General features: G+C 39.0%; 3 protein-coding genes across 6 annotated transcripts in view; 1 reads left to right on the top strand and 2 right to left on the bottom strand.

Annotated features, from left to right (window-relative positions):
• Positions 1 to 45,680, bottom strand: part of DHX15 (DEAH-box helicase 15) — a 45,978-nt gene extending 298 nt beyond the window's left edge. The window contains exons 1-14 of the mRNA XM_041403169.1: positions 45,501 to 45,680; positions 39,577 to 39,925; positions 34,430 to 34,623; positions 33,139 to 33,298; positions 32,554 to 32,772; positions 21,882 to 22,049; positions 18,022 to 18,108; positions 15,967 to 16,116; positions 15,696 to 15,804; positions 14,360 to 14,551; positions 11,222 to 11,344; positions 8,875 to 9,065; positions 1,478 to 1,647; positions 1 to 268 (exon numbers count right to left, since the gene is read on the bottom strand). The exon at positions 1 to 268 is cut by the window's left edge and continues 298 nt beyond it. Of these exons, the coding sequence (XP_041259103.1) occupies positions 151 to 268; positions 1,478 to 1,647; positions 8,875 to 9,065; positions 11,222 to 11,344; positions 14,360 to 14,551; positions 15,696 to 15,804; positions 15,967 to 16,116; positions 18,022 to 18,108; positions 21,882 to 22,049; positions 32,554 to 32,772; positions 33,139 to 33,298; positions 34,430 to 34,623; positions 39,577 to 39,925; positions 45,501 to 45,568 (2,298 nt within the window). The 5' untranslated portion in view covers positions 45,569 to 45,680 and the 3' untranslated portion in view covers positions 1 to 150. The remainder of the gene's footprint in view (positions 269 to 1,477; positions 1,648 to 8,874; positions 9,066 to 11,221; positions 11,345 to 14,359; positions 14,552 to 15,695; positions 15,805 to 15,966; positions 16,117 to 18,021; positions 18,109 to 21,881; positions 22,050 to 32,553; positions 32,773 to 33,138; positions 33,299 to 34,429; positions 34,624 to 39,576; positions 39,926 to 45,500) is intronic.
• Positions 45,681 to 84,715: 39,035 nt separating this feature from the next.
• Positions 84,716 to 86,235, top strand: SOD3 (superoxide dismutase 3). Its single transcript, XM_041402789.1, has 2 exons — positions 84,716 to 84,859; positions 85,330 to 86,235. Exon 2 carries the CDS (start codon positions 85,346 to 85,348, stop codon positions 86,057 to 86,059), a length of 714 nt encoding a protein of 237 aa, XP_041258723.1. The 5' UTR covers positions 84,716 to 84,859; positions 85,330 to 85,345; the 3' UTR covers positions 86,060 to 86,235.
• Positions 86,236 to 86,971: 736 nt separating this feature from the next.
• CCDC149 (coiled-coil domain containing 149) lies at positions 86,972 to 138,456 on the bottom strand. Of its 4 annotated transcripts, none has more exons than XM_041403066.1 (13): positions 138,328 to 138,456; positions 129,867 to 130,028; positions 129,295 to 129,333; positions 118,282 to 118,389; positions 112,700 to 112,816; positions 111,237 to 111,409; positions 109,707 to 109,779; positions 108,304 to 108,388; positions 106,918 to 107,062; positions 100,665 to 100,741; positions 95,510 to 95,617; positions 90,441 to 91,025; positions 86,972 to 89,820 (listed from the first exon to the last, which is right to left on the bottom strand). In XM_041403066.1, exons 1-12 carry the CDS (start codon positions 138,373 to 138,375, stop codon positions 90,442 to 90,444), a joined length of 1,719 nt encoding a protein of 572 aa, XP_041259000.1. In that variant the 5' UTR covers positions 138,376 to 138,456; the 3' UTR covers positions 86,972 to 89,820; position 90,441. The 4 variants fall into 4 exon arrangements, with proteins under 4 accessions (XP_041259000.1, XP_041259003.1, XP_041259001.1 ...); XM_041403069.1 differs by having other exon boundaries at positions 90,690 to 91,025; XM_041403067.1 differs by having other exon boundaries at positions 90,441 to 91,022.
• Positions 138,457 to 144,179: the final 5,723 nt, after the last annotated feature.

Genomic DNA, 144,179 nt, shown 5'->3' with positions numbered 1-144,179 from the left:
AAATCAGAATGGAATATTTACTGTAAAGAAAAATTAAAAAGCTTTCAAATAAAGGCCATTATTGAACCAAAGTGAAGAGCACAACTTGAACTTTGAATCCTTTCATCTCTTAAAGCTGTCCTCTGAATAACTTCAGTTCAAAGCATAAATTCAGTACTGTGAGTATTCCTTGGACTGAAGTTTGGCAATGATGCGATCCAACTGTCTCTTTGCTTCGCACTGTGGAAAATTGCTCATGTCATAATATTGAGGGGCAATTTTCACCAGCCTGTCAAAAAAGGAAAAGCTTGTTACTGATACTCAAACTTTAAAATGCTTTTTATTTTACAGAAATTCTACAACTGAAGGAAACAAAAGTTATCCATTATTTTCAGCTCATTCTGCAATTCTAAGACTAACTGAAATTTACACACATGCACACACATTTAAAATAGCAGTGCCATCCTGAGCAAGTGTCCAAGTTCAAAGCAAAAAGCATGCACATGAGTCTCATGAGATGCTCCTGTATGCCATGTGCCCCTCACAGATTCCTTCTGCTGCTTCATTACCTGCCATGGCAACCCACACAGCCAGAGCCTCTGCTTAATGTCAGTCTGTCAGCCACAGAAGTCTACACAAACACCCACCTGTGTCAAGAGTACAGCCTTAGCTGTTCTAAACTTAAAAGTACAACCAAGGCTGCAGGATCCTGCCTTAGGTTAGACAGTGTTTGTTGAACCAAGGTTTCTAAGCAGGGATTCAGACACATTTTCCATTAAGATACTACAGACAATATAAATATATATGTTGTGTTTTCCAACTTATGAATCTTTAAACTCTTCCTGCACAACAGTAAAATTACAGCAACTGAAGAGCTTCCCATGTCCCCAGAGCATACTACAACCTGATAATTAAAGTACAACCTTAAAGACAGACAAGATGCTTCAGATCTCTGCTTGTCTGCAGATTTTCAGGCTTCTGATTTCCTCGATATATTTAGCTGATGAATAAGTATCATAACAGGGAAGTTGTACCACTATTATCATCTCTTTTCTTAGAATTTTAAGAAAGCATGAAATGCTGTTCAGAGCCTTCAGAAAAAAGCAGACAGAAGAAGTCCTAGATCTTGAGAAGAGAAGCACTGCAACTCAGGTATGCAAGTGGGTGCTAGGACATAGCCCCAAACTTCAGAACTCCAAGCAGCTCCAGGCTTACTGAAGTAACTAGCTCCAAGTCAAGCTGTGCACTGTACAGAGTCCAGGCATCAGAGGTCTAAACACAAAACCCATGAAAAGGCACAAGTACCCACAAAGAAAACCTTTAGTCATCTACAAGATCTCAAGTCCATACCATTGCCATTCTTCAAACCATTTTTGTAAAATTAGCTTCAAGAAAAGTGAAAAGAATGACCTCAACTTAAAAAAAGGGAAAAAAAACCCCAACAAAACAAAACAAGAGCTCTACAGTAGCTCACGACTGTCGCAATACTTTGGCTTACCATTCTGGCTTGATGTCTGTACATGTCCGGATGTAATTCTTCGTTGTAAGGACAAACTCATTATACAGCACCCATTCTGGTTTGTGATCAAGAACAGTGGAGGGATGCAACTGCACCACCTGGTTATCTTTTACTGTTAAGTAATGCCCTGTTCGCTCCAAATGTGCCACCTAAATAAAGAGACATTTTTCCATTAACACAGACAATTTTTAAATGAAGCATTTTCAAGCTGATTGTTAAGTGTTTTATAGAAAACAAACTAACCCAACTTTCAAACCTCATTTAAATTTGGCACGTCACTTGACCACTTCAAGTATTCATGTTTTTTTATGACACAATCAAGATGCCAGATGTTTTTCCTAACTATCATGGTACGTGTATATTCTAATACACAATTCAAGCAACATACAAAAATAATTATCACCCAAAGGGAATAATCATTATTGGAATAGCAGCAATGCAAACACAAAGGAAGGAATATACTGGACAGGTTTGCAACATCACACAAAGTCAACTGTGGTCTACTACAGACATCTGCTTCAAGCATTTAATTTGCAGTAGCCACTGTGGGGCCAGTAAGCCACAATGTTATCCTTTTATGAGAGAGGTCTCACTACAGCATGAGCTTCAGAGCTGGAAAATGTAGGTTCAGCGACACACTTGTGCTGTGACCTTGGTGAAAATCAATTAACCTCCCTCTGACTAAGCTTCCTGCTCCATGAAAGGGAATAATGCCTGCTTTGCCAAGATGCTGTGATACCTAGCTCATTAAGATCTGGTAAAGCAGACAGTTATCCTTCAAATGATATCCTCTGTACGAACAGCTAATCTAACAGAACAAGTAACTAAAATTAACCCTTTGATACCAGCAGCTGAAAAGAACCTCCTCTCATTATATATACACACACACAGAGTAAAAAGATTAAGTAGGTTGGGCAATGGCTGAAAGACATAAAAAAGACATATTTTTAATAAGATCATTAGCTGTTTTCCTTTAAAACAGCTAGACTGTATACTTCCTTGTTTTCTTGAATTTCTAGGTATATTTAACCTTTTTTTTTTGCCTAGTCAAGAGCAAATTCCACCTATTACATTTAAAGACCCCAGGCCTTCTAAAGCAATACCTCAATTTTTAAGCCAGAGTATCTCTTCACTAAAAAATTACTTACTTTGAGTGTATGACATTAATATCCAGAACATGTTTCAGGAGTAGAACAAAGTATTTCAACAGTCTGCAAATTTTGTCACACAAGATTTGAGAGATAACAGTTTATTTCAAGTGCAGACCAGACCAGACTAGACACTCATCTGTCACAGGCCTAGCACAAACACAGCACACCTTGCTATGGGATTATGATTTTTTTTCAAAGGAAGGTTTTTTTAAAAAATAAGTTTCATTTCTCAGATCAAAAGTACACATGCATACAAAAGTATCTATTTTACCTGTTCTATTTCTTCTTACAAAAGGACAGAACAATGCATTATTTAGGCTTCATTCTAGAAAAGTGTGCTGTTAAATTCAATACAATTTACCTTCAGCACCCCAGTCTCACTCATATGTATTAAAACAGTACAGTCTTATACTCTACCTTTCCCAAATATAATTTTCTTTTGCATGTAAATTTGTAATGGTAGAGTTATGTTTCTTACTGATTTTGCATAATTCTGAAGCACATGCAAAGAAAAATAAATGCTACAGAAATGTATCTGTTAATTAGCTCGTAATTTCCAGGGAAGGACAAGAACTAAAAATAACCCAAATTACAAAGAAAAGGTTTCCTTATACTACTGATATCAGGGAGAAGCCACCTTTAGGTGGTTACATACTATTGTGACTGGCTTCAATCCTGAGGTAACAGTGAGCTGCAGTATTTGTCCTCTTTAGATGTTTCCATCGAGTGTGCTTGCTTGCACACACCTTAGTAGAGAATTTCAGGGTCAATAATGGCAACTCTGTGGGGAAATACACAGTGAAGCTACGGCTCCAGAGCAAGCCACAGTGATCTGCCAGCTGCTGCATTTTCCTGCTCATTCCTGGCCTGCACTATTCTAGCACAGCTGACCGACCCCATTCCTGCTTCCACTTTTTAAGTGGCCTGCCAGGTCAGTGAGCGAAAAGAATTTAGAATGGGCTCAGGCAGGCACCAAGGTTGACATAAGAGAGCAAACAAGGACAAATGTGAGGCAGTTTACATCGCTCCTCTGAAACCCTGGCTTGCAAGCAATACCGGTGCCTGTAAATACAGGGGCGGTTGGACCAGGGCCCTTTCACCTCAACCATTCTGTGATGTTTTTCAGAGTATAAAGAGCATGAGCTTCCACAGAAACCACAGGATCATACAGATTATGTCCAGGAAATAGGTTCATTTTTTGGTGAGTAGTGGTAGCAAGCAAGATACTACAGAACACACCTGAACCCTGAGATCAACAAAGAATTAGGCTATTTGAAGACAACGCTAAAAGAACAGGCAAGTGCCAAGCCAGCCCATGTATCTCTGCAACAATTACTGTGCAGCCCCAGAAAGCCCACATGGCTGATGATTTAGAGACTATTGTAACATTTCTATGAATATGACAAATCCAAATGGAAACAGTGGCACATACCACAAGAGGAAAACGTTTCACTTCCAGCTCTCACCACAATTTTATTAAGAATTACACACCCTCCTCTGAAATTTTAAGTATGCTTGTGCTTATTTATTAGCTATCATGTCACTGAACCTAGAAGGCAAAGTCAGGGGTCTTCAATCAAACATTAACACTAAATCCAAATGCACTTGAAAGGTCAAAAGCAAGAATAGTATCACAAGATCCAGCCCTTTTAGATTTAAGGCTATACATTGCGACATGGTAGTCTTGACAGTTTACAGAAATTACTGGTCTTTGTTCTTTCTGACAAACCAATGCTAGCATGCACCAAAGGAACCTTGGCAGTTGCCTGGATTTCCAAAATTTCTGCTTGGAGCACACACAAGAGTGTTTCTGAATCCATTAAAAACTTTTACACCACTCTTCCGCATTCCTAAAGTGCAAAATGAATACTATTAAATGCATCACTGACCACCTTTGTGTTGTAAGTTTATTTTATTACCATTCTATTATTGTAGGAGCCTGATTATGTAAAGACTTCAAAATATACATAATTCCATACAAGAAATAAGCACCAAAGAATGAGTAGCATCAGGAACGAGATTTTAATTAGAAGCCAAATCATCAGACATCTAACTTCCTGTACAGTATTGGTCACTTAAGTTTATCCTCTGTAGTGACCATGATATACATGGCCTGATATATGTATGATATACATAGCCTGTGTTTGACTAAGTCACATCTCCCAGGAAAAATTCCAAGCTTGATCTGTATACCTTTCTAGCCAAGAGGGCCAATGATACCCTGGGGTGCATTAGGAAAAGCATTGCCTGCAGGATGAGGGAGGTGATCCTGCCCCTCTACTCAGCCCTAGTGAGGGACATCTGGAGACTTAAGACCCGGGCTCCCCACTATGAGGGAGACATGGAGCTCCTGGAGCAGGTCCACAGAAGGGCTATAAAGATGATGAAAGGACTGGAGCATCTCTTTCAAAAGGAAAGGCTGAGGAAGCTGGGCCTGTTCAGCCTCGAGAAGAGGGACCCCATCAGTGCCTAATCAGTATCTGAAGAGAGGGCGGCAGGAGGAAGGAGCCAGGCTGTCTTCTGTGGTGCCAAGCAACAGGACAAGAAGCGACAGACAGAAATGGACTGAAGTTCCATTTGAACATGAGGAAGAATTTCTTTACTGTGCAGTGACAGAACACTGGAAGAGACTGCCCAGAGAGTTTGTCGTTTCCCTCACAGGAGATATTCCAGAACTGTCTGAACACAATGCCGTGCCATGTTGTCTAGGATGACTCTAAGCAGGGAGGCTGGACCAGATAATCCAACTGTAGTCCCTTCCAACCTGACCCATTCTTTGATTTGAGAACAGAGGACTTGATTCCACCTTTAAATTCTGATGTAAATGTTCAACTATCACTTCTTGTTCTGTTTTCAATACTAGATTGAAAATACAATGACAAAAACCTAGGCTGCTCTTGACAACTGATAACAAAATCACCAAGAGGAAGATGACCCATCCTTAAGTAATTTGCTTGCCTTTTCCGATTTGCTTCCTTAGCTCACTTTCTGCAGTGTAACTATTTTTTGCTTAGTCTTAAACACAGTTACTTCAGGTACTATTAACACTTTAAAGGCTCTAAGCTTACTTTTGAATGGGTATCAGGGATAAGCCTGATGACCATTAAGGGGTTATCTATTCTTGTGACTTACTTTGATATTCAGGCAACACTAAGCTATGGTATTTATCCTATTTAGGTTTTTCTATAAAGTATGCTTAGTTACTTAACAGAAGTAGGAGAAATAATCTATACCTAGTTCTGGAACTTTATTACCAAATTACAAATATATTACAGTTGTACAATATGCCAATTCCTCTCCCTTTCTACGACAGACTATGTTCACAACAAAGTAAATGAGAAATCAGTATTCCCCTTTTTGCAAAGATCACCCTTGCTGTATTTTACATATCCTTTGCATATTCTGATTTGTGATACAGAAAGTTATTTTTAAAAGTTTTGCATTATAAGAACTAGAGGAAATCTGAGACATGGCACAAAAATTTTAAAAGACATTTAACCTGTCAATATCTATCTTTCCAGAAGTTTTACTGTACACAGAACTGTTGACAGTTTTAAATTATTTTACTATTCACTTTGCTTGTCTATGGCAGATTTACTGGAATTCAAATTTGCATTTAAATATGAAGGGTAAAGAGATGATTCATCACCAGCAGAAATTCCACATTTATCTGTCTCTGACACACAACTGAAGGTAGGTATATAGTACTTAGTTAGTACTGATTACATAACCAGTACTTTACAGTTGTCAGTACAAGCCTATACGGCCTGACCTAAACCACAGATCTTGATTAGTACAGAAAATTCTATAGTGAAATTTTATTACTGGTTTTAGGACAGTAGACAATTACCAATGTCTAAACAATGCAGCAAATGAGAAGTATTTCAAGACAATGGCTACCACTGCTTTTTCCACTTCACACTGCCTTTTTAAATTTAGAAAGTTTGAAGAATCAACTTCTGCCATGTGTTGTCCACACACCTCAGTACTTCACATGCAGAAGCTATCTAAAGTACATGCACACATTTCACAAGTGCCCACATTTGGAATTCCACACATGTTCTGTACTAAGAGGACAAAGGATGATGTATGCATTTCATTACTAAGGTTTTCTGAACAAGAGCCCCCAAATGCTGCAGCCTGAATTATTAGCTTGGAGAGGGTATAATGTGTATACAGACTACAACCGTAAGTAATTCAGCTGCTGGTAAATAACATCTGAGTATTTAAAATTTTTCTACTGAAGGTTTCTTAAAGCAACATGGAATCCATCATAAAAGGTTCAGAGTCAAGGTCAAATACATAGCACACTATCATGGAGGTTTAAAGAGTTGAAGAAACTCAAACTAGAATAGAATGAAACACTTTGAAGCAGAAGAGTAATGGCTGAAATGGCTTCCACTCCAAACAGTTTCAAAGGTCTGCTATACCTATATCCTGATACACCCGAAAAACTCTACTAGGTATTTTGACTGAGGGAGGCAGTAAACAACCTACTGACCATGGAAGCCCAAGGAGACTTCCGGACAGGCTTTAGTTTTCATCTGCATCAGCCTACTTACTACTCTATTCACAACAAAAATACTAAGTCAGATCTCTAACTCCTACAACACAAAAACCCACTTGCACCAACACTGGTGCAGCTCCATGGATGGGAACAGGTGTTTTCTAATAGGAGAACACCAATTACAGGGAGAGTTTTGCTCCGAGTAACATAAACTGAGAGCACACCAACTTTCAAGTGCATGGCCTCCCCAGAGGTGCAATTAAGTGAAGGAAGGCATGGGGTGTAGTGCCAAACAAAAGTGCAGCTGTGGTGCTCAGACCTGCCCGAGGCCCAAAATGGAATGCTGGGCAGAACCATTCTTTGTCTTTCAAAACATTTACAGATTGAAGATGTAGACGGGAATGTGTTCTGAAGCATTTGCCAAGGATTATGCATACAACATGTCCCAAATTCAAGGACTGAACACAGTTACAGCCTGCTTGTCTGAAAGGTTACAGCAAGTAAGGCTTTAGAACCATTTAATTATTTAAAAGCAGCCAACAGCCTTAATCTCCATTTGCATTACAGTGAAATGCAGTTCTTGACATTGATATTTCTGTATTCTGAAAACCTAGGAACATGTTTTTGCTGCAGACTGGCTGGCTGAGCCCTGGAGACAACACTGGGCAGGGGCAGTTTAAGGACATGGTGCCCAAGTCCATGCCCAGCTCAGGTGTGCAAGTGCAGTGCTTGTCAGGCCCATGGCATCTTCACCTGCACAGCACTGACCCACTGGCAAAGGTCTGTGTTTCAACACCACCAGAGTGCAGCTCAAGAGAAAAATTAGGAGATGCAATGGGCACTGGTCAGCCTCCTAAAGATAACAAGATTGTATTCTCCAGAAGTGAGGTTTTAGGCTCTAGCAGAGATGTTGCAGAGACATGTCAAATGTTTTCTTGCTATGAAAAGCATTATCACAACAGTTCAGAATTAATGAGGATGAAGATTCACAGTTTATATCTGCAAGAGCCAGCAAAGAGACTCCAGCAGTCTTAAGGATGAATGTTGAAGAGAAAAATCACAGCAGGATGGGAACTAAGGGGAAAAAATACTAAAAAACCCCAAACCAAACAAAAAATTATACAAAAACCCAAGCAGTCTGCATTCTAGCTTGGGGCATGTTTAACCTGAAATACAAAGCATGCAGGTGGTAGCAGTGGAGACTGGCTTCCATAGCATACTGGCTCAATTGGAAAATGTGTTTCAAACAGTATACATCTTGAGATTACAGAAGTGCTGCAGTATCTGACTCATGTAATTCAAAAGTAAAATATAAATATGGAAAAACATGCAAATGAAAATAACTCTTTCTGTAAGTATCACGTACTTTTCGTATTTACATACCACTATACTTCCCTTTTTGGCATCACATTACAAATAGCTTTAGAACTACATATTCTGCAGTTACTTTGAAATGTTGTATGTAGTTATTTCATGAATGCTCATACCGGAAATATTCTGATACACCAATAAAATTGCCATCAACTTTTTTTCCATTTGACTAAAGAATATGTTACTTGAGTCATCACCTAGCAACCTGACAAAGACAACCCGGTAATATAGTTAGCCACATGTAATTTAAGTAACATTTATTAAGCTTTAGTAAATTGTAACAACAAGACTAACACTATGCGCCACATAAACACTGAACTGATTTCCCTACGAGAACACACACATACCTGCATGAAATACCCAGTAACTAATGCCTTTCTTATGTTGATGTAATAGTCCCGACTGGTAAAATCTGTGCTTCTACGAGGCAAATTAAATCTATCCATGATTCGTGACAGCTGTTGGCGTACATTGTCTGCAGACATCAGGGACCTGTAGTTAATGAAGTTGTCATAACACCACTGAACCGACTCATGATCTGCAACATCAGAAAACATGAATCAAAATTAGAACAAGTAAATAAAAAGTGACTAACCGATTCATCAGTCAGATGAACCAGAAAAAGATATCCATAAACTTTTATAAATGGTAACAGCTCTTGCTTTATTCCGATGATTTCCTGCACTAGGTAACTTGCCAAAACTTTTCTATTCAAGAAGCACGTGGTGAGGACAGAAGAAAAGCAGGGGCTTTTCCCCCTCACCAATATAACACCACAAACACAATCACTGCTGTTTTATTGAAATACCATGCCACTAAATTTTGGACACTTCAAACATCCCATCCTGCAACTAGAAAAACCATCTTCCAAACTTGAAGTGTAAAACATGAGGTCAGGAACACTGCACAGCCTTTAATTGCAGCATGCAATGAACATACAAGATAACTGTACATAACTACGCTGTATTTAAGAAATGAAACCCTACTTAAATCAAGGATTCAAGTAAAAGCTAAGAGCTATATAGTCTGTTCTCAAAGTGTGACACACCTCACACCAGTTTAAGTAAATGTGACTGGTAAAATACAGCCACTGTAACAGAACTCCGTACTCCAACTGTTCCTACTGCTGGTAGCTCTGAGAAATCTGATCAAACAGCAAGCCTCAGTCATTCTGTCAGTATAAATACATGCATGTTTCACATCAAGAAACCCAGTTCTCCCTAACAATTCTCTGACTTTTCAAGTAATGCTCTTCTAATCTTTGTCAGTTTAATAATCCAACAAAGCCAGACTTAAGAATTAAAACTTAAGGTAACTCTAGGAAAGAAGAGACTCTTCTTAATTTGCACTGAAAAGAATGAAAGTTATGGCAGTCGAGGTAAGTCAAAGTTCTTTCTTGCACTTTTACCTTACAGAATATATTTTAAATGAAGTATGAATGAAGTTGTTGTACAGTTATGTTTCTACTGTACACTACCATAGCATACTACTTTTTGAGCCAACTGAACTGTGCATCATGGATAACCCATGTTTTATATTGTTCTATATACAAACAGTAGTAGCATTTTGTCTTCTGATTCCAGAAGACAATTCACAATTTCGCAAGATTATTCCTGAAATAGCTCCATCCCTCAGCAACATGAGTATTAAAGCAATGGTTTCCAGAAAAATATACAAACTGTCTGCCAGATAATCTGGATCCCATTAACAAAAAAGAGAACAGGAAAAAAAAAGCAAAGAATGTTTTTATTTACAGATGTTTAATAAAGTTTCTCAGCTACTGTTTGTATTGTAAATTGAATGTATTTATTGAGTTTTGCACTTATTTTCGACTGTCATATAATGACAGTCTTAGAAGGTTTCAATACAGAATTTCTAAATCAAACCTGTAACAGAAAGGGGCATTAAGCTGCATTTATTTTTACTCAGGGTAAAAAGACTGTTTGCTTTTTGTTTGCTAACAGGAAAGTATAACTGGAGCACCCGAGTTCACACAGCTGGCAGTTCATAGCAATCTTTTTATTTGCCACCAATGTAAGTCAGTTTAAAAAAGTGGGTCACTTTCTCATTGTTGAAGAGAACTCCTAGCTTCACCTCTTCATTCTTGTCTTCTTTAAGCTGCTAAAATATACTTCGGCTATGTTGAAGAGGATCTACATTTTTCTCTACACTCCATCCACAGAAATGACATAATTGAAACATATGTATCATACAGTTCTATGTTACTTCTTGTCGATGCATCATCCTTTCACCTCTCAATCTATTTCCAAAGCTTTATTACAAAATTCCTAACTACATTAAGAAATTAGAATTAAAAAGGTTTTTGTTCTAAGACCATATCCTTCTTCAAATTCACAGTTTTTTTTCTGCACTGCTCTTCCTGAAAAGTCACTAAGCAATTATGCCTATTTTTTATAATTAATGTTAGATAAACTTCCAATATTTCTTAATTACAAGAACACTTGCTTCCTTCTGTCCAAGGTTACCGAGCATTGATTTAAAAGCCTGGCTTATTTGCATGCTCATCAGTTTATTACAAGATTGCTTGGGTAGTTTTTTGGTTTTGTTTGACCCCCCAAAGGAAAGTAGCACTTAAATAACAAAACCCAAGCCCTTCAAGTGTCCTTGGAACCCAGATGAGGAAGTTGGCAGCACAAAGCATAAATAATTTTACTAAAACAGACACAGACTTACTTTGCTTGAAAGCATGGTAGACATTCAGCAACGTCAAATGATCTCCATCTATGTGGGCAAACCTCATCTTGGCTTCATCTGCTGCTTTCTTTGCTTCCGTGGGGCGAACAAAACACTGTGGGACTAAACAAGGTTGGTATGGGCCCAACACAAACGCCCATATCGATGAGTCACGCATTCACAGATAGAGGAACAAGGCCTAGCTAGGTCAGTTCACAGAGCATAGGGCAGGGCAGGATGGCCTCCAACTGCATCTTGGACTGTTTACTACCTTGATTTGGTACATCAACACCTAACCACATCTGTAAGACAAGAGGGTTTCAAAGCTACAGAGTACCTGATTATTTAAATAGAATTATATGTACGCATCAAAATCTCTCGTCTGAAGGCCATCAAGGTTACCTACACAGACTGGAAGGCTAAACAAATCTTAGTTCAAATCCAGTGCTGATAGCTCTACCAGGAGCTAGTACCCCATGGAATTAAACACTTCAATTGCAAATTTGCTTTTTCAGAAAGCCCCTACAGACAAAGTAAGTATTTCTGAAACTGTAGTGTACTAGCACAGTCTAAACCAACTTGAGATTTGATTATCACAAGTCTGTTACTAGACAGAACACACCAGTAAAGTCTCTTCCCACACGGTATTGCTATCAGCACTGGTATGCAGAAACATGTGAATGAAGGTATTAATAAGTCTAAAGGCTGTGATGGTAGCGGTAGTGGTGGAAGGTTAAACCGTCCTTTGGCACTACTTCAAATAAAAAATACAGATCAAAAAATACAACATGATGAGCTTTCTCTATCCTTATATTCTCTTACATACATCTGATTCATTTCATCTCCATCCAAAAATCCTATTTTACCATCTCTTTTCCAGACAAAAATTAGCAAAGACCATAAACAGTATTGCAGCCAACTTAATTCATGGTCTGTGAACATTTTAGTATGTTGTAAGATTGATCTCAATCCACAAGATCTTGAAAGTAGTTGTAAGAGATCTGCTGGAGAAGGGAGGTTGCACCAGGTCACCCACTCTGATTGCTTCCATTTTGTCCTTACCCATTTTGTGATTTACTTCATGTAGATCTACACCACAAAATAACCAGTTTGGTTTTAAGTAAGTATAATTCTTAAGAGGTTAAATTTCAATAAAATTAATTATCAAATACTAAAAATCCTTTATATTTTTCCAGCTGCTTGGGACTACATTAGTTTTCTCATTAACTGAAGCCTTGCAATCACAAGAGAACACCTCTTTGCATATGATGCATCCCTAGCAAATGAAGGCTTTTTTGTGCAGTGTTATATAGTTTTTCTTTAGTTTTAAATTTGCACAGAAGCCCCAAAGCACCAGATATCGTGAGCTGAATACCAGATGCAACTTGGGGAGGGGGAATAAATCACACCATAACAGTGAATCAAAGACCAATGCATTAAAGAAAACGGAAATGCAGGTGTGAAATAAACACCCTGTATAATGGGTCCTGCATTTGAAAAAAAGAGATAACATCAAGTATATTTAAATTTCTAACTCAAAGGCAAAATCCAGATTATTTTATCACTGCCTTAACTCAGTGTTTCAAAAAGTAATAGTACTTTCCATATCACAGCATGGTTCTTATAAAATGTAGCACAATAATTTAGTCTGATCATTTATTTAATGCTATTTTTGCTCTTTTCTGTCACCTAGTTTCCCATTCAGTCCAAACTAAATACATGGATTGCTATCAACAACCTGACAATCTTTACGTGCACTTAATGCAACAAAACATACTATTATGCTGCTGGTTTAAAGTGCTTACTTTGGGAAACAGCCTTAACAAAGACCACAACTATGGGTTTTTTAAGAGTAGTGTTTTAGTTATGACCCATACATTAACCAGCTTCAATCCATTTTTTATTTTTCCCCCAAAACTTATTTATCATTATATTAATTGTGGTTTAAAACCAAGAAGGTATCATGGCCCGGGGGAAGGTAAATTGGAAAAGGAGTAAGGCAAATTAATTGAAGGCCATGGACAAAAAAAACTAAACAGACTTGTTCTATAGTAGATACTGGGGGGAGAAGGGAGAAGAGAAGAAAAAGACAGGCACCAACCTACCACCACCGCCTACCATTTAATTAAACAAAAATATTATGATTCTGCCCTGCCCATCTGCTCTGAGTCTGAACAATCATAACTCTGAAACAAACATTTTAACTTGTTCTTAAAAACTTTCATATAAATACACTGTAAAACTAAACTGAAGCAACAGATTGTAAACTTAATCAAAACTTTTTTTGTCTATCCAACCAAGTCAAGCATGTCAGCAATACACCTGCACTGTGGAGAGCCTGGTAAATTATCACATCCTTAAGAGAGTTCGTATGAGCACCCCCATTTTCATAACAGATTAAAACCTGCTGCTTGTCCTATGACCTCTAGTTATAAAAAAACAAAGTCACTTATACACAATGGGGAACATTAAATACAAGGTTTTCTTGGTAACATTTTCCTCTCATTAAGCTCTCTCAGCAAGCAGCTCTGCGCTGACACAGAGCTATTCATGTAACAGTGGCAAAGTACAACTGTACACCTCAGTTAATTCTTATAAAGATAAGCTTCCTTCAAAGCTTTTTTCCCTTTGGAAGCACTGACTGCTCTAAAGTTTTGCCATTTTGTAACTGAAAAGTGTATCATGTACCATCTTACGATTTAATATAAATTATACTCTAATTCCTTTGGGAAGACTGCGATTCTTCAAAGTGCAGAAGAATGCACAATACAAAACAGATTTTGCTGCCTTAAAAATTAGTGGTCAAGATGATATTTCTAGGCCTGACTATGAACCTAAATGGAAATTTCTGTTCCCCTAGCCTGATTCCCCATCCCCAACAATTCAAGTATTTATACTTTTAACTGATGTTAGGAGCAAGCTCTTAGATCATTTTATGCACTAGTTTTCAACATTACTACTCACTAGCTTCAAGGTCTCCACATAAATCCATAATAACTGAACCCATATATGAAGTTTTAAAAAGCGAATCTAATTTTATTAAAAATATATTTATGTTATTTTCCTGATGTGGGAAAATTAAATTTTCCCCAAACTGAAGATCTGCAATTTGTTTAGTTTCTCTTTTCCTGCTATTACCTGACAACATGGCAGTAATAGATAGGACCTCATTAGAACAGTTGTAGTCACAGCTTGCAATAACCATTTTAGCCAGCTGTGGATCCAATGGAAATTCAGCCATCATGGATCCCAACTCAGTCAAGTCTCCATCATCATTTAAAGCAGCCAGATAATTTAAAAGCTCTAAGGCTCTCATCAGAGTTTCAGGAGCTGAAAGAAAAAAAATAATGTAAATTTGCACATTACCCAAACTGCTCTGAATCAGGAAAAACCAAGGAAGCACAGACTGTTACTAGGTTGTTTTTGGTTTTGGTTTTTTTTTTTTTTTTTTTTTTTGGTTCTCCATTCACTAGCATCCAAATGCAAAACTGTTGCCAAATCCAGCAATACACACCCAAGCTTGAATGAATGGGGGCGGCAGGGAGGGAACACTTACTCAGAAAAGCTTTAAAATTAATCACAAGCTTTTAATATTTGAAGATTACTGCTTTTCAAAATTCAGACAGCAGTGGCAGTGTGAAATATTAAATACCAGTAATATCACTCTTCCCTCCAGATACGTTTTCCCTTGTTCCACACTAAATAAATCAATAGTCCTAAAATTTCAGGCATGTGAACTCTAGATACCTACAGTCTTTCAGAAAGCCAGTAAGAATGTTCTCTTTATCGTGCATTGCTCAGTCAGTATTAACTCACCAAAAAAAAAAAAAATTAAATTAATCAAAAGCTTAGCTTTCTGCTAAGCTATCATACATATTACACAGAACAAAGAATTTAACAGTTCTGTAGAACTATTTAAAAACTTACAGAGTAGGTCAGATTTTTAATTTAGGGGAAAAAAACAACCAATTCACCTATTTATACATGATTGATTTACATTTCTGATTAGCAATATCACCCACTTTTTTCTGAAGCATATACAAACATTTAACACTCAGATACATAAAAACTACAGTTAGAACCAAACCATGCATTCAGCTTTAAAAAACGCCGGCCCATTTTATTTACAAACAGTTGTTAACTGATTGCACAATTAGAATGTGCAATCAAGGTGATAAATAAAAAACATCAAATAACAAGCTTTGTAACGCCAAGAATTTTCTCTTATTCTCTGAAGACAAGGGACTTTGACTAGCTTCCCTGGTTCCACTAAAAGCTCTTACACAGAAAGAAAAAGCTTGCTTGGATATGACACAGAGCACTGAATTTAAGGATAAACAAAAGACAATTCCTTACAGATTACAATAAAAAAAAAAAAAAACCAACCCAGAAAAAAACCAATGAGACTTTATTCCATGTTGTCATTATATAAAGTAGTCATAAGAATAAAGATTGTAAAGATGGAAAGAGATACCTGGAGGATCCATAAAATCAAAGTGCACCAAATCATCTATACCAAGCTTCTTGAGCTGTAATACTACAGATCCTAAGTTAGACCTCAAAATTTCAGGGTATGTGTTGTCCTGGGGGGATGAGGGGGAAAAAAAAAAAAAGAAAATTTGTAACACTTCTTCAGACAATTTATACTACAGAAGTATTCAATTTCTTGTTTTGTTTAATACCACAGCACTCAACAACCTGAATCAGACATTCCTGCAAACACAATATAAAAACCACAATCTTACCTGCATTTCAGTTTTGTAGGCTTTCTCTGTATAAAGCCTGAAGCACTTGCCTGGTCGAGTACGACCAGCACGGCCAGCCCGCTGCTGGGCAGACGCTTTACTGATGGCAGTCACCAGCAGAGACTCCACTCTGATACGAGGATTGTACACCTATTTCAAAGTGGAGGCAGAGCAGGAGAAGGAAAAAGAATAAACAATGTTCATGGATAGGACAACTACCCAAACTGCTTAAAATTCATTTTTAAACACAGCTTCTGCACAAGTTGTATGTATCTGAAAAAAAAACTGGCTACAAAAGACTGGAGAGCTTCAAATACAACTGCCTAGAGAACAGCATTTTTTATTCATCTGTTAACAGCAACTCCTGCCAGGTTCCCTGTTCTTAAACGTATTTTTAGATAAGATTTTCATGGGAAATGGAATGTGTCAAATTTGTTCTACAGAGTGCTAAACACTCATGGTGCTTAAAAAATCCCATAAATATGTTGTCTTGATGTAACCACTGATGTCTTAACTTTTAGCTTTCATATTTTCCAGTTTCTGTACTGCTTTAGAGTGTAACTCTGAACTTCACATAAAGTGTTAGCAAGTTCTCATCACAGTTTAGTTAGACAAAACAATCCTTTTCCAGCCTGAGAACCAAGGACACTATTTTGGACCAAAAAAATGTAAACAATGGCGAATTGAAGAAAGCAATTTGAGAGGATGGGACTTCATAACCCGAAGCTATAATCGGACAATTAACCCCAATATGTAAATGGACCAAAATCTATGAAAGTGTCAAAACTCAGACCAGACATCCACCTGGGTTAGAGCCACAACCAGGCTCCTGTACTGCCCAAGGTGTATCCTTTGAAGGCCTTTTAACAAATACCTAGTTTATTCCTTTAACACTGTCTAGCCTCTGTTCCAGGTAGCTTCTCTAGGCATCACTACAAGGTTGAACAATCATATTCAAGATCAGAAAACTCAAACATTAACGTTTCATGCAACTGTAACGATCAGGCTGACAAAAAAACCTGTACTTCAAGGGTACATGCAGACTATCACAGTACAAAATATCTGCTGGTATTTAGTGTAAAACTTCCACTGCAGCTGTATCTAAACAGCAGCCCTGCCAACTCAACAGGGCTCATGGAAAGGAATACACCAAAAACAAAGGCAGTAGTCAAACAGTAGTTTTAGCTGAAGACATTTTCAGTCCATGTTTTAAGACCTTTCTGGTATGATTCAGTATAAAATACGTACAGAAACCTTAGTTCTCATACTGGAAGAAAACCTTCTGTAGAAAGAACTATTCGTGAAAAAAGTTCTCCCTTAATGGTGATTGAAATTTGTGCATAAAAATACACTGCCTGTACTCACATTCTGCTGTATGTCTGTCTCATTTTGCAAAAGTTAAAAAGGCTGAAAATGTGTACCACTACTGTACTAAAGGAAAAGACTAAGAAACCAAGTTATAAAGTTAGTGAAAAAACCAAATTAAGCCAGTGACATTCGTGTTTTATTTTATGTAGTTACTGGGTTGACTGCAGGAAAGCTACCTCAGTTCCTCTGAACACCCTATGATGTTCCAAGAACCACAATACAAGCTTGATTACAATCTTCAGGGCTGCAACAGTACATGATAAATACTGACACGAAACATCAGGGATCATTTATTCTCATTTTAGTGCCGGAGTTTTCTACAGTGACTTACAAGAAGAGAAGGCTTCTAGAACCACTTTTATTTACTTTCATACAATTCGTTTTACTTGAGCATCCTCAAGCATAGACTAACAGTACAAAACCACCCTTCCTAAAATGTCTAGAAAAAACTATATTCCAAGTCAAACACCAAATGCTCACTTTTTTTTTTTTAATTATTATATCTAAAATTTGCGGACTAAGAGCAACCTGTAAAAATCATAAACTAAAAACAAAACAAATCCAAACTAACCAACTTCAAGATTTCAACTGTAAAAAAACCTGTCAGTGTTTGCAAAGGGAAGAGAAGCCTGAGCAAACCAGATTCCATCACCTTTCCTACTATAAAGAGAAAAAAATAGTACCTACCTTCTGTTTTGCAAAGCCAGGATCAATCACAAACACTACGCCATCTATTGTCAATGATGTCTCAGCAATGTTAGTGGACACCACAACCTGTCAAAAAAAAACAACAAAAACCCAAACAACTAAATGAAACTACTTCATCCTAAAGATGAAGGGCTCCAATTCTGTCTCTGCACAAACAACTTTCAGTAAACTTTCCATCACTTAATCAATCACTACCAGAGCTGCTCTCCAACAATTTCACAGGATGATCTGAAATCAACAAGAGCAACTTCTAGTGAAAATAAAGCGGTTTTCATCCACTGTTTTTTGCTCCCCTATGGGCCTACTAACAACATAACAAATGTTAGTTGAAAAAAAGAAGAGCAAAAATTTAACTTATGAAACCACTACTCAATTTTTCTTCTCACATCTCTCATACAAAATGACAAGTTATACTGGAACCCTTTAACAAAATGTATTAATTCTAGCTTTTTACCTTTTCCTGAAAGCCTGAACATGGTAAACTGGTTAAATTATATTAAATTGAAAGTTGCATATATTACCAGCACAGTATTTTTTTAAATCTGGTTTGAAATAAAGCCGTTACCAACACATTCCAGCTACAATTGTGAACAATATTATCTAATTTCTACTGTCTTTTTCTATCACCAGATATTCAAACACCTTTACGTATCTTTCCTGTTACACTCTTAGCCTTTCAGAAGGTTAAGTCACATGCAACAATTAAAGCAAAGGTAACTATCAGAGTTCCAAGGCTTCATTTACTACCATCTAGATTTTTATGTCCGGAGATGCAGTGAAACAAGCTATGGATACCATTAGCTCTCATCCTAACACTGACCACACTGAATCAGGTTATTACATATTATTATCTCAGAAAAGATCCAAAACCTGTTCAGCACTTCATTGAAAGTGCTTACCCTTCATTTCCTAATTTCAGAGCATTCTGTCATTACTGCTTTCATTTTATCAGTTAGAACTGCAGAGACCCCTAATATCTAGTTCAGAATTACACAGAGGCCAGTGACTGCTTATTTCCCTTCCTGCTTGCTAATCACTTTGCCAGTCAGCTACTTATCACACTCAGCTTGCCTCTTCTTAAGGTCTAAGTCTGCCCAAATGCTACAATATATTGAAAGCAGTACTTTAGGAAAAATGCTGACAATTATTTTGGAATTATGGGGTTTCACCCTAAAATGACATGCTACTTCGAATTCCTCAAACATACAGAAAATACTGTACACATTCACAGGTGACCTGCACAAATTAGTCAGGAGATAGTAAGTCCAAGTCAGTGCAAAATCTCAATACATCTTCATTAAAAATTTGTAAGGCATTAAATATACAAATTAAACTCATACTCTCACATTAGAAGTCTAGGCAATCCACATTTAGCTTGCTGCTATAGAGTGTATCTCGTTTAAGTTTTGTGTTTTTCTGTTTCTGCTAATGTACAAAATCATCCACACCCAGATTCTTCAAAAACAAAAGGGTTTTTATCCTGCTAATTTTAACAACTGATTTCTATTAGGACACTTCAATATCAGGAACTCAGTACAGTTAGTGTGCTAAGTCCACAGTGCAACAATTTGATCTGTACCTGAATCCACTTAATCTATACAGAACTTGCCTAAGGTAGAAGGAAAAAAGTTATTTACCCAGTGGATTCTGTTGCACATACAGATATCATTTGTTAATGTCACACCACTTAAAAAATGACAATGACTGTAAAAAAAGAAGCTTTAAAAAAGGCTGAAGAAATTATAATATCTTTCAAGTCTAAATCAAAGTACAAAGTTACTTGAACATCAAACATTTGAAATTAGCACTTAACCATATAAAATAATGAATTATAATTAACCTTAGCTATAGTTCTGCAGTTCTGAGATTAATTTAAAAACTTTGTTTTGAATATTAAAACAAATAGTATCTACCTCTAAAAACATATGTGTACTGCATAGTAATGCTCAAGACTGCTGAAACAGAAACTAGAACGCAGTTTGAAAAGAAGGGATAAGATGACAAGGAGCCTTTAACATAGGACAAAAGAAACTTTTTCGTTTTCCTCAATTAAAAAAAAAACAAACCGTTCTTACTAGTTAATAGTGGAGTATTTGTCTGTAATCTTAAGCCTTCTCACAACAACAGCTGCTTTCTTAGCTCACAGAGGACAAAGAAGTGCAAAGCTGTCAAGGTGCATGACTACCAGCTGTTACCATCATTACTACAGCAAAATGCACCACTATTCCAGCATCTCTCATTCCATGAGGTTAAAGCTCAGGAGATACGTGGTCAGCTACTGCAAGCACTTCACTTACACTTGTATGACCATTAGAGCCTTGAAAGGATTCAGATCACCTACGAGCTCCCTCCTCAGCAGTGCTAAAATCTAGGTTCAGCTCCCACAAAGGACTGGATGAAAACAGGTATTTTCTTAAATAGATAGGCACAGCACCACAGTTTTACTTTACATACCCTGATCACTAAGACTAACTAAAACTAAACCAACTTTTAAAAAAAATACAACACAGATGCACTTTCACTCATAGTTAGATTTGTTATGGAGATAAAAAGTAAAGCCAGAATATTTCAGCCAAAGAGGAAAAGTAACTTCATAGGTCTAAGTCTGTTGCCTACATGCTGTGCCTGCTTTTCCCAATAGCAAGTATCTTTTGGGCATAACTTCTGCAGTAAAACAGCTGCTACACCAAGAGTGTCTTCCTCTCAGAGACTGGTACTGGCTCCGTCACTTCAACATAACAAAAACTACATTCTACACTTGTTATCCTCTTATGCAGAAAACCAAAACCTGCCTATTCTGAAGGGCATAGTTTTAAACACGACTGAAAATTTAATTAAATACGTAGCTATCACTTATTACTTAAAAGCAATTTCATTCATTTAAGTCATTTTCAAATACAATTTTGTTGCAGCATTAGTTTCATGATTTGAGACTTGAATGCTTTCTGCAATCAACTCCTGCAGGAAGAGGAAGATAATTTCACTAAATTTAATAAGTGATTTATTCTTCCAGAACACTAGAAAGTTGTCACTAGTATTATACATGCATTGTACTGCACAAAAACAAAAATAATCAAGGAACAAACCTGCCTAGAGCGCACAGTATGATTCAGCTTTGACCTTCAAAATCTTAGCTTTGTGACTGCCACTCTGCAGAGCAAAAGTTTAGTCTTAGGAAGCTTTAATATGACTCTCTTCTAGAAAAACACACAGCTTCTACTATGGATTATCGGAGCACTGATATAATAATTTTATGAAGAACATTCACTGTGCCATTTCAAGTTTTTCAGTTTCTCAATCGATTTTGCCTAATAAAAGAACCTCAATTCCTCATTTATTACTACAAAAACACAAACCTTGAACTTCAGCATACTTGTTTTAACTTGCACCTTCTCATAAACCTTAAGAAACAGATAAAACCTGCCTGACAATCTACCCCTAAGAGACAGCCCAAACTGTCTCAAAAAAGAAAACAAACAAAAAAAAGGGGTAAAAAGCACATCTCACAGTAATTACTTACGGAAAAAATGCCATCCTCCACGTAAATCTATTTCATGTAAGAAACTTAAATGAATGTCATTTTGATTCAAATCAAACTATTACAACATCCTGGCCCTGTATAGACAATTGACAGAACTTCGATTTGCACTGAGAGACAAATTTCAAGTTATCTAAAAATTCTAATGTGAAATACTGCATTTTTAAGGCTTCATTAAAAAACCCCCTTGTACTTGTTGCTGTAGAAATATATTTAATGGAGCTGAAAGTCATATTTCATGGCCCATGCAAATATGAGTAGCTACCTACAGAACATAATACTAACGCAGCTTAGTATTTACCTTTCGTCCTATTGCTCCATTTTGTTTTTTTGGTGGGGGAGGTTCAAATATTCTTTGCTGCTGCTGTGGAGGAAGGGTGGAATACAGTGGAATGATTTTTATGTCACCAACTTCAGGACCTAAGTCATCAATTTCCCGTTTTATCCTCTTGCAGGCTTCATCAATCTCCTGAAAAACAAAAATACTGGTTACAAGAGAACTCCATGAAAAAGGAAGCATATTTAGAGTGCTTATGACAATGACATTAAGTATACACCCTGAAGAACAGTCACAGTAACTTCTACTTTAAAAAATAAAAAAATCAATCAAGGCGCTTACTGATCTGCAATCAAATTTCCACAATACTTCAAGATGTTTCAGCTTCTATACTCTAATGAACAGCATAATTTGCATTCAACATCCTTTTTCTTTTAGCCATGTTTCCTAATTAAATCTCTACAAATTGTACTAAAATTGAAATCTCTCACCCTGGAATATTAAACTGCACTCATGACCTTTTCAATTTTCACAATCTGAAGGAAACTGATGTGCAAGATATTTAAAATAAGCCAATTAAGCTTTAATGTCACGTATCACTAATGCAATTATATGGAAGATTTGCTTCATTGTACCTAATGAGAACAAACACCTTTACAGTACAAACATGGATACTCAAAACCAAACCTCTCAATCCTGGGTTTCAGATCTTACTTTAAAATAAACTGAAATCCCATTTAAGCTTAAGAAAAAAGTCAGTGAAATACTCTGAAGATGAAAGATGTTTTATGCTTTTTTCTACCATAGTATTTTCTAGCTCATTTTCTGCTTACCATACAAAACAGTTCACCACAGCCCAACTGTTCTAAGTTAATTTCATTTTCAAACTACTACATTCAAGCCAGCTAGGTGACCAATATTTATGACAAGATCTAAGGAAAACTGGATCACACATAAATTTAGGTTAATGAGCAACACCATTCATTATCTCTAACTTAAAAATCACAACAGAGCCTTTGCTAGTGTAACTAGGAGACACACTGACCAACTGTTGATCTTCCATCTGAACCACTGAGGGGAGAAAAAAGTCCTGACAAAAAGCAAGAGTAGGCAAAAGCAAAAAAAAATCACTACAACAGTCTCTGAGAAAAGAGGGGAGACCTCCCTTGTCACATTCACTAGCCTGAAGCTGAAGTGATACTTTAGACCCTAAAGCAAATATATGGAACTGGTCATCTAAAGGCTCTGTAAAATGACTGCTTTCAACTGTGATCTGAAAGGCAAAAGCAGTCTCCCTCTTAGAAATCATAAATTCAGGTAGATCTACACCAAATCTGGGTCATTCACTTGTTTTCAGAGACATTTAAATTCTCAGCACAAATGCACTGAGTATGCTTTAAAGAAGCACAGACAATACTTCTGTATTGATCAGTGTTTACAATTAACATAAGCATGGCAAAAGCCAATTCAGCATTGGATAAGCGTTGGCATATCCAATTCAGGATATTCAGGATATTCTATGATTCCAACTGTATGCAGAACCACACACAGATAGATGATGACCAAAACTGGTATCCCCAAGTACACAAGTAGAAGGATTACGTGCAGCAATAATAGTTTCAAAGTGTTAAGGATACCTTTGAGTGTTCAAGATTTGTTTGCATCACATGAAGAGATCTCAATCCAGAAATATAACACATATAATAGAAGGCACAATCCTATCTTTAATTCTTTAAAGATTCAGGAAGCCTAATTCAATCGTCTCACTTGATTCAAGTATGAAGGGCTTCTTAAAAACAAACAAACCATACACCTGTAAATATTTGCACACCATCTACTCCAAACAAATTCATTATAAAATCCCTTCCTGGAAGGAAGATTATTGCAACAATCTGCACAGAAGACTACACTTCTTCTCAGGCAGAACAAGAAGGTAGAGTGAACTTGGATTGTATTTGGATTATGCCTAAAAAACTCCTCAAAGCCCAGAACTACCATGCTGAGTATCTGATACAGTGGGTAAGGGGGTACAGGAAGTAGGAACAGACACAGCCTGAAAGGACCCACATAGACCTATGATGCCCAGTGCATCAGCACAAGGACCTGCTTCAGAATTAAAGAACAGAACAGGCCTAACACAAAAAGTACGAGACTTTTGGCAATGCTGAAGTTAGACTGATCCTAGTTCTTCACAAACAAGACTTCTTAGGACTAGTACTTGAGAAATACTTCTCAGTAAAATAATATTCAATGAACTTGCCCTTGGATGCACCCATGCTAAGAAAAAGGTGACTACCAAAAGGTATATAACAAGCAAGCCACAAAAAGAGGAAAGATCACACTAGCATTCGCTCATTTTTCTCAAGCTGCAAGTGTCACAACACACCTGTACTGCACAAAACCCAGTAATCAGACTTCTCCCGGACAGCCATCTTAAGAAGCTTCCAGAAACATCCTCTTGATCCCATCAAAGTAAGTTTACAATACACAGGCAATAGCTACAGTTAACCTGCAACACTGGAAACTAGAATCAAGCAGCAGTTAAGAACTTCTGAGTACTACACTCTGAACGTTAACATGGAGTCCTCAACATTCTTCCACACCATCAGCCCCTTAAGTGATCTTCCTTGGAAAAGCTTCCAAAACAAATACAATCAGTAAAGAGAATTTATTTATTTTTATAGGTACTAGTGATCAATGAGGTAATGGGGTGGTGAATATTTTTCAACCAGGAAAAACAGTCACCTCAACACCCAAGTGACAGTAAACAATTTTTATTTTGAACCTACAGCTAAGTAAAAATAGCTTAAAAAAGAAAAAAAAAAGCTGCAATCTGGAAAATAATTTCATCAAGATTATTAAAAATAGCTTAAAAAAGAAAAAAAAAAGCTGCAATCTGGAAAATAATTTAATCAAGATATTATTAAATCAAATTTAAGCTAATTGAAATGGTGTTCCTTCCAACAAATCGGTGTGATTAAGACTGATTCTAGACAAAAACCTGAGCAGGCTGCTTTGTTTTCAAATAGCTGGTGGGCAACAGGCAATCTTTACAATATCTGTCAAATTAGGTGAATTTAATTCAGGAGTTTAAGTATCAGCAAGCAATTCTAAGACCCCCAAAAAGCTTCAGGATTTTAACGTCAACTTCCATTTGTGCAAGACCTAAGTTTATATGGGAATCAATACTTAGCACTGCATTGTTTAGAAAACAAAGCAAGACCAGGGTGCACAGTTTCCCTTCAATTTATTAGTAACAGCAGTGCAGCCATCAATATTTTTACAGAACAGTAAGTTACTTTACGCCTCCTGAATCTAACAGGAATTTTACTCCATCTTGAATCACTTTTCCAAAGCAAAGGCAGGCTAATGGCTAGCCCCTAAAAAAACACTCAAAACCACCTGGATTCACCAACTTTTACTCCTCTCACTGAAGCTGTGTTTTTTCTGAGCAGCTAGAAAAGGTCCACCGGCACAGAAGCAAACTTTTGCATATGAAGCCTGTTAACAAAACAAATGAGTCCTGAACGCTCAGAATGCCAGGACTGAAACCATGAGGACCGTAAGTTTTCTCGTGGCTTAACTTCAAGAGTACCACTTAAATCTTCATCCCACCACCACCCTTGATGCATACTAGTAAATACTTCCCAGACTGAAAGCATGAACAGGACTTTGTTCATGTCCTGAACAAAGTATTACTAAGCAATATTCAGCAATGCTCACTATTTTTTTCCTAAAGAAAATACAACTTACAAAAGCCTTATTACTAAAAATCTTCCAGGTATGACTTTTAAAGACAGTCTGTGCCAGTTCCTGGTTCCTCAGGCTCTGTGTCAAAACACATAGCAAAAAGAAACTTGGAAGTAATTGAACCAACAAGCCAACACCTTATGAGCTGCCTCCAATAACACATTTCCACCGCTCTGTATCATCTCATTACTTCAATACCTAACATACCCTAGCTCTGCACCAAAAACTAAGGATTTGAATGTATTATTAGCAGTTCATCTAAAAGGAGCTGTATAAAATTAATCACAAAAGAGACTGATTTTGCCTATTATGCACATTACTTTTTTCTGCTGTTGAAAATGAAGTCTTTATTACATGTTCAAGCTGAATGCTCAGTAGAAATTCCCTTCCATTACTTTTCTTGATGGCATTTTTGTAGTCAAAAGTAAGGTGTTCATACTGGAGACCATGAACAACAGGAAAGTATTACAGGAGCAGTTGCAAATCTTAGTGAGTTAGTGCACCATGTCTTAAAGAAGCAAGTTTTGCTGAAAAAAAAAATACATGATTCTTACTAGCTCCATTACAAGCTCCATTCAATGGTGAGCAAAAAAAAAAAACCCAAAACCCACCAACATCAAAAGAAACCCAGAATGACAAGCAGTGCAGTTCACAGAATCACAGAACAAGAGGTTGGAATCATCTAATCCAGCCTGTTTTGTCAAAAACACAGTCTAGGAAAGATGGCCCAACACCCTGTCCAGCTGAATCCCACATGCCCAATGTTGTGGAACCCACCACTTCCCCTGATAGTTTATTTTATGGTTGATTATTCCCATTGTGAAAAATTTTCCTCTTTTGTCTAACCACAATCTCATCAGGATTAATTTTTATCCATTACCCCCTCATCTTCTCATTTGGGTCCTTGCAAAAAGGGAGCCTCCATGTTATGTTGTACTCACACTTTAAATACTGGCCCATTATGATGAAATCTACCCTGTGCCTTCTTCTCCCAAAGCTGAACAAACCCAGTCCCCTTAACATTTCCCACTCCTCTGAAAGTATTTGCAGCCTCAAGTTACTGAGTTACACTGCTGTTGCAAATCTAGCCATCCTTGCCTTCTGTTTGTGTGCTAGACTCATCCGTGCTGCCATGGAGAAGGTACAGTGAAATTACACTCTTACTAAACAGCAGTTACTGAATGATGGGCCGTGAGTTACCCTAAGCCAAAGTGACTCCCCTGCCCGCATGCAGGCAACTCACAGGCCAGAGTGGTCTATGCAAACAGCCAGTGAACTTGCTGGCCAGGCTCCACTGAATTGTAAGGTCAAAGTTGCATCCCATCTTTACAAAAACCCTTTCTACAAACAGATGGTGACTAGTGATGTCACTTAAGCACATTCAATGGGACAATATGAGAACTTAGCATGCAAAATAGAGTTCAATGATTTTGTAAACTTGATCCTTGGGAACATTACTGCAAAACCCTTTTCTTCAGCTGATGCTGTATTTGGTACACCCGAAGAATCTCACAGGATGAGCAAAACTTCCCAGACGGCTCCTGTTAAAACATACTTTAAACCTTTAAACAGGAGATGACAGATCTATCTACAGAAGATCAGCTGCTACACTATACAGTTAGATTTAGCTTCATCTTGGATACAGGGGTCAGATACGTGTAACTCTTAAACCCCAAAGGAAACTAACCTTGAAAAATTAATACCTTGTGAAAATGAATATGGGGCAAAGGAAACAAATGCATAAATAAAAATTACTTTCCAAACTAGAAATATGTGGCAGACACCTGTCCCCTTCTGAGTTCCATCACATGCAGGGCACAGCTAGTCACATCTGGCTTTGATGTCATGAACCTTTCTACAAATACAGTCTTGGTCCTCAAAGCCTGCACAGAACTTCCGTAATTCCACTTTCTTCTTCTAGAAATGAAAGCAAGCTGCTACAAGCTAAAATTACAAAACTGCAGTAAAAAGAACCAGCTCCAAGAGCTGCACCACTTCAGGCCTCTGAACACAAACTGAGTGAAACAAAACTTTGCAAAATTATGTACACAGACAAAATAAGTAATACATGGAGAAAATCAACAACTGGACCATAACTAAAATTGCTCTGTCAAGTCAAAACTGAATTTGCCTTGGCATAATTCCCATATTCAGGATCTCTTTGACCTGATTAATTTGTACTATTAAATACTGACATCTTTTTGAATGAAGAGCAAAAAACCTTCCTCCTTTTAGCATTTGAACAAAATTAGTATTACAGCTCTTCTTTCAGTTCATGCTGCCCAACTCCCCAAATACTTCCTATCTGAATCTAAAGAAGACAACTTGCGTTCACTCTTAGTACAGACTTACTCTTAACCTTACCCAAACACTACCACTGAAACCAAAAGAGTTGTCAATTTCTACTTCTATTAGCACATAACAAAGTCCCTGTTTTCTTTCAATTCCATAGTTCAACTAGTCTCACAGTGATGAAAATATTGTGCCTTTAAAATAAATCCTCATTTATCAAACTTGCTATCACAACATCAAAAACGTTTTGTAATGCTTTTCTAAACCACCAGTTTTACCAATATCATTTTAAGCTTTTCAGGAATACTGAACATCACAGCAACAATTTTAAGCATATTTATCGACAATCAAGAATGCTCTTGATCTGTGCTTCACATCTCCAGATGCAGCTTAGATACTTCTCATGAATGTGTAACAATGCATTTGGCTTTATAAATAAAAGGGTGACAGAGAATACAACGGGCATTTGTAAATGCCCATGTTACCAGAACATGTAAGACAGACCTATACAGTTGCTGTGTCATTATTTCTGTCTTTCCCACCCCACAAGTTTCATCGTTAAGTACGTTACACCTACTCTCAGATTACTGATCTTAATGGAGTGTAAAATCTAATACTGTTTTAGAAGAACTCCAGTAGAAAATAAACCAGTTGCCTCTCAGATCTGCAAGCTTAACAAATGTCTATCTACACAACTAGACTACCAACCTTGCAATCCCAAAGACTGAGAACAAGTTTGACAACACCTATTGTCTAAGAAAGACATGTTGAATGAAATGTAATTATGCTTTTCCCTTGTGAAACAAAATCCCTCTGAGTTTCCAATTTTGCCTATGACTGATGACAGGCAACCTAGCTATCCAGGTGTAGTGGGTTTGCTGGCTGGATGCCAGACACCCACCCAAGCCTCTCTATCACTCCCCTCTGCAGCTGGACAGAGGAGAGAAAATATAAGGGTTCATGAACTGAGATAAAGTCAGACAGAGGTCACTTATCAAATACCACCATGGGCAGAACAGGCTCAGATTAGAAATATTAACTGAATTTATTACGAACAAAATCAGAGCATGACAATGAGAAGTAAAATTAAACCCTCAAAACACCTTCCCCCCTCCCCCACCCCTCCCTCCTACCCAGCAGCACAGGGAGACGGAACTGGGGTTATGGTCAGTTCATCACAAGATATTTCTCTTGCTTCTCAGGAAGAGGAGCCCTACTCCTGCTCCAGGATGAGACTCTCCCCCACGGGAGACAGTTCTCCATGAACATCTCTGACATGAGCCCATCTCGTGAGTAACAGATCTCTGCAAGCTGCTGCAGCATGGGTCACTCTCCCACAGGGTGACCAAAGACAGTGGTTCCAGAGGGGGCTCTGCTCTCCACAGGCCCTCAACACGGTCACAGCTTCCTGTCAGCCATCCACCTGCTCCAGCATGGTTGTCTTCCATGAGCCACAGGTGGCTTCTGCATCCTCAAAGATCTCCAAAGAGCTGCAGGGGCACAGCTGCTTCACCATGGGCTGCACCAAAAGCTCCAGGAGAATCCCAGCTCTGGTGCCCAGAGCACCTCCTCCCCCTCCTTCTGCACTGACCTTGGTGTCTGCAGAGTTGTTCCTTTCACATGTTCTCAACCTGCTATTCTCTGGCTGCAATTACAACTGCTCAATACAGGTTGGGTTGTTTCTTTTTCCTTCTTAAACATGTTATCACAGAGACATTACCACCATTGGCTTAGTCTTGACCAGTGGCACATTTATCTTTGGAGCTGCCAGGGATTCACTCTGCTGGGCATGGATGAAGCTTCTAGAAGCTCCTCAAAGAAGCCACCCTGCTACCAAAGCTCGGCCATGCAAACCCGACGTACCAGGTTATACCTTTTTTGAACGTTGGCATTAAACATGAACACTATGTTTGAAATTTTCTTGATATACCAGAGGGTTGTTTGTTTTAAAAATCAACAAATGAGCTTTCCTCCTTACAAAGCTTGCTTTTACAAGTCCTGTTTCTCCTAGTAAATGTTGCTTTTAAACATCCTTTTTTGTTATTAATGGACGTAAAAGCAGTTCATACAATGTAATGTATTTTTGCTCCTTTCAGGATTCAGGAAGGAAATTTTTACTGAACACATATTTGTACACCATTAACAACAATTTTATCATCATCCAGTAGCAGGCTAATACAATTAAGATTCCTTTAGTTTCCAAACACATTAAAGCTTCTTTTAATTTTCTGGGCATGACAACACTGGATCTTCCTTGCTATCTCCAAGTTTCATAATCTTCTCTATGTCTTAACTAATCTGTACTAATTAACTGCTATCCATCTTAATTCCCATACGAAATTACTTCAAAATCATTTGGATGAGAAGACAGTATCCAATAAGGAACCCTATTCTACCACAGGCCACTGCAATTACACCTCATTTTCAGCCTCTTAAACTCTCAACAAGTCACATTTGCACCATTTCAGCTAAAGCATGTTCCTTTCCCATAATTTACTTTAGCTGTGTATATGCACACTTCCGGCAAGAAAAATAATCTTGCACTCTGTTCACACTGTTTTGAAGAATCTAAAAGAACTACAACACATTTCTGCCCTGTTTACATCAATTTTAGCCTAGCTACTAAGCCTAATGAACCTGAAGCACATAGTGGTAATGGTACCTAGAACACACTTCCCTATTCTTGACAGTACAGCAGGTCACACCACTTTAGATTCAGTGATACACACAGAGACTCATTATGATGCTCAAGAGAGGCCCCACAATGTCATTAATCAAAAAGGGTTAAAGTATTTCTAGGCTTCACTACAGAAGCTAAACCAGACTTGAATTTCATGCTGACCACCCAAACTAAGACTAGGTTCAGGCAGAGTCAACTCCAGCGCCCCTGGGTAATACCATCCAGTGACAAACGGACCAGACAACTCCAGACTCCAGAGCAGAGGATGCTAGCTTACCAACACATGTTTTGAAGTGATTTGGTAATACAGTGTCAGATGCTGTTATGCTTAATTATATAGATTCACTTATGAGCAAGTATGTGCATGTGTGCAGCATTTTATTCAGAATTTAGTTATAATACATCATGTCCTGCAAATCAACCCAGTGAAAATCAAATAACCTGTTCGTACAAAAGAACAGAGTACATCTGTAGCACTGGCAGGTCTGGAGTGTAGAGCCATCTGCCAAAGGAAGACACTCATCCCATGCCCTGCAGTGATTGTTTTAACAAGTAATACAGAGTAATACATAGCACCTGATGTAGTAGCAAGTACATAATTCATAAACCAGAAGGCCATGTATTTGTGCTTTGTGAAAGGTTGAAGACCAGCTTGATTCAGCATCTTGATAGAAAAATAAAATCTCCTGAAACAGCAGGACAGCAGTGTTCCTTTCTCTTGCCACCAATTTTCACCCTTCTGCAACAGCTGTTTCACTAATTCACACATTTAAGAACGCAGCTAGTCTGAACTACAACTTCAAACTAAAACCAACCAGGTGGGTTTCAAAGCCACTATCACTGAAAGTATTTTTTTCTACCGGAACTTTAACTTACAGCAATGTTCCAATCCAAGAAGGACAAATGTAAAAGTCAGTATTTGCTTTTATACTGACAGTCATTGCTTTGGTTTTTTAAGAGAGATGACCTGCCAGAAGACACTTTAGTCAAATGTCTTACAACTCATGCAAGAGGCAACACATCTTTATGGCTGGAAAGTCTACTCAAGAAACCAGGGTCCCTTTAGCATCACAAGTTACTTGTACCACTATCCCCCCTTGTCATAGTTAAGGTTGTGTTTGCTTAGAAGACAGACACCGAATTGTTCCACATCCCTTGGAAGGTATTTCCTTAAGAGTACTAACTGAAAGAAGAATGAGTAGAAAAATGGTTTTGCTAGCTGTACTTCTTCCCCTACTAAAAACACATTTAGGTTGACTGAGTCCAGCAAACTTTCAAAACGCCTACAGGTTTTTAACCTCTTCTCCATCTCAGTTTACAAATATGGACACTCAAAAGAGCTTCAAATAAAGACCAGGACTAAAAAACACCCCAGGTTATTTCAAGTAAAATATGTAAAATTTCCAGAAAATCCTCATTTCCTTATGTAATTTAGTTTAAGTGCTCGTATACAATCCTCTTTTGCAGGGCATGGAGTCTATTTCTGAGACCTAATTCCCTGAACTTATGGTACATAAAGTCTACAGCCTAACAATCCCAAGTTACTGATAAAAAAACAAAACCTGAACATTCTTATTAAAGCTACTACTGATAGCTAAGTAGCAGAACGAAATGGTTATTCTTCAGGTAAGCTGTACAATACATGTACAGATGTGAATAGAATTATCTTTTCATTAAAAACCAAGGATGCTCTAAGGTACCCAGATCTTTGGCATTCCCATCAGTACAAACCTAGGGTTCATTCTCTGGGTTTCTGTTTTTTAAGTACTTAAGTTGATGGGAATTTTCATTTTAGAAAGGCCTTGCACACCATTTACAATACAGATATGTATAATGTCGAAGGACCTAAAGTGTATATCAGGAAAACCTCAGGTCATCCAAATAATAAACTAGAAAAGGAAACTGTTGTAGTCTACACAAGTCACTTGAAGCAGTTTCTGCAGGGAACAATGAACAGTAAACAGAAGAAAGTACCTCTTGTCCAGTAAGAAAGAGTAAGAGATCTCCTTCTTCTTCTTCACACATGTGAATCTGTATCACTGTTCGAATGGCAGCCTCAAGGTAGTCCCTTTCAGGTTCTGGAGTATAGAATATCTCCACAGGATGGGTGCGACCCGGGATAGTGAGAAGAGGACAGTTATCAAAATAGATCTGAAACTTGCCAGCATCTAAAGTAGCACTCATAACGATAACCTGTAAATTTGGAGGACAAAAAGTTACTCAACGTTTAGAACTTGTGACATCTTATGCATGCAACATGTAATTTTAAGAAATTGTTGACTGTGATATAAGAACACTTATTACCTGAATACAGTACCCTTGTTACAAAGGTTCAAAAAAATTCCAAGTCAAATACATAAGGTTAAGCTACAATTGTATTGTTTCTAGGAGCTTCCTCAATACATAACACAATCAGGATTTCCTAGGTTAGCCTTCCAATATACACTATCACAGATGAAAAAACAATTATAAAAATCAGCTAATGGTAAGCATACAGATACTTTATCCAGCATGACTGCAACTAGAACAGAGATGCTGCTGGACATCATCATTACCGACCTTCAGATCAGATCTTTGTCTCACAACTTCCTTCAAAACTCCCATCAAGATATCCGTAGCCAGTGTTCTCTCGTGGGCCTCATCAAGAATTATAACACCATAGCGCTCCAGCAAAGGATCATTCATTGCTTCACGAAGCAACATACCATCAGTCATATACCTGAACAAACAGAAACAATTCCAACTCACACTCTGTTTATTAGGTTTGATGCAGAGTCCTCTTCCTTATTCACTACATTGCTCGAATTAAGCTTTTAATCAACTTTTTAAATGAACCAGCAAACTACTTCCAACACTGTAACATGCCCATTTTAAGTTTTCAAATAGAAACAGTGTAAGTGGAATCTGGAATTACGGGGGGAAAGCTTAAAAAGAAAAAAAAAAAGGGGGGGGCGGGGGCAAACAAGGTTTAGTAACATTTACAGTAGTTTGTTGAGTATTACTGGCAAACTTCCACACCTGAGTTCAAGAGATGGGAAAAGAAAGGGGAAAACACCCTCTAAAGTCCAAGATATACTGTTTCTGCAATTGTTCTTCTTTTCTGTCTGCAGATCTTCTGTTCACTTCTTGCCTTTCTGCTACTGTTACATTTCTTTTTCCATAATAACTTTATGCCCAGCCCTTCAAATACTTGTAGCACCAAAGAGAAGCCATCTTTGGATAGAAAAGCATTGATCCTTGAACCACACTGCGGTGTTTTTAACAGAGCATTTGGAATGAAATCTGCAAATGATGTATTAAATGCACCTGTTTCCTGGCAGCACAGCAATCTATAGCAGCTGACAAGTAAAACACTCCTGACTATGTGTCCCAGACCCAGGTATAGGCCAGTTTTGAATCTTTGCGAAGTTTTCTTTACTGAAATAAGCTATTGAACTTCACCAGAAGTAACCTGAGTAGAAGACCCCACACATAAAACATCAGCTGAATGTACAACAAAGAGAAACTGCATGTTGAAGTGCCTTATTATGAATAGCACCTTAATAATAAAATACTTATTCAGATTACCTCCTTCTTTATGGATCATTTAAAATTTATTTCTATAGGGTCCAGTGTCTTCTTTAGGAGGAATGAATAATTTCCAACTCTATTCATGCCTCATACCTCCCATTTGTCTCACCTCATGCTACAGCTCCCCTGTCTCTTCCCCACACAGAAACAAAGCACCAATCCACAGAGTCACTCACTCCCTTATTACTCCTTTCGTAACTTTGCTCTCACCTTTCATTACCCTGTGGTTCCCCCACCTCCAAGTATGCTGCTATACCTTTATCTTACAGCTGTCACTTACTTCAGAATGGTTTTTGCACTACTGCAATCTTCAAACCGAATGGAGTACCCAACCTCCTGGCCCAGCATGACATCCATCTCATCAGCAACGCGCTGTGCCACGCTCATTGCGGCCACTCGCCGGGGCTGGGTGCATGCCACTCCCCTCTTCGGGCCAGGCAACGAGCGCATGTAGTCAACACACCATTGAGGGATCTGTCAAGAACAAAATTCAGTGATCAACACACTTCAAATGCCACACACAGAACCTGTAACCTTTGTATTGAATCCAAAGTCAGTTAGAATTCCACATGGATGTCAACTGCGCACACAAAAATAGCCAAAGCAGGAGAGACTAGACTAGGGATAGACGAGTTAGTTGGATCCAGTGCCACTAAGGGAAGCACACTCTTGTTAAGCGTGTACATTACTAGCTTTGAAGTTATCACAGAAATACATAGGTTCATGGTACATTTTACCTGTGTTAGATCAATACCTTTCACAGGTAGTTAGGGAGCCAACGTGCTCCTGAGCAACCAAAATTAGAGCAAACACACTCAAAATCTGAGATCAGCAGCACAGTTAAAGTTTTACAGTAAGCAAAATGTATTTTGTGTCTTGAAAAAGTAATGCTTAATAATGTATTTAAGCAAAAAGAATTACTTTAGTAATAAAGAATTGTCTTAGCCAAGAAGTGCAACAAATAAAACGAACAGATAATTGTGTTCTTTAGGTTTATTACTGTTCTTCAGAAATTTGATCAGTAAGATATAAATCCCCTTTGCTTTCTTTTCTGTGTTAGCACTCATTTTATTTGCCAGTCAGTAGTTTTCTGCCCCTATTAGGACTCTGGAAACAGTAAGAATCATCCAAATTAAGTTTTATTCAGAATTCCTATGATCAGTAACAGCTTGATAGATTATTGTAAACATGTTCTCAGTGTGACACTTCATGAGGAGACATCTCCAGGCTGAACTAGTTCCAAACCTACAGACCAAAAAAACCCAGTAAATCCCCTATACTTTCTTTTCTGTGTTAGCACTCATTTTATTTGCCAGTCAGTAGTTTTCTGCCCCTATTAGGACTCTGGAAACAGTAAGAATCATCCAAAATAAGTCTTATTCAGAATTCCTATGATCTGTAACAGATGATAGATTATTGTCAACATGTTCTCAGTGTGACACTTTATGAGACATGTCCAGGCTGAACTAGTTTCAAGCCTACAGACCAAAAAAACCCACTCATTCTTGGTAATTACTTTCCAAGTATTCTTAAAAGCACAAAGAGGAAAAGAAAACATACCCTTTATACATGGCATTCCAATGAGGAATAATAGAGAAAGTAGTATAATTTAAACCAGGAAAATGTCAGTTCTTCATTATTGTTTTCATAGCAAAATGGACATAAGTAAACAGTAAGACATAACCAGATCAGTGTAGTCTAAAGCATTTTTAATGAAAACTATACTTCCACTATAAATACATGAACAATAAAGCAAACAAAAGCAATATATGATAGGAGCTACTAGACTGCTGCGAAGAACTCAAATTTCTGCAAATCCTATTCACAACTAGAATAGCAGTTCTTGAACACTAACAGCAGCAAGATGAAACCCTAGCCTGCAACATACGCATGCCTCCCCCGCTTCCCAAGTCACTAGTGATAGTTCAACTAAGTACATTAGTATATGCAAGTATATTAGGTGAAGCTTTTTGACTTAAAACAGAGCAAGTCCTGAAATAAATTTTGAACCAGCAGGTCTGCCAGGCCACTGCAGCATGGCAGAAATAAAACCAATTTAAAAGTAATTTTCCAGTAAACAACAAAACCTTCAGCATCAGTGTCAAATGAAAGAAAAGGGCTCTATAGATTTCCCAGTGCTAAGCTGATATAGACAACCACCCGAAGACTTTTCCTGTCCAGCTTTCAAAGACATACAAATACTGGGAAAAAGGGCTGTGCCATACTGCATTTTTTACTTCAGTCATGTCTGGGAATATACTTTCATTTGGTTATTATGAAACCTAGCCCAAAGTTAATCCTACTGACAGAAAAACCCTATACTATCATCAAAATCCCTGACTTCCCTTATAAAAAATTGTCATTTTATCAGTATCCAAAGCAGGAGGAGTGGCTTTAGTCAGCACCATTCAATCTCAAGGACTTCCTCAAGTAAGAGAGATTTTCAAATATGACTTCTATAAACACAAGGAGATAGTGACTACACATACAGTGGCCTCTAAGATCAAGGATAAAGGACTAAGGATTAAAGACTAATTAGAAGTCAAAGGAACTTCATCATTCTAAGGAATGCATAGCAAGAGACAGAAGAGCACCACCCTTTCTGGCTTTTTTGAGCCCCTCTAACTTCCTGAAAACTTCCTAAGTTACAAGTTACATAGTAGAATTCTCTTAATTTTCATTATTTGAGAACCTGTATCAGTTCTCCTGCCCACTAAAGGACAAGGATTAAGCTACACTTCATATCACCTTGCTCTGGACTTTGCCAAGAAGCCCTGCTAAAGAAGGGCATCACTGATGTTACATCAATACACAAAGGAGATGCCATTCTCTTTACCAAACAAAGTGAAATTATACCAGAACCACATGATCCCAGATTTAAAAGAGAGTGAATGCCTGCAATTACAATAAGTGATTACCCCTTCCTAAAAGAAATCTGGAACACCCATTCCACCACTGAGCCGGTTTCCAGTGCATTTAGAAAAACCAGTTAACTTCAAAGGTTAAGTTTAAATTACAAATCAAAGCACTGCAAACACTAAAGAACTGAAAATTAATGTCTTGGCTTCCAGTATACTTCTTCAGTACTCTGGGGTTTAAGTCTATGTGCAACAAGTGAGAAAAGTTTAATCTTCTGTTTCTTCCATTGTCTCAGCCAAGCATTTCCAATCCTGGGTGCTCTAGAAGACTAATGGGAAAACATGCACATAATCATAGAATCACAAAATGGTTTCAGGTGGAAGGGATCTTAAAGATCATCTGGTTTCAACCATCCTGCAACGGGCAGGGATGCCACCCACCAGACCAGACTGCTACAAGCCCCACCCAACCTGGCATTAAACACTTCCAGGGACGAGGCACTCCCAGCTTCTCCAGGAACTTGTTCTAACATTTTACCACTCGGACAGCAAAAAAATTTCCTAACACCTAATCTAAATTTCCCCTCTTTCAGTTTAAAAGTAATTTCTCCTTGACCTATCACTATCTGCCCACGTAAAAAGTCACTCTCCAAGTTTTTCCAAGTCCTCTTTAGATACTGCAAGGCCACAATGAGCCCCCCCCCCCCCGCCATCTCTTCTCCAGGCGGAACAATCCCAACTCTCTCAACCTGTCTAAATGAGAGTGGTGTGGATACATAACCAGGGAAGGGACTTGAGAGGCAGCAGCTCACTATCAAAAACACATCTACTACTGTATAGCCTTCTACTATCACAATCAAACAAGATTAATTTCGGAAATAATACTTTTCAAATATTGCTTGCTTTTATTTGTATAAAGTTGACATTTATAGCTTATGCACACCTGCAGTTTGAGCATTAAAGGATTTCTTAGCTGCAGAAAAGTATTAGTCTTGCCCTGATCAATGAATTTAAGAAGAAAAACAATCATCCCCAAACAGGTTTTAAGACAGCAACTGACCACAAAAATGATGTGACACTACCATATGCAAAAGGAAGTTTTCATTAGGTGGCAGCAGGACAATTTTTAGTGGTATGTCCCTACAGAGACACTGTCAATTGTTTAAAAATGTATCTGCAACTTCACAGAGCAAATTCAGAGGAAGCAGGGAAGCTTCCAAGACAGCTTACATGCTTCTGGTAGCTAAAATCTCATTTTTAGCAAAGATGTGTTACATTACTTAAACCCTTTCAGAAACCAAGGGTTAAAGTAGTAAGGTAATTCAGGAAAAGCTTCATGTCTGAGGAATAACACTGATACAACCTTTAGATCTTCAAATTTTCACATCACACAAGTAATCTTGTTTCTATATATTTAAGTACCATTTTTAACACAATATTCAGGCTACTGCATCTTCCAAATAACTACATAATCAAACCTTTCTGAAGAATTCTATACAGCCCTGGTCTTGGCTTATACAGTTAAAAGAAAAATAAAAATAATGTCATAACACTACCTGCTAACACAACATTGGTTCCTACAATGTGCAGCAAGGTCCTGTAACTTTAGATATTTCAGGCACAGCTATAAAAGATATTAAATATATGACTATGTCCTTCACATTTTCTCAACATCCAAAATTGTATGAGCAAAAATGTATTGGCTGTAAGACTTAAAGTTAGCTACAATCCATTAAAAAAAACCCAAAACTTAAATATTCTTCTGCTTTTATTTTCTGCCTAGATAAAAGGATTTTATCAGGTTACAGAACAAAAACTGTTTTACATTAGTTTTCAACACAGACTTTAAACATCAAACTAGAGAATAAAGTTTTGAACAAGTCTGCCCTGCTGCAAACACCCAGGTGTTCTCGTGTATTAGATATTCCCTGTTTACTGGTCCTCAAAATTTTTGTTAAGGCTTAAGGAGGCTCTGCTTATCCGTTATCTCTGCTTTTGGTGCTGAGGAAGACTTTTAAAGCCATCAGTCTACCAAAAAAAAGTGATTTTTAACTGCAGCTCTAAAAAGCTCTACAACCTCTGAGAAGTTTCAGCACGAAAGAAACACAAGACTCTACCTTTCAAGTTCAAGTATCACAAAAAGCTAATCAGATGTCAGAACTGTATCTGACATTTCAATTCCTTTTATTTGTAGCAGTAAGTTTCATAAAACATGAACAAGTTCATACTTTGTAGCTGCCATCTACAAAGACAGCTAAACAAATTATTTGGAACCACCACTTCAGTTTGTGGATTAGTAACACTTCTGTCCCACCATTAAAGCTCTAGCCCTCTCTAACAGAAACCTACCAATTATAAACCTCAATGGAAGCAGGGGCCTAGCAGTAGTACTGGATTTTTGAAATGGAAGAAGATGTAAAATTCTCCTCACCTTTTGCACTCATTAAGCAAATATAACATTCATCAAATTAGTTTTGCTCACAGCTTGTGAAGTATTCTTCCACAATTTATTTCTCACACACAACCACAACCTTTTAAAAAATGCAGTATCATATAGATATGAACTCACCTGTGTTGTTTTACCAGACCCAGTCTCTCCAACCAGCACAAATGACTGATGCCTAATCAAAATATCTGTAAATCTTTCCTTATATTCCCAGACAGGAAGCTGTAGCCTTTTTTTCAGGATATCATAATATCGTGGGGTATGTGGTAGATTTGTGAAAGGGTTAATACTGTGTGGAATCATTGCTGGTTTTATAGCTGGTAGCCCAGCAGATGCATAATAAGTAGAGTTGGATGTAGGTCGCAGATCTTTTTCCTTGTCCCTCTCTCTGTCACGATCTCTATCTCTGTCACGATCCCTGTCCCGATCTTTGGAACGGTCATCTCGGTCCCTGTCCCGGTCCCGATCTTTCCTAAAATGGGTTAAGAGACACAGAAGAAAATGAGACACTTGAATATTTAAATGCAGAGGAGGAATTTGAACACAATGCAACCCTAAAGGTGCCCAAACCACATCTTTCAAGTCTTGTAGGCAGCTACTTGGAAGAGTAAGCACCAAGGAGTAACAGGATATACGAGGCATACTCAACATTAGATAGACATAGCTACACTTATTGTACCTAAACACAACAACAGTTCCTCTCATTACAGGCAAGACTGAATAAAGCAAGCACGTGGAGAGATGAACGTTTTAACTCCCTACATCTAATGATTATAAATAATCAGCTACGCAGTGTAGACGACTCAGCTCTCCCCATCCCTACTTGCTGCTGCAGAAAAATAAGAGAATGATAAACAGTGTTTTGCCTACCTACCAAAGGAATTATACCCATCCAAGAAAACTAACTCAAGAGAGTAAGCAAGCCATGGAAGGAAAGTTTGATTTCATTATTCCACAATTACTCTGTAGCTTTATTTTTTTTTGAAGTCTTACACACAATTCTGACTTCAACTTTGATACACAGGTTGAGTCTGGAACTTAAGACCTAAAACCAGACACTATAGCTCACAGAATCAGAATAGTCTAGGCTGGAAATGACCCTTAAGATCATGGACTTCAACTGTTAACCCAACACTACCAAGCTGTACAGTATCTTCTCCGGTATCACCTTGTACCACACTTGAACAGCATTTATGTATTTACATTTGTTCCAAATATTAAGCAGAAAACTTCACTGCATGTGCAAAAGAAAAATAGTGTTCTCAAACTCTGACCTCAGTCTTTTTGAGTTTCTGATTCTGCAAGTCCATGTGCTTGCTCCTGCACATAATCCCACTCTTCCTACAAACACACTTTGAAAAGAATCCTTACTTTCATCCATATAGTGGCATGTTTTAATAAAAATTCCCAATTGAGAACTTTGAAACAAGCCCTGCTTTACAAAAACAATCCATTTCATTTTAAACTAGATCAAGTTAAAAAGATTAGGGGCATCTTCGCCTGCAAAACTGAGCATATGCAAAGCTTTGTCTCTTTCTGTACATTAACTGAAATCCCATCAAAAAGGCAAAATAACAAACTATGTCAACACCAGCTTTATAGCAAGTGCACACAAAAACATTTCTAGGATATATTAAGCAAAAAACAAAACCTTGCCTCCTTCACCAATACTCTGGCATGTCTAGAGACCATGTCCAAAGAAAACTCTTGCCAACACTCCTCTCCAAAGCTTTTTTGTTTTAAACATGCATTTGGCATTCAAATGTAACTACTCAAATAATACCAAATTCTGACCTATAGAGAAGATGCAGTAACGAAGATTATATTAGCACAGATTCCGTAAATTTTAATTCAAAACATGCTGTGCTTTGGAAACAACCACCACTACTCTTCTTGTACAAATGAATGTAATGTGTGCAGCCTTTTCTTTTCTCCTCAGTACTCTAGCTTTAACATCACTTCTAACACAGTTAAATATTGTACAAGCTAGAAATCTCTTCCTACTGCAAAATGCCAGGCAGATACTGCAGAACCCAATGGGTTCATACTCTCCATATGGACGTTATCCCTAGGAATGAGACTCCATTATGCTGCTTAGAAAGGTCTAATAGCATTCATCAGCCAGCAACAAAGCTTTGGGCTTGGCTGATGGGCTATTCACCTTCTAAACAGCTACACGTACCAGGACATACAAGTGCATGGTCAAACAGTAACATCACTGGCAGCAAAAAGAAACAAAGGTATAAAAGCAATTCAAGGAAGCCAGGGTAAAATGCAACAACACACTTCACTAAAGGCAGAATAAGCCACACTACTAATATGAAGGTTTGGTTTGGTTTTTTACAGTATTCTTTTGTATATGTATGTTTCTGAAGGATTTGTATCCTTCACTGGTATCCAGTTGAAGTGCAAATAAACCACACCAACAAATCTATTCCACAACCATTTACTTAAACAGCATCATGTCAGCAGCTTCTGCATTACAGACCATCAAGTGTACCTATCCATACGCTTCAGCCCCCATGAAGCAGCCCTAGTGCTAAAATGAACAGATCCCCACTGCTGCCCACCCTTCCCAGGTGTCAGCACAAGCATTTCACCAGCCTTGTGAAGAACCAACCTTCCCACCTGCGTTAATTTTAACTTGGATCAGTATCTCTGATCTGGCCTCCTAAACACTCCCTTGCAGCACTTATTTTCCGTGTCGGTAGTTACCTCTGTGGGCTTAAAGCAAACAAAAATACAACCTCATGAACAAAAAGCTAATTAAATGGACTACAAACACAATCCATCATGGAAAGTGCCATTAATCCTCCACTTCTTAGTTTCTCCACTGAACTCTTACAGCTTTTATATTGCACAAACAGAAAGGACACCTACCAAGCTCTATAAACATTTCAGAAGTAAAAACTATTTATGTGTTAATAAAAAGAGTTGAGTCTATTTCTTTTTTCAAAAAGCAGAAGAGAAGTGGGGCAACCAGAGCCTACCACAGAAACAACACCACATACAAGATGCCTTCAAACTTACTCTCTAACACTTACACAGCAGCACTTTCTTTCCCTGAAGCTGTTTACCAGTCTTCCATTATTACTGAAGTTTAGCAGACACACACTCCCTTGGTCAACAAGCAAAAAGAAGAATGAGAGTTATGCTGCCATATTAATTTCCTTAACTTTCTAAATATGTGGCCTGGCAGTTCTTTACTTATAAACTGTCACATTTTAGCTGCTTTTTCATTATTGCACAGAAAAAACAGAACTCAAACACAAAAATTTACACTAAAGTAATAACTTAATCACATTTGTCTTGCCCCTGATACCTGTAACAGCCTTCATGATCAACAGGGGGCTGGGATTTTTTGCTCTAAGTGAAAAAGTCTAGTCTGCTATTTGCTTTCACTTCCTTACATTTACACACATATAACGTATATGAACATACACAGATAACAGAACAGAACACACACACAAAAAAACAGCACTCTAGCAATCAATAAATAAGTATGCTTTTTTGATTAGAAATCAAGGGAAACAAAGGACTCAAGGTAAACCACTGATCATCACAGTGAAAGTGTAAGCCCATCTAAGAGATCATTAGTATTCTTCCCCATTATTAAACACAGCAATATTTGATGCAAAAAAAAAGGCAATATGCTAAAGGAATTTCTGTTCTATACAGAAATCAACCAAATACACTTAGTCTGAATGATACATCCCACTCGATCACCAACTCCGATGTTACACAACTCAAATACATTAGAAAAGAAATGGACATATTTTAAAATAGTGTGTATGGAATCCACAGTAACACTGTAAACCTTCCATACAATTTCTGTTTTTCCAAAATGTTTTTTACTTCACAGACAATACTTCAAGTCTGGAAGAAAACAGATGCCATGCAGATGTTTAAGGTCACACCAACAATTACAAACATGTCGGCCAAGCAGAGCTCATGTGGCACTGCTGCCATGTAGAGCTACTAACAGAGGCCTCCATTAAAGAGGAACTAAAAAATACAGGTTGGCTTGAAGTAGCTTTCATATTTTGTCAGGTAGTCCAGCTTGGATGCAAGACACACTACTGCTGTGAATGTGAAGTGGTAACCCTGGAGGAGCTCATCCAGCTTAATCCAGCTCCACAGCCACAGAAAGGCACTCTCAGCACAGAGGAAGGCAGGTACACACACGCTTTTAATAAGACTCCACACATCCTCCTTACGGCCTTGCACAAGCTGCAAAACCAAATTACTCTAAAATAATCCAACCATGTAACATTAGCATGACTCGTGCTACATGAATTAAGATTGGAGGTCATCTAAGAAAAAATCATGCTCAGTAATTACTCTTACGGTGAGTTTTTCTCAGTCCTATACCATTTAATGCTTTTACCAGTAGAGGAAAGAACAAAGAAGGGGCACAAGGCAAATACTTCTACAGTTTTTAGGTGCCATAAAGGTCAATGACTTCTGGTTTAACACCAGTGGGAACTCACTGCAGTACATACAAAATGGCAGGACGAAGAGTGTAGAATAGCATTCATGGTAAGTAAAAACAATAAATAAAGCTGCACCAAAACTATAAAACATACAAACAAGGACATACTGACCAGTGATTATCTTTACAACCAGCTGGAACAGTTGTACCACATTTAAATAACGCCCCGTTTTGACATAACCACTTGATAATTTTACAAAAGCCTCTACATACAGAAAAACTGTATATGTACAACATTTCTGTACACGCAGAGGAACTATTTCAATCTCTGGGAAAGCCTACAAAAATGCATTAACTAACGCAAATAGCTTATTATATTTTAAAAAACGTGATTACAATGATCCTACAGACAGGAAGTAAGCTGAATAATAAACGCTTATTTTGTTTAGCTGAGAAAAATGAATCAAACTCTAGGGGCTAAAAACTAAAGCTGTACAAGCTTACCTTAAAAATGGCAAGTTTTGCAAAGACTGTTTGTCGGTGAATATTAACTGCTGCATTAGTTATTGTAACCTTTGAGAACGGAAGGATTTTTCTCAGATAAATAGTCCAAAACAAAGCTGATGGACTTAAGCAACTGTTTAATTCACGGAAGCCTCCCGTGCTCCATAAAGGCCAGACGAGATAAACACTGCATTTCTTTGTACTCCTTGAAACTTCAGAAATTTACTTTCAAGAGCTGCCTGCCTTTCCTCCCTCTCCTGCCCAACTAGAGAGGAAAAATTATGTGTAAAGAAAGCTCTAAAGCAACGCTGAATTTAAGGACAGCACCAGCGCATTGTCTGTGTTCCTGCAATTACATTAACATCAACAAAAAATATGCTGAAGCTGGTCAACCTTCGCAACACTAAGAAAACAATAAACACTCCCCTGCCCCCTACCTCAAAACCCACCTCGCCATCAATTCTTACTTCAAGCCAAGCACATCACCGAGGGTGACTGGGTGAAAGACGTTAACAAAGGAACAACGCTCCCACCAGCGCAGGCACTAACAACACGGGCGGCACAAACCTCGTGTTCACCTCTAGGCCCACGTTTGCCAGACCTTTCAAGGCAGAGAATAAGTAAACAAGTACAAAGGAAGGGGGGAGAAGGAGTAGGGAGGGTCAACATAAACACGACGGCGAAGAACCGCAAACAAAGCGCGGCGCGGGGCGCGGGCCCAGCAGCGCGCCACCCCCGCCACGGGCGCCCAGCCCGGCCCCCTTGCCCAGGCGGCCGGGCCGGCGCCTTCCTCCCTTCCCCCTCCCGGCGCCGCCGCACGAGGCCCTCCCGCCCGCTCCCGCCGCCATCCGCCCCCCCGAGGGGCCCGCCCGGCAGAGCGCCCGACTGCGAGCCAGGCCCGGCGCTCCGGGGAGCCGCGACACTTTGGGGCCTGCTCGGCCGAACAGGCGTCGCTGCAGCCTCTCCCTGCCTCGCACGGCGGCCGCACCGCGCCCCGGGGAGCTGCAGCCCCGGAGGAGCGGCCGCAGCCGGGGATGGGGGGCGGATGGCGCGGGAGCAGCCGCGATCCCCCCCACCCACCCACCCCGCCGCGGGCCGCGCCACCCCTCACCCGTCGGTGGTGCGTTTCTTGCTGGAGCTGTAATCGTCCCCCAGATCGAGGCGGTGGCGCTTGGACATGGCGATCGGGGTCGGTCGGTCGATCTGGCTGGCGGTCTCACCGTCCGGGTGCGGCGGGCGGGCGGGCGCGCTGCGCTCCCTCCCCGAGCGGCGGCACGGCGAGGCACGGCCGACAAAATGGCGGCCGGAAGGAAGCGCCGGGACCGCGCGAAGCGCTGGCGCGCGGGCCCGTTGGCCAAAGCCTCCCCTGGGCGCGCCCCCGACGGCCCCGCCCCGCCGGGCGCGCTCCCGCGGCGGCGCGAGGGGAGCGGGCTGAGGCCGTGCCGGGAGCAGCCCCGTGACAGGATCGAGGGATCGCAGGGTCACCGCGTGGAAAAGACCCCTAAGATCATCCAGTGCGAGCGTCCACCCAGCACTACCACTGTAACCACTAGGTCACGTCACCAAGCGCCACATCCAAACACCTCCTGAACGCCTCGGGGGATGGTGGCTCCACCACCTCCCTGGACAGCTTGTTCCAGTGCCTGAGCACCCTCACACTGAGAGATTTCTTCTAATATCTAACCGGAACCTCCCTCGTCTCAGCTTGAGTCGATTTCCTCTGGCCGTCTCGCTGCAGGCACAGCAGAAGAGACCGGATCCCACCTGGCTCCTGTAGGGAGCCATGGGTTCCCCCTGAGCCTCCTCTTCTCCAGGCAGAACAGCCCCAGCCCCCTGGGCCGTTCCTCATAAGACACGGTTTCTAACCTTCCACAGGCTTTCTGCCCTTCTCTGTCACACTCCAGCGCCTCACACAGTGCTGGAGGTGCAGCCTCACCGATGCTCGCTCCCTGTCCCTCTCCAGTCCTTCTGCTCGAGGTTACACCCTTTGCTCAGCTGCTCGAATGAGCGCTCGCTCCCGCTGTGACTGCTGGAGAAGGGGGCATTCACATAAACGACCTGATAACAAACATGAAAATAGTCAGGAGACATCACCTAGCAGCAGTGACCTGTTCCACGAGTACAGCCAGCTTAGCAAGTGGGCTTTGTCCATAGATTCAAGTTCCAAAGATCTGTTGGAATTACTTTAATATATTTATTAAAGTATTTAGCGTAGACAAAACCATAGGTTATTTTCTTTAATAGAAGAACATTTCTCTTCCTAGGTTTAGATAACATAACAAAATGGCACGCACAACTCTACTGGAGTTCTAGATGTTAGTGTAATAAAAATAAGATTTGTGGTATTCACATGCCCTCTGAACAGAGGAAGCTGTGAGACAAGCAGAGAAGAAGGAAAAACAATTCTTTTCTCTTGCTGTGCCTGTGTTGTGCCAAAGCAGAATGCAACATGCAGATTGTTTACCCAGAGTGAGGATGTTCTGTTCCCTTGGCCTTTCAGGGCCAAGTGTGTGTGTGAGTCCGGGTGTCATGAGACAGTCAGGGGAGAATCGATGATGAGCGCAGTGCTGTGCAGCTGGGAACAAAGGTGAGTGCAAGGCAGATTCACTTTAGATGCAATGCATATAGTATACAATAATAAAGTAATTATTTACCCTTCTGATGATGGAGTCAAATGCATCATTCTCCCTCCCTCACCAACGTCAGAGTCGTCTTTGATTTGTAATACAGATTTTTCTGCTTAGAGTTATCAACCAAAATAAATAGTCCTGGAAATTGGAGTTTGAACTTTTCCTTCAAAACTGGAAATAATTTTAAAAGCTATACTACAAAAAAGCCACTAGAATACCTGTGTCAGTGGTTTCCAGAGGATAAACACTACAGAGTAATTCTCTCTACACCAAATATCAAGTTTACTTGTTATGCTGTGGTAGTCTACATTCCCTTGGCTGATTGCAGCTAAGGGAAGACTTCCTACACATCTTTCCAAGTGTATCTTAAACAAAAGCAAGGGTACATTGCACCAGACTACTTGAATAGGACACATTTAAGAGGGGAAAAAAATAGTGGCTAGGTCTCCCTGGAAAGTGGGAAGAATGGGAAGAATATAAAAGCATTACATGGATTAGTTGGGATGAGCAGCTAGTGCTGGGAGGTTCTGAGAAGGGAGCAAGGGTGCAACGATGGGAGCATGGAGAGCTCTGCAGCTCTGTGTCAGATCTTTATTTCTCCTCCCTGTGCACACCAGCATAAATCTACTTGCGGTCTTGCTCTAGAGTACCGAATGGCAAATATCACGGAATTTTCTTCTTTAGGAGGTAAGAAAAAAAGCAGATGTCTCAGCTGATGTGAAATCTGAGGCTACAGCTCAGCAAGGAATGCAGAAAAGAGGGGAAGAAGATTGGAGGTGAACAACTACTTGTGCGCTGTGCCCCAGGCATATCCCACAAACCAGTTCACTCTGTTAACAACTGTTAACTTCACAAACTCCTGAACTCATCCTCCATGCAGCCGTGCTTTGAGCTATCTGACTGCACAATAACCGATCTGGTCCCACCCCAAAGGGTTTACAACAAAAGAACTTCCTCCTGAAAGCACACACATGCCTTATTTTGCTAATGCAAATAATCCTTTTAACTTCAAAGGGATTAACAAGGAAGGAGTAGCAAAACTAAGCATGTAGGTAAGTGTTTGCAGGATCACTGCCTAAATATAAGATGAGACAAGAGAAAAAAATACTGGTAAGCACAAATTGACATAATGGCAAAGTGATAAGCATTACGTCAAAAGCCTAAAGGATGAAAGGAATATGTAAAATAGGGCACATTTAAGCATATTTTCTGCCTTTTCAAAGACATTTGTTAAGAAAGAGGTTTTTATTTCCCCCCCAAGGCCTTTTATATCCATCCATAGAAGTAAAAATCTTGGGTTACTGAAACACAACACATTTCTATGAGCTTCCATTTGACTATCCAGTCTTCTACTCTGTTTCTTACTGCAGCATGATGGGAGTATGGGCTGGAGACAGAGGACACACACTCTAATGGTCCTTGTGACAAACAGCCTTGAGTTTGTTCCTACAGCTTCTTTACAGGAGCTCCAATTTCCCTAGCTTACACGTGTGATTCGATGAGTTCTTAGCACCATCCAGCTCTCTGGCCTGCGATACATGGGCATTTAGGGCTGAATGACATTGGCTGAGGGCCCCTGTGGAGATTTGAATCCAACCTATCCTTGCCCACCCAGGGACTGTAATGCTACATCTTACTCTGGTTTTAAAATCACTGCTATCAAAATCCTCTTATCCAACTTTCAGTGAATATTTCTTTACATTTGGCATGGGTGCATTATTATGCTATTGGGGTTGAAAGGAGCATTAACACTTAAAACTGAAACAATGGGTTAGGGAAATAACATCACATCTATTTTTTCCCTGATTGTGCATTGCCTTCTTTCTTAAAGAATAGGCATGAATCTCAGACCAACTCTAATTCAGAGACCCTGGAACCCTCACCTGGGTGGTATGGGGCTTCTGACAGAGCAGTCTAGTGTCACAGTGTTGCAGTTTAGGTTATTATTGCCTGAGGCTAATTGCTTCACCCCTTTCTAGAGATTACCAAGTCTGTAAAGCACATGAGATCTATCCACTCTAGCTTCTTAGTCAAAACTCACCTTCTTCACTGGCTTAAGATATAACAGGGGATGGTGAAGAGAAACCACAAACCTCTGTTGCAATGGAAGCCATAATACTGAGCAGAGTGTTAAGATAGACAGCCAAGAAAGGTTACATCTTCTAAAAGTTGTGTGTCAGAGCCCTAAAACCTGTGTAGAATGTATTTGTTTTATGATATGGCTAGCAGAGGACCCTAAGTTACAACCTATGTATGCTCCCAATACCATGGACACACTTGTGCTACCGCTTTTTTTTTTTTTTTTTTTTAAATAATTTCCTTTCTAAAAACACATGTAACTCCTGTTTTTTAATAGATATACAAAACATTATATTAAAAAAAATCCTGCAAATGAATTAAAATATTAAAATTAAATTCTTATAATTAGAATTGCAATCGCTGTTTAGAAATTTTATGTATGTATATAAAAATTGGTAATACCCTTAGAAAATTATCCAAGAGTCTTAAATGCAAATGTGACAAGCTCTCATTCTATCCTCTCCCACCAAGCCCATATGAATAAATGGATATTATCCTCATGTTCTGTCATATCATCAGGGAAAGAATCCTTGAGACAAGAACCCACAATCAGAGCATGTTTTAAAAAGTCAGACTTCCACATCGTTCAAATTAAAAATATGAAGATGAATACATCAACTGATCTCAATTTCTGCAGTGAAGAAAAGAGGCAGCTTCTCTGTAATTACAGAAGCTAAACTTTGCAACACTTCAAGTATATATAAATCAGGACTCTGAATTGCTCTGGGAAGTATGCTGTAGGAAGACAGCATGGCAACAGCACTATTGCCGTGACAGCAAACTTTATCAGCCATACAGACACACTGCTGAATTTTGTGAATGGTTAATAAACGTTATCCCATATAGAACACACCACTGTGACTGAAGCTGCAGGTCAGAAAGGTCTGAATAACTTCAGTAAAGTTTCATAAAGAAGAAGAAAAAGAGAGAGAGGAAGAGAGAGATTGCAGCTTTTGTATCTACTAGAACATTAACTAGAGTAAAAAATCACTTTTTAAGACAAGCCCCATTCTGTAGAAGGAAACATATTGTAGACAAGCAGTTGCTATTCTGAGCCCCTCAGTCACCTGTTAAGGCCTTATGATCACCTTTAATCCCCTCAGAGAAACCCTGCAAGAGCAGGTATTCATTATGTGCTTTGAATAGAAATCAAAGAAATGGTGTAAAAGCAAACCATCACCCCCAAGTAAATTACATTATATATCTAATTTATATGAATTACACAGAATTCACACATTGTTCTCATAACTTCCAGGTCTTCATGGTTAAAGTGGCATTGTTTAATGCCTTCTGCATTTGGAGACATCTGAAACTAAAGGCTAATATGTTGCATGTGAAGGCAGATTATCTTTTAAATTCCTTAAAATCTGTGCCAAGTCTGAAATCTTGTGAGGAGATCCCTAAATAGAAGGTGTTTTTAGGAAGTAGTAGCTGTTTCACAAAGAATTGTTTAAAGCCACAGAAGATCACAATTTCAAGCATGTTGTTTAATCATGTGCTAGAATATTAAAAGAAAAACCAATGCAAATTTTTCATTTGGCACTTCTTTTGCAAAAGTCTGATTCTTTATTGAATTTATTGAATTTTCTTTACAAAGTTTTTACATCAGCAGAAGGGAAAATGTCTACACTAGTATACATTTTTCATTCAATTTGTCTTGAGTACAATAATCTCTTTCTTATTCACTGTTGCTATTTTTTAAAAAGTTGACTATTTTTTAAAAGACTATTTTTTAAAAAGTTCTGTCTTTAATACAATATGTAAAACATTGATATTCATGCCTAAGATTAGCCGTGCTGGAACTACCGGTGGTACCTGTTTGCTCTGAGTATGTGCTACATTATTAAGAAATTGATATGCTTAGTTCCTGCTATCTGTATAGAGCATTCCCAGTTTCAACAAGGTAAGATTATAGAAAAGCTAATGAGCAGTGAGACAGGTGATCTAACAACCTGTACCTCATGGGCTACTAACATCTAAAGTGGTAAATACTAATCCTTATTTTCAAAATTAGTTTCATACTAAATTGCAAAATAATAGCCATAAAAATTAAGCACACTGAAATCCATCATATCCTGGAATCGGTCTGTAACAAACCCTAAACATTAGCAGTCGTACCTTAACCCAGCTGGGTGCAATTTTTAACAAATGGCCTTACTGATTCTTTCCCCATATGATGAATTCTTTTTCTTCCAACTGTATTAAAAGTCCACTTGCAGAAGAATCCTCAGCAGCGGATGAAAACACTAAAAGTGCACTTAAACTTCTGCAGCTGTGTAACCTTCCTCTTTATAGCTTCTTATCATAAACCCCCAGCCTTGCAGAAGCGAGGTTATTTTATTAGTGTGCATCATTTTTCTACTGCCAGCTCCCATCTGGGAGTAACAGCTTTAGTATCATCTGAAAAGCAGCATAAGTCTCCTAAAGAAGCTGAAAGAAGACACTGAGATTTTGGGGGGAACATGGGGATTAATAAACTATTGCCTTGTGAATGTAATGATGTCTCTAAAGAGCAAGACTGTTCCCAAAGGTAAAGGAGAAGGTGCTGCTAGAGCTGCTCCTTGTAAACATGAAAGAACCAACACAATGCCCTGGTGAGTGATCTTTGTAGACAGAGCAGCTTGGTCTCTCAGCTGCAAAACCAGAGAATGCTACACCTGCAGCATTTATTAAATTATAACAGTCATATCTAGGTTGAAACAAGAACTGCCTTATGTGCCCTTAGGCTTGTTTTTGTAATTAGAGTAGTGGTGACCTTGTCTTCTACATATTCTGCCTTTGCAAAGGTGAGCTATGTGTCTGGCCTCTTTCTTGTCTTGTAACTGGGCCTGCCGTAGGCACCCAGGACAGCTGATCTGTACATATGCGGGTTGGGTTTATTATGTGAGTGCTGCTTCCTGCCCAGATCTGGAAAGTACTGGGAAAGAGGATGGTGGGGAACTTGCTGTTGCTGAAGACTTGCTCAGACTCTTTGGGCCTGGACTGCAAAGCAGATAATTTGTTCTGAATGCAGCACCTTGCTTCTAGACTTCATTTTCTTGGGTCCCATCATGAGCATCAGTGAACATTTCCATATTAGAGGAGATTCCTCCCAAAAAGAGAATGGCTGGGACTCATCTGTGCTTCTTGGATGTTATTCAGACTAGAAGGCCAAAATAAAGCAATGCTGACTCAAACTTGGTTTTGCATTCCATGAATGTGCAATATCACTCTGTTGTGTATAGTCTCATATGGCATCATGGGTAGTATTTTCATGTACTATGTGAATTTCCACTATGATAGCAGTAATTCCACTATGATACAATAATTTACTGTTACTGTAATCCTACTGTAATCAGAGGACAGGTAGAATTAAGGGTATCACAGGTAAAGAAGTGATTTCTTCTGCAACTTAATATTTTCTTTAAAGTACCTTTTGTCTGTGCAACTGTTCATGCAATATCTAACACACAGACCGTTCTTGTGTTATATTTAACATACAGCAGGTAGCTCCCTGAGTAAATGAGGCTTTTCAAGATTGTGCTGTAGCATGACCTAAGCAGTCCTTGACCTTCCTGATGCTGACTGCTCTGCAGTACCCTCTTGCTCACTGTGGCGTAGTTGTTTGGATAATCATGCAGTGCATCAGGCTGTGAAACCTGATATGGCTAAAAAAACAACCTAGCAACAACAACATAAGTTTCTTAGCCTCTTTGAATTCCCAACAAGGACAACAGATGGAGTAGCATGGGGACACAGACAAGCAACTGGAGAGAGGACACTGTCAACTGCCAGAACACCAAAAAAAGTCCATGACATAGCAGTCTGACAGTGCTCATAGTGAATAAAGTTCACTTGAATATGTCTTTGGAGAATCAGGACCAAAGAATTGTATTTACAGGTTTTTTTTGTAAAAGCAATTTTTTAATATGCATTTTTACATACCTGATGACTGCTCCTGCATTAAAGTGACATCTTGATTGATTTGGATGCATTTACATGAATCAGATTAGCTCCTTCATTCAGCATTTTTTGCAGAAATATTCATATATTTGGCATTAGCTTAATTTTTCATAGATTCCAATGGAAACTAATTAATAAATTGAAGCAAATTTATGCTGGAGAATCCCAGAGAATTTACTTTCCTTTAAAAGAAGGCAGTGCTGCTTAGCACCTTGTGTGGGAGAGTGATGGGGTAAGGACTGAATCTTCAGTACAAATGCCCTCTGAAAAGTGTTATATTCTATGAAAAGCATACAGTGAAACATGTTGATCTGGGAACAGCAAAGTAGAAAAAACATTGCAAGTCCTCCAAGACATAGCTAAACCACTGTGGACCTTATAGAGGATTTTATAACAAATGAGACTATATGTACTCATCTTTTTAACAGTGTACCTATTTGAACACTCAAAAAACCCCCTAAATAAACAGAACAAGAACAAAACTCTCCATTGATAGATATTCATATGGAAGAAAGCTGTAATATCCCTCCCACACATCCTTTATCTCTAAAGTTCTCCCATAGGTGTAGTTTTTATAAGCTTTTTGATCTACTTTTGTCAAATAAACTGCATTAACAAAGAGCTGCTTTTTTCATTGGTTTAAGTTAACCTTTCTAATCTGGACAGAAATGACTTAGGGAATACTTACATAAATTGCTTTCTTGGAAGATTATGGTAGCAGGAAAGTATTAACAGTCCAGCAGAGGGACATTTCTAGGAAGCTGATGGTAATAATGTCTTCTAATCCCCAGGATGGATCTAGGAGAGGTTTGCTGCTTTGTGATTTATGAATACCACTGCACAACAACCAGTATGGATTCGGCAGGTGGTCTGCTGTAGCTTTATTTGTAACCACAGCATCTACTGTCTCTATTGTGATTGAGAGTAAATGTCACCCTGGTTTAATGCCATGGTGATTAATACTTTTGAATTAAAATGGTCTCAGTAGCTAATACAAAGAAATAGCAAAGAGACATGTCCATAATCTGCTTTGTCGTATCTTAAAAACAAATCACATTCCTGTGCCAATTCCACAATAGTTAAGACTGAGGTTGGTGTCACTGCTTTCAAAAACTTCTGTTGACTTGATCCAAAAATTGTGCTATTTCATAGGGTCAGTATGCAAAATCCTAATTTATTTCAGCAGGAAGTTGTAGTTTGTCCTATGCACACTTGCATTCACAAAATCATCCAGTTCTGCTCATGACTATCATCTGGATGCTCCCTGGAGGAACACTACTTCTCTAGGTCTATCTCAGTTCCAACATTGTGTTCCCCCATGGGGAAGGAAAAATAGCAGAGTGTATAAAAAAGGAGCATGCCAAGGGAAAAAACAGTAGTGGCAAAGAGAGAGAAGAACATAAGAGCTGACAGGGAAAAGAGAAAGAGAAGCAGAAACAGGAGAAAGAAGAAGAAAAATGCTGCATTCTCTGCCTCTTCTCAGACTTTCTAAAGGGATAAAGATTTAAAGTAGGATAAAGATTTAAAGTGAAGACAAAGAGTCACAGGAAGTAATACTGAAAGACAAACGACTTAAGGAAAAGGAAAGCTATACCTTTTTTTGGCTTAAAGCCCCCTATCAAGCATTTAATGTGGAAGCACACTGGTATGAAATTACAAACCTCAGACCCATTTCCTTTCCATTGTTCCTCTGTTATCCTAGTGTTCTAAAATGCATCTAGCCGGTGGCTCTGCCTGTCCTTAGCAGTCCTCCTCTCTGCTGCATGCATAGGCTTGCACAGGTACACCCACAAACCAACATTCACTTTCAATTACAAGTAATTTGCAAGCTACCAACTGTAAATGACAAAGGAGGGAGGAGCAGAGTTAATATTTCATGGGAGGGAAAAGAAGAATATTGAACAAATTTAGAAAGAAGGTTGCAGATGAAACTTTGGTCAGGGAAAGAGCAAAGAGGCCATATGTTCTAGGTACAACACCACAGATCTCCCAGGAGATGAGCCCAGATGCTAGGTGGAATGCAGCTCTGACTTTGTCATTGAGGCAAGTGAGAATATGGAAGAAAGAAGAAACAGGAAATGAAAGATTCCTAGTCTTAAATGCCACCTAAATCTAATTACCCTAAACTGAGGCAAGACCAGAGAGTGTTAGCCTAAGCTCTGACCTTGCTGTTGTTCAGTGAATGCAGCTTTCTGAATTTCATCATATTTTCTTTTGAGATGCCTGTGATTCAACAGATCCCAGGCTGCAGTAATGCTGCTCTTGGTGCTTCTTCCTTCCTGCCCATTTCTCAGTGCAGTGTGTCACACTGAGCTGCTGCACTATATTTTTATTTCTTCCATCAGCTTTCATCTCAATTCAAACAGATCTGCTGCTGTTGTCAGCAGCTCTGTAAACCAGGTCTGTGCTGGAATATTACAAGCACTTCTAATTATGAAGAGGAGATAAGTAGGGGTTTCTTTATCATTTATCACACTGGTTTTGTACCTTTGAGATTAAGGCTTCCTCCCAGCATGCATTCTTTATTTCTGGATATGTCTTCAGTGAGAGAACTACATTAAAAAAAATTGCCACATAATTAAATTTAGGTCTTGCAACCAACATTACAAATGCCCTTCTTACAAAAAAAAACAAAAACAAAAACAAAAACAAAAACAAAAAAACCCCAAAACAAAACCAAACAAAAAAAAAAAACCATGAAACCTTTAGCTCTTTCCCATCCCCATCAAAGAAGTTATTAAGGAAAACCAGACTTTATATTTGCTCAATAGTTATTTTAAATATTCTCAACTGGTAGTGCCTTGCAAATTGACTTTGTTACCTTATTTTCTTAGCTTGGAGGAGAACTGTGGACAATATATTCATTCTACCAAATAGACTTCCTACAGGAATGATCTTCCTGAAAGTGTAAGCAGCCCAAGTGCAGTCAAGAAACAAAACCAACACAGTACTAAAAGTTATGTATTCCACAATAGTTCTCTAAGAAATAAAGGTTTTTATGTTTCAAAGTCCTAATACAGGAAAACTACTCTAGGAACTCATTAGCTAACAGTATTAAATAGCGCCAGTTTTCCTAAGCCAGGTGTGAAAAGTGAAAAGTGTGATTCATTCAGACACTGTCAGTGAGGAACGCTGGCCAGGGCATATCTGCAGTCTGTGTCCAACTCTGAAGGGCAAGTGGACAGAGTAGAGAGAGGATCCATCTGAGGGTCACCAAGACAGCTGTGGCATCAAGAAGGAGCGGTCAGGCGTCGGGAATGAGGGAGGTGGGCTTGTTCACTCTGCCAAGGAAGAGCTAAGCAGTAATCTATTAGCAGCCTACAGCACTTGAAGGGGAGTCACAAAGGTGATGAAGCAAAACTCTCCTCTATATTAACAGACAGTGTAACAAGGATCTCAGCTAGGCAGGTTTGGACTTGGCTAGGAGGACACTACAGCACTGGAGCAGGTGCATACCATTATTTCCCCAGGGAGACAGTGAAATCCATCCTCAGGTCTCTTCAAGACTTACATGGATAAAGCCACAGCTAACCTAATCTAGCACTGGCAAGAGTCCCAAGTCACACAAGAGGTTAGACCAGATGATCTCCAAAGGTCCCTTCTGACCAATGTTTTTATGACTCTGTGAACTAAAAATAAAACAAAAAGTCAGGAGTGCTTCAAGATCAGTTCAGTCATGGCAAAGTAAATTAAGCAACATCATCGAATTATTGCTTGGCTGGTGTCACTGACATTTGTGGTGAAATAACTATATTTGAATTGCATAATTCAGAATCTTCAATGGCAGTTTCAGTAAGACTTCTAGTAATGTAAAGTACATGGATTTTAAATCACATTACCCTTTCAACTCTAGAGATGTAAATTGCTGAGGAGTACTAGTGGATAACTTACATCAGAGATGTCCAGGCCAAGTTTCACTTTTACAGGAACTGCATTCTTGATCAGTTTTATCATGCCAGCACTGTTCCTTAGAGCTACATTTATTTTTAAACAAAAGCACTGAGCAGACTGAAAAATTTATGTCCTTCTAAAAACAAGGCTTTCCAAATAAATTCTCCATAAGTGAACAGAAAGGAAAAAGCAGCCAAGAGAAAAAAAAAAAGAAAAGAAAAGGGAAACACTGATTAATGAGATTTGCTTGTTCTAGGGTATGATCAAACAGGCCAGCAGTAGTCAGTGATAAAAGAAGGCAAAGTGCTGCACAGACTGCTATATTCATCTGTTTAAAATTCACATGGTCTGAGTTCTAGAATAATTTGCTCCACACCATCTGGCAGACATAAGAAATGTGAATATATAGTGAGAGAATTTTCTGCATTTCAGTAGCATGTAGAAATACTCTATTGAGGTTTGCAACTTATGTTCAATACATTAAATGCACAGGTAAACTGTAAACAATCCAACAAATCCTAATTTTTAAAACACTTAGAAACAAACTTACTAAAATAGTATAGTCCCATTCTTTGTTGCTATTTAGACTCAGAATATAACACAAGCCATGAAATTCAATGAAGCAAGTCAGTACAAGTATTACTCAGTGGTCAGTATGAATTGTACAATGTCATCTATGCCCAAACCAGAGAGTATGACTGTTGTAGGTCTCAGCTAAACCTCTTAGCTTCACTTTTAAGCTCAGATTTTAAAAACTTCTGCTTGCAACAGCGAAAACCTTCTGTGTGAGTCAAGGAGACACCACAGAAGAAAATATTACTGGTAGATTGAAGCTGCTGTGGGATAGAGATATGCAGAATGAACATGCAGGAAGGAAATATGAAAGCTACTTTCCTAAATGTGTTTCTACATTGTCACTCCAGAGAGCATGCTATTCTCATACATTTTACTTTCATAGTTTGCTGTTGCAGGCTGGGTAGTTTTTTCCTAGTTTTGCGTAAGGATCAAACTGCTTTCAGCCAAAATGATGGCTGTTTGACAAAGGTATACAATTTATCCATCAGCTGTTTTTTTTACACTGTAGAAACCATGCTATTGCTATATTTTTAATTATAAGGATTTTGTGACTGTGTGCAAGTTGATTCCCATAGAATAGAATGTCAGTTATCAGAGTGAGCAGTTCCCAAAGTCTGTCCTGTCCTTTAGTCACCAAGGAATTCTTAGTGAGCACAGAAGCTATACTGCATATGGATATGTACCTGTTGTTCTCAGATTTGTGCCTAAAAACCTGTAGCTCATAAGACAGAGAGGAGCAGCTGAGTAGCAGATTTCTCTAACATGAAGTGTCTGCAATGGTGAGATCCTGACAGATGGGCTCAAGAGGATTCATTTTGGACAATTTTGGATGTTCCTGGTCTGCCAACTTTTCCATCCTGTCTAGGAGGCTGCTTAAGTCCCATGGGAACCCTCTGTGTGCCTCTGCCACCCATGTGCCCCAGGTGTATTGTAGCTGCTGTTTTGACTACGGCACCTCCCACCCTCCTGTCTCTGCTCTTGGGGTGTAGCTACAGCAGCGTAAGGAGGGGAGCAGTCTCAACTGACTAAAGCTAGGTATCCTGCATCCCTCAGCAGACAGCTTTAAGAATTCCATCCTCCATCAATCAAAAAATTTGGACCAATAAAATGTACAAACTCAGCCGTTATATCGATACAAGATTATTGGCTGAGCTGTATGTGTGGGAGCTGATGCTGTCACATTGCAAAAAGCAAGAGTTAACCCTTATAAACATTTCTGTCCCAAGGGTGCTGCTCAGCTCCACATCTCGGGTGACCAGAGTGTTTCTGCTTCCCCAGGCTGCTGCAAAGGGTATTTAATTACAGCAATACTGCTGTCCCAGTGCTATTACAGCAGTGCAAGGCAGTCATAAAGGCTGAGAAAGCATTCTCCTTCCAAGCTTCTGATGTTAAGTGGCTTATAAAGTTTCCAAAACGTGACCTTTAGAGCTGAAATTTATTATGCTTGCATTATACCCAAGACAAATTTAATTAGGCAGTTTAGAAGAAAACCTGTTTACCAAATGTTAAGTCATGTACGTGGTAAAGAAGTATTTTTAATTGCTAAAATAATTCTTCAAATGCAGGGGGAAATCATACAAAAATAATGGGGTTTTTTTCACTTTAGGCATGCCACATGCTGAAGAGTAATCTCATTTCATGCAACCCTTTTTCAGATTTCCCTGTGTCGCTTGCAGTCAGTTTTCTCTCAGAACAGTCTCTGATGGTAATTTCCACATGTTTGCTCTTACTGTCTCAAGTTAGTGTCTGCAGCCTACTCTTGCTGGAGCTATGACAACAGCAAGTTGTGGCCAAATAACATTCTTCCAGTGAGTAGCATTCACTTCAGCTTAGAGTCTGGAAGAATGTCAATATCTTTGCAGGGTCAGCCTGTTTGTTCTTATTAGAAAGCTGGCCTAAGTTTTTTGTGTAGGGAAAGATGACATTTCAGCGCTTCGTAAACTCCCCTTTAAAACCTAGATAAAGACAGTCATGCAGGAAACTAGTAATGCACATAACGTTTTGACTTTTATCACTGATCAAGGAAGAGTTCATGCCCTTTTTATAGCATTTGACTGGCATGTGCCAATAGTGTACTGATACAGGTTTGTGCATTTAGCCAGTAGAAGCACTATTGCCTCCAAAGATGGCAAACAAAAAGAGAAAATGGGACTGGGAAGAAACTGAATCTGCAGTGCCACAAGGTGTGGCAAGCTGGACACTTGTGGTGAAGGACTAAAAGGCAGATGGAGGACATGGAGCAGTAGCTCCTGATGGTTTGAACAGGATAGGGCTGTGTCCATGAGCCTAAACATCACCTCTACTGATGGACTGAATGCCAAGAATGACAGGGAAACTTATAGGAGTGAGGTGGCTGGTAACAGGTGTCCTGGAGACAAAGAAGCCTGAGGATGATGCACTGTGGAGTCAAGATAAAACCTAATCAATTACCTTATTTTTATCTGCAATCGTTAGCAATAGTTTCTAGGCTATTTTCATCGGTCTTATAAAACAAAACCCCAGGGCCTGAAAAGCCTAGGATGGCAAGACTTATTTACATCTAAAATGTTGTTCCTTATCACAGTACTGAGTGTCTGGGGACAATCATTGCAGGAGAAACACGCCTCTGTGGGATCAGGTGCAGTAGAAGTTTCATTCACTCTCTCCATGAAAGCAAGGGACCACTAGTGCATTGGCCAGCCAGATTATAAGACTATTGCTCAATATCTGTACCTCATGGAAAAGAGAGTAAGAAACAAAGGAAAGGAAAAAAAAAAAGAGTAAGGAAAGCATGATAAAGGATAAGGATGTTTTTATCAAGGAAAAAAGAGAATGGAGAAGGCTAAAAAGAGTCAAAAGAAACATTAAAGATAACAAAGTGGGTCAGGGAAAGAAGATGTAGAACCTCAGGCTGCTGTGTTTTGTGTAGCTCTGCGTATATGTTATGCAAATAGACTGTTTTACATATATAAGAATAATTACAGACATCAGTTTAAAAATAAATTAGTATCAATTATAAATATTAGCTAATAGCTCTTTTGAATTAAATCCTTTGTTTATCTACAAGAAAAGTTTTCAACAGATACAAATATGTGTATATTGCTCCTCCCCAGTCTAAGAAGGATGTGCCTCCTGGGGACAACTGATTGGCCTCCAGGACTGATGCAATTTGCAGCCTTCTTGATGAGGTTGCAAATTATTCCATAGTATAATAATAGCATGATTTAGGGGCAGGAATATTTCAAATAAGGGTCTCATGGATGGGTCTAATGGCTTATGTACACACAAACATTACTCCAGGACAAAGTAAGGCAGAAGCTTAAATAGAGAGCAGTCCTTGTGCAGCGCTTCCTAGTGTAAAAACGTCCCCTATAGCTGAAGCAATTCCTTTTCCAATTTTTAGTTTAAAGAGCTTCCAGAGTGTTTAGTGTAACAATACCTGTATTGGTCTCTTCACACAGAAGCGCTTACAGATTAATTTTTAATTATCCTTCAGTTGAGCTGGTTTTAGCTGGTGACCTTATAGGTGGAAAAATCCATGTCCAAAATGTCACCAGACCTGCCTGGCTGGCATTGCTTTCAAACATGCATAGTTAGTCCAGGGGTAAAGAGAGTAGGGAGGACCAGAAAACTGGGATAAATTGAGGGAGAAAATGGTATACAGTGGAGAAGGAGATGCAAGTAGCAGCTCTCAGAGGTTTCTCTATCGAAAGTTTGCATGTTTTTCAATTGCACCAAATTATAAAGTTGGTCTTGAAACTCATGTGTTCTGATTCCAGACATTTAAAGAAAAAAAGAAAAAGTGGTAAAGAACATGTTACTCACATGGTGATTGCTTCGTACCCGGACTCCAATTACAGGTAGATTAAGGATCATTAAGGAAACATTTCTGGTAACAGCACAGTAGGGTACCACAAAAACAACTGTCTTGACACCCCCTTTTGAGGTCTTGTACTGAAGGCCGTTGTATGATTCACCCCTAACTTTATATTTCCTGGAAATTACTGGGGTTCCTACAACTTTAGCACTACTATTATGGATCTTTGATCTTTGGAACTATCTATAACAGTCATATATCATTTAACAGAGAATGAGTTATCTTTTATTTAAGTAATTTAATAACCAACATGCAGCAGGACTCAAGGTCTGTCTTTGGAATACTTTCAGGAGGTATTTTTAAGGACAGAAGGCATATTTAACTATCTGTGTAATATAGACATATCAAGTATGCCTGACTACAGTATTCACAGTTTACTGGTAATTTTGAAATCAACTCATGTTAAACAAGTATGTCATCCAATTTCTTTCCAACAGAAGCCCCAAAATCAAAATTAAATAATTTTTTGTCTTTCCCCATAATTATTCACAATTTTACTATCTTCGGGTAGTTACAAGATTATAGCATTACTGGGAGTTCTATTCCTATCATACTTTACAAAATTATCATTCAGTGTAATGGATTTTTTCCTTGTGTCTTGCTTCTCTTGTTAATTTGTGTGCTTGTAACATTCAGTCTATTTGTATCACCACTTGCCACTTGTTATGACTCACAATGCCATATATTATTATACTTATATATGCAACCAATATGTGTGATTTTTAATGACTACATTTATTTTATCACTCAATCAGGATGGCTTTTAGCAAATATTTTCCTGAAAGCAAAAGTAATTTCGTTGGTCTAATCCTGAAATATACATCTATATTTAGAAGGCCAGCAGTAAGTTTTAAAGAAAACCTCATTTACGCAAACAAAAATATTATAGAAATTATATCCAAGACTAAATAGAAGAAAAATGTATTTTCCTGTTTTACAAAATGTATCTATATCCTGTTGCATCAGAATGCTACATCTAGAAAAATAAACTTATGGGTGAAAATATTTAATTGCATGTCAAATACAGTTTGTATTATTCTAAGTGTAAAATATTAAATTAAGCATTAAGAATCATTAGTGGTATGTGATAATTAAAGTCTATATGTAACTGAGGATTTCTTATCTGCAAGTTTAATGTAGAGAGCTCATTGGATTTCTAAGACCAGTCATCAGGGACTGGACAAATGATATTTACACTCTTAATTATCCAGTGAGATTAGTGTTTGTGGTCTCTGTAAGTAGGTCACAAACATAGCAATGAAAATTAATTGTGCTACAGAATAGCGATGATTCATATGTTTTCTAATAATAATTCTAGTACTATTTTAAAGATAAGCCTCCAAAATATTTGATTTTTTAAGAAGATCTATTAACAGCATTCAAAGGATACTTTCAAAACAGAACAAAATACCACCCTCAGTGGAAGTAATTTCTCTGCATTTATCTGGTGTTACTTTGCAGTACAATTACTTCAGTTTTCAGAGATATGCAGACTCAGCACTCCATCACTTGTGCTGTCTGTCAAAAATATATGTCCCCAACTGAATTTCGTTATTTTTTAAATATTGCAAATGGGAAGATACAGTGTGTCACCAAGAAAAAACTCTGAGCCTATTTTTTAAATCAGCTGTGGTGCCAATTTTAATAGAAATATGCTTTATGCCCACATATGAAATTGTTTTTCAGTATGCTTCAGAGTTCATTACTCTGTGATGTTCTTGCTCTTAGACACTCCTTATAACAGTGCTGGCACAACACGACGCTCTGCAAATGTCAGCAAAGGCTCCTGCCACATGCTGTAGCTGCTGACTTTTTTCTTCATTTGCTCCATAAACATTAGTCTCAAAATCACAACATTTTAAGGCATTACCAACCTCCATGGGTTTATTCTTTCATTACACCCATTCATTTCAGTTATTACATTAGTTCAATTTCCACAGTCATAGTTACACTGGTGTATCAGCATTTCCCACTTCAGTTGTTTTCAGTGCATTAAAAATTAGTCATAAACACTGTTTCATGATCAAATTTGGCATAATTTGCTTTACAGGTCAAGCAAACACATTTTTCTTTCACAGATTAAAAGCAAAATCTGCTTGATCATATTCAAGCCATTTCATTAGTTAGAAAACATTTAGGTTTATTAATTTGGAAACACCATGACAAGTTCTGCTGTTATTTATACTACTGCTAGTCCAGAGTAACTCAACTGTATTCAGTAGATTAGTCTGAATTTGTAACCGTTTTTATAAAAATGGCCCCAAACTGGCCCCTTCTAGCTTAAATAAATAATGGCCCCCCCAAAAAAAAAACCCCAAAAAACAAACAAACAAAAAAAAAGATTAATTAGAAAAAAAATTTGCCTGCTCATTGGATGGTCAAAATGAGTGGTGCTTTGATTGCAATACTTGCCCCAGGAAGGAAGGAAGGCAAATTACAAATGCAATTCCCACTTATAGTTCTGTATTTCCAGTTCAGATGGGGATTTAATTTATTTTTACTTGAATTACTGGATACCAAGAGGAAACTGGTGTCTTGAGGAGCAAAGCTGCCTTTCCTGAGTAAGCATTTACTTCTTTCACATATGAAAAGAACAGTTAACATGTAGAGAGGGTTTCTGCACTATGTCTAGTCACAAACCATTCAGGTGACCACAAAACCTTGAAAGTACATATTTTAAAGCTCAATAACCTTTCACTGGTGCTAAAGGCATTTTCTAACATCAAGAGCTGCCATGGAGAAGTCTTCTCAAGTGCATCTATTGTTCACGAGTACAATGCTGTGACAGATACAATGACATTTTAGGTTACTTTTGATCCAGGTTGCTTAACTTAAAGTTAAATTTTCTGTAAAAAATGGATCAGATTTCTTATGTTGGAATAGCTCCTCTGTAGGTGCTTAATGTGGCAAATACTGGAGCACCATTTGTTACCAGGAACGTCTCAGACCACTGAACATTACTCAGAGGATTTCAGGATTCCACTGAAAATCCTGTATAAATCCTTAAATTAAAATTCCTCTAAGGTAGGCTATGACAGTCTTGATGTAGGTGGGTGGGTTAAATGTTCTTTCTATCTCCTAAAACCCAACAGCTTTGCCAGGTGACAGTAGCTACCTCTGCTACTGAGCTGCACTTCTTGGCACCTTTTGGAATTTCTGCACAGTCATGTATCTCTCTGACAAGGATATACCTGCTGCCTTCTGTTTGATGGCTGTGCCACTGATGGATTCCTTCTCCTAAATCCAGCAAGGAAACCCTTCCAACCCAAATGAAGATCAATAGCACTGCACCTGAAGTTTTGATAAATACTCTGATCATCTAATAATGACTAATTACTTTAGGGGAGGGCAGTAATCTGATGACAGTCATTTATCAAACACAGGAGAAGAGAAACTTGGACCTTTACAGTGAAGCTATCCATCCCACTTTACTAACCGTATTTTGTTTTATACAATGCAGGTCAGCAAAGAGAGCCTCTCCTACCCCCTTCAAATTAATGACTAAGCCTCTCTGAAGCCTAGGAAGGAGGACAGTGTGAATGTTGCTGCAAATTATCTTCCTTGTCTACACTGTCTCTGTCCTTACCCAGTTTGTTTGATTTCTGAAGGAGAGTATCAAAAGACATTAATAAGAAAAGGCCAAAGCACATTGATGGTTACAGAAATGGTTTCCACATCTGTAAATGGTGAGCTCCTCCAGATTTTTGCTGTCTTCTGAAAGATACCTGGCTAAAATAACTACGGGTACATCATGTTATGCCAGTGAGAAGATGAATCCAGATGTGAGGGATACAGAGCCAGGAGCTGCACTTCTCTCCTGTGCTGAAATGGTGTGTCTCAGATATGGGCCCTCTCCCCAGCTGTCCCTGACTCTGGGGAACCTTGCCAAAGTAAAGCCAGATTTCTCATTGCCTTCTGCTGGAAATATAGGATTTACCTGCTGCTCTGGCTAGTTTTGCCACAAAGTGCAGGTCACACTTCAGCTGCAGTATCCAGGCTGACCTGCGGGTGGAAGTCCTACAGAAGGAAAAGAGACACGTGGAGGCAAGTTTCTGTAACACTGAAAATCCAAGCACGTTACCAAGACTAACAGCGTCCCTCTGGAGGATACTTTGGAGCAATTATCTTGCTGTCCTCTACCAGAGACAAGGATCTCTTCTAGTGGTAGCTGTGCTTCTATCCTCTCTCAAGATGTCAGTGAACTCTAGAGAGTGACTGAGAATCAGCTGCAATTTGTGGTCTGTGGAAAATATCTGGCATCCCTGCCTTGGATGTGTGCAGTGGAGGCTGAAATTAATGCATCAGTCCATAAGCTGCTGCTTTAGCTCATGCTATGGGAGCTAAAGAGGAAATGCCCTGCCTATTTTGTCATATCCATGCAGCAGAAGGCATTGCAGGCAGTGACGATAAGCTCCCAATCACCCCAGGAGAACAGAGAAGGACTGGGGCATAGGAACCCTTGGACATAAGAGACAATGAGTGAGTGCCTCTTTGGTCAGCTCACCATTGGATTCATGCTGTCTCCTTGCACATCTTTATGTACCTTCCAGTCAGGAAGCAACTTAGCTGAAGCCCACAAGATTTCATGCTATGCACAGGCAAGGGTGAAATGTTTTCAGTTTTAGTGTGATAACCATAGAGGTTGGAAGCCTTAGAGAAAAACTGCATTGCTTTGAAAGGAGAAAAGATAGAAACTGCCACTGAAGCCAGCTGGCCATAGTATCCAATACTTCATCTTCATATAAGAAACCCCCATGGAGTTTTGCATTGCCACCTGCACTTACAAAATCTAAGTCAGATTTCAAATGCTGTGGATTGTTGCTACCCTGAAGGTCAAACACCTGGAACAGAGGAGCATCTATAGCAAGGATGCTTTAAAGTTGTATGCATGCATCAGGTGCAAGGCTATCCTTGTTACACCTTGATAATAGATTGGGCACTATATTTAAGCAGTAGCTGAAGTGAACTTAACATGTCCCAAGACAGTTCTCAAATCAAGCTTTATCTATGTAGGTATATAAATCACTTGTTACCTCTAGCACAAGAGAGTATTGTGATGAAGACATTCAGACTCCATTGGACTTTACTTTCTAAGGTTGCTTGTTATTATTCTGGCATATTTTCATGGCATTGAGCATACTGTTCCTCAGAGATCAATCTATAAAATCCCCAACCTCATTCTAGTTAACAAGGCGTTGATGCTATAAGAAGTATAGTGGGGAACAAAGAAGGAAAAAAAAGTGCATGCATGAAGATTCCTGTTATAATTCCTGTTAAATTTCCACCATAATTATAGATAAGTAGATAATACTTATAGACCTAGCAAGCCAACAACTCTAATGGATTCTTGTTAGACTGGCAGCAGCCTTGTCTGCCAGCTCAGAGCAACCATGGAGCTGAGTGGTGGCTGCGTTCTGGACACAGATAGATGTATTACACCCCTGGTTCTTTCTTAGCTTGGTCAGCATAATGATTCCTGGTAAGCCAGACAATAGGGCTGAAAAAACAGCTAAAGATTTGGGTGAGAATATTGTGTGAGACTTCTTTCTTTCTTAGGCTCCCCTTGCATATGGACACCAGTTTTGCCTTGGAAATCAACTTTTACATAGGATGATTAAGGCACAGTAAAGTGATTACATTATGAAGGGTCTAGTCAATTCAGGTCCTTGGATATAAATAATTAAGGAAAACTAAATGAAAAAGTGAAATGGCTTTTTTCACCCAGCTGTGGGTGGAAGAGCAGTGCTCAGCACTGTGGGTGCCCTCAGTCTGCATATAATCATTTAGCCCCTTGCATGGTCAGTTTATGTTGCATAGACTTCTCTTTGTTGTCCTTGGTTTTGCCTACATATTGCATGTTTATATGGGTTCAGGACTGTCCAAAATGACTGTCTAAGACAATTTCCATGGTTTGGCTCTCTGATGGACAGAAGTAAAGGCCTTAGAAGCAAATTTGCAAGGTGTGCTCCTATGGCAAGTGCTGCCTCATTCTCTTATAAACAGAGCTAAAGACAAATATACAATAGCATTGGATTTCAGTACTTCAGGGGCATTGCAGCACCCAGAATCATGTCTCTTGAAGGGCCAGGCATCCTCCTGCTCATTGATTGCTTCCTGTTCTTCACCTAATCCTACTTTGACCTTTAACATCATGTACAAATAAAGAACAGAAAATTAAAATGCAGGATGATACATCACACTTAAGAATACTTCATTTTTTAAATAAAGCTGTGGAATCTGCCATCTCCAGACATCTACAATGCTGATGCCTATCAGCAACATTAGACATTAAAACACATTGCTATTCCTATAATAAAAACAAACAAAAAACTCAAACCAACCAAAGCCAAAACCAACCAACCAAAACCAACCAACCAACAACAAAAAACCCCACCCAAAACAAACAAACAAACAACCCCCCAAAACAAACAAACAAAAAAACCAAACAAAAAAGCACCAAGAAAAAAAGAAAAACAGGAAAAGCAGCTCAGTATTGTGGTGCAGTAACACACAATTTATTATTTTTTTAACTCAACAGTAGATCAGGAAGAAAAAAGTCACATAACCTGTGTACACCTCAGTTTTCCATTCTGCAAAATGTGAATTGAAAAACTGAGCTCTACTAGAAAGTCAAATTATAAGTTTAAGTAATTCATTAAGATTAATTTATGAATATTAATATAGAAGAGGGAAACTGGGTGCCAGCAGTACCTAACCTGCATTGTGACTAACGTTACATTTCTGTTTTGTAGGATGTTTAGTAGAACATCTCTGTCACAATTAGTATATAAATGCATAATAAAAAGAGAGTCCAAACCTTTCCAGAGCTGTTGTTTATTGCAAATCAAAGGCGACTCTGACGAGGGGAGAAAGAATGATGCATCTGACTGTGGCTCATCAGAAGGCTAATTAATTACTTTATTATACTATACTATATACATTGCATCTAAACTGAATCTGCCATGCACTCACTCTGCACAAAACTGCACAGAACTGCACTCACCTCCCTGATTCTCTCATGACCATCTCGTGACTGTGCACAGACAGTCCTGACACACTCACACACACATCATGGCCCTGACAGGCCAAGGAAACAAAACATCCTCACTCTGGGTAAACAATCTCCATATTGCATTCTGCTTTGGCACAACACAGGCACAGCAAGAGATAAGAATTGTGTTTTCCCTTTCTCTGATGTTCAGAGAATGTGAAAGCCAGAAATATTCCTGGGAAGAATTGTGCCTTGCTTTTCTCTATGAAGAGATTGTGGCTCACAGTTGTTTAGAACAAGGAGTAAAGAATGGTGTTCCTTGATCCTCTGTCACCAGCTCTTGCTGGACTGGATGAGATACTTTCCTATGAAACCCCTTCTCTGGTCTTACTATAGTCCTTGATATGTTTTGCAGCTACTATAGTTATTCAAAATATTAAATTTTAAGGTTCCTATGACACAGTTATAATGGCAAAATGTCCACTCCTCCGCTTACAAAGGGAATATGCTGAGAAACCAATCTGCAATATGCAAAGGTTTGCTTTGAGTAGGAGCCTGCACGGGTGTAGTTAGAAGCAGCTAAGGCAAAAGTAAACTCCCCCTGCTCTGTATTCTGATATGGAAAAGTTTAGGAAAAGAGAATGATACAAGGAGAAAGCTATGATAAATTATCTTTTAAGTTCACACTCTCACTCTGCATTCTACATAGCCCTCAGGAGCATAAGTTAATGTTCCAGTAAGATGAAAAAGAGAGAGAGTTCTGGGAGCTGGTGCCACCTATATACACACTGAATATCAATGTCATTTATTTCACCTGACATGCTTACACAAACACGTTAAACTTCTAGAAAATTAGCTTTTCATCTTACTCTAGAAAGCTGAATTTAAGCTTTGGAAGGAAACCACAGAGTAATTCTTTATTTGTTAGAAAGCTGGCTGCTTTTTGAAATAGGGCTCTTCTGAGAATAGATACATTGGTCAAAGCTATTTTGATCAAGAGACCAAAGGCTTTGGTTTTGGCATGGGTTTTCTATTTATTCTTTGCTCTTTTGGTTTTTCCCTAGCTTGTTTTCCATCCATCTTTTCCTTTCCCTCCCTTTCACATGCTTTTTTTGTTTGTGTTTTGGGTTGTGTTTTGGGTTGTTTTTTCCTTACTGTTACATAGCAGTTGCTCCCCACTTCCTCCTTTTGAAAATGAGCATCAGGATGAGCTAGTGGTGCTGTGACAGTGCAGTTCAGCCTGGCTCTGCAGGCAGCACCAGACACTGGCTCTCCAATCCTGCCTGCCTTCATCTCCTTGGTGCCAGGACACTTGCTAAAACTAGCACCGAGGATTTGCAACATGGTGCTAAAGACTCGTGCTTGAACCACTGGTTAAGTGAAAGTAGGATCAGGTCCTTAATTCTTTTGGAATTGAACTTTGGTTTCCCATTCACAAAAGCCAGCAAAGGGTCAGTGCCTTGCATTCCTCACTAGCCTTGTTTGTGTGACTTACAAATGAAGCCTCAGCTGCCTTAGTCTCAGTCCCCTGTGCCATCCCATCCCCATCTAGATAATATTTTTACTCTCAGAAGCAGGTGAGATGCAAGAAAAAATAGCCATTTTACAACCACCTTTCAAATAACCAGAGAAATGTCTGTCAGTTAAATTAATCCACCTCTCTCCCCCTCACACAAACATGTTGTATGAAAGTAAATTCTGCAATTAGTCACCGAAATGCTGTGGCCGCACCTGTCGCGCTTTGGTCCTGGCAGATGGGCTGTGGTGTCCCTGCAGCCCCGCAGCGGGTGCCTGTCCCTGGCAGCAGAGGGAGGCCACCGAGGCCAGCAGGATGAGCCCTGCTCCCAGGGCTGCCCTGCACCGTGGGCTGTGCAGGATTTCCGAGCAGGCACAGAAATCTCCTGTGCAGGTTCAGCCCCTAAAGCCCCCACAGCTATTGTCTGGCACTGCCAGCTATGGTAAGGGAGCAGCTCTGCTCTGAGAAGCACGCAGTTTGGCCTCCAGGTGGAAAATTTGTCCCAAGCTCCCACTGCCCAGGAACAGAAATAGGGATCAAAACCCTCTGTTAGGGACAGTTGTCAGCTGGATGTTGTTTGGCACAGCTGGCACGGTGGCATCGGGATGCGCAACCATCTGTAAAATCAAAGCAGACCTTCCTGGACGCGATGGAGGGCAGCTGATCTGCTGTCTGCCTTCAGACACGAAGCAGTTAATACCAAGTGCTCCTAATTAGACTCCCTATTACCTCTCCATTTAGGTGAACGAGGAGCACTCACACCTCTCTCAGTGCTATTATTTCAGCCTTGCTGGCTGGCAGACTCCACAAGACAGCAATGTATCCTTGTCAGAGGGACCAGCTGTCCCTGCTTAGGTGAAACAGTCCCTTTTTTGTCATTCTGTCCCATTAAAATAATTCATCAAACCTGATGCATTTTATTAGGCCCTAATGGTGTGACCCTATTTTCCCTTCAAATGTCCCTATTAATTACTTCTACGTATTGTTGTCTGTGTTATATGGTAAAATATATATATGGCGCAATTTTTCTTTTTTTTAGTTCTTGAAAATTGGGAGTAAAATATGTGAAAAAAAAAATCCACAACAAATAACAACACTGTTTCTAAGACAAACCCTTTCTGGAAGTGGTAAATCACCGCCGAATTATTTTGTCTCTCTAAATACATTGCAGTTAATTTGGGCAGATGTCTATCATCACCTTCCTCTGAATGGAGTCCAAACAAACCATTCATATATCACAGACTCTATGTTGGGAGCAGCCTGCCTCCAGTTTTTTGGACAACAGTTAAAGAGACAAAGAAAATTAAGATTAGGAATCAGTAACTTTTAAAATAAACCTTTTAAGTTGAATACCACATTGAAAATATTAAATATTGAAATATTTAATATTGAAAATATTAAATATTTTAAGGCATCAAGTAATGCTCTACAGGTAACACCTGGAAGGGTCCATAATCATACCAAAGCAGATAAAATGGAAGGCTAGACAAACTAAAATAATTTTTTTAGAAGTTAGTGAGCTAAATTTGAAAATTCTTTCCTATGTTCATCTAGGTCTAGAAGAAACCCTCAAAAAAAGAAAACTCCAATGTTGCTTTGAACACCACACAATCTACTTACAAGATTTGTAGCTACCTCGTGCAAAGTGGCCATCACAAAGGACAGGCTGGATCTGGCCCCTTAGATTAGAATGGCATCTTTAATTATTGTCATGAAAGAAACGGCATGGCTTAAAAATCCATTTGATATATTCATAGGGTGCATGCATCCCCCCTGTATCAGACTAGTCAGAAAGGCAGCATGTGCTTTCAGTCCTCATTACTAGACTTCCTATCCCCTAATGTGGGGATGAATGAATTGAAAGTCAATGAAATCAATTGAAGAAGTGTCGATGTTAGATATTTAATTGCTCTCCTGTTACCACTCTCTCTTCTGCTGTAAAGCACAACCTGTGCGACATTTCCATTGCATCAGAAGTTTCAAGTAGCCACACACTAAAAACAAGAAACACAATGGATTCCCTAAACCAGGTAGCATTAATCCCTGTTGGACAAGCACCACAGCTCTCTGAGGCATTCCTGTTGATAGGACAGGGGCTTCAAGCCACCTAAAATTCACAAAGACTGAATTTGCTTTTACTGAATACCAAGGTTTCCCTTAAACCACCTTTCCTCATAAGGCAGCACTTCCCTGCCTCCAGCAGGGAGGATGCTGGATGGGACAGACATGGCTGGGTTTATAGCTGGTTTCCTCACATCCCATATGTTTCTCAGCAAGACAGAAGAAGTGGCTCATTATTCAGAATATTGAATGATGCCCAGATTCATCAGTCAGTTCTTCATGAAAGGCTTTATTATCTCTGCTGTTAAGGGGGTTAAGCTTTAACCTAATTCTTGTGTTTATTTCAATAGGATTCTTCTCTCTATAATTCTTTTAAATTCAAATGGGTGAGTTCAGTCAGCTTGATAACACTGAAATAGTATATCTGCATCTATGAGAGGAGTCTGAAATTTACCTTTCTCATGACCTTTTATGCCTCTAATGTCTAACGGTAAGAAACTGGTGTGAAACTACACAACTACAATGCAGGGAACAAGAACCTGGTTTTCACTAAGTAGATAAACATTCACTGAGACTCAGACTAAAAGCATAGCTAAACTATCTCAAGTGATACAAAATCACTGATATTACACAAAAGAAGCCGAAAATCGAGATGGACTTCATAAAATGAATCACACATGTACAGGCTGAAGTAAAGAATTTTTCCTGGTATATTTTCTGTTTGTCTCCAAGCCACTTCTTGGAAATTACACATGTAAAAGTGCATGTCTAGTTATGTAAGCATAGACACATGCCACTATATCATATATCACTTGGATTTGTTCTCCTTTACCACACTTTTTCTTAATGACGAGTACAAACCATTTTTCTGTGCTTTACACTCCCAAAATCCCAAAGGACTTTTAAAGACCTATATTTATACCAGGCACACTCACCTTCCTCTCCATGAAACAAGAGAACTTTCCTCACTTTCCTCATGGAGAGGGAAACTGGCATTTTTCTTGATGATATGCATCTCATACATAGTCTTGGCTATTCTAATTTTTAAATTTAATTTATTTCTTTACTAGGAAAGTAATACCTCTGGGGACCAGAGATTTTCTATGGTTCTAGTGAAATGCCATGGAGTCTTTAACTTCCACCTGAAGAGCCACCAAAGACAAACAGAAAGGACCTTGGGTTTAATGTTTCATCTAAAGGATATTCTAATGTGTTTGCCTCATTATTCACAGCAGAAAAGGCCTTTGTCATGGTCAGATGGCTTTAATGTGTTTCGTATGCTACATAAATTCAAACTTGATGGCTCATTTATTTGTTGGATTGCAGCGTTATTCAACCTAAATGAAGACTTGGTATTTACTAATAATTTGGGCTCTGCCTGCTGTTTACTTAAGCAAGCAGTGTCCACTGTCTCCTCTGTTGTCTGTATTAAGTGTGGACTCTATTAACTCAAAGAATATTATAGAGAGGGGGAAAAAAATTGCAGAGAAAATAGCTTTTCATTTGGGGACAATTATTTATCTTAGCCTTGAAAGATTAGTATTCCAATATTGCAGTTTCTGACATCAATTTTCTCAGTGTCAGAAACAACTCAGACTTCATCTAAGCTTCAAAGTACCCCCATGAGGAAGTGAGTCATCATTATCAACATTTTGAAGAAGGGCAAATTGGAGGTAAGAGGAGGCTAGACTCCTTATTCCATGTCAAGAGAAAGACTAAAATGCTTCCAGAATCTGAATCTGTCTTTCAGTCGTAGGAACATATTTCCTTTTGTGATGTGACAATATTCTTTGATGAAGCCACATACAGCAATTATCAAACTGTGTAGTTGCACCACACCAGAAGTGTTCAGAACACAGAGATTTTCTTCTACTGGCTGAAAAAAATGAGACTACAGGGCTATAATGGGGATCTATGTAGCTATGTGATTACATAGTATGCATGCTCTACTCTACCTTGTAGAGAGATTTACCTTTTAATGTGAAGTCTCTTAAAATCTAAATTTCATAGTGGAATTCTAGTTGCACTCTCCCAAAGCTGATTTTAAAATCCTCACCCAGCTGAATATTGTAAGAGCAATCTTGACGTTAACAATTACCTATTAAATCAAAAAAACCCTAAGAATCCTACTGTGCCTTCTTAGATCCAGTCAAAAACATGAGTAAACATCCATAGCCAAGGCAAAAGATACTCATCCTTCCTGCAGAGACAGGCAAGTGGATTTTAATAAACTGAACAGCCACACTCAGGGGAGACTTTATAGCCGTCTCACGGGAGGTTTTATGTTGGATATCAGGAAAAGTTTCTTCACCCTGAGGATGGTTGGGCACTGGAACAGGCTCCCCAGGGAAGTGGTCACAGCACCAAGCCTGACAGAGTTCCAGAAGCATTTGGACAATACTCTCAGGCACATGGTAGGATTCTTGGAGTGTCCTGTGCAGGGCCAGGAGTTGGACTTGGGCAATCCTTGTGACTCTCTTCCAACACAGGTTATTCTAGGAGTCTATGAGAAGTTCAAACTGATGATGGGATTCAGAGTGGAACAGGATTATGACTAATTCACAGCTAGGAAATACATAAATATAGCATAAACAGCAAATGTTCATTTATGCTACTAATTACAATTTCAAATTATATACATGGAGCTGCATTTTCCCTTTCCTTGTAGATCCAAGAGGGGAATAACTTTAAAACTAGAAAAAATTATTTTTCTGGCACTGACCATGGGCATTCTTGGGCCAGTTCTCACAGTCAAGTTTTTACTATGAAACAGCTGCTGCTTGCTGGATATTCAGCCAGTTAATAATTTTCCACTCTACCAAATAACTTTTTGAGTGGTTTATTAAGTGATTAGGAGTCTGCTCATATAAATCAAGTGGACTTTATTATCCCAGCAATTCATCCCTGTAGCAGAAGGAAAGGTGTACCTGGAAGCACCACAAAAGTTCCTTCCGCAATACTCTTCACTTTTCTCTTGGAATTGCAAACCACTTTAGCTGTGACTCAAATACTGTTTTCTCTTTTTCTTCCATGTACAGGGCTATGCCAGCATCCAGCCTTGCCAGGGCTATTGGGTCTGGCTGATTTTCCTTAAAGTAGCCCCTATGGTGCTTTTGTTTGGATTTATGGCCCAAGCACTGCTGATAACACAGAGATGTTTTAGCCACTGCTCAGCAGTGCTTACAACAGAGTTAAGATCTTTTCTGCCTCATCCCACCCTACCAGCAAAAGGAGGCTGGGGGTGCACAAGGAGCTGGGGGGACACAGCTGGCACAGTTGATCCCAACTGACCCAAGGGATATTCCACACCCTGTGGCATCGTGCTCAGCAATAAACAGAGGGACCAAAGTGTCTCCAGAGATGCTGTTGCAGGCAGTGCTGGGTGAGCACTGACTGCTGGTGAGCAGTGACTGCTTCTTCATCACAGGTTGTCTTTGCCCCTATTTCCTATTTCTGCTTAAACTGGCTTTATCTCATCCCATGGATTTTCCTGCTTTCGCCCTTCCAATTATCTCTCCCCTCCTGTTGAAGGGGAACAAATTGGGTGTGAGCTTCCTACCAGGGTACACACCACAGCAGGGTACAAGTTGTTATGCAAACTGTTCATAGCTTCTGGAAATTTGCTGACTCACCTTCCTCTTGAAAGAAGAGAAGTTTCCTCCTCAGTAGCCTTTGGGTGACCTTAGCTGGGCAAGTTCATCACTGTGAGAAAATGGTGTCTCCAGGGTCAGATTATTTATTTATTCTTCATCAACATTCTCGTCTGATTTCTTGCTCACTAGTTAGCCAAATACAAATACACTCACAAATACACCAGTATAGTGACATTTACAGAGTCAGTGTCATCATAATCTCATGCCTTAGGAGCAACAAGTTTGCTTGAGATCTTGGTGTCATATACTAGGAATGTTCAAGTTACAAAAAACTACAAAAAGCATTAGATATTTTCACTGTATTTGAAACTAACATTGAAGCACACACCTTGTATATTGATTTTATTTTGTTGCCTACATGTACCAGCAGTGGAAAAGGATTCTGAAGTGAACAAGTCATTGGGATATTTGGGATTTTATGGTGAGATACCTCTGCCATGACCATTACACTTTTCCCAGTGCAATCATTATACATCCTTTGCACTGATCCAGCTTAACACATCATGAACATGACCTGTCCTTGGCGTGGTAAGAAACCTGAGCCCTGCCACAGTGCAGCTCTGTATCTGCTTCAGGATCAGATGTTTCATAACAGGCACAGCAGAGCTTCCAGTAGAATTACTCAGGCGTACTCCTGTTAACAAAATTTGGTAATCCTCTAATAAAAACATCCAATCCATATCTGGCTTCTACCACGTCCTACATAACCTTATAATCCTCAAATTTAATAACATCTGCAGGTTTGGGGAATAAAGTCTTGCAAGTGACAACACAGATGACAACCTGTGGGAGGGAGACCTGGAGGCTGAAGATGCAAAGAAGGTTTGTAACAAAATGAAGGGACAAAGAATCCTTTTTTTCCCCCTGCATCTATGAGAACAATTTCTGCTGCATTCAAAGGATTGCCTTCCCTTCAAGAGGGTTACAGTAAAATATTTCTGTGTTTTTATTCATTTTTTGCAGGCATGCTAATGCCGACAGTAGCGACAACAACCAGTCCAAGGATTTCTTCATGTGCCCTGGAAAACAGCTGGTTATCCTATTTAACTGGAACTGAAAGACTCCACATTCATAAAACACCTCAGCAGGAGCCTTATTTTGTACAAATGCGTGCAAACTTCAGGGGGGAAATCTGCACCAGCATACCTCATTATATCTAATGGAATACTATTAAGAACTCCATGCCCTATGAGTTGAAAGCCTTTCTGTAAGCAGGTGGCATTCTCAGCCTTGCCTATTAATGCAGACATTGGAGCTGATAAAAACAGAGTGCCTTCATGTGTTTGCCTCCCATCTATCCTCTGTTTTTCTAGAGCCAAACATCCAGTTTCAGAGATGCTCAGATCCTTTGTGCTGCTGGGCTGGAATTAGTGAGATTCTCCTGGTTGGAAATCAGAACCCACAGAACCATGCTGCACCTCTGTGGAGATCCTTTAACCTGGCACCATTTGGAGAGGGTTTTATTCCACTCCACAGTTAAGAGAAAGAAAAAAAAAAGTAAATATAAACAATACTAAGAACATCTTCAGCTAGAAGTGACTATTCCAACATACTTTTACTCAGAATGACCCATGACTTTAATAATTTATTTATTTGTGAATTAATCTTCACAGGGGAGGAATTCAGGTACAAATATTTACCCCAGATAAAACCTTCAGAGTTTTCAAAATATTTGTGCTAACATTCTCAAGGTGAGTAATTTAGCAATTCAAATCTTTTTATGTAATTTTCCTAAAAATGGCTCACTCACACTGTGGCCCATTTGAGTGTACAAGAAAACAATCTTAATGACTTCCATTAAAATGTCAAAATTATTTTAAACAAGGAAAAAACTGGTTGTGTTCTTAATCCTGAACATCTGATCTCCAAAACCATTTGCCATGGGAGAATTCAAGCATGTGCACAGAAGCTGCACAAAAGCATGTGCCTAAGAGGTGTTAAGGTCAGATGAGGGCTGGAACCTCTGAAATTTCAGAGTCTAAATAGGATTTAGGAGTCTGTGTTTTCACCGAGAGAATAAAATTGGGTATAATGAACGCACATTGTTAAACTTCATCAGTCTCTCAGGGTTTCAGTTATTCTTACAAAAGTCAACCACTGGGATAAATATGGCTAAAAAGGTGGGGAGCCACTTTACCATAAAAACTATTTTTACTCTGTAAAAGGTTGCATTTTTTAAATTTTATAATTTCTGCAGTTCTGAAAGATACAAATTCAAAGGATTTACAACAAAGTGCTTTGAAAATACTCAGAGGCTCAGGTCCTGAACTACACATAATTTCAATGGAGGTGGGTATCCAACACAGATAAGCCATACCTTTTTAAAATTATTTTATTCTATAGTAGCATACCACACCATCTGAGGTGAAATTGCTGCTCTGAGAAAGCCCCCAGGAGTTCAAGGGCTCTCCTGCCCCTTGCTGTGTTAAGGGATGAGGATCCTCCTGGATGCTGCTGAGTGTTGACTCCAACAGGAGTCCAGGGCTGTCCCCACCCAGGGCTCCCAGTTGTGGCATTCACATTTTCTGAAAAAACCCTTTGCCCAGGATTTTTCTCCTGGGAAGCTGAGAAGCCTCAGAGAAAAAGGAAAACAATATTATCTCGTTTGCTTCTCCTGTGTTTTGCTGCTTTAGAATGTGATTGGACATTGTTTATCCAACAGGTGATTGTTTCATTGGTTTCATGTGAATTGTTTTGACTTATTGGCCAATTGGGGCCAAGCTGTGTCAGGGCTCTGGAGAGAGTCACGAGTTTTTATTATTATCTTTTTAGCCTTCTGTAAGTATCCTCTCTGGATTCTTTAGCATAGTTTAGTATAGTATTCTTTAATATAATATAGTATCATAAAATAATGAATTAGCCTTCTGAGAACATGGAGCCAGATTCATCATTCCTTCCTGCCACGAGGGTCCCCACAAACACCACAGCCAGTGAACAGCCCCTGCTCGCAAGAAATAAGAGGGTCAGAAATGGGAAGTTCTGGAAATTTATGTAGTCTACCTATTAGAATGAATTAACCTAATCCTTGCTTCTATTGGCTCTTTTGGCAGAAGGGGGAAAGCAGTGTGGGGATGTGCACTTAAATGGTGGCATTTTTGTTAGTTTTTGTATGCTTGAGGTTTCAGACACCACTTAGTGCCAGGCAGCTCTTCAAAGACATTTTGCTTCTCCCAGGGTAATAACAGTAATGAAGATTCTTTGAGATAGGGTCAGTAAATTATTTTGGTTCCTATGAGAACTGAAAATTCTGTAATGATAAGTGTGGCTTAATACAGGAGCCACAGAAACAGAAAAACCTCTAAAAGAGGCAAACTTCTTGCGCTCATCTGAAAGGGAATGGATAGAAGGCCAGAAAGAGAAATGGATAAAAGACATCAGGAACCTTTTATTTCCTTTCTACAGCAGAATAATCCATCTTGCATATAGAGAAGAAGTAGGTGATTATCTGAACAAACTTGCTAAATATCTTAACTACTATCTCACATGACATTGTTACACACGAGCTGGGGAAAATACCAGTCTTGATCACATTCTTATAAAGCAGGTATGGGGATGGTGGGAATTGGTAGCAGTTTAGGAACCAGTCAGTTCCCAAGAGGGAGAGCAACCTGCCTGGGGTGCGGGAGTTTGTCTATTCAGCTTTATTCAGCCCTCCTGTGAATGACGGAACAAAAAGTAAACTGATTAAATTCACAGCTGACACCAGTCTGGAGGAGCTGTAAATACACCGTGAGGAAGGATTAGAATTCAAAATGTTCATGACAAGCTGGAGAAGTAAGAGGTGGGGAAAGTAAAAATAGAGGAGGTAACTCTATTAAGACAATTGTAAAATCCCATGGCAGAAATAGCAGCTATTGAAATATAAAATGGAAATAATTGCATAAGCAGCAGTTCTGCAGGAAATGGTCAGTCAAAGATCACATTATGATGTAGAGAATAATACAGTCTGCATGACAAGCATGGTGGTAGTTCTTGCTGCTTGTCTGGCACACTGGAGTGTTTGTGACTTCTCTTCCAGAAGAGGTGCACAGTCCATAGGAAAAGGTGGTCTACTTAACATGGGAGCCTACTCAATTTAAGAGGAAAGGTTAAAAGAATGGGAAATGTTTAGCTGAAAGATGGAAGAGCCATGGGTACCGAGTTAAACTCTCAAGTCTGACTGAGGCTGTTGCAGAGAAGAGAATAATCTGTCCCCCGTGTCTGTAGTGAGCACAATCAAAACAATGGTTCCAATCTGCAGTGAGAGCCAGGCTACAGAAAAACCTGTAAGAGAAAGGACAGTCAAGCCACAGTTGATGGCAGATTCTTCAGCAATGATGACTTTTAAAAACAGGACACAGAAGCCTACGTCTTGATTTACTAAGTCTTGATTGGTAAGGTTTGTTCTGGTGCCTGTAAATCTCTTTCAGACCATAGCACAGATACAAACCAAGGGGTGATGACACACACGAACAGAAGGCAGGGTATGGCCTGTTATCAATGGCTGTGTCCTTTTAGTACACTAAGGATAGAAATATCTGAAAATCATGCTCAGTTTATCTGTGATGATCATTAGAATACTGAGACAGCTGCTATTAAGTGTCACAAGAAGAGAAATTTATTTGTATTTAGTTATTTGTAGGTAACCACTGCTCATACATCTGATCTAATGGGCCAGCATTCCTATGGCTCCCAAGCTACAATTTGAAGCTACACAGAGAGCTGAAGTTGTGCAAATATGCACAATGTATGCAATGTGCACTTTGAAATTGAAAAACCCCAAGATATTTCCATTTGTGGCTATTGGGCACTGAGCTTGAAAAAAGTCTTTTGTTTATTTCCTGTCTCATCTCAAACCCCTCATCAGATTAATGCTACAAAGAGGAAAGGATAAACATTTTATAAAAGATCAGGGAATAAATACAAACACGAATAATAACCTAAATTATCTGATAGCTGGGCTCCATCCCAGCTTTTCACATTACATATTTATATTTTATATTCACATGTGAAGATGAAATTCTGTTAAATTAGGCTGACAGACTTAGAATGAGTTTCTGAATGCAGCTTGTTCTGAAAGCTTACTTACAGATCATCTCTCCCTCACTCTTATGAAATTATTTCTTCACAAGCTATTAAAGAGGAAGAATTTCAAGAATTTTTCAAATTGGCTGATGCAGAGTAGTTTGACAGTTGCATGAGTTTCTATCTGCAAGATAAATTATTCCCCAGAGAGAACAGTGCTGTTTCCCTTTTGTTTATTTATTTGAGTTTTGTTATGGGTAATGCCCTGAAAAGTTGGAAATGCTTATAGCTCTTTTGTAATAATATTATAAATGGATGCTTGTATCAGGCAGTAAATATTTTTATTTCTTTAAATAGAAATACCAAGTCAAGGAACAGGATTAAACAGGAAGAATAACTCATGACCGGCAACATATTTTCCATTTGCTACAGCAAAATGTTTCATTTTTTTTCTTTTTTCTTTTTTTTTTTTTCTTCACAGGAATTGCAAACCAGTTGCTCCATCATAACTCCTGCGGGATGTGGTGCTGCCCGCAGCCCCGTGCCAGCCCTGTCTTCCCCACACAGGTGCAAAGGAAAAGCGGCTCAGCCCGGGCAGAGCCCCCCGGGCAGCACCCGAGCTCCGCCAGAGAGGGAGGGAGACAGAGAGAGAGACAGAGAGACACAGAGACAGACAGAGAGAGAGACAGGGAGACAGAGAGAGAGAGAGAGAGAGAGAGAGACACAGAGAGACACAGAGAGAGACAGAGAGAGACAGAGAGGGAGACAGAGGGACAGAGAGAAGAGAGAGACAGAGAGAGCTTCACAGGCCGAAAGAGAACGGCCAAAGCCACGGCGCCTTCACGGCCACCCTGCCCGCCCTGCTGCTCTCCGTGTCCCGTCCCCTCTCTGCCCTGCTGCCCTCCGTGTCCTGTCCCCTCTCTCTCTGCCCTGCTGCTCTCCGTGTCCCGTCCCCTCTCTCTCTGCCCGGCTGCTCTCCGTGTCCCGTCCCCTGGCCGCAGAGCCGTAGCGCTGCAGACCGAGGCCAGCACCGCAGGCTTTGGCCGCAGACCCTGGTGCGGGTACCAGGACACGCCGGTGTCTCACGGGGCTGGGCACGCAGCACAGCCGACACCTCCCCAAAGTCAGTACGTGGGAGTTTTGCTGCCTTGCAGTCTCTAACTCCACACAAATGCTGCTGCCTGATGACCCACCAGCACAGCTGGCTCCCGTGACTCAGAAATGGCAGAAAGTGCCCAAAACCAAAGGAGCAGATCAGGTGCCCAAGGATCTCGACTGTTTCCCTCTATAAATGTCCCCTTTCTTTCAGCTGCTCCAGCCGCCACCATATGTGGAGAAAAGCAGTCAGCTCCATCACTTACCCCCAAAGACATAAACGTTTCTTTGTCTGGGTGTTGTTTTTATGGAAAACCGTTCCATCAAAAACCACTGAGAGCAGATCCAATGCTGGAGACACAAGAAGGGCAACAGCTTGCTATAAAAGGATTCTCTCCTATGCAGTGTTTTGCCCATCGTGTTTAACTCTGTGCTGGGCAAATCAAACAACATAATGTCAAACAGCAGAGCAATACAATAGGAATAGTGTCATTGCAAACCAAGCCCACCAACCAACCACCCATGAAGGTCACAGCATGGACTGGGAGCTTGTGAGCAGAGTCTGCTACACAGCTCACTGTAGAACAAAATTCTTCCTATGCAGTCTAGAGAGCCTTGCAGAAGTTGTTTTGACTAATCTGTCTTGTATAGCCAAGGTATCTTTAGGCTATTTGCTTGAAACTCAGGATACAAAAGATCTGGTATAACTGGAACAAAAGCAGCGGTCTATTTTTTTTTTTTTTTTTTTTTTTAGAGCAGTGATTGTAACACAAGTGCATGGTCAGGTCACTGTGGGCTTTCTTCCCAGTAACTGCTGTCTGCTTTAAAGGCTGTCAAGCCCATTATTCACACCTCTTTGTAACCAGAAAATTAAAACACAGGCAGTGGGTAACAACAGACTTTAATGATACACCTGGTTAGTACTTAGTGACCATCTTTCAGACTCCAAATGAATGCCAAAGCACCCTGGCAATTGCATTCCTTGTAGCTATCATCCCTTCCCCTTTTTAAAATACATCTTTCTGACAGCAGTCCACAGCTACTCTTTCCTTTTCATTCTCTGAAGTGCAGAGCACTACAAATACATCATTTCGCTTTGCTGCAGTCCTTTCTGTCCCTTTGATCATCTCCTTTACACCTTCTGCATTTCTGCTTCTCTCCCTCATGTGCAGTACATCAAAAAAGAGCGGCAAGTAGGTTTTTCCAGGGACAGAATCCCAGCTGGTGTAGACAGCACAAATGCCACTGAAGTCAGAAATATTGCTGTATTTAAGCCAGCTAAAATCCTGTCCCTAGTAAGTATTTCAAAATGCCTTATAATTCAATAAAAGCTTTACAATTATCTTTTTTGAGTACTGACTGCTAGCTCAGGAATTTCCTTGTAAAAATATTAAACTCAATTGCAGTTCACTCCTTTGTGACTCAAAGAGTAAACAATGAATGAATGCTCTTTTCTTCCTTCCACTTGTTGTGACCCCTTAGAAAATGGTTTATGCTGTTAAGATGTGATTTTTCTAATAGTATCCAGACTGGATGTTTGCTTCCTGTATTTTACAAACTTAAACCTTCGCATTTGGCTTATCTTAGCTGAACATTATTGTGTCTATTTATAAAACTCGATTATAAAACTTTCAAATGCTTTAAACCCAAGCAATTTCACTGTATTACCACAGTGCATGTGCGGCCTTTCCCAGCTCAGAGACTGCCCCTGAATGAAGGTGGGAAGAGCCGCAAAGGAGGCGGCGTAGGCTGGGGGTGATGGACAATCCTGGCTCTCAGCTTCTCTGAGAGTTCAGCTCTCTCTGAGCACTGCACGGTGCCCAGGAGCACGGTGATCTGAAAAACTTGTAAATACCCTGAAGAAATACCACTTGTCCTGTTTCACAGATTAGGAACTGAAGCCCAGAGGTAAAGTAACACATTCAATATCCCAATATTCAAAAATGAAGTTAGTTATTTCTGTATTTTCCTGGCTAATGATCCGAGTAGTTGGCATTCCTTTAGCTCTACTCTTCCTCATATATAAAGAAAAAAATTTGTCTCTCTCACATGACTGAGTATCTTGGATCTGATGTAGTATATGATACTGGTACGATTAACACACACAATTTTACCATTGCAGAAGCTGACAGTCCCGTTCCTTACCCAGCTGGCAGAAGGCATGAACTGAGAAAAGGGATTTTCTTTGCAATTTTCTTGCACTGAGAATTGTTCCACAGTAGTAAGAGATACTCTTTTCTCTCCACAGAAATCTCACCTTGTTAAATTGATCTTGTGACAGACAATCCACATTTCAGCTACATCAGTGGGAAGTGCTGTGGGCAGGACAATGCCCCTGAGAGGAGAGCATTTCTTAGTTCATGGGATGATGAAACAATGTGAACTCTCCATGATCCAGCCAGCTTCTGAGCAATTTATCTGCACCTCAGTCTGATGTTGCACTGCCTCAGTACTGCTTATTTCTCTCTTAGGAAAGAAATAATTGCTATTAAAAAAAAAAAAAAAAAAAAAAAAAAAACAGCAGAAGGGCTTCAGTGGAGCAGATGCTAAGTAACCCCAAAACTTCAAAGGCATCATTGACATGTACCTCGACAATTACTCTTTAAATGGTTTCTAAATCCACAAAAACTTTTGTATACATCCATATAGAACAGTTTATGTTGCTCAAGCACCAGGTTCCATTTCAATTAATGAAGAAATAAAAATGCAAACTACTCCCAGACTACCAGCACACAAGTGAACAAACTGCCCAATTGTGCCTTTATAAAGCTTCTCCCTCTCCCCTCCCTTCCTGCTCAAGTTCACTTGTTTTAGATGAGTGCATAAAGTCACCAAAAGGCAGATTAATTTCAAAGTTTTGTGACCTTTTTTTTTTTTTTTTTAATGTCTATGAGGACCGAGAGTCAGACTCACAAACTCACCAGGAAAGGATAAAGCATTCACCCTGCCCAAAGCAAAAATGCCTAGAACTTTCTCCCCTCCCTTCCTTCTTCCCTCCGTCCCCGCCTCCCTCCCCTCCCACAGCCTCCCGCCTGTCCTGAGCCAGCGTTACCTAATTTCTGCACAAACACGCAGTTTCTATAAGCATCACCTTCCAGCAGCTCTGGCCTTCTGTCCGGTCACATCTTGGTTTAGGGGAGCAGAGGCGAAGAGCTACTACTGAGGGGTTCTGCAAGGTAATCAACTTGTTGGATTTTTGCTTTTTGTTTGTAATGCCTAACTAATGGTTAAGTAGATGCACCAAGAAAAAACTCCTGGCAAACTGCCTTGCTGGAATTTGTTGAAGTAGAAAAGCCTACTTTTCTACAATACAAAAATACAAAATCAGAAATAGATTTTTAAAACATTTTGGCTTGCTTGCTTCCTGCAGGGAAACAGAGGTAGTTTTTGAGATCAAGATCTAATTTAAAATATGTAATCACTAGAATTTCTTTTAGTCATGGGTGCCAGTTGTATGTGTTTAAATACACATATGCGTTCTGATTGAGTTTCAGTTCATCACATCAGACAGGTTTAGCAAGCAGCAGTCCCCTGGGACCACATTCCAGCTGTTTCACTCAGCTCCCCACCAGCTGTGTGTCTTTCTCTCCAGCCATTCTGCTGCAAAACGCCCTGAATTCTTTGTACCTTCCTATATCTTTTGCAGGCTCGAAATTGCCAAGATGTTTCTGATTTTTTCTCTGGTCACTGGGCTCACCCTCTCTGCCTCTGGTGTCATGACAGACAAGGAAACGGAGTCATTGCATGAAATACAGAAACAAGTGAACGACCTCTGGCAGAATCTGCTCTACCCAGTAACACGTGGTAATGACACGGATGGGATGATTTACGCCAGTTGTGAAATGAAGCCCAGCTCCAAAATAGATGCTGACAAGCCACAAGTGACTGGACAAGTCTTATTCAGGCAGAGTTATTCATATGGAAGACTGGAAGCCTTATTTTACTTGGATGGGTTTCCATTGGATAACAATCAATCCAGCAGAGCTATACACATCCACGAGCTTGGAGACCTCAGCAATGGCTGTGATTCTACAGGGGGACACTATAACCCTTTCAGAGTGAATCACCCTCGCCACCCAGGAGATTTTGGCAACTTTCTTCCTAGAGAAGGTAAAATCAGAAAATACAAAACAAACCTCTTTGCCACAGTCTTTGGTCCATATTCCATCATGGGCAGATCTGTTGTGATCCATGAGCAGGAAGATGACATGGGCAAGGGCAATAATAAGGCCAGTCTGGAAAATGGAAATGCTGGGAAACGTCTGGCTTGCTGTGTGATTGGGATAAGCAACAAGAACTTGTGGGAAGAGAAACTGCCGGAGGTTATGGACAAGAAGAAGAGAGGGCTCAACAGAAGAACGTACAACCAGGCTTAGATGAAGTCCAAAATGCCAGCTACAGCCTGGGCAGCACAAAGTAACTCAGGCTGTGCTGTTGCCCACTAAGATATATGGCTAAAGGATTCCTATTTGCTTGCTCCTCTATGAAATGTATATCACTTTTGTAGAGCTTCCTTTATGTAAGCCCATCAATAAAACCAGCATCAGCTCAACATTGCGAGTGTTTTCTTGAAGGAGAAAAGATTCCCTTTTGTGCAGTTTGGAAGTTGAATGCATGTAAGCAAGAGTGCATGGGCTAAAGAATCTGTGCACTGCAAGGGTATTTTAAGGGATTGTTAGATACTAAAGAAAAAAAAAGAAAGCATTTGCCTCTCATTAGACACTCTTCTGTAGTTAGGTGCCAACTTGAAAACAGAAAATTCTCTATGCTGTTAACAGTGTTGCGTGTTGTGTTGCAAGACCTTAGTAGTGGACTTCCCCTAGAAATAAGGGAAAGTACAGAAATTTCTGTGTTGAACCTGAGATCTATTATGTTATTCTGCTTCTGTAAGTCTCCAGTCTGTGCCTGTTAGTAACAAAGTTATATACAAAAGTTATAAAGCTGCTTAGGCAATGATGACAAAGTTAGCAGATCAGGGAGAAATATTATTTTCAAAGCAAAAAAATACTGAGTGTGTTACTTCATACAAAACTGTACAAACAAAGTCAGTTTGGGCTGGGAGAAGTGACAGTGAAAATATTTAAGTAAGATAATTTTCAGATTTGAAACTTTCACTTAATAAGGCTTTACTTTAAAAATTTAACACAACTCAGAATATTAAAACACCACCCCATGGCTATCATTCATCTAATACTAAGAAGAGAAAAGGAAACAAGCAGGTAGAACAAGTGTATCAGTAAATATTTTTATTAAAGATGACAAAATTTATTAATATAGTTTAACCACATTGTGCTGTTAATCCACGCAGCAACAAAAGACTAGTTTGCAAATAAATTAAACTGCATAATTTAGAAAGCAAACTACAAAACAGAAGCTGGTAAACAAAATGCTATCTTTTAGAAATGCAGCAGATTTTCAACTTAATCTCAGTTAAGATTTTGAAATACATTCCTGAGCTCATAGGGATTGAAGAAATTCCACTGTCTTTATTATACAAATTCCCATATGCTTAAAAATAGTCTCACTTAGAAAAGAAGCAGCATTCTAAAAGATGCTTCTTAATCTGTCATTTTCACACACTTATTTTACAAATTCAATGAACATTATTTTTCCAATCACCACATTATCATACTTTCAAATGAAATCCTTCTCACAGATAATGCATGACTTCACCTTTAGGTACGACAACCTCCTTAAAATCAGTTTGTGAAATGCAGCTCCTCCATACTGCTGCCACAAAATTCCCTTCCCAGTTTGCTTCCCCAAAGCCCAATACCAAAAAGGCTTACATGTCTGGTTGTGATTTCTGCACATCTAACGTAGCAGAAAAAGGGAACACAGGTCCTAAAAAACAAAAAACAAAACCAACCCCTCCAAATCTAAGGTAGAGTTGAGTCCACAAAAAAACACTAGTTAAATTTACTGGGGGGGGAAAAAAAAAATATCATTGTTATATTAGCACAATATCAATTAAAGCAATATCCAAGGAAGATACTGACAAGAAAATTTAATTACTTATTACCTAGTGCAGCAACAATGTCTTACTTTCACAAGTCTCCTTGCTTTGAAGTCTTGTGTTCCTGGGAGAAAGCTGAAAATGTAGCTAGAATACACATTTGCTACAAGAGAAAGGAGAGAGCCAGCATTGCAGCAGTGGTATCACACTGGAAATGAGGTTTTCAGAGATCTATGTATCTTACTGGAATTTAATGATTGCAAAGATTTAAAAATTACATCTAAGAGGGAGAATGGCGTGAGGACATTTACCAAGATTCCCTAATTGTTGGGTTGTACATCAGTATGCTCTCACAGAAAAGACATTCTGAAAAGAATCAGCACATGAGGCATTAAAAGCTGTTGACCCAGCACTGCTTCAACCTTACACCAAGCTCTTCATCAACTAATAGCATTACCTGGCTGTTAAGGGACTGTGAGCAAAATACTCATTCACACATCTGTGGGTCAGGAGAGACACAGGGCAGGGAAATAGTAAAAGGCCCTCAATGTTTCTGAGCTCAACACATGAACACATCTGGACCTTCTTACTTGCTTGCCTTAGTTTCGACTGCATTGATATTTAGCTCTGTGCAGGATCAGTCTGTGAAGGATGGAAATAATACATCTCAAACAAAATGCTACTTCATGTGACATTCAGGCATTAGAGGAAAAAATCCTGCACATTCTCCTGGAGATTTTAGATTCTACAGCTATTTTTCTTCTGACTGTCACGAAAATGAGTCAGAAATGCAGTCAGTTACAATTACTGGGAACATCTTAACACTCTTTCAAACACTTAAACTCTTGGGTTTTTTTCAGGTAATGAGGAATTTTAATGGTGAGCAAGATAACAAAATAAAAAATTTTACTGCTTCATGCCCCTAATACGCTTAACTATTTATATAACTTTTGTTCCTAAGGACTGCTGCTTAACATCAGTGGAATGCTGCAATGTCCAATTACCCTTAAAGACAAAGTACACATATTTGAGGAGCACTGTAAGTATGGCTTTGTATCCTGCAGACAGACACTGAAAGGGTTACACAAATGCACCTGCTAGGGAAAACACATGAGAACAGAGACAAGCCACATTTTTCACCTTCCGACTATCACTCCTTATATTTATATGTAATAATTTACATACAGCCTTTCTTCTGCTGAATACAAACCATTCATGGGCTCTGACACCTTGATTATGGCAGCACCTGCTACCTCATCTTACACATACAGAAGAGTTTGTCAGTACTGCTAATATAAACTCTCTTTATTCAGTAGCTGACAAGTGGGCTGTAAAAACTTGCAGCTGGCAGTTATTTGTCAAAGAAGTACTCAGTCTGGGAGGGATTTTCCTTTTTATTAGCAGTATTTTATTAAATTTGCTTTAATTCTCTCTGATTGGTTTCAAGTTCTAGGAGTGAGAAATGAACATTTACAGACAATTAGGTCCCAAGCCAGCAGAAAAATTGCCTTGATGGCTGCTGGCCCTCAGAAGTTCCACAGCTGCAGAGACTATTCCTTATGCTACAAACAGGAGAGGAAAGACCTGCCTTCCCTTCCCCAACAGCTGCTAACTTCAACCTTAACTATTCCCTCGTTGCTGCCTTCTTAGAAGCAGAGTGGCACAGCTCCAGCATCAGGACCAAGCCAGGGAATGACACAGCAGCTCCCTTTCCCCCTAGTTATTACGGGAATGTTTTTCTATGACTAAACCTCTTCAAGAGAAGAAGTTTTAAAAAGTGGCAACAATGCAAATAACCCTTCTATCATACCATAGACTGGTGAAATGAGGAGGAAAGGAAGAGTTATCCTTACTTCCAAGTAATAAGAAAATAAAAAAGACACAGAATTCCTTTAGAAAGGAGAGCACAGATGGAATAGGCTGAAACCTATCACCCATTAACTAAGCCCAAGGGCCCATTCCAGCTCCTGTAAGTAGAGGAATGCAACTCCAGAAACTGACAGCCAAGTAAGCTGGACAGGACATCACTGGTTCTCCTCTTGCTGTTTTCTCTGCTTTAGAACAGCATTGCTGTTTCTTACAGTAAGACTCCGGCTTCACTGATGATGTTTCCTTTGGAGCTTCATTAAATGGGGCTCTCAGTATCTGGTGAAATAACTTGCTTCATTTTCATGAGATGAGCTGGGAGAGGAAAGGAAAAATTTTGTACAGTTGACAAAATACAAAGGTATAAAGGTTTGTAATTAGAGAACCATATACATGCAGGGATGGTTTTCAGAAACTTCCTGTAAGGGAACAGCGATCTTATGCTACGGATGGACTGACAGTCACTGTATGTAAAGAGAAGCAGAACACAGTCTGAGAAAGAAGCAAAAGCTTGCAGCCTTAAGATACTTCTCAATTTATCAGTCCAAATTTTTCATCCTTGAGAGACATTTCTCAACATTAAAATACAGTCCAGCACTAGGACCATACATGTTTCAGGAGCCTAGTAAGATAAATCATTATCACTGGCCTCTTTCCTACACTAATGTAAATTACATCAATCTATATAGAAACTTCAAATCATTACAAAAAACCAACATGACTAAACCTCATCACTAATTCTTTCCCTTAGGTAATTTACAGTTTTGGTACATTACAGCCAGAACTAACAGGAAAACATATTTTTTTTAAGAATTATTAACAGTTCAGTATAAAATAATCAACTCTACAGCAGATTATTTTACTGATCATATCTGCAGCAGCACAGACACTGCACAAGGATTACAGTAAGATGCTTGAGGGCCTGGATTTCATACCTCAAGCCAAACTGTTATCCAAATATTCACGGTTTTCAGCAGCATCAGATGGTTTCTTGTTTTCAGATTCAGAGAGCTCCTCAAAGCTGGTATTTGTGTCTGCAGTTTTAACACTGAGCCCTCCATGCCTTCCAGCGTCCTCAGTATGCACCACATCCATGGTGCTGCTATTTTGATCCTCTCTTTCATTTAGAATTTCATAATCTCTCTCTAAGGTTTTGTCACTGCCTTTCAGGGCCTCAGTTTCACCTGTTTGTTCATTCTCAGCATTTGAGGGATCTGTAGGGTCAGATGGATCAGGGCTGGAAAGTGGGAACTCTGCCTCTGATGAATCATTAAGTTCTGCATCAACTCCCACGTTCTGCTCCCCCACAGGAGCGCCTCCTCTTTTCCCTTCCAGTTCTGCAACTGTCAGTTTAATTATCTGACTTCCAAGCTTGTTTACGTCTTCTTCCTCAGAAGGTAGCTGGGGTAATGAAGGGTAAAAATGTTTATTTTGGATTCTGTTATTTAAGTTTGTTCCCTCTGGAGCCAGAGATTCACTTGCAACAGCGTAAGTTTCATCACGTTCTCCCTTCTGTTCTGCTGAAAGAGAAATGGAACAGCAGGATACTCGAGTCATTTGGAGGCATTTGTTATACATCTGATCTGAAGAATATTACTAACAGTGCTGGACCACAGAGATGTTTATCTCACTAAGGAATTTTTAAGAGTGCTTCCCTATCCCTCCCAGGCCTATTTCTTAGACAATAAGCAACCAACACTAAGTTTCTTGCTGGACCTGGCCCTGTTTTGGAACCTATCTTTCCCTAATACCAACAATTCTAAAAGTCAGACAGTACCATAGTGTAGAACAGCAAGGTCAGGAAAACTTTTCTAGAGGAATATCAACTCCAAGCAAGGCACTTAGCTATGGAAATTTTTGGCACAGCTTACCATTAATCCCCTATCACTACCAGTTTCAGGGGATAACACAAGCTCCATTTATTTGGAGCTTTTCACAGGTTTTCGTCCAATAATGAAGTTTTGTTATTGGTCCTGCAACATTTCTCCAAACATAAATAATTATTTTGATTAGGATAACAGCATAAAACAAAGCAGCAGCACAAGAATTTTAAGCATAACATTATACTAAAATGCAAACACTGAAAAAAGAGTCAAAATAAAGAAAAAATCAATGTGCAAACAAACACCCTTGTGAAAGTGTCCTTTGATGTGTCCATTAAAGGACAGGAAGCCTCATTAAAAATAAGCTTGCAAAGTAAAGTAAGAAAAATTAGGAAATGCCAAAAATAAGTCTGCCTTGAGAGCTTAAAATTACTCTTGTTGTGCAGATGTATTACATTTTAGTATTTAAGAATTTACTCCATTCCTCTCACAGGAATCCTGCTTCACACAAGGATGGGACTGCCTGGCTGCAGAGGACCAGCCTACTGTCTCTATCATACCTGCCTCATTTAGAATTTGGGAGCTACTGAGCGAATGAGACCAGGGCTGGCACGAGGGGAACTTACTTGAGACTTACTGCCATCAACAAAACTAGGAATGCAACTCTGAAGAGCTGGAATTTAAGTCTGTGGAAAAGGCAGGGATAAATTAACTTTTAAAAGGTGATCACCCACTGGACCTAAGTCTCATTATCTGAGAAGTCAGCTGGAAAACTAGGAGCTTGATGTGCAGTACTGCTCTGCTTGTGCTGTACATCAAAGTGCTCCAAATGAGCCAAAATGTATGTACCTCAAACCAGCAGTCGAAATTAGCAGGGACTCTACCTTTCTCTTTGCATGTCTCAGTTTCCTCCCTCTTACAGTAGAAAAACACCAACCTATCACCTTGTTGCAATCTTCTGAAGATAAATTGTCTCAAAGCACTAAATCACCACAGAAAAGTTCATAGAAGAATAGCACTGTTTTCCTCAGGGAATGCCTGAAATAGCACCCAGGCAGTACAGCAGGAACAAAGCATTCAAGAATGGAGGGGAACAACCCTGAGTAGCTGTTCATTAGCAGCTGTGATGCTCAGGTACAGTCCATCCCATGACACTATCCATCCTGTGCATCGGATAAAGTGAGATTTCGTGGCACAAGACAGGCTTTAATTCATATGATTGTACTCTGTCATTATGCATGTTCACACAGGAACTGTACAGTGGATCCTACAGACATCCACCATCCAGCTTAACTGATACAATGATAACAAGTGCAGATTAAAGGAGGCTTTGATGAGACTAGGGTAAGCAGATTGAATAAAAAAAGCCTGCAAAAGCCCTCTGATTATCTACAGATCTAGATACAACACTTGATGCATTATAAAAAGTTCTGTTGAAGAATAAGTGTTTGTTCAAAAGCTAAGAAGATTTCTTGAGTCAAACAGGCACCAAATATCTGTGCTACTCTTTAAAAGACCATAACTGACCAATGTGACATGAGATCTAATATAAAACTGTAAGTAAGAATTTCATTGCTATTGTGGTTATCAACTGTTTTCACTCAACTGATCATTGAATGTATAGGAAAATAAGAGTGGTTTTGTTTTTATTTCAGTAGCACTTTAACCAAGAGCATACTTGTTTCATGAATGATGGTGGATGAACACACTCCTCTTTTCTTCCCAGTTGTCAAGGTCCCTCAGATTTTGGAGGGTACATGTATAGATGAAAAATTGCAATATGCACCAAGTTCCTAAACCTCAACGGCAGTCATTCTCCGTGCAGAATGGTACAAAATGTACCCAGATATCATACTCATACAGATACTGACTGCAGAGGAGTAGTGTGACTCCAAGCACAGGGATATGCCCCACAGCTGAAAACACACTGCTTCCTTTTCAGGCTTTGAAGGGAAAATGGCAGCCCCTAACATCCTTCAGAAAAAGCATCGGGAGCAGCAGAACAGGTTATTCTTGCATCACCTACTGCTAAAAACTATGGTGTTCCCTGCACAGCTGGTTGTAGAAATGTGCTCATTTGTGTCACAAAAAAGTTGGCCCAGTTTAATTACCACAGAGGTAACTTTTTTCTCAGTTCTCACTGCAGGTTATCTGCAGTATATATTGGGACATAGAAAACCCAGGCTGTTTGTGCAGGCAGAACAGTAATTTCTTAACCTGCTCCAGTTTGATGACAGAATTTCTGTGATTAACCTTGGTTTTCATTATGGTCATGGGACGGAGAGGAGAAAAGAAGGAGATGACCTACTGGGAGCTGATTCTTCCTATGACTGCCACAGGTCTAATCCTGGTCTGTCCTTTCCTATCCAAGGATGTTTACTTCTGCTCTTCTCTTCCCCTGCCCATCTTCCTGTTCCATATCCCCTTGTCCTTGCTTATCCAGTCCCTGCACTCACTGTGGCCATTTCTCATCCACCTTTCAATATTTTTTAATCACATCTTGCTTTCACTGCCAATGTTCTGATTCCTCACTCCTGTGCTCTGACCTCTGCTCAGCCACATACAAGTCCCTCCTCACTCAGACTTCCATTGACTCTGTCAAACCCCATCTACTCTAGTCTTCCCACCACTTCAGAGTCCTGATCTTGGCCTTTCTTCCCACTCTGCTCCAGGCTTTTTTCCCTCTAAGTTTACTTTCTCTCAAATGAATGGTGCGTAGAGAGTTTTACCACCACTGGTGGCACAAAGTAAGCTCAACAGAATGCCTTGTTTGTTTTTAGCAGATGAGATTTGTAAGTGAATCATGTAGAATGAGGTGGAAACTCCAGACTGCCTCCTCAGGCTGGAAACCTTTTCCCCAGATTTCAAAAGGAAATGCTTGCATATTTGAAAAAAAAGAAAAAACCAACCCAAATTCAAACATACAGCAGACAAAAAATGCCACCAAAACCCCACGTAGTCATCATTAGTATATAACATTAAAAGAAAAAAAAATGGCTATCTTAAAAAAAAAAAATAGCTGACATAGAAAATACAATGTGGAAGGCTTCAGCCCAGAGTTAAGGTTTGGCAGTGTTACAAAGCAGCAGCAAGAGGGTCTGATGAGATATGACAGGCAGATCAGACTTGCCTGTCTGATCAGTCTTTAATCACAACTGTAATATCAGCCTCACCTAGGACAAATATGGAAAGAAAAGAGCATAATGCCACTAAGTAAATACTTTCAGTAACTGCAGATTTAATTAAAAATCAACAATTAAGTAGGTAAAAGAATGAATATTTATGAGTTATTATTACTCACCAGAGAACCATTCATTACAGTTTCACTTCTTATTTTTAGCAAAAATATCAGCTGATCAAGATTATAAAAAAAGATCAGCCTCGCTGTCACATTTTATCAGATAATGACATGGACTATAAAGCCAAAATTAAGCCACAATCTATTTAGTTTCAGGACTGACAAATAAATTGTTTATGATGCTTCATGGTTAGCTGAGAAAGATCTGGGCACATCATAATGTTATGCCCATTAAGGACTTTATACAAATGCCAATAAGCAAATACAATAATCCATCTCCCATCTATTATGAAAAACTAAGGAAAAAAAAAAGGTTATCAGTAACTGTCAAGTAAAGTTAAGCTTGACTTTGGAAAGATGTTAAAGTTTGCTATTGGAGAAGGATTTTTAACAAAACACATGTAAGACTATGAAAAAAGCAGTCAATTTCTCTGGGAAAATGAGTTGGGTATTTCAATTTACCATGTGCAATCAGGAAGCCATTCATCTAGACATCACCTATAATGCAGGAAAGTGCTAAACCAGTTCCACAGACTGCTTCCTACTGTGCATTTTAACTGAGGGGAAAAGTGCAGGAATCAGTTAACTGCAACACAGATGGCATGAATAACTTCACACGGTGTCACGTTATGTGGCAGAAAAATTCTCTGAGGTGTAAGACCTGATCCCTAGCCTTAGCAATCCATTCAGTAGTAACTTTTCAGTCATTTCTTTGCTATTTCTACTGGGAACATCTATCTGTTTTATTTGTGGATGATGTATTCAATCTCTGTGGTCACTGAAACTTTGCCTTCTGCTATCCCAGCATGAAAACTTATTACATTTTATTTGGAAAGAAATGAGTGCTCAGCTCTCATCATGTTCTTACGTCCCAGGTGCTCACCTTGCACTTCAGCTCTCTGAGGCTTATCAGCAAACGCTAACAATGGTGACCTGGACCGCTGTATCACGGGCAGGGCTGGGTCACTGAATGTTATCGTATCCTTCCCACCTGGAACAATCACACTGTTAGAACTGCTGCTTCACCAATTGCAACCACTGTGCATCAATGATGTTCCCTACAAATTTTTAACAATGATATTGAGAAGTACAGAACAGGAAAAGCATCTCAAATGATCCTTTCACAGCATGGAAAAAAACCCCTCTGTACCAGAGCCACAATATGCAAAGCAAAGGCAGAAAAGCTGTATGTTTTTATCTGCAGTACTGAGTAAAGGCCAGATTTTGAAAGACCAGGTGCTGTATGCAGCAAATTGAATTAGCAATTAGAATTGAATTAAAAATAGTAATAATCGGATCACACCAAAGTAATGGATCACTTGCATGCTATTACCAGCAAGTGTTCAGCACTGACTCTTTACTCTCTATTAGTCTGTTTCATGTGATACAAGCAGGTTCATCATGATGTAGCTTTATGCTTCCGATTTACATATTATCCTGCAATGCTTCCTTAAAAAAAACCCTAAAAACTTCACAGAATTAAGAACTGAGGGAGAAAACAAGTACACATTGCTGAGAAACAGGAGGGATTTTAATCTGAAAATTCCCAAAAGATTTCTGAGCATTTTAGTTTTAACCAAATGGAAAAATGCAATTTTCCAGCTCTTTTGCATACAACATAGTGCAAGAAACCCTTCATCTGAGGACTCTGCTGTAGATGCTTAGTGTTCACATATTTTAGCAATGCAGAAAGCAACACCTGCAGATCCTTTAGGAAGTCCTCCACTATTCAGGATGCTCATGTTTTTAGTGACTGACACTACCTTAAACCTAGAGGGGAAAAGGCAGGAAATGTGCAAGATCAGCTAAGCGTGGAGTTTGTGTGGCCTCCAGAACAAGTGCCAACTGATAAGTAATGGCTGGGGAGGCAGCAAGATACTGCTCTATTTATCTCCATGAGAACCGACATTTATGTAAGAGCCACTTCGCCCCTCTAAATCTGTTAGTACGTTTCACCTTAAGGCAACATCCTAAATCTAATCACCCATCCAAGACAAAGACTTTCAAGAGAACACCAGGTCAGGAGATACCTGGAGTAGATCCAGCTCTGAGAAAGTTCTGGTGCATACTAAGGAATAATGAAAGTCAAGCTGTTCCCATGGAGTCTAACTGGACCACTCCAATCCCTAATTCCTTTTAAGAGCACTGTCTGCAAATACCTTAATCCTGAAGGTAGTAATGATCTTTTTATACCCTTGCCATGCTGGGCAATACATTGCAGCAATATGACTGCAATTAATGCTTTTGAAGCATGGATCTTGTGGAAATTTGATCCCCCTGTCAAGCATGCATCAGAATTCTGCATTCACCAGACTCAGTAATAAAAAACAGCATTAACTAATAGCAAAGAGGACAATCCTCCCACTATAAGACAAAATTAATTAAAAGCACAAAAATTGCAAAACAAATCAAACCAATATTTCAAAATGCAAAGCAAATTCAACCAATATTTCAAAATGTAAAAGCTCCTAGATGAATGTACTTTCCTGTAACAGTGAAGGAATTTTGTGTTGGAAGAACCAAATCATACAGGGAACTTGTGGTATGAAAATACCCAACAGATATTCACACAGAGTCAAAAGCAGCCACATATCAAAAAAGACACAAAAGAATCCAATAGAGGAAGTAAAAAGATATGAATAAAAAAAATGGGTAGCGGTTTTAATACGAAAGTAGTAAGCAGAAGCTTTTAAATTTATTTAATAAAAAAAGTAAAGCCTGAGCTGAAGTCCTTGAAGATTGCAAGACAAGCTTCACAAAAGATACTTCTTGACTTTCCAGCCAGCATTTACAAAGTAAACACATTCACTTTCCCATTTTTCTCTGAAAACCAGCCTGGTTACAGAAAATAAAGCTAAGCTCAGTATCCACGTCTTAACAATAGATGTGACCCAAAGAGTCTGATGAATATTTATTTATTAACAGCGATTCACATCCATTCATGAAGGAGGCACATAGGGTACTGCTGCACTACATTCTGTGAATCATGATCTGAAGCTGGATTACACACAAAGAATTTCAACTAGCTGCTGTGTAAGCTCAATTTCATAACTTATATAGCTTCATGTTCCTCTAATGAATTTTTCAAGGACTATAGTGAAAAGTATACGGATCTCAAAATACATATAAGTTTTCAGTAATAGTAAATTTTTCATTTTCTTCTCCAGGGTTGGGTATTTTCTTATAACCTCTGCTGCACCCTACACCACTGTAACTGGCTACAGCCACAGCAGCTGCAGAGCCCTTTAATTCTACCCTGCCTCTGCTCTGCGCTGATTACTGCAGGGCAAGAGGCAGCATCGAAACTCTCTTATCATCCCACACAGAAGTAGGCTGAGTCATGGTTGGCTCTTTCTTAGACTTTTTATTCAGTGGAAATCTGGAATTTTCAGGAAATTATAGATTTTAAAAATACAGAATTACCTATCTTAATGTCTAGTGACATCATGCAAAAATAATTAAATGCTGTTTATTATGTACTGTTATTGAATACATTTAACTTATTTCTGTGCATATTTCAACCAAAATGTAGCCAAGACAAAGCAAATAATTAAATGCTTCTGTGAGCATCACATTCTCTGCTTCCTTCTTAAGGGAAGTAGGATTATAAAACAAAAATCAAAGCCAAATCTACGCCCAAACTTGCTTTCTTTTCAGCAATGAAAACAAACCTCACAAGAGATTCACTTAACTAAAGACCATTTTCTAAACAGGGAAATATAAAGTCTGGTAGGCAGAACTTCCACAGGGAATGAAATTTCACCTTCTCAAAAATTAAATATGCACTTCCTGTTGATTAGCTTCCCCATAGTTCATTCATGGCTTTCTCAAAAAGCAGATGACAAATATGTCACCTAACAAAAGACCAGAGGCATTCAAGATCTTTCTTCAATAGGATCAAGTATATTAACAGCATTTGGAAGATATTATTATCTTGGTGACAGTGTATGTTATAAATGTTATATAAACAATGATGACTAAGTAGGAACATTAACTTCAGATTAAAACCCTGCAATTTGTAATGTGCATTTCTTTCAGCACCAGAATGAACATCAGCTTTTTTTGCATTTTTTTTCCAGTGACAAAAAATTCCACTCACAACCAAATAATAATTTTTCACTCTGGATTTAAGACTGACTAGATGAGATACTCTCCATGTTCTGCTCCTCACCCAAGCCAATATTCAACTGCAGAATCCATTGTGGTATTCCCACACTAATTGTTACGCATTGCTGTTTTATGGAGTGGAAGCTTTACACACTCTGAAAAGAAAAGTGGTGACCCATCAGGGGTTGCAATGCTCTTTTTGACCACCTCAGGATTAGAGTGCACTTGGAAACAAAAGTGCACTCCTGATTTAAAAGGCAAGCAAAAAAATCAACAAAACCACAGGGCTCAACAGAACTCACAACTCAGTGTAAAATTCCTTTAAAAATATTTACCATCATCCCCTCTTACTATTTTCCATTATACAAATGAACTTTCATGCAGAGCAGCCTCTATTTCTCCTGTGGTCATCTAACTCAATTGACTGAACATCTTAATCTGCTGGATATAAAAATGTTCAGAAAACATTTCCATTTATTTACATGCAATGACAATATTTAACATACTGCTAGGATCAGTTACTAAAAAAATATGTTAAGCAGAACCTACTCCCAAATCCCACTGAGACATTGTAGCTCAGGCCTTCAGGCAGCAAAAGAAAGGAAGGAAAGAGACAGTTGTTATTGTATAAACATTAATTTGATGCTTTACCTACATAGATCAAAATGGGGCAAGAAGTTCCCACTTCCATTTTTTAAAATACATTTTGCAAACATGTGAAGTGCTGCATTTATTAGTTTAAAAATTTTATGGAACACTAGTTTTGAAAAACAAAATTAAACAAACAAACCCCTACAATACCTTGAACCAGTGAGCTTGAGAGACATGTTTGTAGTAATGTACTAAACTGCATTAGCAAGGTCTTAGACAAACATTTCACCTTCATCCTTTGGAGAATGCAGGGAGGCACAACTGCACTAAGTACACTACCTGTGTTAGGTGGCTAACTGTGGAGCAATCCTTGGAAACAGATGTGGACCTCCAGTTCTGGAAAGACTCAAACAGGACTTAGAAAGCCCAAAAAGGTGAGCTGAAGCAGAAACACACATCAGCCCAAACAGCTGAACAGCACAGGTTTGTTACTAGGGCTCTTCAGCTCTGTCAAATGTTTTCTTCTAGATGTACAGGTCAGATGGAAAAACCAGATCCAAAAAACCAGAAGCCACTCTTTCCCACTCTTACTAGCACTGATAGGAATGTGTAAACAACAAAGCCTAATGATGCAAACACCACCAACAAAGTAGCATAATTTACAGTGGTTACAGAAGACACAATTAGGTGCAATGGGAAGAAAAGAAGCAAGAAAGTAAATGTAAATTAAATATTGCACATTTTCCTAACAACGATGTCTATTAGGAAGCAGATTAATCTCCCATTACTTGAGTAATTTAAAACCAAATACAATACTTAAGGGACTATAGGGAATAAGCCTGTTCTGGAGAGATGGACTAGAAAATTTAGAACCATTTATGTTTCCAATTTCTAGGAGTTTATGATTCTACAGAAAAGCATTTAAAAACAGTAAAAAACTAAATCCATGGTTAAAATAAGTACAAAATTAATAAATAAAATTGGTTGAAAAACATAATGACCAATGACCTCTGCATCATTTTATGCAACATTTAAATAAAATAATTCACTTTTCTTTTGCCTGCTGTTTATGGAAATAATTTGATTACTTCAATATTTAAACCTTTTTTTAAGCACTTTTCATGTTATTTTCAATACCTATTTGACTTAAGAGTTTACAAAGTCTAGTGATTTTTGCTTTCCACTTAACATTTATTAGACATTTCTAATTTTTCAATGTGCTGAACAGAACATTCACAAGGTAACTGTCACTAAAAAAAATCAGGGCCAAACTTCTCTTAAATGCAAACATACCCTTGAAAATTAAATACTGCAAACTATTTGCTTGAAATGTTACTAACCTGGTAGACTCCACAAGCCAGCAATTTCCAAAGTTCTTAATTTCTTTTCTAGTTCTGCCACTCGATTACCTAGAATTCTTTGGAAAAAGAATAGTTGTTATACCAAGGTAACTAAAGCCCAATTACTTATATGACTACAGTTGAATTTTTAAATTGCTACTTAACTAGTGCAGTAAACCTTTATACAATCATCTCTTTTCACTAACAGCAATGGACAACCTCTCCCACAGTTAAAAGAAAATGATAAATATAATATATTAATATAATGTTAATATAATATATTAATATAATATTAATATAACATATCAAATATATTTGTCTAATGTATACCATGCTTTTAAAAAAGCAAAAGGCCTAGGATGTACTGGACATTCAATCTTTGCAGCAAAGAAAAAGAAAAGCAACTCGCAATATTTCTATCTTCTTGCCTGCAAATATCACTTTATTTTCTTTATAGCTAAAACCAGAAGGTAAAAGCTACACAGACAAAATACGGAAAACTCAAGACAGCACCTAGATTGACTCTGAAGTTCCAAGACACACATTTTTGCTAGTCCTTTATTCAGGGAATTTTCTCTATCACTAAGATTGCTTAAAATGGCAAGGAATATTTTTTCTATTACACCTTTTTTTTTTTTTTTTAGAATTGAACTGTTTTCTGCTTCACTAAAAAGCTTCAATCTCTTTAGTGCCTTTATCACCCACTCAGTATTCACTGTATTTCTTGGGTCATGTCTTCTTTTGTATCTGACTTCATACACAAATACTATTTGCAGTTAGCTCTCCTGCAGGATTTAACTTTTAGTCTTAATTCTCTCCCCAGATCAAATGAGAGATTTCTATCTTGAAAAGAAGGCTCAGTTCTCCAATGAATTTTGCAAGTGTTTCACAGGCACAGCAAGTCTGCTAGAGTCAAAATCTTTAAATAAATCCCAAACAATACTCACTAGACTGAGAAACATAGACAAGGCAGCAATTCTAAACATGACAGCAGAGATTATGGACAGCAAGTTTTACTCATCAAATTACAGCAACAGGATAAATCAGTTAAATTTGAACTGAATGCTGAGAAGCAGCATATCCCACCCCAGCAAGGCAATAGTATCTTCCTGTGCATACCAGAGCTGTGTAATACTGCACTGAGAGCTCCTCAGCAAGGGCTTTATGTGCAGACATTTGAGCACACCGGGAATGTCATTACTGACAAGATGGCAGATTGTGGGAAGGACATGAAGAATAGCACTCCCAGCAAATATCAAAGGGGCTAGGAAAATTGATTAACAAGGACTAAGCATTTTTGAAATCTCTACTGTGAGGGCTTTGCAATGACACAATAAAAGCCTATAAGTATTTTAAAGATTACAAAAATATCAAGATGAGAGACAGAATGTAAAACAGAAAGAGAAAGCTTATAATAAACATCAAAGAAAGTACTGAGAAGTACAGGGGTGTGTGTCAACTAAAAAGAACAGTCCATCACATTCAAAAGCAGAGGAGAAAAGACAAAGCAGTTATGTTTATTTCCCCATTGAAACTCAGTATTTCAGTAGGTTAAAAAGGTTATGATGGATTTACTACTGTCTTCTCCAATTAAAAACAAAATTATTCAGGTCTAGATTTCACTTTCAGAATGCTTCCATCTGGTATGGGAAACTCAGCCTTAATAACACTTTTCATAACCCTGACATCCAGCAGTTGGGCTCTGCAGTACAACACAGCTGACAGCAAAAGGCATGGAGAAGCTTTTGGGAAACTCCACCTTGCACACTGGGAGCCCCTTCCCACCTTCCTGCCTAAGGCCTCACCAAGGGTCAGCTAAAGAACGTGGAATTCCCCAGGCTTAGAGGGGAACAAAGAGACATGATGTAACACTTCCACATCATGTTAGTTCTGGCAGGGAGCTGACAAAACAATGTTGATGTCTAATCCTTACTATTTTCATAAGTAGTTCACCACTAGTTCCAGGGCAGAAAACAGGGGAAGGATGCTGCCCTCCCTGCCAGCCAGCCATACTACATATATCTCAACCCTCTGCAAGAAGTTATTGCTACTGCTCTTCTTATTCAGGTAACAACAGCAAAGTCACTTTTCTCTTGCTTCTCTTAAATTTTATAATTTATTTATCAGCTGTACCACACTAGTTCTAATGGTTTTGCAGAGAATATATCCTGATAATACCTACTGAATCCTCTGAAGAGGCACTCAGTTATTTTTTTTAACCTTTGTTGCAGGTTCTCATTTAGAAGGATCATTTTGTGTCTCAGAACAATGCTTGGCAACAGCAGAGGACAATATTTAACCTCACTCCTTTCATTCAGGAAGAAAGTAAAATACATTCAGCGATGAGTATGATTCTAGTTTGCTTAAAAAAAACCATTATCCCTCAAGACAGGTATGGGAGAAATAAAACCTAAATAAAGCTGCAAGTTCTTATAGCAATAAATTGTTGAAAGACAAACGTGCAAGCTATTCTGAACACAATGTGGTTTATCACATTTCTTCCTTTCCCCTGAGATCTCCAGATAATTTGCCACCTCCATATATGCTGTGGGAAGACTGAGCTGTAGTGGCCTGGGTAGGCCTATCTGGGTGGATATTTTTAAAGGGGCTGCATGGGTTGGTAGCACCCAATTCCCTAATCTCTTTTTTTTTATTTCTAGACACATGAACCAGATCCTTCAACTAAAACAGAAGGATTATGTCACAGACACAGGTGATAGCTATTTCCATTGTTCTCTGGTCCTGTGCCTAATGCAACAAGGGAGTTGTTACAAACCTCCCTCCAGGATAAGGTTTTACAGAAATCTGATGTTTGTGCAACAGTAGCAATGGCCCCACCTGACTTCAGAAGCCTCTTTCTGGCTCTCTTATGCTTTCCAATGTATCACGGATCTGAAGGGAGCTGTGGTGATTTAGGGCACCTGAGCTCCCTTCACCTGACTTTAATTTAGCTCTTGCTGCAGAAGACATACACCCTCATACAGACACCATCACCTAAATGCCTGTAAATAGGAATGTCACAGTCCCATATCTGGCTCTGCACCTCGTACGGAAACATGTGCTCAAGTTACAGACTGACACAATCCTTTTTGTAATTTTGGATATGACTGAACTTGCCCAAGTTAGAAATGTTAAAATTAGTGCAATATATCTGAGCACCACAGCAGCTTTTACGCTGATCCAGCTTGCACAAGTGCTGGCAATTTCAGGAACAAATTGCACTGAAAAGAACATCTAATAAATGGTTTATTGCTGGTAGAATAAAAAAAGGATGTTTATCCATTTGCTAAGCAGAGTTAGGACAATTTGGTTTTGCATTTATGGAACTGTTTAATCTTGCAACACACTACTGCGTAGAGAATTAATTTACAACTGCCTTTTCAAATTAAGCTAATGGGATTGTGAAGAAAAACACAGGACATTACTTGAACTTAGCATTAGTAGCTACCAACCACCTTGGAAAAACAATCTGGTTTTTTCCACAACAACTTTTTTTTTTTTTTTTTCTGAAAACTGGGGATAAAAAATAAAGGCAAGATTTAGCCTACTTGTCCCTAGGCACATACTCCCACAGTTCCTTCTATCATGCCACATCTTTAGAAGAGTGGCAATAATAGTAGTGTGTCTTCTCTAAGAACAAGTGGCAATGGATTTTTTTAACAACAGTGTAAGAACAGAAAGTAAACTTCAACAGAACATCCAAATTCCAATCTACACTAAAAAATCCACTGTCTTGTTATTGCTTCAGTTATTCAGAAAGCGAATCCACCATTCTGCTATTGTAAACTTATGCAGCCATGTCTCAATCTGCAAGCTACCAAAGAGGTCTAGACCTTAGAGTAGGTTAACTGTATGGGGAAAAGTAAGTTCATATGGTCTGAAAAATCTCATTTATTGATAGTGAGAGAATCACTACGAGGTCATTCACCCATCAAATATCAAATGCAGAATTTCCTCCACAAAAAGAAACAACCACCCCAAAATCTCATGTTCTTTACCCAATAAATCTCACCTTCTTCAAACAACAATCTGAAAGAGTAAATGTGTCCTCAAAACATGCTCTTTGCACAGGGAAAGACTGCTACCTTGTGATTTATGTAAAACTTTTTGTCACTACACGCCTCACATCCTTCCCAACTTCTCTTCTGAATGGAGAAATGTCTTCAACAAAAGAATGCATCTTCTACTAGTACCAGTTTATGACCCTGTCTGTTTAACTTGTGCACTGACCATACACTCACATCTAACCTTCTCTGACAGGTGGGCAGTTTCTTTCCCATTTTCACAAGTCAGCAGACTTCTAACTTTTTACAAATTTGGCAAATAAGGGCCCTCGTTTATTTGCATTTCAAATAAAGGGTATTTTTCCTTGATGTCCTACATGCATTTCCCTTTTTCACATTAAATTTTTATGTCTTAGGTGTTTCCACTTGTAGTGGTTCCCATTCCTCCTAGCTCCTTAATAGCTTCTTTAATCCACCTAAAGTCAAAAGTGACAAAAAGAATGAGAATACTACAAAGGAATGTTTTTGAGGCTCTTCACTCAACTTGATCAGGATTTATCAATTTTTTTTTCCCTGAACCATCCTGAACTGAGTATAACACTACAGTTCAGAAAACACTCCTGACCCTGGACTGATATGGACTGTCACGTCCCTCTAAGACCTTGATCTCCTGTTGGCCATAGAATAGCAGTTTGCATTTACCTAGTTATACCCTGCTGGCTTTATGTGACCAGTGGGGCATACAGATATAAGGATCACATCTCCTTGTGTGGGTTATCTCAAGACAACCCATACTCAGTAGTTGAAAGCAGAAAGAGTAGTAATAGAAAACTATCACTGCAATAATATTTGAGAGATGCAAAAAATCGCCAAAGAGGAATACAAAACTAAGAACATTGCAAAAAAAAAAAATTATGCAAAATAAAACACTGGGTAATGATATAGTATCAGGATGTAAAAGGCAAGGTCTGGTTACACCTGGAACAGCAAAAGTTTTTTCTGGATTTTTTCCTTCTGATGTTACATTAGCAGTAAGAAGGGAGTAAGCAGCTGTTAGACCTTCCTTAGCATTGCTCTGTGCAGCAACTCCTCTTGTATCACAGGACAAGAAGTGACTGAGCTGCCATCAGTTAGATCTGGGCTACATTTTCACTACTTTAATCTCCTTTTAGCTGATTAGTCATGTCTCAAAAGCATTAAAAGTGGCTATTAACGGCTCCTGCACTTCTGTTGCCACATCACTCAGAATTATGCAATGAGTCTGCCTAGTATCTAAGTTATCAATTTTCAAAGTGAATAATCCATTCTAGTGTAATACAGTTTACTTCAGTACTACTTCTTTTCAGGAAAGATGTCTGGCTGTTGCTGGCATCTGATCCTGATGTGCTTTTGAGAAGCCTGAATAACCTCTGATTACCAGCAGTGACTCAGGGTTAAAAAAAAATAACAAAACAAAACAAAAAAACTCACCAACAAAAAAAGAGGGGGTGAAATTGAGCACAAAATCAAGGAACACTTCCTAGCTCTGATTTTTATACACTGTATAAGGACAATAATATCAGAATGTCACAAAATGTGTCAAAATTTTTTATAGTCTGCCATGATAGGAACTGTACAAGCCACAAAGAATTCTATTGATGAGCAGAACAGCTAAGAGTAAACAAATCCTCCTTTAAAGTTCAGTTCAGATTTTTAAAAAAACCCATATAGTAGCAATCAAACTGTTTTATCTCCTTCAACTTTTAGCAAAGTAACTATAGGAACAACAGGTATCATCTGAATAACACAGGCCATTGAGCATTTGTCAAATATTACATTAACCCTTTCAGACTCTTTTCTAGGACCAACACTTACTAACCTCATCAGAACTTATTAGAAAATTCCTAGACTGACAACCAATATCTTCTCTCCAGTTCAAGAGTGTCCTTCCTCCCAGAAGGTTTTATTTAGCTGTTCTTACAGACTTCCTGCTAGAAGTCTGCTTTGAGTTACTACAGTTTGTAATAACTTAAGCAGCAAACCAGTCCTTGCCCAGCAGAGGCAGACAGGTCTCTGTCACCCCCAGAATTTAAGATGAAAATGTAATTTTTCTCAAATCATAAATCTGGTATTAATAACTAAAGAATCCACCACTCAGCCATGACAATGAATTTTCTGTGAAAATGAATCTTCCTTCCCATTGCCCTAAATGTTTCCCCAAACTAACTTTCCCATAGCTTGATATTTTACTTAGAAGTCATGCCACCTACTTGTTGGTTTGTCTTTGGTGTTGTATGACCATGTTTTTTTCATGGATGGTTTCCAGTAATGCAGTGGCCAGTGATTTGAGATCTGAAATGGATTGTGGTGTGGCTGGTAGGCTACATCCATGATCCTCCGACAACAACTCTTGGACTATAATGTTAAAAACACAAATGAGTTTTGGCTTCTCATGCACAGAAATGCAACACAAACATTTACTTAGCATTAAGGAACTATTCCAATTACTTAAATGAATACATATATTTTTTCCTTCAATTAAAAAATGAAGCCAAAAGATCAGAACTGTAATTTCTAGCTGGCACAAATATGGTGGCTTTCCAAGTTGATTGTTATTCACAGCAATAACCAGAACAAGTATAGGCAGACACATCTTACATTAACTTGATTCTGCTTTTGGAAAAATCTTTGTGTTCAGAAGGATAAAAAATCATTCTTCTACAGGCCTACAAAGTGGTAAAAACTGGTCATTAAAACTGAAGCCTCCAAGCAATATTTTATACTAATTTTTAGAACCATTATATCCTTCAGGTTATTTAAGACTGGTGTGAAAATACAGTCACCCATGAACTCTTCCTCTACAACACAGAGTCTGTACCTTCAAGCCAAATCAGGAAGTTCACTAGTATCATTAAAATCTAGAATCTGGCTCTGCTTCTTTACATATATAGATATAGATACAGAGATATATACACATGTATGCAAGTACATGGAGAAGAGGAGAAAAGAGAAATCAAAACCGGAAAAATGAGCTTCAACTTACCATGACACTTACTACTGATCTCATGTGTGTGTATGAATATACCTACATTTCAACAGTAGGGTGGCAAGTTATACTGTTTGCTTCAAAGATTTTTCTTATTCCCTTTCTTTCCTAATCTTCATATTTTCTTTGAAATGGGGAAAAGAGATTACTTTGCTACCCATGAAGAAACATGGGGCACAAAGATTTCTTGTAAAACATCTGAATGTAAAAGCTTCCAAGAACAGTAGCAGAAAACCTGACTTAGTGCCCCTCCTCCACCACCCAGTCTACTTTTCATTGGAATGCGAATTGTGACTGCCATTGTTAGCAGAGCAAAGAGATGAATAAAGAAGTGATTTGTCAGGGTCTAGAGAGTAAAGAAATATTTGATAAAACTAATGGGGGAGAGAATGACTGGCAAAAGAATTAACAAAAGAAGAAGCAGTAATCCAGAGGCAAATTTTATATTGTAAAGTCAACTGAGAAGAGGACAGAATTAGCACATAGTAATAAACAGGGAATAGGAAGAGAGCTTTTGGTTTGGTTGGTAAGGAAAGGGTTACTGAAATTAAAAGGTTAGATGAAAGGAATTCAATGAGATATGCAACATCATGCTGCATTTTTGCAATACCTTGCTTTGCAGAAAGGACTCCAGTCAGAGCACTGCTACTGGATCTACTATGAGTCTTTGAATTTTTTCGTCTCTCTAGTGCATTCTAGGGAAACAACAAATATCTTATTTAGAAAAACAGTAGCCAACAAATCCTGTCATTAGGAGGAAAGAATCTGGAACTTTGGATTTTGGTCCCAGAGCAACTCTGCAAGGCCTACACCTTACACCTATAATAAACTATGGGGGTGTAACTCTCAAAGATTATTATTCTCTAGCCTAAAGTCTTTGGAATGTTACAAAGACTCATCTGTCTCATTGTAATCACTTTACTTCAGTCTCTCCCACCCACTCCCCCCAATGTATATTTAAGACTTGCCTATTTTTTAATAATCTGCTGACTGCCAGTGAAGATACTGCAGTATGCTGTAGACAACATCAACTGGAAACAAAAGCAGACTTTCCCCAGCATTTCTTTGGATAGGTTTCGAAGGGAAAGTTCCAATTCCTCTATCAGAGTTTCTATAAGGCCTTTTAATACCAAATACTGACTTTCAGGAATTAGAAGCAGAATGGTCCTGCTACAGAAGTCCAGATCCTTCAATTACAGTCCTGTGAAATCCACTGGACCACCAAGATACTCAGTCCTCACCAATAAACTCACACTCCAAGAGACCCAAGCTGCAAGTGGGAACAGACACTGAAATGAAGCTGGTACTTTGAGGTGCTTTACTCATGCACAAAAACAATCAGGGCTGTGACTACTTTATAGTGAGCTAAATGAAGAAGTCCTATTGACAATCCTAAGATTACCCTTCTCATGGACTGACAAGCAGTTCTCCCCTCCCACTCCCCAAAATGACTTGCAGAAGGAAATAAGAGTGCACATCTTCTGCGAAATGCAAAAATCAGTCCTGAAGGTTTTATGTAAAACAGCATATACTTTAACTTAAAAGTTATAACATATAACTTTTAAGGAAAAGAAGAACAATGAAAGCTTAGTTACCATTACGCTACATGAAGAAATAGCACAGCCACCAGAGAACAGGGAGACACAATCTTTTTGTGACAGCAACACAGCTGCAGTTATTCACCACTGCATGATCTGCTACTTTTCACCTAGCAGCTGGATGGAAGGCTGATCATTTGCCCCCCAGCAGACTGATGATTTCCCCACAGAACTTAAAAAAGACATTTAATTAATTTTTCAAAATACTCTTAAAAGGTATCCCTTTGTACTACCCTCAGCTAAGAGGCCTACAAGGAAGAACGAGCATGTAATATGAATACACACTAATATTGTCAGAGTGTCAATTTTTCTTTCAAGAACAAATTTGTTCCTCAAATACATTTAACATGAAAATGAAGAGTAACTTCCATGAACAAAGAAGCACAGCTTAGATGATACACTGAGAAGATCTTACCTTATATTTAGTAATACTAGACTTCAGAAGGTTGACTTCCTCTTGAAGTTGTTTTAATCTCTCTTGAAGATACCTGAAAAAGAAACATAATCCTTTACTTCATGGAACCTTCAAATACTGCCTCAAGCAGTCTTCTTTACTATTTGGCATGTCCTCTCTTTGAACTAGTGAGAGCTCTTTTCCCTCTGCAGTTCTCTGAGGGATGAAATAACAAAATCTTACTGTTCTTGACCCCATAAAACTTAAAGTAGGGAAACAAATTGCATCAGAACAGGAGGCTGCCCTTCTATTAGATTGGTCAAGCATGCTGCACAACTATTTTGTATTGGTCATCAGGTTTCTGGGCAAGAAAGCTAAAAGAATATATTTATGTCTAGAGGAAATAGTCAGGAAGCATTTATGTATGCCCTCTGTGCTTGAAGGTCTGTGAGATGGACATATGAAGATTTGTATATATGTCAACACAAGACTCAGCTATGCAGAACTTTTGCATTGCAATATCCATCACTTACTTGGCACTTCTCATTAGCAATCACAAAGTAGAAAATTTAACAGTATAGTTGAAAAATGGTACACAGTTAAATGAAACAGTACAGTTCTTCCTACTAGAGTTTATGCACTTGGATGAGACAGTTATTTCCAACTAGGAAAATATCTTTTTTATGATTAAAGGGTTTATAAGGTATCTTCTTTCATGTATTACAACTGTAGCTGTATTAGGGTTTATGACAATTTAATTATTTCACAGGAAAAAACTCACATCACTGTCAGGGGAGCAAGGGGCTTAAATTGATGCAGAACTCTGTAGGCCACACAAAACAGAAAAAAACCCCTGAAGTTGCGGGGAAGAAGTAATGCCTTTGGCAGTACACTTTCTTGCCTAAAGCATAGGTTTTGTAAATGGAAACTCTCTTACAAGTTCTACTTCACTTTAAGGTAATTGTTGACATTAAGGGAGATACCTGCTATGGCTCTGTCAGTGACTCCTCCCTGTCATCCTTAGTAGAGACCATAAACACATTCTTTTCCCAAGAAACCAGCAAGAATATCTACATGGGTGATTTCACCAGCAACTTTTGTTGGCAAATCATTCCATGCTGACAACCTCTCCCTGTGGAGAAAATTATGTCTGTAACTGCAATTCAGGGTACTCAAAGTCCCTGTTTCCAATTCAAGATTAGTCCACTACAGTTCACTGGGAGTTTCTGAATATACAAATTTTTAATATTCTTGCTTTTGGTGCCATACAGTGATGGGAATAAAAAGGTCTTCTCTTCCTTTTCCTTGTTTAGCTTTATTTGGGAACGTCACTGGCATCTCTGTAGCCAAATACTACATTGGTAATTTCCTGTAGTCTAGATTTCTCAATATTATTTAATCCTTAGTTACAGTATAAACAAAACAGGCAAAAGAAATTTCCAAAATCTCTTAACTTTCATTCTTGGATATATTTTCTTAGTTGTGATTGGCTTCCTGATACTCCTATTACAACAACACACTGTTTTTCTAGGGAAACAGTAATGCACTCACCTGTTCTCCATACAGAGAGCATCTATGTCAATGATACGGTTTTCATGCCCTCCTAAGACATGATTCAACTCTTGGTTTAGTCTGTCAGACTTATCTTGGTAAACAGAGCGTTCCTCTTTCACATCCTGTAACTCATCCAGTGCAGCCTGAAGATCATATCTCAGAGTCTCAATCTGAGAAGAAAGGAGAGCTGTATCAGTATGAGTTTAAACAATAGCTAACATAGGACCCAGCCTGAAAACAGCAACAAGCACGTTTGAACAGTATTGGTTTTGGACAGTAAAAGTCTTTTCAAAGCTCATAACCCTAGGTATTTTTACTCAATTTCATTTACTTGGAGTTAAAGTAACTTTACTAGTTAGATTAGTTTGAAAAAATTTCTAGGAAACAATTAAAATGTAACAGCAAAAGAAATCTCAATCCCTACTGTAATTCTGCTTTACAAACATATTAAGGTGGTTATATAATATAATTTCTAGGACTCCAAAAATTAAGTCAACAAGCCTTGTCAAAAAGCCTGTAAGCGGGAATTTGCACTAATCACTTGAGCAATGAGGTTCCATAGAATAAGAACTGAAAAAGTACAAAAATAAGCAATCATGGAGGCAACAGGATGAGCTGTACTATTAAGGAAAAGAGTGAAGAAGTCCAGTGTAAAAAATACTCAAGGACAGCTTCAAACTTCCAAGGAGATGAAACTGAGTGTGAGAAAATTCGGCAGGGACAGAAGTCTCCACCCACACCCCAGAAAACATGGATAAGCCAGGAAGGACAACTGACCACCATTTAAAAGAGGCTGGGTGACGAACAGAAAGAACAGAAGCTTGGTAACAGAGTTAGCAGGGAGGATCACACTGAAAGAAGACCAACAGCCTGTCCAGTAAGGTACAGTGGTGCTGCAATTGAGGGAAGACAGAAAAACTAGAAATTCCTGGATCACAGAATGGCTCATTCAGTTGAAACTGACACTGGTAGAAATAAGCATGGGAAAAACAGAATGCAAAGCTGCAAAACTGTCCAGAAATTTATGTATCAGTGTTAGGGAAAAGGCCTGATGCTGCATGGCAAAGAGCATTCATACAGACTTAAGGAAGGGAAATAGGTCTGATGTGAGAATTTTTCAGAAGAGGAGAAGAAATAGCTTGAAGGCAGGAGGAAGAGGACACTAACAACACTTCTACAGAAAATTAGATTCAGAGGGTATCTTTAGGAGGTACATCAGCCACTGTACACTGTGCTGAATACTTGTAAGAGCCTTCACTAAAGGGTACCTTCTATTGACATTCACTGAAAATATCCAATTGTCACAAGTTGTTGCTGGGCATTAAAAAGAAAAGGAGGATCAATAATATAGACAAAAAATTCCAGAGATTAGGAATTCACTCTAACCATTACTTCCAACATCAATTAGCCCTTCAAACAGAACAGAAATTATTTACTTACTACTAGCATTTAATTATTACCTGCTCTCGAGCCTTCTCCAACTGTTGAACGAGGTCCTCCCGCTCATGTGCTGCAAAGTGGCGAGCCCCAACTTCATCATCTCCCAGTCTTTGCTTTGCTATGGTCATTCGAAGGAGCTGCCATGACAAAAACAGGATTTGGTAAGCAAGAAAACCCAGGCTGTAGCAGCAGAGTATATTTGTATTAGAAAGAGTAAAGCTGTCAGCTTTAGATTTCAGCTCTTCCAGGCCAAACAGCTGCTATTATTTAAATCAGAGGGAGGCTTCTGAGCTGAGGCTCAAATCCAGTTTTTAGTGAAAAAATCCAGTTGAACAGTCAAAGCTTCCACAGGAATTCAGTCAAACCCTGCAACAACAGTCATCAGAGTATACAAATTATGAAAGACTGAACACATAGACATGTGGTCAATGTTTTTTAGGAGTGACAGGAAAATCTGCTAAATCCACTCAGACTAAAACCAGAGAATTATGAGAAAGCCTCTTTGTAAATATGTAAATATTAAAATTCTCTGCAGCAGAAAAGTCTTTCTTTAGTTAATAAAAAGGAACAAAGTGGCTTGTCCAGCTTTATTTTACTGACACTACTTAAAACCCCCCCTGTGCTACATCACTGCAGAATTTGTATTAACAGCTGCTAATACATTTGCTTATGCATTATTTTTTTAGTCTACTCACATAAGCTAATTCATGTCAAAAGCAAAAAAAAATGGGCCAATGACAAGGAGATTCAGACAAAATGCTCAAGCTAGCTAATGAACTTCTGAGCTTGTGGCTGCTGAAAATAGTCTGGCCTGAATTAATACATATTTACATTCAATATCCAAAGCAAAAACCAACAACCTTTCAAGGATCATGGAGTATTAAATACCAATCTATAAGGCATTCAGCATTTACAGTTGTTTATACTCAGTACAACTAGGCCTCATCTTTAGGAGCTCCACAGAGACCAGGGAAACCCACCACAATAACCAGCCTGACTTTCGCTGTATCTTTGACTGCACCAAGGAATTAATGCACATCATTATATCGCAGAGTTAGGGGAAAAAAATCAATCTTCTGAAGTAGAAGATTGTACATTAAAATCTATCTTTGGTATTTATGGGATGCCAGTCACCATAGCTACAATGTGCCAATTAAAATCCTGCTGATGCAAGACAGACTACCAAAATCATCCTCCCCGTTTATTTCAGCTCCAGTTCAGTGCAAGTCACTGAAGCTAGTACAATGTGTGCTGATAAGAAGTTCACTTGTTCAGGGGAAGCTGTGGCTGCAAAAGTATCTGGTTTTGGCAAACTATATTTCACTATCCCCACAGGTGAAGTGCAAACTACTGCATAGTTAGTAAGGCTGAGAGGATACTAAAAGATATAACTCCTATTAATTTCTTTATCAAAACGAGTAAAAAAGGCAACTTGCAAACCCTAGAATGGCTTCATAGATATTGGATTTTTTAAAATGCTACAGTGCTGATGAACAAAAGGTGTCATGTCATGTCATTTAATTCAGAAAAATTTATTTAATTTCTAGAATCTCTCTCTAGTGACAAAGACCACACAAAACAAATGCAATAACATTTTGAGGTTTCAATCTTGTTCAAAAAAACCTGGAAATGGAAAGAGGAATCACACTTTATTAATGTCTCCAATGCCTGCAGCAGAGCAAAACTTCTGTGTAACGCTTGGCACCAGGCTGGGAACTGGACCAAAGCTGTCACTCACGCACTATGACCAACTCTCCTCCAGCCCAGGAGGGGGTGAGGCATAGGATATAACTGCAAGCAATTAGAACTTGCAAGGTCAAACAGTCTGTCAATAAAAGGAGAACTATTTATTTACTACCCATTTTGAAGCAAAAAACCCCAAAAAACATGAAGTCTTATGAAAATCATGCTTCAAAAATCCAAATTGATCCAGTAAAAGCAGCATTATTAATATACACAAAATACAGTAAAATATCAATCCATAAAACAACAGAGTGCTTCTTCCAGACAGTTGGCCAATCAGAGAGTTGACAGGGCAGAACAGGCCCTGATTAATTCTGCATTGTGAATGTCTCATGAGGCAGCACCACCTGCTATAAAATTCTTTCCTGAAAATGCTGTGACCCAAAGAGACACTGTTATACCAGAGGTTTAAGGGTTTATTTTATATATTAATGGTTTGTTATAAACTTTATACACCTGCCCTCTAGCTGCTGGTATTTTTGTTTCTGTCATTCAGAAATCACTGACGAAAAGACCACTCAACTTCATTTAGGTTAACACTACCCCTCAGGATTCAGTGAACAGCATTCACAGCTGAATGGATTTAAATTAATGGCACCTTCCCAGAGAAAACTCCTGTTTGTTAAGAACCTATAAATTGTTAACCAAAATAATTCACTGCTGCAAGCACAGTCTTTTCATTTTAATATTACAGCTCCTTTTTACATCACTTTCAGCTACGATAATGATTTACAAAGTAGCAGCACTGTATCAGCCCCACAATGCCTAAAACCAGCATCACAGGGATAAGCGCTGTGCAGGCTAGGAGTCCATAGACAATGCCTGCACCAAAGTTGGACACTCCTGATTATTAATAAAACATGCAGAAAGAAAAGGAAAACAAGCACAACCAATTCTTCATGGAAGGCAGAAACCATGGTGTTAGCCACAGTGACAGCAATTGTCTTCACCATGATCTCTTACAAAACCTTAAAATGTGGACCAGAACTCACTAATATGCTACCTGAAGTCCCAGTTCTGCCAAAACACACACGACCCATTTAACTCCTCTCCCTGTTGCTGCATGAATAGTTGTCTGCCTGCAATAAGGAACTGACAGTAACACCACAGACATTGTTCCCCATGCACCTTCCTCTTGCTCAGCACTGCTCTTGGCAGCTTACAAAAGCAATTTTTTGCGTGGGTAGGGGTTCAGGTAAAGGCAACTGAGTCATCTTGTCTTGCAGAAGTCTCCAGTTTCTCTTAAGCTTTCCATTTTTACCCTTTCACATGAGAGAATTAGATTTTTTAACTATCTCCTTCTATGTTTTAGCAATTGTTTCCAAGCATTGCTGCCAAAACATTAGGAAGGAAAAAAGATTTACAAATAACTACCATAAAGATAGAAGAGTTCTCATGTGTCAGAACTTGTGAGATTGTGATCAATCATAAAAATAAATAGCCTCAGATATCTGTCACTCGAATGCTGCAGTATAACTACTGCTGTATTTTTCAAACTGCAGCAACAAATCCTTCCAGAGACTGCCTGAAGAAGTTTTATTATTTGTGCCAACAGAATTCTGCTTGAAACGAGAGGAAAAAATTATTCCCATTAAACCAAATTCAAGTAATTTGTTATTGCCTGTTGATGTGTTTAACATGATTTCAACAAGTAAAATATCTCCGGTTCAAGGTTTTCTTGCTAATCCAAGTGACTGTATCCTACTTGTAGCAAACATTAAAGTGGTGAAAAACAAGCCAAGCCATCAAAACATTTCTTTATCAATAGAACTAATGTGTGATATTTAAAGAGGGATTTTTTTTTTCTTTTTTGGTCCTGCAAAGCTCTTGCCACTCAGTGACAAAGCCTGCATGAGTCACCCCTGCTCAGACATAGGCAGAATTGTTCATCCATAAGCAGCTTCACTTGCTGCAAAAGCAGCTGTTTGTTCATCTCTTGCCAGAAGTAAGGCTGACGTAGACCAGCTGGGCAGGATGCCCTCCCTCACTTTGGAAAAAGCATTGAGAAGAATGCAGGGGAAAAATGTAAGAACAAGCAAATTATTATGGTTTTTTTTGTTTTTGTATATACCATGAATTATCTGGACTCCAGTGCCTGAGGTAGCCCAGCTGCCAGTACAGAAGAATTGATGAGCAGAAGAGAATGGCTTTGTGAACAAGCCTAGAATTTTATCACTGAAGCTTGTAGGGAGAGAAATCTGACACTGGAGGAGAGTGTTAAATCCCTCAGAGAGATGGCAATGCTTTTTTAGGCATTTTGAAAACCAGCAACCTGACTCTAAAATAAGCTCTATTTCTCATTTACTCGGAGAGCGAAGAATGTGTTCCAAAAATGAAAATCCTAGCCTAAATTAATCTGTGTCTGATGCAGCTCTTTCCTCCCACTCTGTATTTAGTGATACACTATTTTGCACCTTTCAGAGAAAGGCACACTGGGCAGAATAACCCCTTTTGTAATTTTCCATTCATTTTGAGGATCATGAATTTAAATTCAAGCTGAGAATACGGATGTCACAAAGATAACTAGCTAATACCATGTTAACCCACCCATGTTAAAGGTGAACCTAAACAGTGCCAGTTCATGCACAAAGAAGGAGGCTCTATGTTACCGAGATCATATACTGTCATAAGGAACTACAAGAGGTACATAACCTTGATATTTAAATGTTTTGTAGTTTTCCTACCTTTGTTTTCTGTTTGTACTTACAAACCCTTGCTATCTGTTTAGGACTGGCTTGGGAAAGGCTGTGTGGCATAATATTGGTGCTGGAGAATTGAAAGGCACTGACTTCTACACTGTAATACAGTTCAAACAGTAAAATGCAAATGAAAATAATCAGTGGGAAATCCGGTCTTTAAAGAGTTGAGCAAGTTATGCTGAATGCTACACATACTACAAATTCAGGTTTCACTTGAACCTTTCCCAGGTCTCTGAACACCTTGAAGGGAGGTCTTTGTGAGAAACAGTGAAAAATCTTGCATTATCACAATATCCTTATGTTTAAAACAAAATACATAAAATAAACTTAAATGGAAAAAGACAAACCTCATCTGAATAATTAAAGCCATGTCATTTTTATTCCAATTTTAAAATGCCATAATTTAAAAACTGTAGTTGAAGGAGGGAAGTTATAATTATTTGTTTCAATTTTTTACTTTGTTAACCACCTCAACTCTCCAATTCAACCTCTCACTAGTTTGATCTCTGAATGTACTTTCGCATAAAGCTCCAGCTGTGAATGTTACACACATTTGGCTTGAGTTTAAATATTTCAATTAATGGAGACAACAGGAGTTTGATTAATACCAAATGGCAGATTTTAAGCAATGTTCCATATAACTTGCTAAATTTAGCAATGAAATAAATTGGTTATGTAAGGGTAATGGGATGAGGGCTTAATAGAAAGCTCACTACACATGTTTCTGATCAACTACTCCGTAGTTTTTAAGGAAAGAATTATGCTACTTCGTCATCTAAAATTTTGCAGTTCAGTACAAAAACCTGGAAATTATCACATGTAGAACACACGCTTACCTGTACTTATTTGTAAGAGGAACGACCAATAATAAAATATGGGTTGTGGGTTTTTTTTAAAGGAAGGAACATAGAAAGTCTGAGAGCATTAAAGCAAGGCTAAATACAAAATACATAGTTAAGGACAACAGAGCATAATACTTAATAAGATGCACTTAATGGTATCCTTTACAGCTACTGTAGTTTCACTGTTCTAAGCACTCTTGCAATTAAAGTATTCTAGAAATTCTGCAACCCATTATTTTATTTGTTTTCCTAAGAAGTAAAGGCAAAACTCTAGCCCAGTTTACACATCCCATGCCATTTACTGGCAGTTTGTAATACCTTATTGTCCCCTTGTACTTCTCCCAGTCTCTGTTGAAGCTCTCCAATCTCTTCTCCAAGATGTTTATTTCGATCTTGAGCCTCACTCAGTAGTTGAGCAAGATTTGCCTAGAAAAGGAGTAAACGTCAGTCAGAAGTCAGTGTCTGTGGAGAGAAGTGTAAGTAGTGCTTGAAAAGAAACCCTTGAATTACTCCTTATCCACCAACAATCTTTACTTTTATTGTTGGTGGTACCCAGACTTCATGCTTCATTAGACAGATAACAAGAAAAGTCACCTGGGCTTTTTAATCTTTCTATATAGTAGAAAATACATACAGCATTGAGCGCATACAGACTCCCAGAACCCCAAACGAGCCAAAGTGAAAACATCTACACTAGTTCCAGTATCGTGGCTGGTGAGAAGAATAAAATTCAGAATACTTTGACAATATTTATACAAAGCTGCCAAAATAATAGTTTTAAACTTGCATATAATTAGACAAAAGGCACAGCTGAGAAAGAATTATGATACAATGAAAGTCCGTAATAGTGTCTAGAGCAGATTTCCAGCCAATAAAGAGGCTGTCAGCCAAAGTCCCTGACCCTGTATGGAGCTATACCATGGATATCTACTACTGCAAAACTTCAAATATTACCTGATTTTTGTTGTTAGATATCACCTAGATTCTGGGAAAACAGAGGTGAAAGCTGGAGTTTAAAACCCAACCATGCTGCTCCCCACCCAATAATCCAAGTTAAAAACAGTTATTCACATTAACCTACTAAGTTAGCAGGGCAAGCAGTCTGGCTTATGATCTTACCATTTAATTACATCAGTTTGATCACTAACAAAAAAATAAATGCAATCTACTCTTTTTCTATATATGCTATCTGAAAATGAGTAAATACTACAGGTAAATTTATTCCATTTTTGCCCTAAAAATGTCTCATGAATACACAAACATCGACTCAACACAGGAAAAGCCTACCAATGACAGCTTTTCTAAGAGAGTTAGAATCATAGTGGATAAGGTGCAACCTTTCAAGACATTGCCTATGGACAACTTGGTGCGCCATCCATTGCCATAAATCTCAAGAGTATGAAAAGAAATTTAAAAAGAATTTTTGTATCTGCTAAGTATGACTTAGTAAAGTCTCATGTATCAGGGTCAGTGTCTCTGAGCCACCCTTACACATTTGGATTGGATTTGAGGCCAATGCATTAACTGACAGCAATTCATCAAGTGACTGTTCCTAGTTCTCTTTTGGTATTTTAGGTTTAGTTTTAGATTCCCTGCCTGCTGTGCTTCTCTTTCAACTCCTCCATTTCTCTATTCTGACATCTCTCTTTTTCAATCTGACTCTTTTACCCAGTGATTCTACTACCACTTGAGTCTCATAGGATGTTTTCATGAATTTTATCTTTACAACTCACACACTGTCAAATCAACAAGGTATCTGATAGCCATTACAGCAATCTTGCTCCTTGTTCACTAACAACTGCTATTTCTACATGTCCTGCTTTACGTTTAAGAGAACGACTAAGAGGAATGTATGAATGTGAACAGTAACATGAACATAGCTGTGCATGCATATGACCATTTGCAGGATTAGACTATTAAGCTAATATCAAGTAGAACTTTTGTACATTACTATTGAAGAGGATAACTCCAAATTCCAATTGGTCTAAATTAGTAGTATATTCAAACTTTTAAATAGGAAAAATAACTCAAGAAACTGACAGCATCCTACTTGATCAAGTAGGATAACATTCAGCATAACTTGCTCAACTCTTTCTTCAACAAGAAGCCTAAGTCATTGCTACAGCTTCTGTACTTCTGATGCTTTGAGACCAAAAGTTCAGAAGAAAGTAAGGTAAATTTCACACAATTCTGGAAGAGATTAAAGCATTTTTTAAAACTACTGACAAACCTGAGGACTGCAATAAATAATTTGGGGGAAGAATGTAACAGCAAAAGAACCCCTATAAATAGCCAATTTATAGCCAATATGGGACTAAAATTACGCTGCTTCTAATTTTATTTTCAAGACAACAACCATTCAAGCAATACAAAAGATTCCTCATGTATGCTTTGGTGGACGGATCTTTTTCCTACCTCTTAAATAAATAGTGTAATAGTCATTCACAGGATGAATGAATCAAGGAGCTTCAGAACACATTCAATCAGTGTTTTTGAAAAGTACTTCTTAATGGCAGTTTAAAAGAAAGAAAACAAAGAACCCATGTTTGCAGGAAATTGTATTTACACTGAAGTATCTATGGCTACGGCTTAGATGCAATTTTTTATTTTTTTAAACAAAGTTGACTTTCAATAAAGCCTGCGTTAGTTAAAAGGAATATGGTTTGCACAAACCTCTCTGAAACACCTCTATTTATAAAGCTCCTTTTTATGATGAATTGGCACAACTCTTAACACTGCAATAGCACATGTAATTTCAACACCTGGAAAGAACTCAATCTCACTAATCAGTGTTTACAACCGTAACACCAGGATTTCAGCAGTCTGTAGTCAAAACCTGGCTCAGGAAAGGCATTACCATGCCTATACTAAATCTTCCTGCTCAGATTTATTTCCTTTAAAACCATTTCTCTGGGGTTGCAATTCTATGCTGAATTTTATTTGTCAGTCATATAAATGACTTAACGTGACAAAAACCTTTATACTCACGACACAGGTTTTGGAAGAAACTTGAAACAAAGACTTTTAGGCACCAAAATAAACCAGCTTTGTTTGACCATGCCAAGAGCATTACAATGAGCTAAGTATAGATTTGCTCCTTCCTGCAAGCCTTGTATTGTACTTCTATTAAACTGAAACAACCAAGCTATGTCACAGAAGTAGTCTCCAGCAATTACTCATTTCCCTGGCTTAGAGGTTCCATACAATGTATAATTTAGACTGCTATGAGTTTCAAAGGTTTTGGCAAGACCTCATTAAAGCACTTGGTTAAATATGGATAGATGGAGAAATATTTGATTTTCCAAAGTGCTCTATGAAGCTTAAGGACAGTCAGCCAAGAGGATATATTGATTGATACCTGGACTTGGTACCATTTCTTTGGCATATATAGAAAAACATACCATATGCTTGAAAGATGATAAAACTAACATTGGAGGACTGCCTTAGTGAACTTGCAAGCACATATTTTTTGAGGAAAGGGGAGAAATCTATGCAAAGGCAATAGCAATTAATTTTTCCATTTGGCAACTTCTTTCAATATTCATAGAACAAACACACAATTCACTAAGAAATCCAAGATTAGTTACTTCAACAGATAATAATGCTCATATTATTTTCCCATGCAACAGAGAACAACTCCCTGTAAATTAGCCAAATTCAGCTTCTCTAAAATCAATTTCTTCGAGAGTTTCTTTTGATTTTAGGTGAAGCCTTTAAAAGACTCCTGGAACTGTGAATGAAAGAAGTAAAGAATACTTTACTTCTTTCATTCACACTACACAAAATTAACTCTAAAATACTGATGAAGAGAAGTTTCTGAGCCATGAATAAAGAAGGGAAACATGCAGAGGTACCTTTCTGCTGCCTTATCCTGTCTTCCCTCTGCAACAACCTGCAGCTGCGGAAACTGTTTCTCCTACCCTCTTCTCAGTGCAGCTGTTTCTAATACAAAATAACAAGTATTGCTTCAGCCCCATCTCTGTAGCTGGCCAGTGTCAGACAAGCTTCCAGAGCTATAGCCACATTCCATTTCTGGCAGGATCTCAGGAGCCTCTGCAGCACAACAAGCTATTTGTTTTATACACACCTGTTATGGGAAGCTTGTATGTATCACAGACGCAAAGAATAGCTGGAGGGGATTAATAAAGATCACCAAGTCCAACTGCCTCCACCTCACAGGACTGTCCCAGAAGGAACCCACATACTGAGAGTGTTGTGCAGATCCTGCCTGAACTCTGGCAGACTGGGTGCTGTGGCCACTTCCCAGGGAAGCCTGCTCAAGTGCCCAACCACCTTCCCAGGGGAGCATGATTTGAGCACTGTCTGAACCCCCACTGCAGTGCTAGACATAATACACTGTCCCCATATTCTTCTGACTCTGACCAAATGCAAGTTCAACCACAGCCAACAATCCCATCGGACGCTAAGAAGAAAGGAGAAGAAGATGGCTCTGGGAGTGCCAAGTGGGAAGTGCCTACCTTTATTACATAAAGGAATAAGAGCATGATAGATCAGAACAGACCAGAGAACCAAAGATTCAATGGGATGGGGTTACAGACCTTCTCCTTTTCCACTTAGGCCTTGTTAAAATTTGCAAGAATATATTTTGGGACAAAAGGTGGAAAAGAACTTCACTTTTAGCTACAGATGAGCATCAAAAATACTGACATAAATATCTATAAATACTTATTAACATAAGTCAGTAAATACTTGTCAAGCAGCAACAGATCTTTGCTCACTAGTGACCAACGGCCTAATGAGAAAAAACAGTAACTCCAAATAGTCATCCCTGGCATTATGCACTACACTGGAGTTTGGCTCCTTTGATAATTTTGCAAATCTAGCTACACATACACACAGCATTACTTTTCTTCACAGCACTTTAAAAATGGTGATAGTAACAGTCTTCAATACAGCTCTCAATTCTTTTGCACATAAATCTTATCCAACGCTTAAAAAAAGGGAATAAAAAAAAAAAAAGTAACTTTTTGCCTTTTTGCCTTTAGAGTACTCCCTGAAAAAGTAATATGGCAAGAGGGAAGAGGGGGAAACTTCCAACATACCTTTACAGTTTAGAAGTATTTTTACATACAAACATTCCTATATTGCAATTGACAGTCTTTTATGTTTGTTTCAGCCACACCTTCAAACAAAGAAGAACACTGAATTATAGGTCTGACAGAAAAAAGTTTGAGAAAACATTCAGCACACTTGATGGGTGTGACTGATCACAAATTTAAGTGCAGTTTCTCCTCCAATGAATTCATATGATTGCAATGGCTGAATTAATACAGAAAAACCTGTTTTACTTACCAATTACCACTGTTCACTCCAAGATATGGAAACTGATGACTGCCCTTAGCACTGGCTTCCTTGCAATAAAATCCCAAAATGATTGTATTTTTCTCTTTAAGATGAAAAACCAGAGAAGACTTTTAAAATTACAGATCCTGGGTATACAAACCAAAATACACTTAATATGGGTTGTATTTTCATGCTGAAAAACAACACCAAAAATCAAAGCTTTGCCAAGCAGTCACTTGATATAGAACAAGAGAAGAAAATCCTCTCCTAAATATTTTGAGCTCCTGAAGATATCTTAAACTTTGAGATAATGCACAAAAATAATCAAAATCTCTTAAACATTTTGAGTGTTGTAATTAATTGACGGAATATTTATTGAGAGTACTCAGGTGCAGAGGTGTGCACAAGTATCTCTCTATTCCATTAAGGTAAGATACAGCAACCAGAGAAGAAATTGCTGTACACATCAGACCTGAGGGACTATCACATCCATTAGAATGAACATTTCTTGTCTCCTAGACTTCACTGGTGGACTTGGCAGCATTAGGTTAATGGTTGGACTCGATGATCTTAGAGATATTTTGCAATTGAAATGATTCTATGATTCTATGTTAGTGTGAAACCTATCTGTTGAAGAAACAATGGTGTCACTTCACAAAACATGACTCCTAGTGTGGCTAACAAGTTCTAGGTTTTACATACTACCACCTGCTCTGACCAATGGAATGGAAGATTTCTGTGTCCAGAAACAAAAATCTCTCAACTGGCTATGCTCTTGGAGCTGGCAGATTTTGAAATCCATGGAATATTGCTTTCTATGTGTTGCAAGGACAAACAATGTCACTGTTTCCCAACTACTACCTCATGCTATGGGAGTCAAACACACGCACCTATAAACCAAAGCAAAGTGCACCAGTCCACATTTGGCACATGCATAATGTTTTTCATCTTCAAACCCCTTGCAGAGAGGAGAAAATCACATTAATATTCACAGCACCACTGTGAGATAAATACAAAATTATTCCTTACCCTGTAGAGTATTTTATCCACAGATTTTATCTCATAGAACTCTGAATGCAGCTTTTGCACCTTAACACAAGGCTAGCAAAACTTAGTGAATTCATTAATTTACAAGAAATAGCCACATTAGTCACTATGCACGATCATGTCATGAACAGTCGTCAGGTAATCCCTGAAGTTTGTTTCAGAAATGAATTGTGATAGCTGAGTACATTGAGCTAGAAGATGGGAAATGAAACGGATCCAAATGGATCCATTTGTGGTATGTCACAGCATAATCCTGTCTGGAACCTCTGGTCTTTCTGATGTTATGCCTGCCAAAAAACGGAGACAAGCTGTCTGACCAACATCTCAGCAAGTGGGTACCACGCTGCTGTGATACCAACGGCCCTGGAAGCAGTCAGAATCTTGGTCTGAATGAATCACCTTGGGATATCCACAGATAACTGTAACAGCACTAAGGGCCATGACCTTCAGGTTCTCTGGTGGGCCTTTTTGGCTAGTATGAAGATAAACCATCAAGCTGTGTTCAGTACGAGGAATACATCATCATTACATTATGGGACTCAGTACTGGGAGCCTCAAAGATGGTTCTGTGACCATGGGATCCTCTCTAAGGCTCAGCAGCTGCTTGCCTCTTAACTACATGAGGCAAAAGCTTTGCCAGTAGGCTGAAAAACTTCAAAAGGAGAGCTTTACTCTTGAAATTATGTAGGAGGGAATAAGGAAGCTTAGGATAGGGTGGGCAAATCAAGAGACCGGGATAATAGGAAGAGAAAGGACTTAGCAACTCACAAAGAAACTGAGCTGAAGTATAATTCCTTTGACCGTAGGCATGTACAGGAGGAGACTACCACAGAATAGCCTTGTAGGAAAGCTCTAAGACTGTACCACAGAACCAGCACACTCTGATGCCCCTCCAAGGTCTCCAACACATGCAGCAGGGGGAATAGAGAGGAGGAGTTTAAAGACTGTGCTCAGTTACAGGGTAACAAACTCTGGGATCATGGAGAATCAGTGGGATAGCTCACACAGCTGAAGTGCTCTGATGAAGGGATACGTGCTCCTTAGAAAGGACAGCAAGAAGTTGAGGAAGGGTCTTGCCCCCTCACCCTTTTATCTGTGAGAGCACTCAAACACTGGAACAGGTTGCCCAGGGAGGGTGTGGAGTCACAGAGAATCAAAACCACACCAAAAATGGGCAACCTGCTCTAGGTGGTTGTGTTTGAGCAAGAAGATTGGACTGGTTGACCTCAAGAGTTGTGTCTTCCCACCTTAACTCTTGTGTGGTCTTGTGGCATTCATTTCCATTTAATTTGATTCCTTATACATTTAAAATACACATCTAAGACCTCCTCAGTGACATATGCATTGCAACTTTATTCTTGACACACAGCACCAGTGCAAACCCACTATCTCCAACTGAGTGGTCTCACTGAGACCAAATTAAGGAAAGCATATTTAGGACTGTGGCTCCACACAGTTCTTTTCCTAACCAAGCACTTTACTTCATCTTTGCTTATTCAAAGGATCTCATTTGTATTAAAAGAACTTCCATTTCACATAGAAGGTCAAAGGATTCACTGACTTGTTATTTTAATGGCAAAGCTTCTCCCAAACTGAAGCTATGCTGAAAATTTAAGCAATGTAGATGAAAATAACAAGCAGTATACATTACGCTAGAAATAAAATCTACGTTTTTTTAAGTTTCCCAGCGCAGCAACACTGGCCAACAGACACCTAGTAAACTTCCATTAAAATGTCCTGTATCACAGTTAATGCATATGAATACGTATCATTGAAGAACTGTAGAATGGTAGAATTTCTATTTATATAGGATGCTCAGCAGACGCTATGTATACAGAGAAACATTTTCACACGTCTTTCAAACGGGGAGTGTCTACTGTTTACCAGAGTTTGTGCTGGTTTCAGCTGGAGTAGAGTTAATTTTCTTCACAGCGGCTGATATGGGGCTATGCTTTAGATTTGAGCTAAACACAGGGCTGATAATATGGAGATGTTTTTGTTCTTGTTGAGCAGGATTTACACAAAACAAAGGCCATTTCTGCTTTTTGTACTGGCAAGGAATTTGGGGGTACCTAGGAGGCTGGGAGGAGACAAAGCCAGAACAGGTGACCCAAACTGACCAAAGGGCCATGACCAGGCCATGTGACATGATGCTCTGTGTATAAAGTGGGGGGAAGAAAGAGGAAAGAGGATGGTGGGGGGGTGGGCAGTGTTTGGAGTGATGGGATTTGTCTTCCCAAGTCACCATTATGCTTGAAAAGGCCCTCCTCTCCCAGGGATGGGTGAACACCATGCCTGCCCATGGAAGTCACGAAGAAATTCCTTGTTTTGTTTTGCTTTGCTTGTGTGAGTAGCTATAACTTTTCCTATAAAACTGTCTTTATCTCAACCCACAGGTTCCATAACTTTTACACTTCTGATTCTCTTTCTGATCATCCTGGTAAGGCAGTGAGTGAGGGGCTGCATGGGCCTTGGCTGCTGGCTGGGATTAAACCATTACAGACATGTGTAAATTAATTTTAACATAAAATGCACTCTTCCTAATTCCTATTGTCCTGAAACATTTTGCCCCTCCATTACTTATCCAAAAACTACTCCACATCTGACATCATAAGACATAAAGCTACCTTCAACCACATAAGCATGAGGAGCCAGGAAAGCACTTACAGCTCACAAGCTGTGAACAACACTAATGGTGAAACATCTACAGTAGAAATAGAGATTTCTGTAGCAGCGTTTCTCATTTTCTGCTTCTGCTGGTTGGCAGAATGTGATACACACAGAGCAATATTTGGATAGAATCATCATAGTATCATAGAATTGTTTCATTTGGAAAAGATCCGAGACGCAAACACAGCTTTGAGCAGGGAAACACTACAGAGCACTGCATGTTAAGATACCTTTAAGTAACAATCTTACAAAACCAGATTTTGAGTTAGCTGCTTGCTGACAGAAAATGCCTGGTTACATGATATTTCCATAAAAAACGTGAAAATTCTGTGCTGGAAAACAGGATGAGAAGGCATGGTGGAAAACAAGACATTTTAAGCAGTCACCAAACATAATTGATAATAAAGGGGGAAAATGAAGACAAGAAGGAGAAGACAGTAGCAATTCCAACCCATCTATTACATTTAAGGTTCTAGACTGGAATTTCAATAATAAGCAGTAATTTCTCAGTTGTGGCAAACAAATGCAACAGATAGCAAACTGTTAAGCATATTGTGTTTTCATCTTATTTCTGACCGTGAAAACAGTATGTACTTTTGTGTTGTGTAAAATTCACTGGAGGATCAGGGTCTCCTTGCATAAAGTGACTGAGGTCACAAACTTCTTCCAGCATGCATCTAGGGTTCCAGGAAAAAAGGGAATGGAGGAAGCACAAATGTGAGAGAGAACCTCACTCTTTCTTAGGTGAGAAAATGCTAAGAAATGTATGTATGGTAGTAATGGAAAAGTATTCATAACTTTCTTTTATTATTCTCTGATGCATTTCTCAAAACAAAACTATACTCTTCAGAATGGTTGCATTAACTACTCTAGGTTATCCACCTTGTATGCTACAGACATATTTCTCAGGAAAATAAACACTCAAGAAGTACACTAGCAGTCTACTACTGTACAACCTAACATATATATTGTTCTGGGGGGGAAACCTATCAATGATCCCATTTTCTTTCTTTCACTGCTACCTAGCATGAATACATAACTTCCTCAGGGGAAAAAAAAAAAAGACTCCCAGGTAGATTATTAAAGGTTTTTGAGGCACTTGCCCTGGTAAGACAAATTGCCAAAACTTAATACAATCACAGCTTCTGAATTTAGACTGAATTTGGCTAGTATTTTAGAAACAACTGTCAGTTTTATTTGTTTTGAAAGATGAAAGATGAATTAGAAAAGCTATGCGATGGCAAATCTTCCATACACTGCTTTCTGTTTTTTCTTTCAACTGGCTATTCCTCAGCAACACTCAGAATGCACAAACTTGTAACTGGTCATAAAGTTTTATTAGAATTCTGTTGAAATAACAGAATTGCAAATAAATTATGCTAAATAATGAGGAAGTTAAATGATTCTACACTGAGCCACTGACTTCTTGGCAGCTATTTGTTTAACTGCCTGAAGGAGTAATTATATTGCCTCTGGATGTTTAGTTTAAAGCAACTAAAACCCTAAGCCGTAAAATTTTAAGCAAATAGCAAGAACTACATGCAAATTCTCAGGGAAAGGGTTATGAGTAAAACTTCTGATCCATTAACAGAATGTAATAACCATGTTTTAAACATAGTTAAAAGACTCCCAAAATAAGCAATTACAGCAACAATTTTGTTCTTTTAGGTTGTCCTCATCTCCCTGCTCCACACATTGAGTTTTGGGTGCCATTTTTCTCTAAAAATTAAGATAATTTTAAGATGTGACAACCAACATCCCACAACAGGGACACACTATGTAGATATCCAGGAACAAAAATGCACGTGAGCAGGCAAGAAGTTTTTCAGAGGAACCATAAAATGCAATTATCATTGTTTTACCATTTTAACTCATAGAGTCAAGTGGCCTGGGAGAATACTTAATGGAAAACAGCCCTCACAACAATAAATTAACAATTATGGAAAGCAGACAATGCTTCCCAATTGCAGACAATTCCCAGCTTACTTTTAAGTATGAGAAGTCCTGTCACAAATCCACTTTAGGACTCAGTATGGAAGAATAAACAAAAAGGAGAACAACCTCAAGTCTCTGTACACTGACCAATTTCAGTCTCAGGTGAACATGAAAGCAATAGCCATATATTCTACAGTTCAGGTATTTCACAGTGAAATGCATAGACAAAAGCAGAATTTCACAATTTAAAGACTGAGCTTTTCAATATTCAGAAATGCTTGCTTTTTTACCAAATCTCTTCATTAGTATTTTTATTCTTTTGCAAAGTACTTCCATAGCAGGTAAATAAAACATCAGCTGAAAAAAAATTCCTACCTGTTTCCTCTTTTCAGGTGGAAGTGATGGATCCCCATCCTACAAATAAACAGATATATTTTATCAGCAGCTTATTTCTGAACCAGAAACTATATTAATTCTGTGAATCTAATTGTAGGACATGTATTTTAACAAAAATGTTATAAATTTTTTTTGAAAATACTGCTTCTTAATACCAGTAATACTAACTTTAACATAAAGAAAATTCTAAAGTTGAAGACTTGTTTACATTGCTAGAACAGCAGTTCATTACAAATTTGTGTTGTATTAATTTTCATAGTGGTACATTAAGTTGCTGTGGAATAATAATACCACAGTCAATTTTTAAATGGAATTATCACTGAAACTAATTTCCTCAGAGCATGCACTGCTTTTCTGTGTCCTATATAACAAGCACTGCCTCATCACTGCAGAACAAATGAGTAATAATATGATCAGGGCTATGCAACTGCAGGACTACTGCAAACAAGTACCTAAACATTTTTATAGCAGCCATTATGGACTTCTTTCCAATTTTTTTTGAGGTTCACCTTTGTCCCCCAGTTATACAGTCTTCATAAAGAACAACCTACAATCAGCTCCCGATACTTCTTTTTCAGAGACTGGTGTCGTTCCCGCAGCTGGTTGGCCATAAGTTTGTACTGGTCTCTTTCTTGCTGACATGTGTCCAGCTCTTTGGAAAGGATCAGCAATGCCTCCTTTTTACTTTCGAGTTTCCTTTTGCACACCAGATACTGCAGAAGAGAAAAAAACCCATACATGTAACAAGCCATTTCTACCCAAGCCAGTACTGAATACAAGAGGCTCAAGGTCTTCTGTGAAAAGTTGGAAGACTGCACAAGATCAAAGTCTGCCACAAGTCATCTTAACTTATTAATTACAATCACAGGGAAGATATCTCACATAGAAAGCTTGAAATCCATCTGTAAGGCCACATGTTCACCTGACCACTGTGACTTAGAAATATTTACTAATTTGAGTTTCTCATTCTTTTCCTTATATGCAAAAGCATGAGGAACCTTGCAATTTGGCCAGCAGCCCTGACAAGGCTGCTAGAAGGAAGAAGCATTTGCAAAATCCCTTTTCTACATGTGTTCACAATATCCAGCTCCCAAGTAGCAACCAATCGTTCCTGCTTCGCTTCCCACTGCCGTCCTCCCCAGTACCAGCAGCGCACTGTGGGCTCAGCCTCCCAGCTGGACACTGAAATGGGCCTATGTTACAGCAGGCAGAAGGGGCTGTATGAATGACAACCAAAATTTACCTTGACTGTGAAACAATTACTGTGTGATGCCCTAACACCACACATAAAAGAAACTTAATTGTGCTGTGATACTACAGGCACATACTTATTTGAGGCAAAAAAAAAAGGGAAATAATGCAGGAATGCCAAACCACCTAAAAGAGATGAGCCTTCCCCTGCAGCCTTCATTTCTCATGTGAAGGGGTCATGCACTAAGTAAAGCAGAACTTGCAGAACTTAGCTGTTCTGCATTAGTCTGATCCGCTTCATTGCCTTTCCACACTGAAAGGAAGAGTAACATGTATGTCATCCTTAATGTCACCTATCAGAACTTTCAGGTAACTTTTTTCACTTAACATGATGTTAGATCAGCCGATTATTACCCATCACTTGACACTGCTCATGCTAAAGTATGTATTTCCATTCCTGATGATACTGACATACAACGTGGCTCTAAATACTTTCTGAATGTGATTTGCAAGAGACCAAATACCACAGCAGTCATGAAAACAAGTTACAGTTTCATTATATCCCCTGACAAGAATACTTTGTCATTATGGGTGGGCTCTTGCATAAAGCAACAACATCAGCACTTCCATACTGTTCAAGTCAGTGCTGTTCTTTGGGACAGAAATCATTCTTTGTATGTACTACTTGCCTGGAATTAACTTTGTTAACCTCAATTTCAAATCAATGAGAAAGGAAAAAGTGAGTTTGGTATACTACCACAGACAACCTTTTCCAAAAATGGTAAATGCTTAGTTGCAAAAAAGTGGGAAGGAAATGAGAAAAGCAGTTCCAAGAAGGATTTGAACCCTCAAAAAGGACACTACCACCTTGGATTAATTTTATTTCTGGCAATACTGAAGTTGAAATCCTGCCATAAATTTTCTGGATTATGATGCCTTGGCATCAACAAAGGCAAGTGTACCTATGTATTTATGTTCTTACTGATACCTTACACAAATTTCAAATCCCCTGATAAAGGACTGAAAGGTATGAGAAGCTAAACTTTAATATTGTCAGTAAGTGATTATAGTAAACTGCTTCAAACTTGATAAAGTAATTCCTTCCCTTACAGTGAAATATTTGTCAATCTTTCTTCTTTTTTTCCTCTGTTTCATCCCCTATCAAAGTAATTCTAAAGCAAGCCTTTGCTAAATTATTTTTAAATCTGATAGAGTAGTTGCAAATAAAAATGAGTAAAAGCACACCTCACAATCACTTAAAAAACCCCAATCCAAAAGCCTAATCCCTGAACCAAGCAGCCTGTCCTGTTCCTTTACCAGGAAGAATCCCATGAAGAATGAAGCTGGCCCTTCCAGCCAACATCCGTGTGGAGTGGAGCGCCCTATACCACACACACAATGTGAGTGGAAAGAAAACAAACATCTGGCCTTGTACACCCACAGTACTGCAGGTGCCTGCAAGCTCTGCCTCAAGTGCTGCTGGATGAAACCACGTATGAGAGTCAGGAGTGAACCAGAGCATGTGGATTACACTGTAAAACCCAGTACTTACCCAGCAGGAAATATAGACCTAGCAGCAAACAAATCTTGCTTCTGCCATGAGTCACAGCCCTCTACAAAGGACACACTCAAAGCATACAAGAAGGCTTCACCTTTTACAGCAGCACTGGCAGGGGCTGGGGAATTCTCCACTACCTATTAGCCTGAGGATAATGAACCACAAACAGATTGTGGGGACAGTAATGTTCAGGGTCTGAATGAAAAGGAATAAAGACGGCCTCCTTGTTTAAAATCTGTTTTAACTAGACAAACTATGTACTGATGATATTGGCATCTCTCCCCAATGTACTGTTTGGATTTTACTATAAAAATGACCACATAAAAGAGTTTTTGAAGTAATTTTTGCCTTTTGCACATATTGACTTTCCCAAATAAATAGAATAAAACCAGTAATAACATAATAATTTGTTTCCATGGGCTTACGGTACAAGAAACAATAAAGCCAGAGCATTTCCGATTATTCAATGGGGCTATGTTTGCAGTTGCCATTACCATTACTGAAGGAAAAACCAAATTTCACAAAGACAGACCTCAAAGAGGTTATTCAATATATTTGTTTCTGAATGTTAAAAAACAATGTAGCAATAATGGCCATAAAATGACCTAACAGCTGTATACCAGAAATGGGATCTAGTCAGGGAAATAACTGAGTCCCATCAGCGATTTCCCTTATATAGACAATAAGTGCAACAAAATTGGTATGCTGTCAAAAAGAACATAGGAGTGTGATAAGTAGTTTTGGAGCAATGAAAGCAATAAGGCAAATTTTTTTCAAACAGTCTGAAAAAAAGTATTCAGTAGATGCTTCTGGCATTCACTCATGAAGAGACTTCTTCTCCTGCAACTGAAGGAAAGTCCACGTCTCAGGTGCTGTTTATCAGCGAGACAAGTGAATTCTGTTATGCACTATAGTTACAAAGAAATATACTTACTGTCTTTTTTTTTTTTTTTTTTTTTAATTATTGGTACAAAATAATCTATTAATTCAAAAAACAAAGTTAAATGAAAACCAGCTGCTATACATTCAATCTAAAAGTTACAATGCACAACTTTTCATATCTGTCTAGTGGCTTTTATCTACCAATATGCTGTTATCTGCAATAAAGTAAATTATAATTGCTACAAGGAAGAACATAATAATTAAAGTAATATATATGACATCCTACATTACTGCCTGAACTGCTTTACAGCCAGATGACTACTTTAGTGAAATTGAGTAAAAAGAGACTGACATTACAGGAGAGTGTAACTGCTCCAAGGTGACCCTCTACATTGAACACTTACTATTTGTCCATTGCTATTTTTAGTCACAAATCTGGGTAGATCTCATTAATGACGCTGTAGACATGGTCTAATAATCTGATGAAGCTGGGACACAGTCAAGGTTTTAGACTTTCTTTTTTTAAACCAACAAACACACTGAATTCCTATCAGATTTTTTTTTTAATTTGTACAAATTACTGGCCTATATTTTGGTATTTAATGACAATTAATGTCACAGAAAACATCTAATTTTCTGAGAGTAGAAGCAGAGATACTATCTCCAGTCTGTGCTTTGGAATCAGTGTGGATCATATTCTGTCTTCTCTTGACACTTCAGGGCCTTGTGTCCTCAGTACTGAAGGGCTACCACATTACATTGGGCCTTGAAACCTACCATCTACCATGGTCTCTGAGAAACCATGAAGTCTACTCACCGTCTTTTAACAAGAGATCCTACTGCTACCAAACTACCTTAAGTTTTATCAAATTTCTCCTGACTGTAGTCTTGCAGACAATTCTGTTGTAGAAACCGAAGGATCCCAAAATGCATTGCAATCTCACTGTTGATGTTTGTTGACTGTGTTTCTATAATGTTGCTCCCCCTGACTTCAGATTAAACTGTTAACTTATCTGGAAGAGTTAAGCACTCAGACCTAGAGAAATTACTGGCCATTTGCCTGCTATTCACTTCCTGATGTGATTTATCTCTGATAAAACCTGAAATAATGCAGTGACCTTGGTTTTATCCCACCGTATCGACTCTGCTTTTCCTGCTGCCCAGCTCCTGCTTGACTGGCTGCCTCCAGCTGCTGAAGCACAAAGCAGGCTGGTATCATTCACTGATGACAGAAGTGATACAAGCAGCTCCTCAGAACACCATGTCTTGTCTTGATGGCAATGCTACACCACACCATCTTCACCAGCCATTTAGAAATATCACAATTTAGTAGTTAAAATTAGTGTGCAATGTGGCCCAGCCCTCAAAAGTTTTGTATGCTGTGCAGCAGACAACATTATTAATTTCTCTGTTTGTTTCACAACACCCCTGCGAGTCTCTTAGTCCAACCTGAAACATGGAAACACGAAAAGCAAACACTTGTTTTGCTGCCCAAAAGTCCAGCATGCAGGTCTTCACAGCACTCTCCCACAGCTCCAGAGAATTCCGGAGCACCGTAAATCACAATGCCAGTTCTTTTAGCATTTTTATTTCACTTTCCAAATGTCAAAGTCATTACAATGCCAACTCAACCAAACAGAGACCTTAGAGTATCTGCTCCACTTTGTTCTTCCCTACAGCCCCTGCATTTGTGCACATTAAGAAAAGCTGTTAAACTAGTGGCTCCAAAGCCTGTTGGTCCCTTCACAGAGGTTTGGCAAATTGCATTTCATGTTTTGTTTGAGAAGGAAACATGACAGAATGTTACAGAGAGAATATGAACTTGAAAATCTCACCAGTTTTCCTTCCTCTTCTCTCTTGCCCACATAAAAAATTGTGCAACCAATGGGAAAATTGTGCTCTGCCAATTACAAGCAGGCTAGATATCTCTTCAGAACTCATGTCTGGAAATCATGTTGAAATCTAGCTATTTCAACTAGAACTACTGCTCAACAGTTTGCTAAGTCCAAAATTACTAGGCAAGGGAGCTCAAGAGACAAGCACATCACCTCCCTCTGTGCTGCTAAAGACCATACACAGTCAATAACCAAGAATTAGCCACTTGTGAATGAAAATTAAATGGAAATTACATCTCTTCAAACTAGTTGTAGGAGGCACAGTCACATATGAGTAGTTGTAAACAGCACACACTAAAAACACTGCAATGTGTGGGAGGTGACAAAAGAAAGAGAAGCATTTTGACATTGGATTTAATTCTAAAGTTTGGCAAATCTGAGGCACCTTGAAGAACATTTAATTCCAAGCCTGCTTCCATGGGCAGGGACACCTTCAACTAGTCCAGCTTGCTCAGACTCCCATCCAAACTGGCCTTAACTCCAGGGATGGGGATGAGGAACAGCATGTACTCTTGGGATAGTATTTTGGGATTTATGAAGATCACTGGTTTATGGAGGACTTGGGCCACCAGCAAGAAAGTTCTTGCTACAGCTCAGTCACTTGTGTCAAACCAGCAGTTATTGACTAAGTCTTTACCCTACAACTTTACACCAACTTTAAATACTCTAAATGTGGGTTACTGAGTGACATAAACGTTAGATGAAAACCAAGAGTCCATGCAGAAACATGACATGGTAACTCAACAGAGTAATTCATCTTTCATATATGTATATATTATATATATATATATTTCTCCATACATCCATCACCAATAATGAAATTAGCTAGAGAACAGGTAAAATGTGGATTCTTGCTCCTGAAGTGAGTTCTTCTGCATCCAGTTTGTGAGATCCTCAATGGAAATAATGACTCTTTTATGCTCCTTCAGTGTTTGCTAAGTTGGCTTTGTCCCAGTATTCCTACCTACGTCACCCTATTCAGTTAGTTTAAAGAATGCTCAAGGTACATGTGGTGCAAAGATTGTTCAGAGTACCAGGTGCACACTAGGCCTGAAATACGTGTGGCTGTAAAGTAAGTGGAAAAATACATAAATACAGAGGCAAAAGAACAAGCAAGAAGTTAGTGGTGAGCATAATAAAAACAGAGAAATATACCCGAAAGGGTAGAGAGCAAAAGGCACTGAAATAGAACCAAAGTAATAAGGAAAAAGAAGAGTAAATATAGAAAAAGACTGAAACAGACAAAAAATTTTCTTCTTTTCTAATGAAAAATGAAAAGACAACCTACAAAAATAAATGCTGTGTGTACAAGTGTTTGTGCATAAGGACCAAACATGCAGCCTTACCACTTTTCTTAACACCTGCAGCACCGTATTTTTAAAAATTAGAGTTGCTTTGACAAGTATTTCAATTTGTCAAAGTATGTCAATACTTTGACAAGTATTCCTGCCTTTCAAAACGGGAAGATTTAGCTTATGCAAATGAAAACGTATGTGACCACAGGTCTGAACCCATCAGCTTCTGGTCTTTTACACCAAGATTTTTAACCCCATCTTATGTTCTAACTGTCTGCCACCTGCAATGGGAGAGTGTTTGTTTAGAGCTTTTCTTGCCTGTGTTACTTTGAAAGCCTGTGTTATTTTCAAAGCATTTCAAGATTTTTATGAAATGCACAGGGGAAAAAAAATCACCCAGCAGACACTGAAGCTAGGAGGCCTTGAGAAAATCTGTACCACTGAGGGATATGGTAAATTCAAAAACCTTATTACTTCAGAAGTCTGAGCCACTTTCTCACAGACCCATTAGGATTTGGAGTTAATGGGTAAAACACATGGAGTGAATCACAACAGCCAAAGGAAGAGGAAGGCAAAAGAAGAAGACCTGTAATCAGAAAAAAGAAAATCTTGACAGCATCCAGAACAACAGGCTGTAAGCCTGCTGTGGAAACAGAGAGAAAGGAAGGAAAGGCGGAATATAAGTCACTATGCATCTAATTTTTCCTGAAAAAAAAGAAATTATATGTATGTTTAAGTATCTACAAGAATGCAGGTTAGCACAGTCATTAAACTTTACTACAATCAAGAAGCCCCTAAACTGAAGTAGGTGTTCAATTTTAGGATACAGTTTTTAGATTTAACTACATAAAAAGTAAAAAAGTTCCAAAGTAATTCTAAATGACATTTTAAAGCAAGGAATAGCAACATTTCCTCTGAACACACCTCGTGATTTGCCTCCCATCTGAAATCACCCCTATCCCAAATAAAACTCTATTTGATAAATGAGATGCCAGATTTAACACTGCACAACCAGGATACTACTAAAAGTGCACTTTTCACTTTCTCCTGGATCATTCTCTGTCTTTGGAAGTACTGTATTCACAGTCTCCAATTCTGGATGTGCTGCACTAGCACAGATCTGGGCCCATACAAACTCCCACTGAAAGCACCAAGAGCAGTAACAGGTTCAACACCCTAAACTCAAAGATCTTTTTTACAGGTCAGGGCTTTAGGCCTTACACTCAGTTAACATAATGGAGGCAAAGCCCTCCTGAAAACAAGGGAATTCACCCGTGTGCATCATACTCTAGGACAGTAGACTCAGTCAGGTTTACCCAGGTCAAAGCCATTTGCACAGAAATTTTATCTTTATGCTAGCTGTAAGCATAAAATTACTATTTTTACAGTAATGCAATGTAAAAATCAGCATGCCAGCCTGCTTCATGAGTTTGGCTAATAAACAGATTTATCTTCAATAATACTCTTTTAAATGATACTGACCTCAAGTTGGTTTGAGTTTGCTAACCTACCCGACGTGAAAATGTGTATCTGCAAACGCTGTGGATGCTTTAACGGGGTTGCAGTGGGCAAAAAAGTTTCTATTCATGTAACTGGCAAATCCTCCACCTGTTGAGGCTCATGGACACGGTGCTACTACATTCTTTTCTCCCACAGTATAAATGTCACCATGGGTCTCAAAACCCTTTAATATGTGATTCAAGTGAAGTAAAACACAAAGCATATGGCACAGGGGCAGCCCGGTCACCCAGGCCGGTGCCGCAGCCGGGCTGGGCTGCTCTGCTCCTCCGGGCCCGAGGCCTCGGCCATCCCCGCAGCTCAGGGAATCCTCGGCGGTTTCAAACCAGCCGCAGCAGCAGCGGCAGCAGCAGCACCTAGAAGCTGCTCTCCGCAGCCCCAGGGCGGTTAATACACAGACAGGTTGGCAGGCCCTTCTTGCGGTGCTCCGCAGCAGGGCAGGGCCGCGGCGGCAGCCCGAGCAGGGCAGGGCCAGCGGCAGACGTGGCCACACGGCGCAGCCGGGACCGGCACAGCTCCAGCCGCCGCCGCCCGCTCGGCCGCGGGCCGGGTGCCCTGCCGGCGGCTGTGCCCCTCTCCCCGGCATTTCCTCGAGGCGCGGGGAGCAGCCGGGCCCGCCCGCCGCTCTTCCTCGCTGCCCGGCGCCCCGGCCCGCGGCCCCCCGCCGCCTCACCTCGCTCAGCAGCCCCTGCCAGTCGCTCTCGCTGCGGTGGGAGCTCATGGCTCCGGCGGGCCGCGGCGCCGGTGAGCGGCTCCTCCCGGCCCGGCCTTCGCCGAGCAACCCGCGGGAGAGGCGGGGACCGCGGCCNNNNCGCCGCACGGCCGAGCTGCCGGCGGGGCCGGGCCGCGGGGCAGAGCGGTGGGGCCCGAGCGGCACCTGCCGAGGGCTGTGCGGGAGTGCCCGGGGTGCGCGTCCCAGAGAAGGGTCCTCCTCTCCTTACGTGCGCCTCCTGCATAACAGCTCGGCACTGCTGCCATGCCAGGCCCTGGGCAGCCAGACTTCCGTGAGCGCTGGTCCATGAGGGAAGCGGCATCAGGGAGGCTTTAGTATTATATACGTGTGTAACAAAATTATGTACACACTTGTGTTGGGTGTGTATTGTAAACCACAGCGGGTGGACAAGGCATCCACTTTCTTAAAACATGACGGTGGAACACTACCCACTTTGGGCGCAGATCTCCGTTGTTGCTCAGTTCACGGGGGTGTAAATAACCTAATGACGCAGGACTCGATCTGGATTCTTTATTTCCCGGTTAGCACAGACGCTCCTCCATCAGCTCTGAACCCCGGGCACGGCGCCCTCGCAGCGCTCCTCACGTTCCGGATGCCTCTGCTCCAGCCGTGCCCTCCGCAGCTCCCGCGGGTACAGCATCCCCACAGACCTGGTTACCGTGAGGCACATCATGTGCGATCTTTATTGCACTCCTAACACGGCGAGTATCCCCAGCACTTTCAGGCAGAGCCCAAGCTTGGAGTATTCGAGCAGTTTAACCCACAAGTATGCTTTGTTTTAAATAACACCACAAACAGCACAAGACAGCTTGATAAAATATGCGTGCCTTGTTCCTTACCACAATTTACCCATTGTTAAGATTTGTTTGTGGTTTGGTGTCTAGGCACAATGTCCTTCTGTTCTCTAAAATGGCTTGGAGAGCCTCATTTGACAACTTCACATCCTTTTGAGCATGTGATGCCTTGGCCTTGCCGCTGAGAACATTTCTGTTCCTGGTGCTTAATAGTGGCTTATATAGAAAGAAACATAGGCCATATCTAAACTCAACAAGAACTCTCTTTGAGTGGAAGAATATAAATTTTAATAAATGCCTGTGGTTATCTCTATATTAAAAAGGGGGGGGAAAAAAAGTCCAGAAGAGCAGCTAGCTTCGTATGGAACTTTAGCTGGATAGTTACAAAGTTCATACATTTCACCTGCAAATTATTAATTTACACATTTTCTCCAAATTATGAACCATTTTCTCCTCTATTAGCTCTTCCTCATCTCTGGGCATTCTGTAAATTTAATGCTGTAGAGGGTACATTTGTCTTTGCTATTCGTCCATATTTTTGTGGTTTACATTGTCATGTGTGTGATATATTCCAATCCTGCATCTCCTTGCAGGCTTCTCAGCAAACTGTTTCTGAAAACAACACCTTATTTGCACAGGCAAATAGCAAATAATGAAAATTAAATTAACAAAAACTATAATTTAAATCCCTGCTTGAAAGAATTGTTAATTATATTAGAAACTCAAACAATTTCTTAATGTTGTTAATAGTTAAAGTTATATAATTGCTAGTGCAGATGAACCAAACAGAATATTTTTCCCAATTCTGCTTCTCATTTACAGAATTTCTCTCCTTTGTTTTCATGGTTGTGTAACATGCTGGACTCAGAATACTCTTGCAGAAAGAGCACTGCTTTAAGAAAGATAACCCTTCAAAAGCCCTCATTTTTGAGGGATGTCACTCATTTTAATCCCAAATATGCTCACACTCCTCACAAACGTAAGGTTTTAATTTTTATTGATAAGTATTCAAATGAGAATTAAATATTCAAGAAAGGTTATTAAAACAAAAGGAATTCTCAATGTTTTCAGCTCTTACGATTTTATCAAAAGGCTGATGAGAGCTGGTGTTTTTCAGAAAGCCCAGGCTTTTGTATGAGAATAAACACTTTCTTTTGAAGTAAAAGGAAGATTCAAGGGGATGAATTAAAAATAAGCTGATATGTGCCTTGAGTACCTTTGATAGGATCAGAAAGAAAAGGACCCAAATATGTATTTTTTAGTAGTCCCTTTCAGTTCCTGATATCAAAACTTTTGTCAGTTTCTTTCACTTTTCTGTTCCTCTCTGCCTTACTTACCCGCAGTTACTGCAAAACCCCCGTGAAACAGTCCCAGTTGGAAGCAGGCTATTTTTCCAGCCTCTAGGCAGGAACAGATTGAGATATGGGTCCTGTCGTAACTCAGGCAACCAAGTTAAGAAGATGACAGAAAAGAAATACTATCACCCTAGTTTATAAATAGGAAACTGAAGAAAGTAGTGATTGCCTTGCCCAAGAAAACTGAAATTTCAAACAAAACCAGGAAGCAAAATTAGTACTAGTCTGCTGTTTTAACTGCAAAACTAACTGGGTGTCTTGTTTTTTTTTTCTGCCTGCTGCAGTAACTGCTTTTGCACCATTGCCTTGCCAGTATTAGAAGAACACAGTGAACACCTGAGCCAAAAAATCATCTCTCAACCTTCCTCTTTAGCTACCATCCCGTTGTCTTTGTCTCTAGATCTGTTATCTTCTCTTTCTTCCTCTATACATTCACTAGATAAACTTATCTGCTTCTAGTGTTTCATCTTCCTTCTCTGCAATTCTGCTTTGTGATCAATCTTTCCCTTAGTATCTTGATTTCATCTGTCTTTTCACCAGATTACCCTCCACTTCTCTAAGCATTTTCTATATTTTATTAAGAAAGCTCCAAACTTTCTGAAAAACTTTTTTTTGGCCTGGACAAATTACACATTCAGAATCTAAGCTACTGTGTCTCATTGATGCAAGTATTCAGGTAAACATATGTAAGAGATTTAAATGGTTTTCATTTGTATGAGATTTAATCAACATTTCTAAAACACAGCTTTCAGAAATCAGCATCTTTGTCATAAATTAAGAAAGAAAATAGCCTGGGTTTGTATCCATGGGTAAGCAAATGAAGGGATTGCTTCAAATTTTGCAGTCTCTTTTTGTCAACGTTTGTCTGCTGCACTAACACCATCATTATATCTATGTCCAACAGTAAGGAAATATATGAGTAAAAACCCAGTGTAAATCCTTAAGATCTGGACAGGCTACATAATTGAAATGTAATGAAAACATGTAGTGCTTGTCTCCTGAAGGATGATTCAATCTGACTCTCAATGGATGTTTCAGGGTTCCATTTAATCAGGGTTTAAATACTTCTGAATGAGAATATAACCTATCAAAGATAAAACAATCTTTTTTTTTACTCTTGGTAATTTATATTGGCATTATTCTATTTCATGTGCTTGCTAATCTGATGATAACCACATGCTCAAAACTTCATGCACACATTTTGGAGGAATGTGTTTGTTGGGGTTACCATTACCTTTAGGTTTTGTCTGTTCCCATATTTGTTTTCTTTCCTTTACTTTTGCTTTTCCTTTTTTAGAGGCTGGTTTTGTCCATTTATATTCCAGCTACACCTTCTCAATTTTCTCAGGTTCATTTCTGGTTTCACTTTCCTTTATCAGCTCTTCTACTTCACCATGCATGATCTGTCAGCAGGACAATATGATCTGCAGATCAGAAGCAGTTTAGCAGTTATTAATTTGTGTTGAATCCTTTTGTGGCCAGTCAAGTCCATGAAGGACACATCTTAGGCAAACAACAAAGATCACTAAAATGATGGTGTTTCTCTTTTCCTTTTCAATGGTTTCAGACTTTCAATATATTGCTTTCCTTTGTGAATTAGATGCTTCCTGTAGCATTAAAATTGAAGGCAGTCTTTATTTTCTTATTATTTTTTTGCTTTTTTAAAGCTATCTTATGACTGTTAGTTGGTGCAACTGAATACTGGAATTTAGAGTATCTCTTTTAGAGACAGAGTGGAAAAAATAATTCTGGGGAAGAGACAGGAACAGACTATGATCTTCACAAACCAACTCTAGGATGAAACTTGGTGTTGAGGTCTGGCCAAAGGGAGAAAACCAAGGCAAAGCAGCAGTTAAGAGCAGGGAGTGCAGGTAGTGAGCAGGATGCTCATGGAAAGAATTGAGAGGAAAGTTGTAAGATTGTGGGACAGAGGAGAGACTGCAGGTTTGGAAACAAAATTATTTTGGAAATGAACAAACACAAGGGAACTGTCCTAACTTTTAGATTTTATGAATGACTGAAAATCCAAAGCCAAGAGTGTTCTGTTATGTAGATTTTCTAGTAATAGTATTTTATGCATAAGTTCATATGCAAGTGCTTTGAATAATTTTGTTTTAAAGACTAATTTCTCCAAAGCCCAGTGATGTTGCAGCATCTAACTCTTAGGCACACTTCTGTCTAGAGAAACCTCTGGCCTCTAAATACCAAAGTCTTCATTGGAAAACAGCTGATTAGGCTCTTCCTAGCTTGCCTAGTGTGGAAGTGCTCAAAAAATGGGTTGCACGGTGGGCACAGGTGTTAAAGCAGGTAACCAGCCCCTAAAAATTGCTAGCAAACATTCATTACATAGAACTGTTCCATTCAAACACTCTCTTTTGTGGACATACTTAGCCTGACACCAAGTCTTCAGTGGAGTCCCCCAGGAACACCAGGCTGTGGATGAGGCTCTGCAAGATGTTGGTGGCATCAAACCCAACTTGGACAAGAAGGCTCTAAGTTCTCTAAAAGCATCTATAAAATTAATAGGTTTGATCCAGACTGTATTGGAAAAGTTTGGCACTGTTGTCTGTCCTAGTAATAGCAAATAACCATGTAGGGTTTAATAACAAGTTATGTTCACCAGCAGAATTTGTGGCTCTTCCCGCACCATAAGAATAAGGAAAACTCAGTAGGTACTAAAAGATAGCAGTAAAGATAACAAGTACAACATCTCAGAACCTGTTTTAAGGCTTGACATTACAGTTGGACAGAGTTAGTGTAAATGAGTTCTGTTTTCCCAGAGGCATCAAATTCCTGCTGTCAAGACAGTCTCTCAAGAGAGACTTGAAAGTCTTTCACTGCCCTCCTGCATTATTGTTATTTTCCTGAAAATTTTCTTGGTATTGATGTAACTAAAAATTGAGTATAAGATCAGAGAAAATATTTTGTCAAGTGACTCAGACAGGCACAACTGATGGATACTAAGCAAACATGTACTAAATTTTATTTTCCTCTGAATGCACTACAAAAATATAAAAAATAGTTCATTTTACTAAAAATCCAGGTGGTAAATTCACGCTACTTTCTGCTACTAGGAAATTGAAGAGTGACGCAGTACTGTCATCAAATCTGACATATGAGTGATTTTTCAGACCTGTAGGTTCAATTTTCAACTGGTGGGGTATGTCAAATCCCTGAAAACTGTCAGACTATTGTAGTGATGTTTATTGCTGTGACCAGACCAGACTCTTCAGCACGAAGACCGTCACTTTACATGTGTGGTCAATACTCAGCAGACTGTAAGCAAAGAACAAGATGGGATACGTAAAGTACAGCCAGCTTGATCCTGTTTTTTCCAGTCAATTTAGAGAGAATAAAAAAAGAAAGCCCACTGGCAAATAGCAAAAAAAAAATGGAATGGAACCAGAACTTACTGAGAATATCACAGCAAAATAATTTTTCATTTGAAAATGTCTTTCTGGAAAAAAACCCCAAAATTTCTCAGCTTAGTGTGAAGTTTTTCTGGGTTATTGAGGAAATTTCCCATCAAACCCTGACTGTATGCTTTCAAATGGCAATGGCACTGAGCTAAGTTTGCCTGTTTTATGTTCAAATTACACAGACTTTTGGGACTTCAGCCTCAGCATTTTTTAGGTGAAGTTTG

Source organism: Onychostruthus taczanowskii, unplaced genomic scaffold, assembly GCF_017590055.1.
Source record: "Onychostruthus taczanowskii isolate IOZ18803 unplaced genomic scaffold, ASM1759005v1 scaffold2, whole genome shotgun sequence".
Taxonomy (NCBI): domain Eukaryota; kingdom Metazoa; phylum Chordata; class Aves; order Passeriformes; family Passeridae; genus Onychostruthus; species Onychostruthus taczanowskii.
This window is presented reverse-complemented; position numbering and strand designations above follow the sequence as displayed.

Coding starts and splice junctions, on each gene's coding strand:
- CCDC149 (XM_041403066.1), bottom strand. CDS start 138,375: ATGAGCTCCCACCGCAGCGAGAGCGACTGGCAGGGGCTGCTGAGCGAG. Junction 118,390..129,294: donor CACCTGAAAAGAGGAAACAG/GTAGGAATTTTT, acceptor CTCCTTTTCTAG/GCAAATCTTGCTCAACTACT. Junction 109,780..111,236: donor GCTCTCTGTATGGAGAACAG/GTGAGTGCATTA, acceptor TTTCTTTTTCAG/GTATCTTCAAGAGAGATTAA.
- SOD3 (XM_041402789.1), top strand. CDS start 85,346: ATGTTTCTGATTTTTTCTCTGGTCACTGGGCTCACCCTCTCTGCCTCT.